The 144,179-nt window shown below is 46.3% G+C and overlaps 1 protein-coding gene across 1 annotated transcript; it reads left to right on the top strand.

The window, feature by feature from the left end:
- Positions 1–41,017: 41,017 nt before the first annotated feature.
- SEL1L3 (SEL1L family member 3) lies at positions 41,018–134,249 on the top strand. The gene is made up of 24 exons (XM_054582011.1): positions 41,018–41,231; positions 53,751–54,321; positions 65,124–65,250; positions 66,901–67,022; positions 67,384–67,499; positions 69,992–70,050; positions 75,910–76,042; positions 77,570–77,702; positions 79,207–79,347; positions 90,852–91,063; positions 92,265–92,444; positions 98,500–98,619; positions 100,415–100,555; positions 104,246–104,308; positions 108,060–108,236; positions 110,341–110,468; positions 111,567–111,650; positions 118,916–119,006; positions 119,140–119,224; positions 120,592–120,701; positions 124,722–124,849; positions 125,456–125,558; positions 125,640–125,712; positions 133,331–134,249. Exons 1-24 carry the CDS (start codon positions 41,067–41,069, stop codon positions 133,468–133,470), a joined length of 3,402 nt encoding a protein of 1,133 aa, XP_054437986.1. The 5' UTR covers positions 41,018–41,066; the 3' UTR covers positions 133,471–134,249.
- Positions 134,250–144,179: the final 9,930 nt, after the last annotated feature.

Here is a 144,179-nt window from a genome sequence, read left to right as displayed (position 1 = left end):
GACAACAGTTGCAGTTGATTTTTTTTTTATCCTCACCCAAGGACATGTTTATTGATTTTAGAGAGACAGGAAAGGGGGGCAGGGAGAGAGAGAATCATCGATGTGAGAGAGAAGTATCAATTGGTTGCCTCTTGCATGTACCCTGACCAGGCATTGAACCTGCAGCCTAGGTATGTGCCCTGGCCAGGGTAGAACCTGCAACCTTTTGGTACACAGGATGACATTCAACCAACTGAGCCACGGGCAGGGCGCAGCGGATTTTTGCATATCTTGCACTTGCCGGAACCCAGGAGCTTGCCCGGAACGCCGGAGCTTCCTGTCGTTTCCCCTTGCCATCCGATTTTCCACCACTCATTGTATTCTGCAGGCCACCCCATGTGCTTCCAGTAACTCCCTTTGACTTCAGTTAGTGTCACTTTTGGTTGGCTGTCACCAGGAGCCCTCATAGGGACAGAAATTTCCACATGGCATAGGCAAGGGTCTTGGGGCTTCATAGCTGTGCAGATGTTTGTGAAAGCCAAAGGAAGCTTGGGCGTGAGGGAAGGTGTTTGTGCAAACGGAGAAAGAGCTCAGGGGTGTACGGGGACAGAATGCAAGTCAAATATGTCAGGAGTCCTAGGGAGCATATTTTCATCTCAATCACTGAGAAAAAAATTGGTTTGGGCTCCTACCCAGCACTTTCTCTTTCTTTCCTTGGATGTGAAGATTGAATGCTTGCAGGGAGCAGACCTCCAGTGGTGTCTTGCACGGGTTTCAGACAGACATCAAAGTTAATCCACTCTCTGATCTAAGCAAAATGGTGATGAGGGTTTCATGGGACAGCAGCTCCACTAATTGTGGCACTGCAGCACAGCTGATGTATTTTTAGAATATTGTGGATTCCCAAGAAGTATCGGTACTTTCTGCAGAAGAACAGTCAGACTAGAAGGTTGGGGCTTGAAATAGAGCAGGGTCTAATGCAGGATCTTCTGGGCCTGTGCCTTTGAGAACAAGTAGGGGAAATCCTTCTCTTTTCATCGGCTCTCTGGGTGCCTACTCATCTGTATAAATGTTTCCGATTTAGATCATGTGTCAAGTTTCTCTTCTCTGATCTGCTCTTTATATCTGAGGGTTCCCCAGATGTCTGCTTTGGCTTATCTCTTGCTATACTGTGCACCCTACAGTTTTAACTAGTATCTTCATGACTTCCAGAGCTAAGTGTCTATACCAGCCTTTCTGCTGAATGCTAGCCTCCTGTGCCTGGTGGACATCAGGTTCAAGACCCGCTTGTTCCCATTCTCTCCTCTTCACCCTCATTGCCGCCAGTGTGGTTTGAGGCCACATCAACTCCCCCTGGCCGCAGCTTCCTAATTCATCTTGCACGTGCCATATTCTTCATAGTAAGCTGTCTCACTCATGGGGTGACCAAAGTTATCTCCTGAAAACATAGGGCTGCTCAATCATTGCTCTTCTTAGGAGCTTCAGTATCTTTCTAAAGTACGAATTACTCAGCATTCATTACTCTGGCTTTGGCCAACCCGTCATTAAGGGCTACTGCTGCATCTATGCGCCTCTGCCGAGTGAAAGAATAGGTCTCTGTGTCTGGGTTGCCATGCCCTGTGCCTATGCCGCAGCTGATGGAATCAGCATGGACATATGACCCAGAACAAAGTCAAAGGTCCAAAATCTCTGCCGAAGCAGGGAAAGGGCTGACCCAATGAGATTCCCTGCCTCTGGAATTTCAGCTGTGAAGTCAGGGTGAGTTGGGAGGTTAGCAGAGGAGGCCAAAGTTGGACAGATGCACAGGGAGAGGCAGTGAGTAAGCAGGGAGCTGTGAGTAAGCCACAGGCATGAGTCAGTGAGCAAGCAGTGAGAGAGTAACTCAGAGAGTGGATAGGGAACAGGTTGGCTGGGAATAGCAGAAAGCAGAGAATGATGGAGGAGAATTAAAATGAAGTTCCAGAAATCCCTGCTGCAGAGGTGGAACAAGGTACCTTAAGCCTCAGGACAGCCTGGAACTCATTCATTCATTGTGTCTATCATTTTTGTGGAACAGCCATCATATACCAGGAACTGTCCTAAGCATTAGCCAAAGTCCTTGCCCTCATGGAACTTGCATTCTAGTCAGGGAGGTAAATAATAAATAGATTTTAAAAATAAACCAAGCTCACAGATACAGTGCAAAAGCGCAGAGCCCATATGTGGGCTCTGCTTGCTCTTTGAAGAACAGCAAGGAGGTGGACTTGTTCTAAGAGGAGTGAGTGAAGGAGACAGAGTAGGAAAATTAGGTCAGCAAGGTGGCTGGGCAAGAGCGCTTCATAAGCCGCAAAGGACTTAGAGCGTTACTGTGTTTGTGATGAGGAGACAGTGGGGGAATCCCATGCTACCTTCTAATTCCAGTGTCTTCTGGGAAGTGCAGCCACTCTATGGTTTTCCTTCTCTCCATTAATTCCTGTCTTTCTTACCCATAGAGCCCCATTGTTTCCCATAAAGCAATTTACTCAGAAGAGCAGAATGAATTCTCCTTCCTAGCAACCAAGCGAGCATGTCCCCAAAGCCACTCTGATTTGACCCTGAACATCCCTCTCAGCTTTGCTTTCTTCCTTTTACCCCATCTCTCCAAGCTCTGCACTCCCCCGGCCCTGATCTGTTTGCCAGGTTCTAAGTGCAGCCTGCTTGGCCTGCTTCTGGGTCTTTGCTTTAACTCATCCTTCTCTCTGGAATGACTTTCTCCCAAGAGCTTCTTGTCACCATCCTTCCCTCCAAGGACATTCTCAAACCCCATTCTACAAAACCCTCCATGATGACTTGATTTGAAATGGCATCTTCTCTTCTAAACTCCTGTTTGGATTATTTTTGGCTGCATAACTAATTACCCAAAACTTCGTGCTTAAAACTTAAAACAACAGTTTACTGTCTGCTGAAATACTGTGCGATTTTTCTGTATCACAAGGTGTGCTGGGTGCTGGTACTGCTGAGGCCACCTGGGGGCCTAACCTCACCGGGCCATCTCAGACAGCTCGCTGCCATGGCTGACAGCTGATGCTCAGCTGGGGCTGTCAATAAGAGCACCCAGAGGTGACATCTCCCAGTGTGGTGGCTCAGTTCCAAGAGGGAACATGCCAAGGAAATCGGGAGGAAAGCCACAGGCTTCTCTGATGGTTTAGGCTTGGAAGGCACCCAGAGCTGTCTCAGCTGCACGCCGCTGGTCAGAGACCAGGTCACGAAGCAGACCGGTTTCGAGGGCAGGAGCGGGAGTGGAGCCGGACCGCGGCTCTCGGCGGAGGCAGTGTCGAGGACTTGGCAGTCACTCCCTGCGCAGCTCTCACGGTGCCTTTCCACATACTGGTTAGAGTGTTTGTCACCTTTGGCCTACATTACAATTATTTAAGTGTGTTATCGCCCATCTCGCATGCTAGACTTGAAGCCCCAATGAGAGACAACATCGCATTTAACCCAATTCTTTCAATGTCATTACCACAATAACAACAGCAAACAGTCACTATGTGCTTGATCTCATCTAGTCTCTATCCTGACAGGATAGGCATTATCCCCATTATACACATCGGGAAACTGAGGCACAGGGAGATCCAGCCTAGCCCAAAGCCACGTAACTGGTCAGCAGGAGGGCCAGGATTGAAAACCACCGAAGAGCCCGCGTTCCCGTTCTCTTTCCTATTGCCTCTCACAATCTTGGCACCAAGGAAACACACTCAAATCCGCCTGTATTGGCGTTACCAAAGTGTCGCTGGGCAGGTGAACGAAAGGGAAAGAAGGAGGAGTGCAGGACAGAAAGCAAGAGCCGGCATGGAGCTGTCATCAGGGCTCCAGGCGGCTCCAGTGGACACATGGTCCAGAGGTTCAGTGCCGAGCACCCCTTGCAGCCTGCCAGATGGAGCGCAGAGTGTTTGGGGTCTCAGCAAGGAGCTAGGGCATTTATTGGGTCTGAATGCCCAATGGGAAACTTTCCTCCAAAATTCCAATTTTCTCTCTGCCAAGGTAAGTGACGGAGGTTTATGGTTCGTGTTCTAGCCTATCCACCCGGACCAGGGATCTACAACTCTGAATTTCTGGTCTGCTTCCTTCCAGCTAGAAGTGAATCTAGATTTACTTCCCGTCAGTAACAAGTGCCATCTCCCGGCTCAGTGAGATCCTAGTTTTAGAAGATTCTGCTTTTATCCTGAGAATATCAATTTATGTGCACAAGGCCTCTCTCTGTGAAGGAGACACTAAAACCTAAAATAAGTGGAAACTTCACATCCAGGGAGATTTAGATATTTTTTACATTAAGCAACCTCTTATACTTCTGTTCTTTTATGGACATAATGACATCAATGGGAGACAAGTCTAAAAAACAGCCCCAGGTGCGTGGCTCAGCTGGGTGGAGTGTCAGCCCATACACCAAAAGGTTGTGGGTTCAGTTCCCAGTCAGGGCACATACTAGGTTTTGAGTTTGATGCCCAGTCAGCGCATATGTGGGAGACAACCAATTGATGTTTCTCTCTCTCTCTCTCTCTCTCTCTCTCCAATAAACATATCCTCAGGTGAGGATTTAAAAACAAATGTCTAAAAAACAGCCTCAGTCTCTGTCTTGGTTCACTCAGGCTGCTATAACAAAATACAACAGACTGGGTGTTTGTAAACATCAAGCATTTCTTTCTCACAGTTCTGGAGGCTGGGAAGACCACAATTGTGGTGCCACCATAGGTGGGTAGGGGCCTCCTCTGGTACACAGCTGGTGCTTTCTCGTTGTGTCCTCACTGGGGGGAAGACTGAGGGATCCCTCTAGAACCTTAATATAAGGCGTTAATCTCATGCATGAAGGCTTCATCCTCATGATTTAAGCACCTCCCAAAGGTCCCGCCTCTTCATCCCATCATTCGGAGGGGTACGATTTCAGCATATGAGTTTTATGGGAACACAAACACTAGCCCCTAGCAGTTTCTCAATGAGAATGTGGAGTTGGTGCAAAAAGTGGAGACAGATTTTTTTTTTAGATTTTCTCCCCTGTAGCCACTACATTCACAGGGCTGATCGTCCCTTGCTCACATACTCACCATTCCTGAATGACATCACCTTGGAATGGTGGCCACATTGTTGGACATTGCAGAGCAGGTATGTCTTCATTACTTCAAAGACACAATTATATGACCTCTATGCACTTTGAGAATGACAAAGCTATTTCACTGGTCATCCCGGTCAACATACATTCTTAATTTCTTACAGTCAGTTCTCCTTGTTCCAGGCCCACTCCTGAGCCCCTAGAAGAATAAAAATACTTTAGACCCTAGAAAGTCGAAATGACAGAACTCTGCCGAGCAATGGAGGAATCCATTCTGAAAATACTAACTACTACACTTGTAAAGTCGATCAAAAATGTCATTGGGCTTATCAGAGGCATTAGTATTTAATATGGGCTGTTAGTCCTACTGAATATTTTTGTCCTTTCTGCTCCCTGCCCCCCACCCCCATAACCGTTCTCCATACGGCAGCCAGAGCTAACTTTCCAAAACTGAATTAGATTGTGTGACTCCTTGCTTAAACACCCCAAAGTCTTTCCAATCACTTAGAATAAGATCCAAACATCTTACCATGTCCTTAGAAGGTTCTAGATCATTTGTCGCTGCCTACTTCTTTTACCTCACCTCTCTTCCTTCTCTCACATTAATGGGTCCCCTTATCACACAAGTTTCCTGTTTGTTCTAGAACACGTCAAGTCTGACCCAACCTCAGGGCCTTTGCACCTGCAGTGCCCTTCTGTCTGAAATGCCCTGGGCCCAGCTCTTGGTCTGGCTTTATTTGTGACCTCAAGTACCTGTTCAAGCGGCAAGGCCTCAGAATGCCGCCCCTGACCACACTGTCTCAGGTAGTCCTCGCCCCCTTCGCTCTCCATCTACCCCCTTGCTTTCTTTCTATAGCACCCTCAACCGGCCTGTGTACACGTTCGTCACTGTCCCTCCCTCTAGACCAGCGATTTTCAACTAGGGTGCTGCAAAAAATTTTAATACATGCAATACTGATTATTTAGTCAGGGGTGCTGACCTCTTTTCCCTTAGGTGGTCAAATGAAAAAACAACAGCCAACACAACAATAGCCTTCCAGGGTGAATAAATCAAAAATTAACACCTACTTTTTTTGTCAGCTTGGCAAAAAAATATATTTTTGGTGTGCCACAGAATTGTAATAATTAGTTTATGTGTGCCATGAGATGTAAAAGGTTGCAAATCACTGTTCTGGACTGTAAGCACCATGAGCGCAGAATCTCCGCTGTGTCTCCAGCACCTTTCAGAAATGCTTGGCACATAGTAGATGCTCAATAAATATATGTCAAATGACTGGAGATAATTCTTTTCTTACATTCTCCAGGCATTTTAGGGACACTGTCACACAGGGAAGATTCTTGGTAATTTAACCTCTCTTGGGAGGGCAAGGAAAGCCTTACTTCTCATCAGTTGTTAATTTCCTTCAAAGCTTAGGATTTCGGGAAGATTAAAAATCTTCCTCATTCAGCCCTGGCTACCGTGTCTCAGTGGACTGAGTGCCAGCCTGGGAACCAAGGGGTCGTTGGTTTGATTGGCAGTCAGGGTCATGCCTGGGTTGCAGACCAGGTCCCCACTAGGGGGCATGCGAGAGACAACCACACGTTCATGTTTCCCTCTCTCCCTCCCTTCCCCTTTCTCTAAAAATAAAATCTTTTTTAAAAAAAAACCTTTCGTATTCCTCTTGTCACAGTTACATGCTCTCAGGCCTAATTATAGCACCTGCGACTCTTACATTATCTCTGGTGCCTGGTCTCCCGAAGGGATTACCATAGCAAGAAAGCACCTGCAGACTGTTACCATTGGCATCTTTGGAGATTTTAATTAATAGAGGTTTTTTTTTTTCTTTTTCATTCATGGTCGGGATTTTGATTAACCTGTAAGAGTGGGAGCTTTGTCATTTAAGGGGGCTAGAGGAGGGTGCTTAGGGCTGGTGAGACGCACCAGGCCTACCCTTAGGTGCTGATGATGGAGCCGCTGTGGACCAGCTGCCTCCCCCCATATCGGCATCCATCCACACCCACTGTTGGCTGCAGCAGGTTGTCGAACCTGCTGGGACCTCTCTGCTTACCAGACATTTCCTTCCGTCTATAGCATCATTATAGACATAGGGGATCCCAAGTTTTCAGCATGTGAGGCCAGCAGGCAGCTGCTCACTCTGGAATTTTGTCATTTGGGCACCTTCTTCTCAGCATTTGGGCTTCCGTCCAGGTTGCCTCAGCACTTCTGCATGCCCAAGGTCTGAAAATAGTTCATCCACAGAGCTAGCTTGGCAGGTGAAGGCTTCTCAGCCCAGCGGTGGGCGATCTGACCCCAATCCACTCAGTGGCCTCAGGCACAGCCCTTGCCTCTCATCTCCCCACCGGATTAGACACTTTCTCAGCCAGGGGAAGCCTGGGAAAGGCTCTGCATTTAGACGCACATCTGCAGTGAGCTAGATCCGGGTTTGAATCTTTGCCAATGTGTTGAACCCTTTAAGCCTCAATTTCCTTATCTGTAGGTGGGCATGGCAACCATAACCCACCTCACAAATTTTAAAGAGGGTTCAATGAGACCCTGCATGCAAGGTGTTTAGAACTGAAAAGTTCAGCTGTTATTATTTGGGTTCAAGTCTATGTGTGACAACTTAACACGCTAATTTCACCTCTCTGGGCCTCAGTTTCCTCATCTATAAAATAGGGATAATGCTTCTTGTAGTTGTGCGATGATAAAATGAGAGTGTAGGAAAAATTGTCAAACACTTTGCAAATGCCAGCTATTCGTCAATAAGTCATTTCACCTTCACCTACCCCGGCTGTAAAGTTAATTGGAATTTCTCACAAAACCCTAAACATAGACATCTGTCTTACTCATTTTTTAAAAAGAGAGAAATATAGAATGAGTAAGCCTGTATGCAAACACTGTTAGAAAATTTTAAAAGAAAAGAGGCAAATAGCATTAAAATGAGTATTGTTTGAGTGACCAGTCTGTCGTCCCTCGGGGGAAAATGTTTCTGAGTTTGCTTAGAGTAGCAAAAAGAGGGGAAAAAAGATTTGATGGTTATTTCAAATCTGTCTTCCCTAGGGAAATTAAACCTGAGTTATGGGGTATTTTTAATAAAGCCAGAGCCTAGTGTAAAACTAACAAGTAAAAAAACCACTGTGAGGCAACCCTGAGCGGACTCGGACAGAGTGGTCCTTAGCTCAGGGACGGGGGACACACCGTCATCTCTGCCGTGGAACATCCTCCGTGTCCTGCCCTCCTCCATTCCCTTGGCCTGGTGGGGCCTGGTTATGGGATAAGGAGTTACCTCACCTGGCCGTGTTCCAGTCTCCTTTGCAGGCAGGGACATCCCAGTGACAACAGCTGATACACTGAGAGGCCTCTCAGTCTGTCACTCCCAGCAGCCCTCCTCATCCCTAGCAGTAATTGATGCTCCTATATCGAAGGAGCAAGTTACTCTGTGTAAGCTGTGGTGTTCGTTTGTTTGTTTTAAATTACACTGAGTACTTTTGCAGAAACTTGTTTGTTTATAGCCTCATCTTTGGTCTTCCTGTCCAATGGGCAGTTTCAAGGGCAAGTGGCCTTTCTTACTTCAGTCTCTCCAGTGCCCCTCCCTGAAAGAGAACCCCTTCCCCAAGCAGCTCCCTCTGCCTTCCCCATTCACATGACCCAGAGCGGGCCAACTCACACATCCTACGCTCTTGGCCATTGTGACTGATTCCGATAGGCACGTGATCCAAATAAAGCCTGTTAGGAGCTTCCTTGAATCTTCTCTGATGCTGCAATTGGAAAAGGCCTTGTCTTTCTCCTGGGGTGGTTAGGCTGGGAAGATTTCAGGTTGAGGCTGCTGGTAGCCGCTGAGGGTCTGCTAGAGAGATAGAAGACCCCCGATAGCACTGTTAGTGCCCTAGATCAAGCCTCACCTGAAGCCACCGCAGCGGGACATTGTATATGCTAAAAATAGCCTCTACCCCGCTTTTTATAACTTGGGTTTGACTGAGGTTTCTGTCACTGCCAAGTGAAAGCGTCATGATCAATACATTTACATTAGCTTATGTGCTAGGTTTTTGAAAGTCTTGAAGAATTGATATGATGGAATGAATGTGATGTAAAAAAATGTGAAATAGAGGGTAGAATGTAGGGTTAAATTTGGATTTGCCTTTAAAAACAGTGCTACCTCGTCCTAGCTGGTGTGGCTCAGTTGATTGGGCGTTGTCCTGGAAACTGAAAGGTCGCAGATTTGATTCCCAGTCAGGGCACATACCTGGGTTGCAGGTTCAGCCCCCAGTCAGGGTGCATGTCAAGAGGCAACTGATCGATGTTTCTCTCTCTCATTGATATTTCTCTTCTTTTTCTTCCTCTGTTCTCTCTCTAGAATCAATAAAAGGAAAACAATGCCACTCTTTTACTAAACACCTACTACCATGTACGGTGTCTTGGCTTCTTACCACTAACCTGCATGTTGTATTATATTCATTTTAGGGAGGAAAAAATAGAAGCTCAGAACTAGGAGACTTGCCAAAGACCACTCAGGTAAGAAGTAATGGAGCCAGAATCTTGCACTCAGGTTTTTGGCCAAGTAACCCTTATCGGATCCAGCTAAAACTATCACTTATGCATTCACTCAGCACTTCCCGGGCATCGGCTTTTTGCCAGGCATGGTGCTAGGCACTGAGAATGTTAAATGAATTAGATAGTGCCCCTCCTTCAACGCCTCACAGTCCAGAGGGGGAGACTGCATTAAGGTCATTATTATGGGTGGGATTGTATCCCTTCACGATATCTTGAAGCCCTAACCCCGAGTATTTGGGGCTGTGACGTTTAGGAATAGGATCTATGCAGATCTATGTAATCAGGGCAAGATGAGATCATTAGGGCAGATCCTCATCCAGTGTGACGGGTGTCCTCATAGGAAGGAAACTCAGACACAGAGTACTCAGGGAGAACGCCACTTAGAGGAGGAGGCAGAGACTGGAGCGATGCATCCACACACCAAGGAACACCAAGGATTGCCCGCTGTCACCAGATGCTGCTGGGAGACAGGTGTGGGACAGAGTCTCCCTACGAGCTCTCAGAAGGAACCAACCCTGCTGACACCTTGATTTAGGACTTCGAGCCTCCGGATCTGTGAGGTGAGAAATTGCTGTTGTTTTGAGCCACTCGGTTTTTAGCTTTCGGTACTTTGTTATGGCAGCCCAAGGAAACTGGCACAGTCAGCTAGGGTACCACTTCCAGGAGGCTACGTTGACCTGAATCTTGCCTCTGCTTGCCTATGGCCCACCCCGCTGCCCCCCACACCCCGCCCCGGGACAAACCTCTGCAGCCAGAGAGCCCCACCCTCCCCACCCATCACACCCTACAGGCAGGTTCCTCTTCGCTGCAGCTCCCTGTCCTCTTTGTCACAGCTGTGTGAAGCCACCAGATTTCCGTGTGCCTGGCACCAGGACTCACTCTATATGGCAACTTTCCCTTTATCTGCCCTCTGCACACATTCTGGCCCTAGGGCTGGTGGGGCCCCGCTGTTTGCTTTGGACAGACAAGTGCCTGAAGGCGGCGGACAGCTAATACCAGGATGTTGGCCTTCCTTTATATTCTAAGGCTGTTCTGTTTCCAGGACATGGGTCTCATGATTTCCCCTTTGTGATTAATGTCGAAGCCATTTCTTGATGTACTGTCTTAATAACCCGGTGCAGGCACACAGCCCTTGGCTGCTGGATGTGACAGCACTTTTATTTGACCAGCCCTCACCCCTGCCCATTCCTGCGAGTCAGGTAGGCTGCACAGATGTGGAAGAAAACTCAAGATGAGAGGAAATAAAGTCTGAATTAATCAGCGATTTGCCTAGGGTAGTGATTAGCAACCATTTGGACCTGCTGCCTAGCATTTTAAGCATTGGCTCAAATGCATTATATTTTCAGTTCTCTCTCAACACCGACAGAACTCTCCTAATAAAATGCATTCACTGGCTGATGTATTTGGAGAGAAAACTGCCAACTCATTAAAAATGGTGAAACCTCCAGTATCGAAAGTGTTTCCTGTGGTTGAACTTAAACTTGCCATATTTCCAAAGAAGGGGGATATGTCAGCCATAATTATCCCCAAATGGGTGTCTTCCTGCCAATTAGACCGTCAGCACCTCGAGATCAAGGCCTCAATATTAATTAACTTTTTTTTTTTTTTGGTAACTTTAAAACAACAGAGTGAGTGCTTCTGGCCTCAGATACCTAGTTGGCTTGATCAAGTACCAAGCTTTAACCTGCGCTTTGGTGTCCCTGGTATGTTTCTCTCGGGTATGGTGGTAGAGAATTCGGATTTTGGGGCTTGGGAATCAGACTTCCCAGATTAGAATGCTAGTTCGCTGTGTGACTTTGGGAAGGTTTGTTAACCTCTCTGGACTTCAGTCTCTCTTCTGTAAAATGATTGTTAGAATGAGTAAATGACATAATGTACCTAAAGAGCCCAGTACTCAACAAAATGAAAGCAAGTACTATTCAATGTGATGGACCTCCCTGGAAGGAGAGGATGTTTTGCCTGCAAACCACCTTTGGACTCAAGCTAAAATCTGTCCCTGAATCATCCAGCCTATCGTGGAAGGCTTTGGACTAATCAAACCTCCACAATCATGTGAGCCAATTCCTGAAAATAAATTTGCCTCTCTCTTTCTCTTCTTCTCTAGATAGATAGATAGAGATATCTTTATATGCGTATATATAGATACATGTATCTATATGTGTGTATAGGTACATATAGACTGATACAGATATTCTATATCTATGTTCTATTTCCATGTGTCTGTATCTGTATTCTATATTGTATCTATCTGTCTATGTACACATATATGGGCATATATGTATCTATATATGCATACACATATAAAGAGATCTATATGTATATAGGTAAATACACATTTATCTATATAAAGAGAGTTGGTTTTGTTTCTCTGTCGGTTCTGTTTCTCTGGAGAGCCCTGGCTACTCTGCCGTCCGAGTGTCCCCCTTCCCAGGGGCCCGCCCCTAGGCCCCAGGGCCTAGGTCGCGGTGCAGCTGCTGGGGAGGGCTGGCAGCGCCTTGCCTAACCAGGGGAGGGTGCCTGGGGCTGCCCTTCAACCCACCTCCCTGCAAACAAACTACCAATCAACCATTGAGCCAGGAGTTCTGAGCCTTCAATTTTCATTATTTCCTTGGCAAAGGAAGGTTGAACAGTTCAGTCTCAGTGCGGATTTCTATAAGAGATGATGGGAAAGAAATGAGAAGAAATTTCTTAGCTTCACAAATTAACCTGGTTCTGGGAGCTGCTGTTCTGCAGAAGGAGTTAAAGAAGAATCACTCTTTTAAAATAATGCACAAAATTTTAAAGCCTATCACATTGTCACTGCCTAGTTGCCCATTGCTGTGTAACAAACTGCTTCAAATTGTAATGGCTTAAAATTGTAACTCTTTTATCTGTTCATGCCCTGAGGGCCAGCAGTTTGTGCTGGGCTCACCGGGGTGGTTCTCCTGCCGAACCCCTTCTGGAGAGGCCTGATAGCACAATTCTGTGTCTTACTCAATTCAGGCTGCTATAACAAAATTACCGTAGACGTTGTAGCTTGAACAACAGAAATGCATTCCTCACGGGTCTAAAGGCTGGTAAATCCAAGATTAAGGTTCCAGCTGATTCCGTGAAGACTCTTTTTTCTGTTTCATGGAGGGACACCTTCCCCCTGTGTCTTCTCATAGCAGAGAGAGAGATCGGCTTTCCTGTGTCTCTTCTTATAAGGGCACTAATCCCATTCAGGAGGGCTCCATACTCATGACCTCATTACCTACCAAGGTTCCACTTCCAAATACCATCACATGGGGGATTAGGGATTCAATGTGTGGATTCCAGGGGAACACAAACACTCAGTCCACAGCATTGGGACTAGATGGCCTAAGATGACCATGACCACACACACACACACACACACACACACACACACTACCCCTGGTCCTAGTTGGTACTAACTGGGATTTTTCTCTCCATTCAAATTCTCCATCTTCAGGAAGGCTAGCCCGGGCTTCCTTACCTGGTGGCCCTGTGTTGTAAGAAGGTAAAAATGAAAGCTGCAAGGTTATTTAAGGCCTCGGCTCAAAAGTTGCCAGAGCATCACTTCCATTGCATTCCTTTGGCCAAAGCAAGTTACAAAGCCTCCCCATGTTCAAGACAGAGAGGAATAGACTCCACTACTTGACAGGAGGCAGAGCAAAGTGACATTGCATAGAGACGTGCCTGCACTGATTTATTACGGCCGACTTTGCAAATTTAACTAGTGAATGCAAAGGGTGAGTTATGTCTGGATATATCAGTGGAGGTGGCAACATGATACCGATCAGAGCCAGAAATCAGAGGGACATCTTGGACGTGTGAGGACATTGTCATTTATTGTGTTGTTTGATTGAGAACCCAGCAGGGGAGGTTTTTGGACTCTGCCTGATTCCAAGTCTAGTCTATAAATTTTTTCCCTGTGAGATGAGATACTTGCCTCATCTCTGTCACAGCACAGCCAGAGGCATCTGGGTGGGCCTGCAAACGTATGTTCTTAGATTTTCCTTGGCAGAAATTTCTTTTCTTAAGAATATTTTTCTCTTTCTCCAAGGCTGAGTCTTTGGGTTAATACTGGGGAGCACAACTCATAAATTTGTTCCTCTTGGTTCCTTGTTTCAAAATGAGACTTTTTAATAGATTCCAAAAACTTAATAAGAGAGCTGCCTCATCACATAATGAAGTTACTGTGCACGTGGCTGACAGGTAGTAATTTATTATTATCCTTGTCCCCGATAAGAGTCGTGCTGTGCACACTGGGTGCCTAACAAATATAAGCTATAATAACATAAGCAATGGAAGAAAGTTGGTCTCTTTGTGTTTCAACCAACCATTCATAATGAGTTCTATTATGACCGTGTCTATTTTCTGTCAATTTTATCAATTATATGTAGAGGGGAAGTATAGCTGTATCTTTATTATTGTTAGCGTAAATATCCTAATTTATCCTGCTGCAGTGTTCCGCTTAGCATAGCAAGTCAAAATATTTTTCTGTCCCTGCAGTGAAAGACTGCAGTAAGTTGATCTTGCTAAGAAGAGATAATTACTAGCTTCCTCAAGAATGTTACTACATATGCTAATGTTACTACATAGTCCATTGCTAAACATTCCAGGAGAATTAATATTCTTATGAATTTTGGACAAGACAAGGCAGCAGCAAACAGAGATAGGGCTGTTCTAATATTTGTTTTGCTCCATTTGCATATCCATCGCTGGTAATTTGTTAACGCCTCGGTGTTTCAGTCCATGTTCACGCCGAGAATTAATGCACCTCTCCTGACTGATACACCCAATTGCAAAGTGAGAACTAGGCAAGTCAGAACACTGGGTGAATCTGGCCGTCACCAGGTTTGCATTCAGGAACAATTTCTTCACAGGGCGATGATTTTCTGAAAAGTTGGCAGGGAAATGGCAGATTTTAGAGCATGGTTCGTCGATGTTCAAGGGTCTCTTCCTCAGATGAGCAGAGCTACCCTGGCACTTGGGATTGATCAGGTTTGTTTGTTTGTTGTTGCGTATTCGTTTGTTTTATTGTTGTTGGAAACAGGCAAGGGGATTTAAAATTCAGCAAGGGATTGCTGAGAGTCAGGGTTCGGTGGGGCTGGAAAGTCTTTGCCAAGCTGAGGGACCAAAAGAAATGCAGAGCCCCTGCAATGCAAGGGCCCGTTCCTACATCGATTATGTAGATGCCCTGACTGGACTGCATATAGGTATACATTAAAGACATGTAATTCTTTTAACACATTTCCAGGGAATTCTTCTATTCAGGAAAACTTTCGACAAGCCACAAGTAGACAAATGTTGACATATTACATTGACCTGCAGTTAGAATTTAGATGTCATTACTAAACATTTATGAAATGTCTAGTTCAATCATTCATTGCTTCATTTCATCAATCACCAGATGATTATTGACAGTCTCATATGGGCCAGGTGCATTCTGGGCTTTGGGATACCAGAGGAGCTTGCGTTCTAGAGGGGCAGGAAGGCCAGCGGGCAGGCAGTCCCAGTATGCTGGCAGTTTTGGCAGGGGTCAGCCCAGAGGCCTCTGGGTGCACACACAGGTACCCGGGCCCCATGGAGGTGCATCCAGGTGACCCTCTGGAAAGAGTGACCTTTCAGGTGAGGGAGAAGGCGTGATGAGAGGTGAGGCAGGACAAGTAAGCAGTGCCACGTCTGTGGGATTCAGATCTATGCTATGGCGTTTGGCCAGTGGGGAGTCTAGAAAGGTCTAAGAAAGAAAGTGATATGATCAGGGTGAAGTGTATTTTTGTTTGTTTATTTTTTTATGGAATGTATTGGGGTGATATTGTTAATAAAATTATATAGGCTTCAGGTGTACGATTCCACTCAGGGTGAGGCTTTAAAGATGATCTGCTTCCTGGGGGAAGGGGAGTATAGAGGTGTCTTAGGTTGGGTTACCAAGAAGCTGAGCCTGAGCCTGGCTTCTTGGGCAAGCAGCCTCTTGAAGGACTGCTCTCAGGTACCACCTTTAAGGGTGTGAGGGCAGCATCTATAGGGAAGATGGGGAAGTGGTCTGCCCTCAGCCTCATCCCCTCGGGAGCTCTGGGGCATTGGGGACCAGCCTTGTGCCTCATTATCAGGAAGCCCTGACTGTGGGCGGCCCCTAGAGGCAAGTCAAAACCTCCCAGGCACTTTCAGGTAAAAATGGCCATTGCTTGTCTCCCAGGACAAGTGACAAAAAGGGAGCAGCTATGAGCTGTTAGCAGCCCCCTGGCTGGAGGGCCTGGGCAGGGTCCCAGCAGCATCTGCTTGCAGAGGGAGGAAGAGCAGCAGAGGGGGCTCACGCTGTCCTCACGCAGGGGAGACTGCGCATGCCACTTCGGAAGGGAAAGGTCAGAGCAGTTCTTCTAATGGAAATGCATTAGGCTTTGTAGAGAGGGCTGCTAAGTAAGGGGTGAGACCAAGAGGACATTTCCGGCGGCGTGGCTGAAGGCAAGACCTAATAGGTGCAGCGCTCAGCCATCAGCCATGAAGAAAAGAGGCCCACAGTTCAGATTAATCACCGGTAAAGGGAGTGGAATTTGAGTAACACTGAGGTATACACCAGGCAAGGCAGGGACAGGGCTATGCCAGCATTCTAAAAATAAGTAATTCTCTCTGGTTTCCATCAGAGGCACTCAAGGTAATTTGCAAACATTTGCAGGCAAGTTTTCACCAGGCTGAACTGCAGGCAAAGCTCCCACTGACTTCACAGGGAGCTCCCAGGGGACAGGCAGCAAGGTGAGGCTTTGGTTCTGGGTAATTAAGACTCACAGCACCCTTGTTAGCGAAGAATTGCCTGCGCACCTCATTGAAATGCGGTGAGCTCGGTGGCCCTGAAGCCCCTCCGCTGCCGGTGGCCATCAGGAGCCCACTTGAGCCATCATTAATTTTGCTGTCCTTCACTTTCCAAAATCAGAGGATGACATCACTTTGATTAAGAGGGGCAGTCACGTGACAGACAATCTGTGGAATCAGCCTGTGTTGATCAGTGTCCTCAGAGCCCCTCCCTGATGGTGGGATCGGTGCCTTCTGCAAGGAATAGAACTTTTTATTTTGGGGATAGACCCAAACTCCACTGCTGCCTTCTGAGCAGGCGGAATTCTCCCCAGACACCCCACCTGCACTGCCTTCTTACTTTACTCTCATTTTCTGCTTCCCTTCCTGTCCCCTTCTATAAGACACAAAGGTGCTCATCGGTGGTCAGGCCAGTGCAGGAGGAAATCTCTTTAGAACATTCTTTGGACCCCTCATCTGAACCTGGGTGGAGGAGGGCTGAGCAAATGAGTTAGTAGATGTGGAGTGAACCTCACCGTGTGCATGGTGTTATGCTGGTAGCTGGGAAGAGCACGAAAAATTCTGTAACGTATTCCTGACCCACCAAGGGCCTAAAATCTTGCAGAAGAGGCACATCTCTACCCAGAGTGAGATGCCTACCAACTGGAGTTGGCAGCACGGTTTTGGAGCCAGACAGTCTGGGTTTGAATCCTGGCTTTGCTACATTGCCTGTGCGACCTTAAGCAAGTTTTACAACCTCTCCCTGTCTCAGTTGTCCCATCTGTAAAGTGAGGATATCATTAGTACCTAACTCATAGGACCATCATGAAGAATAAACATATGAATGAAAGGGCTTCAGCCACATTCATTACTCAATAAATGGGAGCAAAGCAAAATTGTGCTGCACGCACTATATGCTTTATCTCATCCAGTCTGCAAACAACATATGAGGTGGGTGTCGTCATCCTCTTTTTACCAACAAGGAAGTGGAGGCTCAGAGACGTTAGGCATCTTGTATAAAGCCACAAAGCTGGGAAGTGATGAAGCTGGAACTTGTACCCAGAGCCAAGGCACTTAGCCATTATTCTGGAATGTATCTTTTTAAAGAAAATCAAGGCCAAATGCTTTAGGTGCTCAGAGAATGAAGAACTCCCTGGGAACTGGGGTAATCAAGGAAGGTTCCTGCTGCATCTTCCATGGGCACGTAGGAAGTTCATTTATTTATTCAGCCAATATTTACTGAGCACGTAATATGATCAGGCACAGCACTGCGGACTTTGTGAGTAATGCAGTTTCCACTCACAATTTAAAGAGAAAGGAGTTAATGATCAAATGCTACCGCATAAGGATGGGGGCTCTGTAAAGGGTCACAGTGAGCAGGACGTTGAGCGGGTGTGGACAAATCCTCCAGGGATGGGAAGATATGGAAGAAGAGAGACGGGCAGGAAAGGATTCTTAAGGAGGCGAAGGCTTATGGCACAGCATGAGCAAAGGCTCAGAGGGGTGAATCACCTCAGGAAAACTCTAGGTATGTACATGGCTGAAGCCAAGGGTGAGAGTAGGTAAGATGGTAGGAAGTAATTATAATAACCAACGTCCTTTGAATATTCATGGTGTGTTAAGTACTTTGCACACTATCTTGCACACTCAGGAGTGTGCGAACTAAAGCCTGTGGGCCTAATCCAGCCCACACTCTTTTTATTTTTAGCCCATGAGCTAAGAATAGTTTTTACAGATGAACACTTGCAAGAGATTTTGATGATGGGGAACACTAACTTTGAACCTTAATTAAGCAAAATGTTATCCTTCCCCCAAAGAGAATTCCATTGTTCTAAGCCTTTGTCTGCCAGAAAAGAGCTGCTGCCCTGGCTCAGAGGACTAGGTACAGCTGCAGCGCTGTGGAAAGAGCAGGTCCGGCGGGCTGCGGGTGGGACAGAGGGGACCGACAGCCTAGTCCAGTGGAGCTGGAGGTGCCAGGTGGGTAAATGTGTGCAGATGTGGAGGAGGTGGACAGATAACCAGGTCTGGGCTCAGGGGTCAGGAGTAGAGTTGGGCGTCACTAGCGATGGAGAGCTGAAGCCTCGGAGGGTCAGAAGTCCTACATGAAAGGAAGACATTGCTTCATCTGCTAAATGGAGCTGAAAAGTTTACCTTCTCAGAATAGGGGTGGGGACAGAACGCTTCTCCATCTTTGAATCCCTGGGGCAGAGGGGTTTGAGGCCAGGTTCCTGCGTTCAGTGGGTCTGGGGAAAGGAAACCAGGCTATTTTTGAAATGGGTTCTCCACGCCATCATATATCTCTTCACAAACACACACACACACACACAGAGGATCATAAAGGATATATATTTCTAAAACTCCACTCAGTAGTAATTTACACAGAATTATCTGATTAGCTCCAGTGGCTGTTGACTTGAGCGTGAAGATCTCCACATGAAAGCAGAGGGAAAGTGCCCAGTGTAATTGAGAAGGCAAGGAAAATGTTCTTCTCGTGAAGTTTCAAATCAGCAAAGGCAGACACAGCCCCTGATGACATAATTCCCATGTGGGAAAGGAAAAATCTTTGATTATCTATTCATGCCCTGCCACACTCCGGACCCAGAGGAAAGCAGACGAGCCTCAAAGAACCCAGTTCCCACCATCTCTTTTCCAGTCTCAAGGAGCAGGCCTGCCCATCAGGCGGACAGGAGGCCACCTAGGTTTTCACGGGAAGAGTCCCACTGCCTGCGGGGAGGGGAGGGGGCCCCGATAAAGGGAGAGAGGTGACGTCAGGCAGCCTCCTGACTGGGGGCAGGACTGAGTCAGCCGCGCCAGCTGCCAGAATTCACATAGACCTGATGTTTTCCCAAGGATTCCTTGGGTCAAATGAGGAGAAAAATGGAGGCTGTCTGAAGCCTTAGAGGAAGTAAGGGCTTTATCTAAGCTTTGACTGTGCCCTGTCTTTGGAGTTTTTGCCTTGGGTCTCCTTGGGGCCAGTTGTGGCCTATAAGGCACCTGTGTGTAGAGTTACGAAAAGGTGACCCTGCTTCCGCTGGCCCCCGTTCCCCGCAAACCCGAGGCCGGGCCTAGCAGCAGGGCGACAGAGCCTGGGAGGAAGGGCCAAGCTGCAGTCTGCCCCCACCCCCACCCCAGGCTGCGGTGTCCTGCTCACTCATTTGCAGAAGGGGCAGCATGTGAGAAGTGGGTACTATGGAAAAACTTGACGATGTGGCAGAGCTCAACTGCCAGTAGGTGTCTGTCTCAAACACCGATTTGTGCTTTTCCATGGACAATGTAGCAATAGGCCTAGGGACATCTGTCATTTCATGGACCCCATTCTTCCCTGGATTTAGCCCTACAAGGGATCATCCATGAGGCCCTTTGAAAAACTGCAGCCATACTTTGCGCTGCTAGGGTTCCACTGAATGAGTAATCACGTTGGTATTCTAAGTGGGACTGGAGATCAAATCAAAAAGATCTAGGAAATCTATTCTGAGGGGGGAAAAAAAGAAGATGTAACATGGTCCCATATCTAATACAAGAAAGAGATTTTAATGAGATGTCTTTCAAAGAAAGTTCATGTACATAAACACACAACACCTGTATAAACTAAAATGATAATTTTTCCTGGTTTGCAGTGAGCATATAATGTAGGTAGAAGCTAGATTTGTATATTTACCTCTGAACTTGATATCATTTTGTCCTTTATGAACAGTTCCCAAGTGCCTTGTCAGGAAGAGTCACCTACTAAGCCACCGAAAGTATCTTGTAAAAATAGCAGACAATCTATACTGTGAACCATTCCACAGAACCCCAGTGGCCTAGCACAATGAGAATCTGCACCAAGGTAAATAGTTGTGCAAACATGTGCTCAGCATTCTTTCCATGGCAGGCTCAGTGCTAACCTCAGGGCGAAGGAAGATTCATAAGGTATAGCCTGGTCTGAAAGGAGTTCACAACCCAATAGGAAAGGAGTCAGCAGATTTTAAAAATAATATACAAGGTAAGGTTAAACCATTCGAGATCAATTAGAAGGAGTAGCACTGAGGTTGTATCGGTGAAGTATAGGTCTGTGCAGAGTGTGGTAGGAACAGAAAAGAAGGGGAATAAGCTCAAATGAAGGGTTCAGGGGAAACATCAAGACAGAGACATTTGAACAGTGTCTTAGATGATGAGTAACAGTTGGCAAGTGGCAAGGGGAGTCTTCTCGGCCGAGGAAGAACATGGGCAAAAGCTTGGAGACATGACTCTGCACAGCTAATGAGGGAACAGTCAAGAGCTCTTCACGGCTCGACAGCATGGTGTACGTGAAAGTGACAAAGGATGAAGCTGGGAAAGAAAGCAGGGTGGCTAGGCCAGTCCCCCGGGGGTGTGAGCCCCGAAGGTCTTCAGGCTGAGAACGCACGAGCACATCAGCGCTGTAGATGGACCCTTCCGATGGCCTCCATCTGCAGGGCGGAGCCTCTCAACGCAATTCACCTCAAGTGTGATACATGGTGCTGCCATCCTTTTTTTCACTGACTCAGAAAATGAATGTATTTCTGAAAGTTCTTTGTTTAGTCTCAGGGAGTGTTTATACCCTAGAACAGAACCTGCAAACTATGGCCCATATCCAGCCCACCACCTATTAATGTAAATAAAGTTTTATTGGAACACAACCACCTTATTCCATTTGTTTCTGGTGGAAGGGAGGCTCTTTCGTGGGATCGGGAGAAAAGCATCTCAAGACCTACGCACGGGAGCTTGTGGTGCGGCAAGATTTATTTAGATGGAAATAGAAAGCTGCCCCATCTCTATTCATCCCACCATGGAAAGTCCAACCATGTCTTCAGCAAGGCCAGAACAAAGGCTGCTGTCTATAGAGTTTCTGCTTCATTGTTAAAGCTTAGTCCTTTAGAGCCTGCCGGTAGCCGCTAAGCAGTCTCAGTCCCCATCCAGATAGCTTAGCACTGTGTCCTGCCACACTGCTGTACCCAGGCTCCCACCTGGAGCCTCGTTGGGAGTCCGTGTGGCTGCTAGACCTGCAAGGTATCAAGCTACGGAGATAATGTGCAAACAAATGGGATGAGTGTGTGATCCTGAGTGAAGAGAGACAGACACAGAGACACAGAGAGGGTGCTTCTTTATTAAACTGGGTTATATTGCCTTGGGCTTGGGAAGGACCAGGAGCTTTTTCAAAATAACCAACCAACTTCACAAGCTTTCATGGGCTTCTGATGGCTCCACCTTCCAACCAAATGATCCCTTTCCCAGCTTAGACTGACAGGCCTCTGTGGTCACCATCTTGGCCCCTATTGCGCCTGTGCTTCCCTCCCCCTTTATTGTTTTATCCCCTCTCCCAGTGATCTGTGAGCAACAGGCCGGCGGTTCCCTGGGGAGTGTGTGAAGCTGTAACTTCCTGGCAAAGCAAGCAAGCTCATGCTCCCTAGTTGATATGCTTAATAATGGCAGATTCCTTTTGCTTCTTCTCTTTATTAATAACTAGATAACTACCTATGGAAACACACTCACTATTGGATATAGCTGCTTCCCCACTTTGGTTGATTTCAAAGCAAAGTTAAGTAGTTGCAATAGGGATTGTGTGACCCTCAGGGTCTAAAATATTTATGATTTGGTGCTTTACAGAAAAAGTTTCCTGACTCTTGCACTTTGGCTCTCCAAAGTCATCTCCATCTTTCCTATTAAAACTAGAAACTTCAGGGATAACCTTGAAGGTTGGCCTCATTACCTTTTGTACTGCTCACCTCTGCCTTTATTAAGTAGCATAATTTAATCGCACTTTTCAAACTAGCAGTGGGAAACAGTGGAGATTCACGTCCAGAAGCAGCAGCAAGACAGCGAGTGAGCGCCAAGAACCGGGCAAGGCCCAGTGTTTGACCAGACTTGATGCTCCGTTTCCTCTCTTCAGGAACCCCCAAGTATTAGGTCAGCCGCCTATTGTGAACACCACATATATTGATTACAAGAGGTCAAGAACCTTCCGTCATGTGCTTACATGTAGAGCAGAGCTGATTAGGTGGTTGTATGGATGGTGAAACAATAGTCTCCAAAATGTACAGATGTATGGGCTGACATCAATCTTGGGGAGATCTCTAGCTGTTTCTGCAAAACTCTGTATAGTCCTCTGTCCTGTTCAGCATTTTTATTGGCACAAATAGATCATAAGCCGTGTTTATCAGTGTGGAGTCTGCCCAGAGCTGGGGGATGGGGAACAGCTAATAACTGGCATTAGTATGTCAGTGTTCAAAAAAATTCTTGATCCGCTAGAGCAGCGACTAAAATGTGGTCTCAGCCAGAGACGCAGCTTCTCCCAAGTGAGGAATGTAAGGCTGTAGCAGGTCCGCCCCTGACATTCATGGGCCCTGGGGCGGAGGTGAAAACGGAGGCCAGCTCATATGTCCAAACACTTAGAAGTCAATAAATCAAGCTAAAGAAGAGCTAGGCAAAAGGTGTTCTATCCTCCTACTTGACAAATATACCTCTTCACCACCTAGAGGCCCAGATTTGAACTGAGAATTTTCCATGTCCTTGGAATCTTGGAAATGATGGAACACGGCAAAATGGGAATCAGTCTTAGTCACGGTTCTCAGCTGTCGACCTGCCTTTCCGTTTTCTGACCTGTTCTTGGGCTCCACAGCAGCTGCTCTCAAGTTGCTTCCTCTTTACTGCCTCATCAGTTAGTTATATGTCATTTGGTGCCATTTATCTGGCTCTGCCCTCTGGCTTCTGTACTTAAACCCAATTTCTGCTTCTATAGCTGATTAATCTGTTTCCAGTCACTTCAGATAACCCGGGTCTAGTGCTTATGTTTGGCACAGTCCCCAGGCAATGGTGTCCCTGATGATTCCCCTGAGGGCTTGGAAACAGAACCTGGCCAAGTCCCACCCACCTTCTAGCCCCCAGGTCCTATATGACAGCAGTCCCCAAATTTTTGGCACCAGGGACCGATTTTGCAGAAGACAATTTTTCCACAGACGCAGAGGGCAGGGGATAGGGATGGTTTGGGGATGATTCAAGCACATCACGTTCAAGCTCACCTCCTGCCTGGACCAGTCCTGGTCTGTGGCCCCGAGGTTGGGGACCCCTGCAAATGATAAGCCCCTCCTCCACCTCACCCACGCTACCCCCTTCTGAGCTCAATCACAAACAGTGAACACGCACTTTAGCAAATTGGGGGCAGATATGGATGGGAGGTAGTCCCACCCACAAGCAATATATTTTTTTAATTCTCATATTTTTATTTTCAAAGGATCACGTGCTTTAAGAAAAAGTTTGAATCATATGATTCATATATAACATGCATTCTAAAAATGACACAAAACATATCTATAGAAGTTAATGATTTAGAAGGCACATGACCACCAGGTGAACAAATGTCCCACAAGCTCCCTTGCCCTTGCGTCTCCCTACCTTCTCCCATAAGAAAACCAACCACTATTCCGATTGCTTATGCTATGGTCTGGTTTTGCCTGTTTTTGGATTCCGTGCAATTGGAATCAAGAACTACTCATTCCTTTAGGCATGGCTTCTTTCACTCAATACGTTGGTAAGATTCATCTATGATGCATGTGTAGTTCTGGTCCACTCATTTTCATTGACTTGTACCCATTATATGAGTGCACCACCATTTATTCATACATTTTATTCTTGATGGGCATTTATATTGTATCCAGCTGTTTTGCTTATTGTGACTAATACTGTTGCTGAACATTCTCGTAAATATCTATTGGTATACCTGAGCATGAATTTTGGACTGTATGTATCTAGAAGTGAATTGCTGGATCATGGGTTTTGCATGTGTCAACTTAGTTGATACTCTCAAACCATTTTCCCAAGTGGTTGAACCAATCTCTACATCCATTTTCAGTCTACGAGAGTCCTGGAGGCTCCATATTATCATGTGGTTTTTATTGTAAATTCTTCTCCATGACATAGGCATGCTTGTTTCTTCTTTGAAAACTGTTACACTTTTTTTTTTTTTTTTTTGCCAAAAGAGGGAAATGATGCTTCTGGAAGATGTACTGAGTTTATCCTGATTTACCTGTTCCAAGTTGGAGGAGCTCAGCTGTACATCAACTGAGCTACCTCTTGGTGGTTCTTCACTCAGAATTGTGGTCACCTAACCTTTCACCAAAATGTTTCACATTCACAGAACAGAACAGTTACCTCCTCTGCTCTGTACAACACCCACATCATATTGGCTGAACATGAAGGGAATCCACTGCTGACCTTCAACCCATTTTGCCAAGACAATATTTGTCTAAATAATCTTATTTTGATTACAGGTTCATCTCTTTGTCACTTAGATTACTCTCTAAGTTCTTCCCAGGGAATGGACCATATACTTCTTTAATATATAACTCCATCGCCTGCAAGAATTTTTGGGACCCCATGGGGAGCAATAATTATTTGCTAACCAACTGACTAGTTCAGTGTAGCATAAAATCCATCTTTATACTTATATGATAGTTTAAGTGATTTAATGACTGGCTGTCATTGACAAGGCACTTGAGGACTGTGCATAAAATGACATAATAATAATAATATAAAAATAAAGCTTCTCTCAGAGACTAACACACAGAGCTGCCTTCCATGTACACAAGGCTTAGACTAGAGGAAACAATTCTTCCTTTGGTCAAGGAAAGTTGTTTTCATTGATGAAAAATGAGTAAATCTACATTCCTTTTTACTGCCTTATTTGAATGCTTACAAAAACAAGAATCATATATTATTTTCATTTCAGCAATGAATATGCAGAAAGTGCTGTGTCTCTTTATTTAGGGATTTTAAATATTGCAGTCATGTTCATCATGGTGACTGTAGGCTTTTATACCTAAGACAGACTCATTTCTCAAAGTCATATTTAAATATCTCAAATGGTAGTGTTACCCTCCTGGGTATTGCACAACGTACAAGAGAAGAAGGAAGGTTAACTTCGCAAACTAATACTAATAATAATAAAAGTAAAGACATGGAGCAGCTGTAGATATTTCACATTAGGAAGTGGCGGGATCAGGGAAAAGAAGAACAGGGAATTTGGGGGGAGCCCAGTTTGCAGCAGGAATCTGGGTGCGGGCTTCATCTTAGAGCCGAGTGTGGGGGCTGTTCTCTACCTTAATGATGCTCTAAGTGAGGTTTACCACTTTTTTCCTCAGTTGCATGTTTTGTAAGCAAGTTTCTCTTCTCTCTTCAAAGGGCTAAATACCAAATTCTGACAGTCCACATGGTTACCTGGACTTAAGCGTGCACACACCGTTTCATGCCTACGGTTTTGCTTCTTAGTTTTCAATTTTAGGATAGTTTCGTTCATTTATTCATTTACCCACTCATTCATTTCTTTAATTAAATGATCAGGCAACAAATACTCACCCAGCACTTACTACTTGCCATGGGCTGTGCCTGGTGTTCAAAATTCAAGGATGTGTCCTAGCCAGATATTATTCAAATAATCACACAGTCAGCGTGAGTGGTCTGAAGGAAGAACATGTTTCTATGGAAGTGTGTATTAGAAGGATTTGATTTAGAGAGGCCTGGGACTGTCCTTGAGGAAATGAGACCAGGCTTATATCTGTTAAGGGAGCAGGTGCGTTAACTAGGTTAAGAGCGTGTGGGGCGGGGGTGGGGGGGTGGGGGGGACGCGGTGTGAGCGCCAGGAAACGGGAACAGATCATGCAAAGACCCTGCGGTGGACAGAGGACGACTTGCATGGGTATTCAAACGAAGGTCAGCGTGGCAGGAGTGGAGAGAGCCGAGGGTACCGGCAGGGCCTGGTGGGCCCTAAAGGAGCTTTGTCCTCGTCTTAAGAGCAACGTTGACACACCGGGAAGAACAGGTGGGGGACAGGAAGGGAGCCAGTTTCACAGCGTGCGTTGTGGGACTCAGGAGACACACAAGGAAGAGGGCTTTAGAACTTCTCGTTCCTGTAGAAACACAGCCCCTGGTCTGCAGCTTGACTCAATCACGGGTGTCCCCGGACGGCTGCCAGCTGCCAGGCAGGCTGCTCTCCCCGGCCTGAGCGGATAACAGGGAGGATGCTCAGGGGCGGCGGACGGACGCGCTCTAGCAGTCCAGATCTGCTGTCTCCTCTGCGCACAACGAGCCATTTGGGCAGGAAGCCGGTGCTCGCTGCTCACGGATCCGAATGTATTTAGCTGTAATGGTCTGACAGGGAAGCCTGGTTTCAGCTTTAATAGAGCACAAGGCACCTAACCAACTGGCATAATCTCTCCCTCAAAAGGTAATGTGTGGCCTTTGTGTTCTAGGGCTTCGATTTATAACCGAGATTAAATATAGACAAATTCAACATATGAGCGTCCTGGACTCGATGTATAATGCTAATACTAAAATACCTCACAATAGTGACTTCCATTCGCCAGGTATTCAACATTCAGAGATTCAAAAGATCTGAAAAAAAAAAAAAGTATTTTCAGTTCAAGCTGTTGTAATGCATAGCATGCTAAGACCGCAGTAAACCTTGGAGGGGCAGAAATATCGGCCAGGGAGGGTGGGAGGAAGAGAAAAGGCAACTATTTCCTGAATGTTAATTGAGACTGTATAGAGCAAGGTTTCTCATCCGTCGCACTATTGATTGACATTTTGGGCTGGGTCATTCTTTGATCTGGAGGACTGTCCTGTGCACCATATGATGTTTGTTAGCATCACTCCCCTCTACTCATTAGATGCCAATACTACCCCGACTCCCAGATGCGACAACCCCGGATTTCTCCAGATATTGCCAAATGTCCACTGGCAGCAACTCCCCGCTTTGGTACCACTGTAATTGATCCATAATTAATCAACCTGGTATGGTTGTCTCATGAAATAAAAACAAGGACTGACAATAATCTGAAGATTTTTGTACATAAATATTTTTAATTTTCTGTAGACTGCGGCTAGAGGTTTTTCAAATTAAAATCGGCTTTCCTTCTCAAACCATTTGGACACACAGCATGTGTATGGAAATTACTACACTGGAGACTTCTGGGAGACTCCCCACCCTGGGGCGGATCCCTCTCTGTTCACTGAGCAAAGTTGGGCTTTCGATTCTGTAAGTCAAATTTGTAATCTTAAGTTTGAAATGCAAAAGCATCTTTGCCATTTCTTCCTTTGCAGAAGAACAAAAAAGGAATTGGTTGTTGGCATTTTCTATGCTCTGGAGACTTTAACTATTTCTTCCCATATCAGCTATGGTGGGCAATGGGACGGTGTGAAAAGCTATAACACCATCGTTGGGATGCTTAGCCATAGCTTGGAGGAATTGGAAAAGCTCTGTAAAATTTCCCAGGAGAGTGCAGCGCTCTGACAGGACTCCGACGCCCCCTCACCTCCAGGCTGGGACGGGCATCCCCAGCTGGGGCTGCGGAAACCAAGCAGACCTGACAACGGTAGGCTTTCGGCCTCTTTCCCATGCCGGACATGAGTGACCTTGAAAACTGGCAAAACCTCCTTGCATCGTCACTGTCCTTTTTCTGAAAACAAAAATAAAAGCAGTGGCTGCTGAATCCTTGTCTCAAGAGTCGTGAGGTTGACTGAAATCGCACTGAGGGGTCTGGCGCTGTCGTTGGAGGGGTGCTACTTCTCACCTTGATGCACCCAGGGCTTCCTCGGTATTTTGCCTATTTCTTATTGTCAAATTGATGACGTAGGCAGATGCTTCTTTTACATAACTGAAGATGCAGGATTTAGAAATGTCATGGAAAGATCTGCTAACTTACCTAAATTGAAAACTGGTGAGTTGAGGTTGCGTATAGACAAGTTTAAACTTATGTATACGTAAAATATATAAATTATATAAACTTATTATATATGTAAAGTAAATTTAAGCTCATCTCTAATACATGTAGTCATTTGCTTTCTATATGTAATATATAAAATAAATTCAAATTTTATATGTATACTAGAAAAAGCAAGTATTCTCTGATAGATTCATAATGTGAATAATAATAAAATCCTACGGAAAATATTATTATACCATGGCTTATCTGATTTGAAAAATGTTTTGCTCTTTTAGATTTAGAAGATATAAGCCATATCTACTAAAAAAATGTGAATGGAGTCAGAAAACTTAGTTGGTGTGAATATCAGAAAGCCCTGGAAAGAAGTCCTTCTGAGCAGCCTGCATGTTTATTTGAGAGAGAGAATTTATTTACAGACCCTAAAGGAACATAGAGAGAGGACTTGTTTTGTTTTGTCGTCTGTGTTGCTGGAGGCAGGAGGATTTGGACAGGACATTAGCGGTGCGTTTACATTAAGGCTAGAGACTGATCCTTGGCTAATGTTGACATTAGTCAACTAAACTGAGTGAGTCCAGGGGAGAAAGGAAGTGAGAACATGAGACCAACAGCTCCGAAATGGAGCGTGATCGGGGAAACTTCGAGCAGCAGCAGTCAGTAGATGTTTGTCTTAGGAAAGAGGGCGGGAGGAAGAGACCTGTGAATGTTCGATCCCAACACCAAGAAGTGTGTGCCCTGAACAGTAAGGCTTTCTTTCCCGTCCAGAATGACACTAATAACCCCACATTTAGGTAGTTTGCAAAGCACTTTCCCAGCCAGCATTTCATATCATCCTCAGAACAACCCCAAGTGGCTCTCATTATTTTCAATGGATAAAGCAGCTCAGAAGGGTCAAGCCACTTTCCTCAAGGGCTTGAGTGGGAATTAGTGGAGAACCAATTCTATCCCACACACCAAGTTGCTTCTCTTTAAAAATAAATAAATAAGTAAATAAAATAAATAAAAGAAAAACTGAAAGCAGCCAGGATTCCAGGTGGAGTTGGAAATCAATTAGAGTGGTTTTGTTTGCTTTTTAAAAAAGTTTCTTCCCTTCCAACGCATCACCCTTCCCTTTTAAATTTAATTCCCTGCTAGTGGTTTGAGTAAGGTCATTTTTCATTTTAAAAAGGTAAGAAAACCTGTCTTCTTGTTAATCGGCTTCTCTCCCACACGGAAACCCTCGGTAGGTTAGCTGGCCAAATCTCAACATTAGCCACTGGCGATGCATCACTTGGTGATACGTGCGTAAACAAATACGTGCTGTGGTTTTAATCACCGTGATCTCTCCAAGGACCACCTTGGCCTCCTGCGTGTGTGGATTCCAATGCACTACTTTGAAGATGCACTGAGCAGAAGTCTGTTCCTGTACCTGACAGACAGGTCTTAGGCCAGAAGCAGGAACCTTCTGAGGACTGCGTGGTTGCTTCTCTCACTCTGCCGCCACGCTCGCGGCATCTAAACAGCTGCCACTCTCACTTCTTCTTTTTAAAACTTTCTTAAGTGTTTTGTTTGTCTTCGTCCTCCACTGATTTGGACACATTTATCCTTTCCGGAGAGATGTTCAAACCATTTGTGTTACAGGTTTGGTTTGGTTTTGTGTTTTCCTGGTGTCCTATCAACTGTACAGCGAGCATACAATTTTAGCAACTCAAAGCATGTTTAAACACACCTTAGTAAATGTTATTGCTCATTGTTTGGCATTTGACCTTTGCAGTTTCATTTTATGCAATACCATAATCGATGTTCTTGCTTTGAAATACTTCCTAAGTTTGATTGTTGTCTTGAAGGCGGTATGTTTTTAAAAATGTACCCCATTCAACTGCCTTCTAATAACACTCTCCCTGAAAATATAGTGGATTTTTATGGCAATTCATATCTACTTATGTGTCTGCCTATTTGTCTATTTCCCTACCTACCTACCTATCATTATCCATATAGAGTAAAACTGCTTACTCTGGAAGGTGCCAGGACAGATTAGCATCGTATCTGTTAGCCCCTGAAGTAGTCTCTTGTCATATGGCCTCTGGTGAGCATCACATGGGATCACCTCGCCAAAGTGAGACGCCCAGTCATTACTAACAAGCTCGGCCTCTTACGGAGTAATTTTGTTGCCTCTCCACTTCACGCAGACTTGAGAGAGTTAATTATTTAATATGTTTGCAAAGTACATTGAGTTCCCTAGAGAAAGTGTGCCATGTAAATATCTATAAATGAATAATTAATTAAAGTTGAAGCAGATGACTTGGTGAGTTCTTCCTTAACTGCCCCATTTTGTTAATGAGGTGTTTTGACGTTACAATCTAGTTTTGGTTTCTTGCCCCCTCCTCCTTTCCCCTGCCTTATCCTTCTTCCTTTTCTTGATTCCCTTCTGTTTAATTCTTTTTCCCTTCTGTCAATTCTATCAGTGCCTACCAAATTGTGAGCACTCGGTCAATCACAATGATTTAGCACCAGATCTGTAGGTAAAAGCCTTCATTAACTTCAACGGGCGTCATAAGCTCCTCAGAACTCTAGGGCGAGATTAATAATTAGATAATGATTCTCATGCGCAGTGAAAACAAGAAGCAAGGCTCATGGAATGCTGAGCACGGCGCGGTGATCAGTAGTCGAGAAAACCCTTGTTAGCTGACCCCTTTTCCCTGATCTGCTTCAAGTAAAACAAGAGATCCTGATGCTCTAAAAATTAATATAAATGAAATCAGATCCATTCTACAACCTCTGCTTCTCTCATGCACTAGGAAAAAAAAAAAGAAAGAAAGAAAGAAAGAAAAAAAGGAGATTGCAATTGAACAGCATGGTTTGGAGATTCGTTGGACTGTCTTTCAGGAAACAGCACACTAACTGGGATTGTGTTTGAAGGAGCGTCATAATTGTTGATTGAAAGTTGACGTCCAAATCTAATATCCTTTTACCAGAGATTAAGAGGAATTAGGGAACAGTTCACGTCCATCCTGCTAAACCTGACCCAGTTTATTTACACTGTAATCTTACTTCAGAGCGTGACAGATAAAATGAGCTGCTCTTATCAATTAGTAGCTGAAGAACAATGTAGATTTCAAGTTCATTATAAGAACTATTTTTTGTAAAGCACTGCAGGAATGAAGAGACGCTCCCTGCTATGCTGGGGAATGGGGCTGGGAGGGGGCAGGAGGAGGGCTGGAGATCATTTTTTTCTTTCTCTCTTAAGAGTTTGAATTACTGTGCAGTCTTGGGTCTTCTAGTGACCTGTGCTAAAGCCCTGGGGCTAAAGCAGACCTATAATGGATCTATTTCTGACTGTTCGGCAGCACTGGAGTTTAAAACAGCACTCATGGTAGGTGCATATAATGAGGCCAATGCCTCCTTCTGAATCCAGGAGGCCGCTGGTCAGAGCTCCGTGCGGCCTCTCCAAGTGCAGAGGAGAGCGGGTGCTTCCTCAGCTCACTTCCAGAAGACACAGATGTGGCTTTAGGGGTAAGAGATGAGGGTCAGAGAGACTCTCTGCCCTCACAGCCCAAATCTCCCTGCCCTGCGTGCCCACCCACACCCCTGTGCCACTTCCCGCCATCGGAAACTCCCTCCTCTGGATTAAGGTATTGTTCCACATTCAAATACCTCTGGGAGGAATAACACATTCTCTTTACTAGTCGTTAATAATTTAGCGTTCATTCCACAAACATTTGTTGTGTGATGAATTTATTCATAACATGAATTCATTAGAGTCAGGGAGTGAGCAGACGCATTGGAGCCCAACGCTGCCTTTCTGCTGGTAGCGTTGCTCCTCTGAATCTCAGCTGGCACATCTGGAAAAGCAGGGGGACAGAGTGAGGGACCTTCCAAGTTGCTTGCGGTCCCAGCATTGCCTCCTTAGGCAGCTGTGGGAATGGGCACAGGCCCGGCAGTGAAGGCAGGGTTGGGGGGCGGGGGGCGCGTGCCTGGGAGAGCCGGAGACACAACGGGGTGGGCATGGAGATTCATCAGAAGGCTCAGGCTCTTTGATCTGCTTTGTATCAACCTGAAGCCTTGGGTCCAGAACCTGGCACACAGTAAGTGACTTGTAATATTGGGTTGAAAAGTATAGGAAAAAAGATACCACTTATATAAGTTTTCTAGGGCTACTGGAACAAAGTACCCCAAACTGGGCGGCTGGGAACAACAGAGACTTGTTGTCAGATATAGTTCTGGAAGGTGGAAGTCCAAAATCAAGGCATTGGCGAAGCCCTGCTCCCTCAGAAGCCTCTAGACAAGGATCTCTCCTTGCCTCTTCCAGCTTCTGGTAGTCCAGGCGTTTCTTGGCTTGTGACAGCAAAACTCCACTCTCCACCTCCATCTTTACATCGCCCTCTTCTCTGTGTTCACATGCCATCCGTCTGTGAGTGTCTTTGTCCAGATTTCCATCCTTTTATAAGGGCCCCAGTCATACTGGATTAAGGCCCTAACTTAGGATCTCATCCTAACTTGGTTACCTCTGCAAAGACCCTATTTTCAAATAAGCTCCTATTCACAAGTACCGGGACTTAGAATACAATTCAACCCATAACTTACAACAAACTGGAACATGGGTGTGAAAGTCCTTATTGGTTGGAAAGTGTTTATGCAAATGTAGGTCAGGGACCTCAGTCTGGCCCTTTCTCCCAACCTTTAGACTTTCCATAGTTTCAGCGTAAGGACTGTGAAATCCAGTGAAGACAAAGGAAGGGGAAGATTATAGAAAATGAGGTCAAGGGCACAAAAAGACAAAGTTTACTTCCTTCACATGGTTGCCTACACCTCGTTCAGGCCCTGAGTGATGTGACCTCAAACACCTGTGTGCAAACCCAGATATCCCAGAATGGGACCAGCAGGCAGGTGACGCCCATTCCCCAAGGCCACACTGGAAAGAATGGAAATCACCGATTCACACTTGTCTTTCTGTCTCCCATTATCATAGACTCAGAAGGTCACTTAATGAAGAAAAGCTTCAGTGAGCACCAGTAAGCTGTTAATTATTGCATTGTTCAGAAGACAGACAGTCCCTGACCTCCAGGGCTCGGGTTCTAAGGGACCCAAGGACAGCCATGTATATATTGGGTGCCAAAAAGTTTGGTTTTTTCCATTAAGATGGCTCTAGGAGCGCTTAGTTGTCTTTAACTTCACTTAAAAAAATTTTGTTACATTGTGTTGTGACAGCCACTGTAGCAGCGTGCGTTTTTGAAAAAATTTATCAAAATTGGTGAACTTTTGTGCAGCTATTTTAATATTGAAGCTAGAAGAAAATACACAACACTTTCAGCATATTATGTTTTATTATTTCCAGAAAGATAAAAATGCAACTGAAACGCAAAAAAAGGTTTGTGCAGTGTATGAAAAAGGTCCTGTGACTGATCAAATGTGTCAAAAGTGGTTTGCAGTTTCATGCTGGAGATTTCTCGCTGGATGATGCTCCACAGTTGAAGCTGATAGTGATCAAATCGAGACATTAGTTGAGGCAATTAATGTTAAACCATGTGGGAGATAGGTGCCATACTCAAAAATATCCAAACCAATACAGTTATTAGTGAAAACAAAAAAATGTGTCTTTTATTTTATGGAAAAAACCATATGGACTTTTTGGCCAACCCAACATTTTATCTTTCCTTTCTCTTTTGGGGGGTTACCACCAGGGAAGCATTGCTTTCTACTTGATTGGGAGCCACATTGAAGTCTAAATTTCAATTCCGGGCTGAATAGTTATGTTTTCCTGAAGGTTTGAATAAATCACCCAATCTGCTTAAGTTTCAACTATATCCAGCATTTCTATTTTAATCACTAGTTTGGGCTGCTTAGGACTCTAGAACCACCAAACCCTTTTGTGACTTAATTTGGGATAAGAACTAGGAAGGAGGCAGAGGGTGGCCTGAGAACCAAACTGGAGAAAATGGGCTTCAGCCACACCCTAAAAGATTTGGGCAGATGCAAGGGGCGTTTTCTTTTTAGTGAGGACTGCAGTTCTTTGGTTTGCAAAACTGTAATTTTGGTAAAGATAGGAGAGATTTTCATGGGAGGAAGATTGTTTAGTTTCCACTCTGATTAGACTACAAGGAGGTGAGTTAGATAAACTATCCTTTCAGGTAAACTATTGTACTTCAGGATAATAAGTGTATATAATCTATCCTGCTTCCCTTTTTACTTTGAATGCCAGGAAGCTCAAAGCTAACTATACCATTCAGTTAAAATATTGATATCAGTCTAGGGCACTGTTTCAGTTAGCTATTGCTGGGAACATACTACCCCCAAACTTAGTGGCTCAAAACAACAACTTATTTTTGCCTTTCACGGTTCTGTGAGTTGACAGGACTCGGCTGAGCAGTCCTTGCCTGGGGAGTTACATGCTGCTTCGTTTGGATGGCAGCTGGGGTTAGGATCAGCTAAAGGTTCAGCCAAGCTAGATGTTCAAGAGAGTTTGCTCATTCACATGTCTGGCAGCAGGGCCGGCGTGGCCGGAGGCTGGCCAAGTGGCTCTCCCTCCCTCCACGTGGCTAACTTGAGCTTTTTCACAGCTTACATGTGGCAGCTGGCTTCACCCAGGGGAAATACCTCCCTGAGGGTTATAATGGGAGATGTGGCCCATGGGTGGGGTTAATGCTACCACATCAACATCCTTCTATTCTTTATGATCTTATCAGGGATGTATTTTTTTTAATGAGCCTTTTATGGAATTAGGCAGGTGTGAATAATATATAAGTGATGCTTTGCTTTTGTCTAGGGATCGATACTTTACCATGCACCCACCTATGCTACCTTACCTGGCCTTCACGACACCATGGAAATGGGCAGATGACCTACTTCATCCCCTTGTTCATAGACCTGGAGGCTGAGGTTAGAAAAGGCCGCCCGAGGTAACATGGGTAGAAAGTGGTGGGCTGGACCCTGAACAGGCATGTCTGATATGACAATCTGTGTCCTCAAGCACCTGGCAAAGCACTGACGGAGACTGAGGTCTAAAACCCAGGTGTGACCCCCCCACAGGCTGCACAATACCCGCTTGCCTCTCCCCCACCCCGTTTTGCAGCAGCAGTCGGCTCGTGGTGAGGGCTGAGTCCTCGAGCGAAATGCCTCATCCAAACTGGCTCCGCCTCCTCCAGGACGTGGGTCTGAGCGCTCTCCAATGACTCAGTTTCTTCATCTGTAAAACAAGGCTGCTGCTGCTGATGTCATAAGGATTAAATGAATCAAAGTAATACTTGATAAGAACTTTAGAAAGAAATCTCTCAGGAAAAGCTGTAGAGAGAAATAGCTACTAAGAGAACGTTGATCTAGCTTGACCTTTTGCGTGCTTTCCTTGATTTTATATGGACGCTGCTAAGCGTCCATGAAGGTACGAGTGACCTCGACATTTCATTTTACTTGATATTGCATATTACTGATAGACTGAAAGCCCTAACTCAATGTTAATGTTTGCCTGAGCATCCTGATTTCAGGGGCAGGATGCAGTTATAAAACACTGTCAGGGCTTGTAGACACAACTGGCGTTCCCCGAGCTGTCACATGCACTCACTCTCTCTCCTCAATTATTTACAGTGACATTCCCTCCCTGGGTGCCCTGCCGCTCTCTGCTCTCACTCTCTGTCCCTAGTGGATCTGCACATTCACACCCAGCTTCTCTCCACTCCACTCCTTTTCACACGCGGTTCTTCTCCACACAAGTCACCCAAAGATTTCCTTCCACCTTTGGGCACATGCCCTTGACCTTCTGCCTTCGGTGTAACTTTATTCCTCAGACCCTCAGTATAAAGAGAGTTGTGCTCACTGAACCCAAAATGCCCCCCTTCCTGTCCCAGGGCCCCCGGGGATGGCAGGAGAAGTTTCCACAGCCATGCCCCACACGGCAGGATGCAGACCTGTGTTTGAGGGGGGAGGCTATCGACACCTGGCTGCCCCTGCCCAGGAGTGTTCTATTCACAAAACTCTTTGTTAGTGGCCAGAGAGGCAATTGCCCTGCTGCCCACTGGGACACGACACAAATAGCCTGTGTGCAGTCCGGACAGCACCTGATAGCTCCCGCTTGAGGGGCACATGCTGCTGACACGAGACACGGCTTGGCTAAGGGAAGCTGCCTGCCTTTTCCCCGCTCAGACTGGGGAAGAAGCGAGCTGGATATGCACCTATTCAGGAAGGCAAAGAGCCAAAAATAACCAAGAGCAACAGCATTTTATCTGACAGGCCCAGAAATATAGCTCGGAGCACGCCAGGGCTACAGATAGAGTGATTCTCAGACCTTCAGCATTGCCACAGAAATACCCGGAAAAGCTCTTAGGTTCCACAAGAGCGCCCATCCGCTCTTTGCTACAGCTTCTCAAAGCAAGGGCGCTGTGGCCCATAGACAGAGAGTGTACAGAGCCAGACACTTGAGGCTCCAAAGACAGAGTCTGGGGGCCGGGACAGAAGGATGGTATCCAATAGAATATTCTAAGGAAGAAAGAAAGAGGAAGCAATTGGTTGATATGGAGGATGCAAAACGGAGAGGAAGTGGATTTAGGAAAGGTAAAGCCTAGGTGTCCTGAGAAAAACGGAAGTACTGAACATGACGCTTGGCATGCAGGATTTAGCTAGGTCCTGAAGGTCATCCTTGGCAGAAAAAAAAGGCCACGGCTTTCCCACCAAGATGGAAAGTGCATTGTCTGACAGCGATCTTCTCTTCTATTTCTGTTTTATTCTCTTCTATTTTGATGTAAAAGGCAAATGTCACAGTTCATTCATCTTTATTCTGAATATCTGAAACTGCAGAAAGGGAGGAGAGGGCAGGCCAGAGGAGAAGGCGCCAGGATGCCTGAGAACCCTGACCGTGGGGAGAGCGCGGAGGAGATAACCATGAATAAACAAGGAAAAGAAACAAGGAAGGTAAGATGGGAGACAGGAAGGAAGGAAGGATGGGAGAAAAAAATCAAAAAGGAAGGTGATGGATTCAATTTTACTTAGTGAATAATAACGTCTATACACAGCATGCAGGGAACATGTGGAGCTGATTAAGAAACAATCTGTGGCCCCTGCCGGTGTCACCCCGTTGGTTGGGCATCATCCTGCACACCGAAAGGTCACCTGTTTGATTCCCAGTCGGGGCACGTGCCTGGGTTGCAGGTGTGGTCCCGGGTTGGGACCTGTATGGAAGGCAACTGATTGATGTGTCTCTTGCATTGATGTTTCTCCCCCTCTCTTCCCCACTGTTCCCCTCTCTCTAAAATAAAAAAAAAAATTAAGAAAAAAATAAGAAATAACCTCTGCTTTCAAGGAGCTCATGGTCTACTTGCAAGAGGAGACAAGGCCAACAAAATGACTGAGATGTGAAGCAGGACCAGCCAGTTGCCACATGGGGCTACAGGCAATGCTCAGACGGGCAGAGAGAAACGACCAATGAAGTTTGAACCTAAAGTCAAGAGGGAAGGCTCCCTAGAACAGGTGGCTTTGCCCGGGCCCTGGATGTTCATGTAGGAGGGAAGTGGGAAGAATGAGTGTTTCTGCCTCACAAGTAGTGCCCTCCCTTCCCCTCCTGCAACCCCTAGAGGTCATTTGTCTCCATAGGGCCACATCTCTCTACCCTGAGCATCCTTAGTCCCTACAAATGCAGTTTCCAAGTATCAGCATGGACAGCGACCGTCCAAAAGTACATTCCCACTGGTGCAGTGCAAAATGAGACAAAGACCCATTAGGAGTTTTTCACAAGCAAATTACGTTCAGTTTCAAGGATTGTCTTTTATTCTGTTATTAGGTCCTTCCTGATTCTTGGATGGTAGAAATGCCCTGAACTTTTTAAAGAAATAATATGGACAGAAGATATTATAGGTGTATCCGGGGGTTGATTTTGCTTGTTTAAATAGTCGGCCAACTACATTGGTCCCTGACATGTACCGATTGTAAGCCATCTTAGCAGCAGAGAACTACAGGCCTAAGATGTCATTCAGTGCCCGCCAGGGCAGGCAGATGCAGTGAAGGTTCTGCCTTGTCTCTCCAGCCCCTCCCCCTCCAGGCCGGGGATGCTTCTCCCCTGAGCTTCCTTAAGGGAGCTCACCGTCCTCCCTAAGATCCTGCTACCTTTGCCCTCTTCCGTGTTGAGGTGCGGAGTTCGAGGGGATGTGATAAACGGACTTACTTAGGCAGTAAGGAGGGATGCCAGATTAATACAGTCTCCCCAGGGGGCTTCACATTTTAGTGGAGTATTAAAACTTAATTCAAACTGATGTATTATAATGGTGGAATTTTAAGCCCTTCCACACTACAATGGGAAAGCAAAATATTTTTAAAATAAAGGGCCTTCTTCTGATATCAGACCACACCCTTCAAATTACTGACACAAGTGGCTAGAGAGGCAAGGGCAATAACATTCTGTCTTCTGGATCACACTCCGCTGCGCATAGAAATCCCCACCTTCTCTTTCTCTGGCCCTCTCTAATGCAGAATTAATCAGTCATGACGGCCACCCCCTGCCCGGGGCCAGAGCAACCTGCAGGTGGCTTTCGATGGCTTTCAGAGAACCAAACCGTATTTTAAGTCAGTTTTCTGCATTCCTGCCGCTCCTCGATCCCATGGAAAGGGCGGGTCCTGCCACCTCTGCGTTTCGGGGCCCTTGGGTGGTGCCTGAGCACAGTAGGAGTGCAATGGAAAATGAGCAAGTGAGAGGCTAGACATGCCAGGTTAAAAATAGCCCAGGCCCCTATGGGGGGCGGGCCCTCCGCACTGACTGCAGCGAGGTAAATCCAAACCCTTCCGCAAGTCCATGAATCCTGATTACAAACAACTTAAAGGGAACCATTCTGCTCCCTGAAGACCAACCAAGTCCGGGCACAACAACAGAGAGAAACTCAGCAGAAAGGCCCAGGGACACCCCACAGATCCTATGATGCCCCATGCTCCCAAACTGGCTAACAATTTTCCTTCCACATACATTAAAAAGTAGCGTTTCTCTTCTGGCCTGACAGGAAAAATATGGACATGATCTCTGCTGAAGCCACCAAATCCTTGATCCCCTTGCGCAGTCTATAGAACAAACGGCTTCCCGCGTCGCACAGCAGCATTTGAATTCTTTAGGTCTGTGGAAATGGGACGGGGCAGTGGTGACATCTGTCGAATAAAGAAACCCTCCAACGCTCCCATGGGGTGACTGCTAGGTGTGAGAGGGGCAGAAGTGGCCATTTCCTATAAGCCAGTGGTTCTGGAAATGGGGTCTCGAGCAGTAGCACCAGTATTACCTGGCAGTTTGTCAGGAATGCGGCTTCTCAAGCCCGACCTAGGACCTGCCGACGGGGAAATTCTGGCGAGGCCGTCCATCCACAGGCGCGTTCACAAGCTCCCTGGGTGATTCGGGTGCAGGCTTGAGTCTGATGATCACTGAAAGGAGTCATCTTGCAATGAGTGACTCTGGGCCAAGAAGAGCCTGACTCAGGGCCACACCCCGCAGGTGACCTAAAAAACTAAGGGGTGACTCTGCTGAGGAGCTGAGTGTGGCCAGGTCCATACCCAGATGGCTGAGAGCGTATCCAGGCCCAGAGGGTTCCAAAGCCGGTTAAACCCAGCCCTGGGCATCTCATATTCACCACCAGCCTCTTCCTACGCCTTCTGTGACTTGACCTACTGTGGTGGCACTTCCACGGGGAAAGGGCTGTGTCCTCTCAGACTCCTAGTCTATTATTAGTTACAATCCTCACAAATCCACCAGTGCCAAGGGGAAGCTTTTGCTAACTTTCCAAGGCGGGTTAACCATTTCCGAGCAGCAGCCAAGAGTCTAGGCAGTCGTCTGAGCCACTAGGCAACGTCGTGCCCTTCCCCGAGCGCCAGGGCGGGTCTAGAACTGGCAGTCCCGCTTTGGGTTGCCTGGCCGGTCAGCGAGCAGCCAGTCCCAACTTGCGTCCCCAAGGCCAAGATGTGCCTGGATTTTTTTTTTTTTTCAATGCTGTTTGTGCACTTGAACAGCCTCGCCCCTCTCATTTGTGGCTTGAGGACAATTGCATTGGCCTAATTAATTCATTTTCTTTTCCGTCCAAAGTGGAAGCCAGGGCACATGGATACAAATTAAATACAAACCCGCTTTGGGCGCCGATACTCTGGACAATTAAAACAAAGAGCGCGGCGGCTCGGGCGGCGGCAGCACCGCACAAAACCCTCGGGAAACATCCAGAACCTGCCGCGACCCAGCGGGCAGGGTGCGGCGCAACCTCGGCTACTAATGTACCAGCAGGGAGGCTGCCCCACCCCTGCAGGTGGACAGGTGGAGGTTGGCAGGGGTCAAAATCCATCCTTAAGGGCTGGAAGCTGGGTTGTTGCGTGGTGCAACTCCAGGGGGCACACTCGCCCAGCGCCCAGCGGGAATGGCGCCCTCGCCAAAAAAAACAACCGAACAAAACCCATTGCACCGGCGGGAACTGGGCTGCGCGACCCGCAAAAGGAGTGGGTGGGACTGGGAAAATGCCGGAGGGAGAAAGAGACTGAGCTCGGGAAAGAGAAAAGGAGAAAGTGGGAAGAGGATGGGTTTAGGAAGAGAATGAGAGAGAGAAGAAGGGAGAAGGGGAAAAGGGAAACGGAGGGAGGGGAGAGGTTCGCGGAAAGGAAGAGCGGGTAAGGGGGGCGGGGGAGGAGAGGAAAGAAAGGGAAAGGGGAGGCGGGCCCGGGGCAGGGCCACCCGGGCGGGGGGCGGTGGCCGGAGGGCGGGACCGGGGTCCATCCCCACCTGCTCGGGCGCCGGCAGCCGGGAGGAGTGGGAGCCTGGTGGCCGGAGGGAGCGGCCGCGAGGCGGGCTGGGCAGGGAGCAGAGGGGAGGGAGGGGACGGGGACTGGGAGGCGGGGAGGAGCCGGCGCTCGGCTGGGGCTGCGGGGGCGGCGACGGCGGGAGCGGCCGTGGCGGCGGCGGGTCCGGCAGCGGCGGCGGCAGGTGGCCCCGCGCGCGGCGGCCGGCCCGGCCGGGGGCGGGCGGGAAGGTGGCGCCTCGGGCGGGGGCCGGTCCCTGCACCAGGTGACCTGTTCCGGCCCGGATCCGGGCGGCCTCGCCATGAAGCGGCGCGGCGCGTGGCTCGGGCGGCCGCGGCAGCAGCAGCAACAACCCCTGCCGCCTGAGGTTGGCCCCCGGGCCGTAGCCATGGCCCCCCTGAGCGGCGGCGTCCCCCCGGACCTCGGCAGCCGCCCTGCCTGCGCGCTGTTCCTGCTCTGCTACCTGGTGAGCACCGGACCCTGCCCGGGTCCTCCCCGCCGTGCGGGGCCCCGGGGACGCGGGTGGAGGGGCCGGGGACCTCCGCCACGCGGAGTGGGCACGGTGTTGCTAGTTTTCTCTTTTCCTGGCTGCTGTGCCCCGGGCGCTCCCAGCACCTGGGATGGGTACCCGAGGCGAAGAGAGCAGTGCGTGGACCGGACTTGGCGGCGCTTCGCTCTCTCTCGTGTCCCTTCAATCTCCCTCCCAGACTCGCTCCAGACCTGAGTCAGATTCCCCTCGAGACCCGGCCTGTCCCTCTCTCCACCTGGGATCTTTGCTAAACCGAGTTCCTACCCCACCCCACCGGGAACGGCTCTCCAGCCCCCTCCTTACGCGTCTTGGGCTTCCCTTACAATCTCGCAGTTCCTTTCCTTCTCGTGCTGCCTAACTTCTCTTTCTCTCCGCGAATGGCACCCACCTCGACCCTCCTTTTGGTTTCCACCCTGTCCTCGTGACCCCGACCCTTTTCTGCCAATGACCTGGAGATGAATCGGCCGTTTCCAGCGCTCTTCAACTCTTCCATGGTCACTCTAGCCAAGTTGCGGATGCCGGAAAGAAATCTAGTTCTTAACACGCTTACCGCCAGAGTGGTGACTTTAGCTGCGTCTTTAACATTGTCATTTCTGAGAATACGTTTAGGTTATGCATGTCAGTTACAGTTTTCACACTTCTTGGCTTCTGTTTTTAGTCATCAACTAAATGGCAGTAACCTATTTTTCAAGACCAACTCATTTAAAATACCAGAGTAATTTAGGTCCTCAGAAAAGGGGGGGAGAAATACCTCTCCATTCCTTGGATGGCTTTTCTTCCTTGTGTTTTCAGTTCTAAACAGGAGTAATTTACAGAAGGTGACACCTTCCCTGTCCAGCCTACCTGACGTCCCAGGACCCCGTAGAGACCTTGGATTATCTCGCCACATATTACTGTACATAAATGAAGCGGAAAATGCTGAATCATGAAACTGATGTAATAGGAAATTCACAGAATGTGAAAAAAAATTGAGCAGTGTCATTGCCCAGAATTATTTTCATTTATGTGGCATTGTCATTATTCGGGATCTGCCTTCTCAGAAGCTAAAAACTGCTTAGGAGACACTTGCAGGGCTTGGAACTTGATTCCAACGAAATTTGCCGCCCAGCCCAAGTTTCTTTGAACATTCTCTACTTCTTGGATGTTTCATATCTTTGAAGCAAGGGAGTGTAGAAAGGCAGACTGTGTTTCTCCTTTTGCGTCTACCTGTTGAACAATCCGTGATTTTCTTTGTATTTTAAAATCAGTCAGGACCAAATTTTGAGGTTGGATTTCCTTCGTATTTTTCATAAGAAGTTGTCAGTTAACATGAATGATTTTTTTCACCCAGGAGACGTTATTATTTAATATTTATGCCACAGGGTTACAGCACACAGGCTCATACATAAAACTGCCATAACGAGGGACAGGGTTCCAGTTTAAACAGATGATCTCCGTCCACAAGGCCCTGGTTACCCGCAGAGGCAGACATGATGTACGAGAGTACTGGGTAAAACATTAATGCGCCGGTGGTCTGGAAGGTTCCACGTGGAAATCTTAACATCTGGCCAAAAAGAGACCACTTCTTGACAATGCCAGGAAATCAGAATAACAGGAGAAAAGCCTAGAGGCCTTGTGGTCACTGGGGACAGAGACAGATGGGGGGGGCGGGGGGTAGGCATTAAAGTTCAGTATGGACCACAGGGGGGGCCTAGGGAACACAACAGAGAGGGGGAAAGTGACGCTGTTGGGTAGACTGGAGTGAGGTAGTGACGTGGGGAGGTAGGGCTCCAAAAAGGGAGATGACGGCAGATGCCGTCACGTGGGAAGTAACTGGAGCGTGGAGGAATGTCTTGGTACAGGGATGAGATGGATTTTGGAACCAACACAGAGAGGGAAATGTCAGTGCTTCCTGACTATGCATGTTCTCTTCAGATGGGCTTCAGGTAGCTACTGTAAAAGAAAGGCTTTGATAGTCAAGAAAGCTATTTTGCAACTGAATGAGAAGCTTTTGCAAAACGCAAGGAAGCAATAGTGTGACTTGGAAGGTGGGCTTCTCCACCCCTCACCCCCCATTCCCTACCCCCACTAAGGTCTAGCACTTGCTAGGGATTTTGCTCTAGAAGTATGTGCTACCTGAGATACTGCCAAACGGCAAGGAAGGATTCTTGACCTTGGAGAGATTTCACCTGCAAATTGGGGGAATTGTAAACATCTGTGTGAAAAACCTGAAACAACCAAGAAAAAAAAATCATAATTGCTTGTGTTCTGCTCATCAAGGAATACTTCCTAGAGGAAGTGTGCTCAGTCTGGGGGTGGGGGTGGAGGGAAGGGCAAGTGGAGGGGAGGAGTTGAGCAGAATAACTAGGATATCAGGAATATGTAGACCCTAGAGGGAGAAAGCTAACCCATAATCTGGAAGCCTAAATAATAATAGTAATAATAATCATGCTAAGTTGTTTATGTGCATTATCTAATATTAATTTTAGCGATGACCCTCTGAGGGAGGAGCCATTATGATCCCCATTCAGGCGAGGTAACTGAGGCTCACAGAGGATGAGTAAGGGATAAGTAAGTTGCCCTGGGCCACACAGGTAAGTCCACCATTAAAACCCAAATGTATCTACTTCCAGAGCCCCAGTTCTTAGCCATGCTAGCTAATTGCCTCCTGGCTTTTGCTTCTTGTAACCCATTCCCCTCATGCATAGATGTATGGACCATTAGCAAAGCATTTGCAATTAGCAGCTACTGTGCGATTGGCCAGGATGTGAGGTCATGTCTAAAGTAACCTAAAATACGCAAAGCAGGAAACACAGGCCACAAAATAGAAGCAGGATGTTAAAGAGAGGGAAAAAAAAAGAAAAAGTAAAAGATATTTGTCATCCGTAATGGAGAGATAAGAGAGCGGGTCTTTATACAGACCACAGGCAGCTGGTTGGCCAAGTTTAGCACTTGAGTTTGTGTGAACGTGTGCCCAAGTGTAGAGCAGAGTGTGCCTAGGAATCCATTCCAAAGCCGACTTTCTGTGATTTGGGGGCCAGTTCCCAATTTGTGTGGTCCCCACCGAACTCCTTGTTCACAAAGCTGGAGGTTGAGAGTGGCTTTTTGAACAGATGCCTGTAAGCCCCTGCCCTCGTGGGAACCATGTGTCCTGGAGCCAGAGTCCAGGGGCTATGGGTTCCTCCTTCTCCATTGGCTGGGACAGAGTAACCTTCAGTCACAGCCTAAGAATGGAACTGTGACTGTAGCTAGGATACTGCCAAAGCATGAATAATTGTGACGAGGCCTGAAAGATAAGTCACGGAGTGGTGCCAAGCAGATTTCTGAAAAGATGATCCTTGGTTCCAGCAGCAGCCAGAAAATTCTTGAGGTCATCAAAGGTCAAGATGCAGAGAGCCAGCCTCCCCAGAGAGGGTGAGGGCCTCAAAAGCAAAAGGTAATGAGATCGATTCCCCTGAGCTCCCTGGTACTGAGCGGTGTGGTCCACACAGGACTTGCCCTGCCCAGCAGACTGACCGCCCCCCCTTGCCGTCCTCTTACATCATTAACTCTTATCTTCCTCCAGATGTGGCTAGAACAGCCTCAGCCCTCCCCAGCCTCATCTGTGACAGTGGCACTCGTAGAAGGCCATTTTGTCCCTTCCAAACTCTGGTCTCAAAGATATATATTTTTTCTTAAATGAGAAAATGAATCTCACAATGGCTAGTATTACTGATGGTCAGCTCTAGACACTTACACTCGTTAAATAACCAGAGGACAAAAAGTAAGAGGACATCAACAGTGCAAATGGACGTGAGGATCGTTGGCAGATGGTGGAGGCGACAGTCTTGTGTAGAATTCTCTGTGCTGGCCGTTACTTATCCCTCCAGAAGGAACCATGCGTGTCACGCAGGACCTGGAAGAACAAAACAGTAAAGAGGCCTCAGTTGTCCAGCTCGTGCGAGAGTGATCATGAATATATGAAATAACAGAGATCACCCTCAAGCATCACGTCAGCCAGTAACTTCCACATTCATCCTCACCAGAGCTCCTAAAATCTGCAAAGTGATGGTGTCTGCCTCTTGCCTTCTAACCCTTTTATTGTTGGTAAGAGTGTAGGAGCCATGAACGGGCTGACCAGAAGACAGAGAATCCCGATATGTCCCGGAGAAGATGGGTAGACTCCAGTAGACCATAAGGAGCCTCCAGTGGATTCAGTTTCACTGTTCACTGGCTCATCCTATTCCCCTGAGAAAGGAACAGGGAGGGGCAGGAGGGCTGCGCAGCACGTGAGGAATGGCTGAGGGGATTCTTACGTGGCAGCTCTTGTGTCCCATCCTCACCCAAAAAAGAGCTGGGGAGGTGGCTCAGTGCGCTGAGTATGTGTGTGGGTAACATCTACCCTCCCCAGACACAAGGCGTAGTGACCCTGTTGAATTTTAGCCACCCCCACCCCCTTTCAAAATGGGAGCGAGGGAACTACTGAGACTCCCTCACCTGCAGCCAGAAAGTGGTGAAGGTGTAGCGGTCAGTGGGTGAGTTGAGGGTGTCATTTGGAGTGTTTCTGGAAGGCAAGAGGAACACCATGGCTGACTTAGGAGGTGGCAGATGTGGATTTGAAGTTTTGGTTCTGCTGGTTGACCTTGGGCAAGTTACTCACCCTCTCTGAATCCATTTCATTTCCTCAGCTGGAATTCTCTGTCCCTCCCAGGGCTGTTGTGAGGATTAGGTTTGAAGGGAGAAATTCTATGAAGTTCTCTGTGAAAGGACGAGGTTAGACTGGCGTGGAGAAGACCATGCCTGTCCCAATGCCTGGCACAGGAGCTACTCATAGAAACCAAACCAAACCAAACCATGGTTACCCTCATATAATTTGAGTTAGAAAGAAAGAGCATATTAAACTGTATTAAAGAGGGGAGAGGATCCAGCTCAGTGGGAGTGTTGATCATTATTGTGATGGCGTGTCCCTAGCCAGCTCTTAGGTTTGGGAAGGCGTATTTGGCGACTAGGAAATGTTTCCCAAGGCATATCTTGATTTCGGAAGTCCATATTGACAGCATCGTTGCTTAATTGCATGCTTTGTTGACCTAAACAAAATTTTTGCTTATTTCTAGTCAGCAGAAATCAGCAAAGTGGGCCTTTTAAGCCAATACAATTACCCTTTTGACCTATGGAAAGTTTGATCCAGCCAGTTTGGAGAAAAGACCTCATGAGCCAAGGTTTTCTTAGGTGACCAATGGGGCAGAATGGGCAGGAATGAGAAAAATAGTCAATTGTGGTTTGCATATCAGACATATCCACATACATGTGTAGGTGTAAATGAACCTCCCATAGTAAAATGGGAATGGTTTGAGATTTTACAATCTCTGTCCTTTCCATAGATCACAAGTGGATCATGTAGAGAGAAGATCCAAGTTTTCTCAGCTCTTTAGAATAAGGGAGGGTTATTTGAATAGAGTTTCTTCTTATTGATTTTGTTTAAAGGAATCAGATGCAGCCATCCTGAAAGAAGTTTAGGCGAAATTGATAGTTTTTTTTTTTTTCTTCATCCACAAGATACCTAAATTCATCTGTTTCTCAATCCCAGGCTGAAGTGAGTGCCTTGAGATCATCAATTGTGGGTCTTTTATCATGAACACGCATTAACTGACCCATTTCTTTCTTTCACACAAAATATCAATAAGTACACAATTACACAAAGACAAAGAAATCTGTGCTTTGTGGCTGTGTGCGTGACACTATCAAACTTGACTTTGATTAGCTTGCTTCTGGTGGAAACAGCTGTTCGAGGGCTCAGGCGTCTCTCAGAGCTCAGCTCCATTGTGTGCAGAGCAGATCTGGAGCTTCCGAGGTGGTCCATCTATGTGTCTGCTTAAATGGCATAATTGGAGGGGCACAGAAATGTCCCCCTCGCCCTCAGACACCTTGCTTACGGCTGCAGTGCGTTTGGCCTTTACATTTAAGGCATCGTTTCCACCGGGGCTGGCATAGAAATGCATATCTGTGACATTACTGCAGCATTTTGTCATGACCACATTAACGTGGATGAAGTTGCCAGATGAACAGCAGCAGCCCAATGAGGGTGGAGGGAGGAGCCGTTTTAACAATGTCCTTCGTGTTTTCGGTGTGGAGAAGTGAAACATTTCTAGAATATAGGGTGGTTGTCTGAAGGTCTGGCGGGACTGACTGGACAGCTGAGGGAAGCCCACCCGAGGTGGGCATGGCAGGCCCCAGAGCGCCGCCCTCCCTGGCCTCACCTACGGTCCCCCTCCTCAGCTCTGACCCCCAGGGGCCCGGCGAGATGCCAGCGTGAAAGGACTCCCCCGAAGAGGGTTGATGAGGCTGGATGGAAAACAGAGAATTGTCAAGGCCCCCCTGCCCCCCACGGAAGAACTTGTGAATGTCAGGAAAGGGTGTTGGGGGGACTCGCGGCTGGAGCATATCCTTTGGTTTATAGGCAGGACCACGAGGGCACCTGGTAGAAATGCCCATGCCCCGGACTTTATTTCAGCAAGAAACACCAACAGCCGATGTGCCAAGCCGGAGACATAGCAGTGACTGCGACATGGATTCTGACCTCATAATTTCTGAACAAAGGAATGTTTGGGTAATTCTTAGCTTATGTTAATGCAACCGGGCATGTGAAAATACCTATGGAGGTAGGACACGTGTCATGCCTGTAGCTGGAACTCTTCAAGTTAATTGCCTTGTTTTCCTGGCAGGAAACAGCTCATAACCACACACATGACTTGATCCAGGAAATCAGCTTCAGCTTAATCAATATTTAGAGTGTGATGTGTTGATAATCGATGTTGGTTTTGTACATAACAGAGGCAGCCATAGCTCCTGGTGGAGCAGCTGCCCGTTGGCTCGGCTCCAGCCCACGGGACGCCAACTTCCTACACTGCTTAGGTGCCCAAGGGACTGAAGTTCGCAGCACCTTCTCGAGACCGGCTCCTGGGGGCCAGCACAGCCCTATCATATTCAGAAAACATTGCCCAGCCCCTGAAGTTGTTTTTCTCTCACACCCTAGCTGTCACTCGTATTTTTCCCACTTCTCAAATAATCTTTCTCAGTCCAGGCAATTATAACTCTTTGCCCAGGCTAGCTCCAACTTCTCATCCGGCTTAGATCTTTCTTGAAAGAAACAATAGCAAGATGTCAACACCACCACTGGGGAACCTTAGCAAAAAAAGCAAGTCAAGCTCCATCAACTACACATCTATGAAATTATGTCTAATTGTGTTATTCATCTCATGTCTCCTATATAATTCTTTTAAAAGAGTGTCTGCTGTCACTTCGTGTTCTTCAAAACTCTCTGGAACAAAAGTTTCATCATTTAGAACAGGGGCAGGCAAACTGTGGCCCACGGGCCAATCCAGCCAGCCTTCTGTTTCTGTAAGTAAACGAAGTTGTCCTGGATGACAGCCAAGCTTAGTGGCTCACGAGTTGTCTGTGGCTTCTCTTGACACCACAGCAGAGGTGAGTAGTTGGGATGGACACCGAGCAGCCTGCAAACCTATAATATTTACCACGTGGTCCCTTTTTCCAGGAAAACTGCTGACCTCAAATCCAGAATAGTGCCGTCCCATAGAAGTAGGATGTGAGCCACAGACGCAAGCCATACAAATTACATATGTAATTTCAAATTTTCCAGTAGCAACATAAAAAATAACCTGAAAAAGGTGGAATTAATGTTAGTAATATATTTTACTTAACTCACTGTATCCTGATATCATTTCAGCATGCAGCTGGTATAAAAATTATTAACGAGGTACTCTGCATCCTTTTTTATATTGTTTTTGAAGTCCAGTGTATATTTCACACTTGCAGCACACCTCAATTTGGACCAGCCATATTCCGAGTGCTTAATGTGACTCCTGGCTACTGTACTGGATTGCATATATCTAGGACCCATAAACCTTGGATTGACTTACTGCACGTTGAAGCAGGTGAAAATAAAATAATCTTCATAAAAGAATAGGGAGGTCCCCTTGAATACCATTTAAGTGAAGGCCCTGGAGAGGGGTCGCTGACAGGTGTCCTGTGCCTTCTTCATTCTCGTCTGTCACCACCAGCCTCTGCAGTGATAAGTTGAGGTCTGGAAAGTTGGGGGCCATCAAGCAGAACGGAAACCGTGCTCAGCACATTGCGCTTACTAACACGGGAAAGTGGACTGGCGTTTTTAGCAATAAGATGTAAAATATTGAACACGATTATTATAAACTGCACTTTGCAATGAAATCTAGTGAAATCAAATAGCCTTTCCCCCAGCATCCTGGTTTTCACTGGCGTTCCTAGCATCAGCAATAAAAACATGATTAAAAAAAAATCAAAGGAGAGAACTGGGCCTGGGTGAGTTTTTAAGGTATCCTGTACATGGAAAGAATGAGGAAGAGGTTTTAAGTCATTCTTTGAAAAAAGAACACAATGTGATATTTAATGTACCACAGCGCACCCCGGACTCTGCTCCCTATTGTCTCACTAACTAAGCAAATATTTTCTTCCTGTGAAACACGGTAAGGGAAGCGCAGGGCATTTAGAGGGAGGCGTGCCAGCCACCCCTCAGCCACTATTCTGGTCCAGCTTCCATCAGCACTAGCTTCTCTGGCTTCCGCTGAACTCGGCTATGGGCGTCACCAGCTTGATTCCCATTTAGAGAAGGGGAGCCACACCTTGGCACATCTGCCAAGTGAATGAGCCGATGCTTGTGGACAAATGCTGGGTGTAGCTTTATTCATGTGAATGCAGAATTCAGCCTGGAGTTCTCAGGCAGCCGTGAAATGGCAAGTCTTCAGTCCTGCTGCTGTGGGCCGTGGGGTGGAGAACGTGGGAGTGAGAGTCAAGGAGAGGCGCCTTGCTTCTGAGCCTGCTTCTGCTAACGCGCCAGCTGGGGGATGTTGGAGACAGGCACCTTCTAGGTTGCCGTTTCGTTGTCTAAAACATTGCGGGGGAGGGGTGGGCAGGGTCGTCATCCAGGGCTCGTCCTATCTGACGGTCTCTACTTCTAAATAGAAGCTTATTTTTACATTTATTCCCCCCCCCCTTGTAATTTGGAAGAATAAATGAGAACATAAAACAATTCAGCCTCCCCCCGAGGGTGTGGACAGTTTGGACTTTACCTATTTCTTCCCATGGGCTTCCCATCACTAACCACCAGTCTCCCTCTGCAATTTGGAGAAGCTGTATTTTCCATTTTTATTTTTTAGGACCGATGCTTCCCTCCCCGCCCCATTTTTGGGGGAATATTCATGTAGTACAAAATTCAAAGGATAGGAAGAGGTAGACAGTGCAGGTCTCTCATACCGTGTCTCCTGGTCACTTTGTCCTCTATGTGGCCATCCAGTGCTATGTGTACTCAGGAAAATATGTATATATTCTTTTTTCCAAACCCAAATGGCACTTCTGAACTTTGAAGTTCAGAGAGGAAAAAAAACAACCATCATCCCATTACCTGTGCATGCAGGTCTTCCCTGTGTCGGTAGCTGTATTGGATTCCGAGAGCAAATGCACTGTAACTTACCCTCCAGCCCTGTCCAACAGGCATTTAAGTTTTCCATCTTTTACTGTTACAGCCAGTGCTGCAGTGAAAAGCTGTATATACATGAGGTTGCACAAATTGGAGTATATTTGTAGGATAAAGTCTTAGGAGAGGAATTGTTGGGCCAGAAGGTAGGTGCATTTCTGTGTTTGCTAGTATTGCCTGATCTCAGTCCACAGAGATCACTCCCCTAGCAGGACCCAAGATGCCACACTTCCTTCCATCCAGCCAGAACCATGTGTTATTGTGCGTTTTGATGTCTGTGACTCCACTCTGTTCAAAATGGCATCTCAGTATAGTTTCCATGTGCATGTCTCACTGTGAGTGAGAATTTACTTATCAATGAACTCTGTCCTCTCCTCATTTCTCTTGATCCTCAGCTTTGTTTCTAACTGACTGTGTCGGTGCTTTGAAATAGAAACACTGTCCCCTTCCTCAGAAGCTTTCATTGATTCTTTGCCGTCAGCGGAGCAACAGTCGGCACTGTTTGGGTGGGGATTCCATGTCCTCGAGAACGAGGACCTTGCCGTTTTTCGACCTGTGTTCTCACATCCTCTCACGTGTTTTACCCCCTTTCTAATCTCCGGCCAAACCAAGCTACTTGCTTGCCCCCCCCAGTGCAACTGCATTTCCCTGCCTTCTTGCCCTGACGTGAGCTGTCCACACCACTTGCAGCAGCTCTCCTTTGCTTCTCTACTTAAAGGACTTCTCTTCATCCCTCGAAGTGCAAGTGAAATACCATGCCCTCCGTAACACCTGTCCCAGGTGCCCCAGTCAGAGTTGCTTCGCCTGGGGCTGTGCTCCTTTAGGGCTGGTGTATAGTTTAATGTTCTGCTTATCTGTAAACATGATTCCTGGATACCTGTCTTCTGTCTTTGCCACCTTGGCTTCTCCCACAGCCCTAAACCAGAAGTGAGGATAAGGTTCCTTATTTCTCCCTTCTTTGAAGAAGACAACAGTGACCTTTAAAGAAATTTTTTTTTGTAAAAATATTCATAGCATAAAATTTCGCCATTTAACCATTTTATGTGTACAACGTCGAAGACATTAAAATCCATTCACAGTGTTGAGCAACCATCACCACCATCTCCAGACTCTTCCTCTCACAAAACTGAAACTTGGTGCCTGGTAACTATAACTCCTCTTCTCCCTATTCCCCCAGCTCCTGGCAAGCACCGTTCTAGTTTCTGTGTCTATGAATGTGACCCCTCCAGGGACCTCCCATAAGCGGAACCATAGAGAATTTATTATTTTGTGACTAACTTATTACCCTTCGCATAATGCCTTCAAAGTCCATCCAGTTGTAGCATGTGTCAGAATTTCCTTTTTAAGGCTGAGTAGTGTTCCATCATGTGTGTATATACCACATTTGTTTATCCATTTATCCACAGGTAGGCTTTGGGTTGCTTCTGCATGTTAGCTTTTATGAATGATGCTGCTCTGAACGTGGGTGTATGTCTATGAACATATCTCTTCAAGTCCCTGCTGTCAACTCTTTTGGGCATAGTAGAGTCAGAAGCAGAGTTGCTGATCCTATGGTAATTCTTGTTTAATTTTTTGAGGAACCACTCTAGTGTTTTCCACAGCGGTTGCCCCATTTTACGTTCCCACCAGCAAGGCACAGGGTTTGTTTCTCTGCGTCCTTTGTTATTTTGTTTGTCTGTTGTTATAATAGCCGTACTAATGGGTGTGCAGTGGTCCCAAGTAACCTTTTTGCAACTGTGCTTTGGATACCTGAGCCACAACGTCAGATTTAGGAGATCTCTTAGCACTCATACATCACGCTCAGAACATTGCCTTGACTTCATGACCAAGCTTTACAGGTTTCTTCTGGAACCAATGTCCACATGGAGATGGCTTGGTCATTTAGAGAACTAGATAAATAAACAGGCAAATGATATCTTTCTTGGCACATGTTGTACCATCCGTGGTGAAGAAATCAGACAGCGCAGTCTGTGGTCCCAGCCTGCCGGCGCGTGATTTGGAGCAATAGAAACCTCCTGCTGATCCATCCGTCGCGCAGGCTTGTTTTGGCTTAGAATTTACTGGAGGAAATGAGGCCCTGTTGGCATCCGTGTCATGTTCCCTCTTGGGTGCACTTTGAACTCTTCTCTCGCCCTCTGATTTGGCTGCTTCTCTCTAGCATTTGAAGTCAGGACAATAGTTTGGAAATGTCTGAAGCTGGATTGTTCTCTCTTTCACTCGAAGGCAGGTTCATTGTGACTAGATGTGTTATGAACTAGCTCTTCCATTTGGAAACCAACTCTGGAATTACTGCCATGTCGTTTCAACGTCATGTTCTGATCAGCAGATGCTACTGAGTCTGGGGAGAGAGTTAATGTAGCCCAATCTTCATTTGTGTGTGTGTGTTGGTTTTTCTCCAATGGTTCAGTAGTGGTTTCGACATCCTTCCTCTTTTGCATTCACCGCTTTATGGAGATGGATTTTTTTTTTAATACCAGGAAAATCATGATTCATGTATCTGTTAATATGATAATTTTTTAAAAGATTTTATTCATTTTTAGAGAGAGAAAGGGAGGGAGACAGAGAGGGAGAGAAACATTGATGTGAGAGAGACACATCAATGGGTTGCCTATTGCACACCCCCTACTGGGGACCTGACCTGCAACCCAGACATGTGCCCTGACTGGGAATTGAACCAGCTACCTTTTGGTTTGCAGGTCAGCACCCAGTCCACCGAGCCACACCAGCCAGGGTAATATAATTTTTCTTATCCTTTCTTGAGGACATGCTTATTGATTTTGAGAGAGAGGGGAAGGGAGGGAGAGAAAGAGGGAAACGTTGATGTGAGAGAGAAACATCTATCGGTTGCCTCTTGTACACACCCTGACTAGGGACCGAACCTGCAACCCAGGCTCCAACCAACAGAGAGGTTGGACACTGGCCAGGACATTATGATAATTTAAAAACTTTCTATATATGTTTTTTCTTTTCAGAACTTCGTACCATCTTGGGGCCGGCAGACCTCTCTGACGACAGCGGTGATACCCAAAGCAGAACAGAGCGTGGCTTACAAAGACTTCATCTATTTCACTGTCACTGAAGGAAACGTTCGCAACATTTCTGAAGTCTCGGTGGAGTATTTGTGCTCTCAGCCTTGTGTTGTCAACTTGGAAGCCGTCGTCTCGTCTGAGTTCAGAAGTAGCATTCCTGTGTACAAGAAAAGGTGGAAGAACGAGAAACATCTTCACACCAGCAGAACACACCTGGTCCAGGTGAAATTTCCGAGCATCATGGTGTACAGAGATGACTATTTCATCAGACACTCCATATCCGTGTCGGTGGTGATACTCCGCGCCTGGATTACTCACACGTACAGGGGCGGAGACATGCATGTTAAATGGGACGAAAACCTGCTACACGCTGTTGCAAAGAATTATACTCTGCTGAAGACAATCCCGCCTTTTGAACGCCCTTTCAAAGACCATCAAGTGTGCCTTGAGTGGAACATGGATTATATTTGGAACCTTAGGGCAAACAAGATTCCCCAGTGTCCTCTTGAAACTGGTAGGTCATTTGCCTTGTCATGAACCTAATTCTCATTTCTTCAGATAGCGTGCATTGTAAGAGTAGGGCAGGAGAAAATTCTTATATTCGCAGTGGGGGAGACAAGGAAAATGGAGCCTGTGATTTTAGACTTTGGGGTGAGAGGGGAAAAGTTAAAAAGGTGAGAAGAGGAGAAAGAGTCAGAGAGAACGGGACAGAAGGTGAAAGGGAGGGAGGGACAGAGGGGCCATGGAAGGAGGACCTGCCTTGAGAGATCTGATCTGCTTTAAGTTGGAAAGGCACGTCAATGCCACTGAAACACGCATTGGGAAAATCTTCCATCTCCCCTCAAAAACCCCTCCAATGTTCGTTTTAGGGCAGAATTACTTCTCAGGCAGATCTGCCTTTAGCTCCTGGCTCTTCTGCTTTCTCTCGGCCTGTGTAATTTTAGAACTCTCAGAACCCCAGCTTTCTTCTCTGTAAAATGGGAAGAGTAGACAACGGTTCCCTCAGGGCAGCGTTGTGAGAATTAAATGACATGCAATTGCTTAGCCCATAATCAGCACTCTGTGAAAAGTAGCCCTGATAATAGATGATTGAGTCCAAACTCTGCCATTTTATCCTAAATGCCATATGGTCACAGCCACTGAAGGATCCATACGGGAGGCTGCTGGTCCTTCATCAGCCTTTCTGAAGCACGGGGGTTGGAGCTCTCTGGCTGTTCGCGCTTAGAAGAAGGGGCCTGAAGGTCTCTGCATGGGTGCGAGGGGCACCTTGCCCTGTGGGTGCTGAACACCTGCCAGCTCTTCTCCTTGCCCTGCCGTGGGGAGCCCTCCTGGGCAAGTGCCCAGGAACCACCTGGGTCTGGTAGCGTTTCCCAAAATGTGGCCCTGGGACATGCTGCAACACAATCAGCCAGGACTCGCGTTGCAAATGCAAGTTCTCAGGCCCCATCTGTTAACTACCCGTTCGGGATCTGTGGGACCAGGGCCCTGGAATCAGCATTCACACGTTCCCATGACCGATGGACCCTAAAGCTTGAGAACCTCTCTACCAGGGGCAGGGCCGGTGGACCGCTGATCTAGAGCGACTGCGGCCCGGCCACCAGGCAGGCTTGGTGGGTGGAAGACATCATGGGCTTTCGACAGCAGACCCTCCCACGGGAAGAGCCTGTCACCTCCTCATCTTCGAGAGGACTGGCTTGGGGCAAGGTGACTTAAGGATACGGGGAAAACAGTGCCAGTATTTCCTGGGGCCACCCCAAAACAGCCCCACATGTAACGAAAACTTAAAGGCCTGTGCAACTCCAGACTATACCCCATCAGAAGCCACTTACCACAGAATCGACACATTTGGCATTTAAAAGAACTATTTTGAAATAATCATAGATTCACGGGAAGTTGCAAAAATGGTAGCAAGTCCTGTGTATCTTTCCCCCAGTGTCCCCCCACGGTGACATCTTCCTAACTAGAGTACAGTCCCAAAACAGAGGAACCAATGTGGAGCTAATACTGTTAACGCGACCACGGACTTCGTTCAGATTCCACCACTTTTTACAGGCACTTCTGTGCATGTGTGGTGTTCTATACAAGTTCATCCCACATTTTGTTTTAATAGCTGTGTTCTGTGTCTGGCTTATCCCATGTTTGAGTGGTGCTTTAAGTAAGAGATATCCAGAAGCAGAAGGCAAATTCCTTTTCTGTGTGTGCGCGTTGGGTGGGGGAGTGGGTAATTAAATGCCTGAAATCGCCGAGCTGCATGCATTTCGATGATCGGTGTGCAGCCCTCTTGCAGGCAGACGCCTTGAATGCCTTCCACATGGGGGCCTAATTTGTGCAGGAGAAGGAAGCACGGGGTGCGCACAGCCGTAGTGCTGCTTTGCCTCCGATTTTGTCAGGGCTTCATGATTCCATTTCATGTTTGGCCAAATCACATATTTCTCATTAAAGAATGGCTGAACCACAAGCTGGAAGTTTTCAAATGAAGTCATTTACAAACTGGCCGAGTTCTTCAGGACACCCGAACGTACCCTTGAAACGTCTTCTCTCTTTTCTTGCCCGTTCCCATGTTCACAGGGCTCAGGTTTCCCTCCCCGCCTCCCGGCCATTGCTGTTGGGGTGAGAACCCATCTGATACAAGCATAACACAGAGGAAAACCTTTTCTAAGAGTCAAAGTCACTGAAAGTAGGGGGGAGCTTTGTGTCACCTCAAAACCAGCTCTGCTTGCACGGCTGTGATTTGTTCCCTCTCCTTAAAAGACAAATCAAAAGAGCCTCTGCAGCAGCTCTGTGAGGAGTGTCCGTGACCTTTGTTCTTGTCATCGGCTGTGTGGTGGACAGAGGCCAGGCCTCTGGCTTGTTCTTAGCGGGGACTCTTGATGAAGAAGAATCAAGTCAGAACAACAAGATGGCTTTAGGGAGCCGTGGGGGCGCCTTTCATGTCTGGTCCCAGTCTGCAGCCAGCACCGGTGGCGGGGGTGGGGGGGCGTTTTCTCTATCAAGTGCCTGGTGTCCTACGAGGGCTCTGCATCTGAACTGAAGCCCCGCCTGACTTGCTTTCATTTTCTTTTTCCTTTATAAAGAGAGTGAGCCAAAGTCCCCGTGCAGAGAGGTTCCGTGAGCTGGCGGAGCAGCCGTGCACCAAAGGCTGCGGCCGGACTCCCAAGGCGAGGGCCGTGCTCCCAAGGCGAGGGCCGTGCGCCCGCGCGCACACCTCTGCGGCAGACCTCCTTTGCCTGGGCCCGTCCCGGGCCGGGCTGGGGGTCTGGTTTTCGGTAGAAGTGCAGCAGACTTTTGTCCGGCGCTGCTGCTTACACCTGCCCTGGATCAGAAGTGTGCAGCCTGTCAGGACACGTGTATGCCCTGGCTCGGCCACCTGCCCTCTGGCGTACCTGTTTCTGCCACAATCCAGGCACCTGTTTGTGCTGCATTCCAAGTGTGTGGGCCATAGGTGGGCAGGCACACCACGCCTGAGGCTCTGCTTACGCTGTCCATTTCCTTGGGGGAGGGGACCAGGCCTTAGCGGCAGTCCCTCACCTGTCACACATGTACCTGCGTCATGGGTGAACTTGCTGAGAACGAATGCACCTGCCCAGGCCGGTAACTGTAGGCCTGTCAGACTTTTCTTCCTTGCACATCCTGTCGTGGGAGGCCAGCTAGCCTCTGTCTTCAGAGTAGAGCGCACGTTCAGTCGCCTCTCCCCACGTGTGTGGCTGTCATGTGGTCTAAGCCACCGTGGTCTCAGCCTGGGTTCTGTCTGCGGGTGGCCTCCCAGCTTTGCCTCCCCCACACGGCAGCCATTGCAAGCAGGTGACATGACCTCCTGCAGGCAGTTACTCCCATAGCAGTTACAAAAGGTCAGCCCATGTCTTTTACTGTGGCCTGTGGAATCTGTCCCTGTCCCCTTCCCGGCTCCATCTCCTGCCGTGCTCCCCTGGCCCACCTGGTCTAGCCACACGAGCCTGTTTGCTTCCCTTTGAACATACCAGGTCCATGCCCACTTTAGGGGGTTTGCGTTACTGCCCCCTCCTCCTGAGCTGCCCCTCCCCCGGCTCCCCTCTCTTACCTGTTCCTGCCCCTGCGCCAATGCCCCCATCAGACACCCTCGCTGCCTTATCTACGACAGTGGCCCCACCCCATCGTTATCACCTTTATTTTCCTTCATAGCCTTTAGTGCCACTCAACGTTGTCATTGGCTATATTTAATTTTTTTTTTTTCTTTTGCTGGTTGAGCGTCTCCATCCTGATAGCACACGCTCCATAAGGCCGGGGTCCTGGTTTGTGTTGTCCTGGTGCCGAGCACAGCGCCTGCGTGTGTCAGGGGTGCAGTGACGGTGACCTGAGTGAGGAGATTGAGGAATGAATGCCCTTAGCCAAGGGGCAAGGACCCTTTTCCGTCTTACGCTTGTGTGTGACCGTCACACTGTGACAGCATCCTCACATTGCTGTGTTGCCACATCAGGGAGCCTGTGGGGGTAGGCGGTGGCTGTGTGCCTTCCCCGGGGCTCACACGCATGCATGCGCACACTGTGGTTTCCCAGGTAGAGCCCATCTGGGCTGTGCTGGCTAAGGCCACAGCCTCCCGGTCAGCGATCCTCCTTTGCAGCCACACATGAGCTTACCTTCACCCTCTGCGCCTGCCCTTGTAGTCTGAGTATGATTAGTTTGATTCCGCACCCCTGTGCCTTGGCCACAGTAGGTCCTTTTACCCGAGGTAGCTGCCATCCCTGACGCCCACTCCCCACCCCTGCTGCCTGCCTTGTCTTCCTGGAAAATTATACCCATGTTTCAGTGGCCACTTCAGATTTCAACCCTTCCCCAACGCCACCTCGGAACATCTTCCTTCCTTCCTTCCCTTCCTTTCCCCCCCTTTTCCCCCCTTCCCTTCCCTTCTCTCCCTCCCTCCCTCCCTCCCTCCCTTCCTTTCTTCCTTCCGCACAATCAGAAATTAACTCTCTACCCTTTGGCCTCCCCTAGCCTTCTATTGTTACCCACCACCCCATATGGTATGTGGCATGTTTAATTCAATTAAACAAAGTAGATGCTTGAGCACCTACTATGTACCAATTTCTTTACTAAATCTGGATGCTCAAAGATGCAAACATGATCCTCCTCCCCTCTCTTTAGGAGGTGATGCGGGAGGTAAATACAGCTACCAATAGGAACAGCTACTTTCCATTACTGCCAGGCACTGTGCGAAGTGCTTTTGGTGGGTGTCTAATTTAGACTTGCCCAGTGCTCTAGGTCACATTTATGGAGGAGGAAACTGACTCAGGGAGGTAGGGTACCTTGTCCAAGGTCACAAAGCTATTTGTGATGGAGCTGGAGTTTGAACCCAAGTTATTTGGTTCCCAAATGCCACACTTAACTGTTAGTTTGTGCTGCTGGGTGATAGCATGGAACTATTTATCCAATTCATTAGTTCACCAAAAACTAGTTATTGAGTAGTCTTTATATGTCCAGTGCTTCGCTGGGCTTCTTCACACAGGAGGTGGCATTTGAGAGACTTGAAGGATGAGTAGAGTTTTCACAGTCAGAAAAGGAACAGAGGGAAGGGCATCCGGGCAGAAGGGGAAGCACAGACCAGGAAATGCAGCCTGATCGGGCTCCCTTGACGTGAGGGATGGCAAATAGCTTTCGTCTTGCCTGTTGCCCCAGAGTTGATGGGTGTGGCCCCTCAAAGGTGGTGTTGGGAGGGATTCTGAGGCTGAGCCTATGCCCAGTGAGAGAGCTGTGTGGATTGGCCACCAGTGTCTACCAAAGGGTGGAAACAGAGTAGCAGCACTCGAGCTATATATTTATTCAGGTAGACTCGCAAGTGGAGATGGGCAATTCAGGGAATAAGACTAGAAAGGCAGGTTGGAGCCCGGCCAAGCTGTGTTAAACATTCTGCCCTACTGTCTCCCTCTGTGAACATTTTTCTAACCTTTCCTCTTCATTCAGAAACGGGGGAACATGGCAGTTTCCTTCTTTTCCACTCTCTTCTCCTTTCACTAAAAATTTATTCTCATCTGCAGATCTGTTGGATTGGAAGAATGATTTCTTAAAACCAAATTTCATTATAACAAACTAAAGAGAATAAGTCAAATGTTGGAGCCAGAAACCCATCTTTATGTGAAAATATCAGTGTATGCAGCAGGACTATTCAAATCAACGACATGATGATACTTTTTGTTATTGTGAGAACCAATATACTTGGCACTTTTAGGGAAAAAAAGACTTAGTTCCTTTTTTCCCCCGGTTAATCACAGTAGTCTGAATTTTTCTGTAAGAACACTAATTAATGTCTTGTCTCTGTATTGCCCTTTACGATTTTCAAAACACTTTCCCCATGCACATTGTCTCATTTAATCCTCATAATATGCCCACGGGAAAGGGTATTACTTCTCGTCCTCTCTTTACGAGAGGGAAGCAAAGGCTCGCGGTGCTTATTTAACTGAAGTCCAGGCTTCCTGATTCCTTCGACTTGGTTATTCCAGTCTTGTACTGAAATATGCTAATACAGCCCTAACCTGGGTTCTAAGTTAGAAGAAATACCCTTGTTTTTAAGTTGAATTTTTGCCAACGTGAATCATCCTGTTTTACTCACCTGCTGGACTTTGTCTCTTGGAAGCAGGCTGAGCAGCTGCAGAGGCCCAGGGCGGGGAGGCCTCTGCCCGTGGCCAGCTCCTCCTCCCTGCCCACACAGAAATGCTCAGAGAATGTTGTTCTCTCTTTTATCCAGAACAGTAACACGCGTACCTGGTTTAAAAACTTCGGAGAGTGTAAAAGGGTTCGTTCCCCACCCCTCACCGTGCTGTTCTAGTGCCATTACTAGAGGCAAACTCAGTAACACTCGTTTCTTGTGTCTCCTTCCAGAAATGTCCTCTGCACCTGCAAATGTTATGTTGCTGTCCCCTTCTCTTCATACACACAAGGAGAAGGACACTATAAACTCTGTCCCGCAAGTCATTAACAGTACAGCAGAGCTTTCTCTGTATCAGTCCTTGTACACGACCTCACCCCTTTCGGTAGCTGCTTAGCCTTCCATTGCCCGACCGTCCATAACGTAAGTTGTCTCCTGATGACGGTCATGCAGGTCATGTTTAGTCCTTTACCAGTCACAGCGAGGTTTCGCCAAACATCCTTGTACATGTGTCTTGGTGCACACGTATAGGTATGTCTGGAGGGAAAATTACTGGGAGTGGAATTATTTTATTCTTAAAACTCCTAGCATTGAATATTCTACAGAATTTCTTAGTCACTCACTAAGTTCTGTCCTAAATCCTACTTACTCGAGAGTAGAGTGTTTGTTCTCAGTCTGCAGCTTTAAGGAAAATAAAGTCCCCTATCACCACTGTCTTTTTAATGTTCTGTGTTTGGGAAGCATATTGAGTTGCCTGCACTCCAGCGTTCCTTCTCCAGGTTGGAAAATCTGAGCTTATTGTCCTCTAGGTTCTGTTTATAGATTTATAGTCACCATTATTCCTTGCAACCAGAATCTCTTTAACTTCACAAATGGGCTGAGGATCTCGGCTGCATTATTGTGACGCATTTGACACCCCTCGGAGCGGGGCTTTGTTGCATGGAAACGGGAACTCCCCCAGAGCAGGTGTCTGTGTCTGGGCCCTGATCACTCAGCTAAGCTGGACAAGGAGCTGTGTGGCCTTCCCAGCCACCTTACTCAAGGGGGATTAACAACTAGAAAGGCTGTGGGGCGCTCAGTCAGTGTCCCCAGGAGCTAGCCCTAGTGCTGAAACAGGGTGGTGCTGGAGGTCCCCGCTGAGCCTGGTCCTCCCCAGAAAGAGAGGCCAGGGTGGCTGGTGGGCGATGGGGCCCTGGAGGTTTGCGGCCACACCAGTCGTCTAACCAATATGGACATATTTCAGTTTTTAACGAGTGTGGCGCCACAGGGACTTGCCCGCTGAACATCCGTCCTGGTCCTCGGGGAGGCCTGGTGACCTGTGATGAGGTTTCAGAAAAAGCCCGTTGGTCTGTAGTGGGAGCCCAGTTTGAATCATACCTGCGCCTCTTATTAGCTATATTACCTTCAGCAACACCTAACACTTTTCTTGTCTCCAAAGGAAAGCATTCACACACCACATGATATCTAGTGCCTCTTCTTGCTCTAAAAGTGGAGGAAATAAAACAAAACAGTCAAGGGGGTGAGAGCCGAACCTGAACTTTTTCCCTAGCATTTTATGTTTCTGTTGTAATGACGCCTCTTTCCTTTCTGACTTCCCCATTCCAAGAAATGGAGTGGGGGAAGGACCCAAAGGAAGAGAAACTGTTGTTTGGCTTAGATAGCAGGGGGCACATTACAGAATTGTGGGAGGTGGTGGGTCAAAAACAAGTTCAAACCCTGACGTGGCCACAATGATATTCATTTGTTAATCTATTCATTCACTCACTAAGTATTTCTGGAGCCTCTCTCAAGTGTTGGGCACTGTTCTGGGCTTTGGGAATAGAACTTTGAATAAAGTAATGTCCCTGCTTTCTTGAAGCTTACATTCTGGAGGAAATTGGACCTTAGTTTTCCCGCCTGTGAATCCTTTAAAAAAAAAAAAGATTTTATTTATTTATTTTTAGAGAGGGGGGAAGGGAGGGAGAAAGAGAGGGAGAGAAACATCAATGTGAGAGAGAAACATCTAACTGTTGAGTTTCACACTTGCACGCGCCCCGGCCAGGACCCAATTCTCAACCTTCGCATGTGACCTGACTGGGAATCGGATAGGTGGCCTTTTGCTTTGCAGGATGACACCCAACCAACTGAGCCACACCAGTCAGGGTCTGCCTGTGACTTCGTTCTTGGCGATTGACACTGGTTGTTAGTCCCCATTCTGGTGCCTAGGAGGGCCATCGCTAACCAATTACGGCACTCCAGGCAGCCACAGTCAGCTACAAGAAAATAGGCCTGTATGTTTTCCTAGGCTGGATGAATCCAGAAGTCCTTTCCTGCTACAAAATTTCATTCTCATTAATTATTTCTAATTAAATGTAAAAACCCTAACAGTGAGGGAAAATTGCAATCATAGGACTCTTGAAGATTTCACAGGAAAACTCCCATCACTTTGGTTTCGTTGGCTACAGAAGGTATATGTTCTTGTAAAATGATTTTAGATCTTTGGGTCTTAGATTTTCCCTCCATTGTCCTTTGTTGTGAGTTCTCCGCTCAGCCTGCTTGACTTTGATCCCCTCATAAGGAGAGGCTCTTCTGCATTCACGTTTCATTCCTTTCCCTTTGGAAATCTCCTTTGTGAAGCCTCCCTTTGTGGGAGTCAGGTTGGGCAGAGTCCAGTCCTGCTCATTCTGATAACCGCTTCTCATGCGTGCTGGATACCTCAGCAGCACTCACTAGCAGAGGGCCTCCTGGGAAGCGGGGGCTCCTGTGGCCATCTGGTCTGTCCTGTCCTACTCGGCGCCGTGGCAGCCAAACCGGGGTTGGGCTGATTTCAACCTCTTGGTGATTTTTTTTTCCCCTCCCAGATTCCAAAGACGCACTTGCTGTACTTTCATTTGCGATTCCCCCTCCCCGCCCCCATTGCAGGCCAGCAAGTCCAATGTGCTCAGATTGAGCTCAAATTGTAAAGGAAAAAAGTTTGAAGTGTTTCTGTTGGAAAGGAGAACGCCCCCCTTTTGGGTTTCCTGTGCATCTCTACATAACAAAACCGGTAGATTTGTGGGCACTGGGGAAAATTTGGCTTACTTAATTCTATTCGATATACACACAGAAAGCTGAGATTATGAAAACTTTGCTCCTATGATTTCCAAGTGATAACAAACCAGAAGTACCTCTCCCTGTAATAAAACATTTTTTTCTCACAGAGAAACGAGAGCTGGACAGTCAGCATCCCAGGCTGAGCCTCCCAAAAATTGTGCCCTTATTGGCACTTGGTCACCTGCACAGAAACCAACCCTTCTGTCTCCAGGAAGCCCAGGGAAATAGATTGTTTCCACCATTTAATAATGGATGTTTAAACCAAAGAGCATTTTATTTTATTTTTTTAAAGATTTTATTTGTTTATTGTTAGAGGGGAAGGGAGGGAGAAAGAGAGGGACAGGAGCATCAGTGTGTGGTTGCCTCTCGTGTTCCCCCTACTGGGGATCTGGCCTGCAACCCAGGCATTTCCCTTGACTGGGAATCGAACAAGCAACCCTTTGCTTCACAGACTGGCACACAATCCACTGAGCCACACCAGCCAGGGCAACCAAGGAACATTTTAAAGAAAGAGAAAAGTGATCTTTATTACTGGATTGAGTTCAGTAAATTCCTTTCTTTTTGAGGGGAGGGAAGCATAGGAAATAAGAAATTGACGTTAGCCTTGTTTAAAGCAATAAGTATTAAATACAGATAAAATAACTCAGTTCTCCCTTTAAAATTTGTTATGGGCACCCTCTTTTCTAGAGCCATAGAATTCTCCCACATTCACATAATCAAGTGGAAAGCTCTCTCTCTGTAGTTTTAAGGGGTATGGTTAGTAATATTCGCGTAGGGTATTATGTTGAGTATAGTAGGGAAGTCTGCCCAGAAGAAAAGAAAACCCTGCAATTTTAAGACCAGGGATTCTGAAACCAAACTGCTTGAGTTTGAATTCCCAGCTGCACCTCTTATTATGCAAACTTCTCTAAGGCTCAGTTTTTTCATCTATTAAATGGGGATAATAATAGAACCCCTCTCTTAGATTGTCGTGAAATTAAATGAGATTTTTCCTGAAATGTGCTTACAATACTTCCAGGACATAGTCTACGTGTTAAATAAATATTAGTTATTATTTAGGAAGCTACCCCTCCATTCCTTCATCTGTAAACTGGGGATAATAATGAGGATTAAAGGAATTTGTGTATGTTTTTATGCATGTCTGTATTCAGTTATTGTGTTGCAGCATTGTGGACCATAGTGTGTGCTGCTGAAGTGTTCACTTACTCTTATGACAAATTCAAAATGTTTTTCTTAACATTAGAAAGGCAATGTGTAAAATGGTTGAGCGCCTAGAAGGTGAGCTCGAAATGCGACAATTGGGTCTATTGCTTGTTAGCTGCGTCACCTTAATCAAGTTACTTCCCCTCTCTAGGCCTCGGACTTCTCTGTAGAATGGGACTAACAATAGAATCTAATTTATTGGGTCGCTATGAAAACTAACTGGGTTTTCATAGCTCTGTGAAGCACGTAGCACGGGTGCCCGGCATACGTGTACACTGCGTGTTGGGTAGGTGTTTGCTAATATCTGCAGACTGTGTCACTTCAGCGGTTGAGTGGAGCTAGGCAGAGGGTTCTGGGAAGAATGCGGTTTGGGAAGTGGTGCTTTTCCTAAGATCCCTGAAAGGCAGGCGTCTTGTCGTTTGCAGATGTGGTCGCCCTCCTGGGCTTTCTCTATGCCTCCAGTGGAGAGAACACAGGCATTGTGAAGAAGTTGCCGAGGTTTCGGAACCGAGAGCTGGAGGCCACCCGACGGCAGCGGATAGATTACCCTGTGTAAGAACGGGCAGGCAGCGGGGCGGGGTGGGAGGGGCGTGGCTTTTTCTTAATCTGAGGACCAGAGCCGGCTGGTGGCATCCCTTAGCAGGACAAACCTTTTGTCATAGGCTTTGAAAAAACGTTGAGACCTACATGGCTTCAGCAGAATTTGTGGACCCAAACACCTCGAAGCCTTCTTGAGTTATTCTTGCACTTAGCGATCCTCAACTTGCCTTAGACTTTCCATGCCACAGTCCCAGGAAAGACACAAGGCGGGGGGCAAGGCGTTGAAGCCTGAGGCCTCGGCAGGGTTTCAAGTGCAACCAGCCACAGCCAGCACAGACTGCAGCCTCTGTCCGGCCTTTTCTGTCCTGGAAGATTGGGTGAGCTGCTGGAAATCTCCCCACTTCTGATCTTCGTTGATTTCAGCAAAACCCAGATATATATATATTCTTTTTTCCCTTCTGCTGAATTAAAGATGCTAAAAACGGTTCCTGGTTCACCTCAGACTGGATGGATTTAGCAGAGTGATTTAATTCTTCCCATGCTGCTGGCTGTAGAAAGATCTTGAGTCATTTTACTGAGCGTATGTTCTTGCTAAGCTTCCTTGTAATAACTTATCTTCATGAGCTTGCTCAGCTGGGTGGGTCAGGAGGGAGCCGTGTGGCACCATCTGTCTGCGTATCTTACCACTGGTTTGGAGGCCACATGATAAAGCCCAGAATATTCTGAAGGACTTATTTGGTTATATCCCCAAAGAACCTGAGGCCACTGCCCCTTGAACCCCAAACTGTGAAGTGGTTACTGGGGTGACAGAAAGAGCTCTGTGCACTTGTTTTGACCTTGATCCCTCTTTCTTGTGCAAAATGCAGTTACTCCCAGTGTCTCCCTCCAAGCTGCTGGTTACTCACACAGTGTGTGACACCAAGCACGTGTTCAGCAAATATTTGCTGAGTGATTGGTGGATCATATATCTTGGCTAAATCTGTCCTAGTTAGGTTGATGATTGTTACTTTATTCTCACTCCACAAATCAGAGATACGCAACATCTTTTTTTCAACTAAAATAGCCCCAGTGCAGAAATGGAACAATTAGATTAGTTGTTCCATGTCAGTCAGCCAGAACTGTGATGTTCAACCTAATACATGCCTTAAAATAGTATATATGTGTCCCAGTTAGTATTATAGTGATGCCATGGCAGATTATGACATTTTTTCTACCTTGCGCTTTTATCTTTGAAAGCAACAAAATTGCTCAAAAAGCCCTAATTATGCTTTTTCCTTTAATCACCGAAATTAGAATAACTTCTTATCAAATCACCTCTTAATAAACTCCAGCTTTTCATTCTGTGTCTGGCTTTATAAACCTTCATGAAGAATTCGAACTATGGGCACATGAGATTCTCATAGGGCACAGAAACAGAGTTCTGGGTGCAAGGAAAAATGTCTGCTGGCTCTGTGCAATGGTGCTTAACTCCTGTCTGTTACAGTTACTATAACTACCTTTGTCTCAAAAATCAAGCTCTGCAAGCTGATCTCCCATGATGAACACGAAGGCATACTCATCCTTTCGTTGGGAAGAAAGCAATTTACTTGGTCATTGTTAACTATAATTACCTGTTCTGGGATGATATCAATCTGCAGAATTTTTTTCCCCTCACTCTTCTAGGTTTACTGTTTCATTGTGGCTTTATTTACTCCATTATTGCAAGGCCAATCTCTGTGGGATTCTGTACTTCGTGGATTCTAATGAGATGTACGGCACACCTTCTGTTTTTCTTACCGAAGAGGGTAAGTGTAAAACGGAACCTTAAAATGATATATTGTCATTTTCGTAAGCTCTGTCTATGAGCAAGTATGTCTGTGTAGAATAAGGAAGATACTGTCAACACAGCAGTTTAGTGAGAGGGATGGTTTTCAAATGTGGGCTTCAGGTTAAACTTTTATTTTTCCCCTGGAAGCTTAAAATAACTGTCTTCTTTACAAAGGAATGCATTTATGTGATTTTTTTTTTGCTTTGTTTTTGTTTAAAGGAAGAGGGAACACAATCTAGTTTGGTAGTTCCTTAGGACAATTGTTGAAAAGGGGTAGCCACTTCATTCACTCCTGGGCATTTTTTGTCATTTTCATAGAGGTTTAATTTTCCTTTTAGGTCTCTTGCATATTCAGATGCATCTTGTCAAAGGAGAAGACCTTGCTGTAAAAACTAAATTCACGCTACCTTTGAAGGAGTGGTTTCGCCTGGATATCTCGTTTAACGGAGGCCAGGTATCTATGTGTTCCTCCGTCAACCACGCCAGCATCATCGCTTAAAGTTGGGCATTGCTGAAAAGTCAGGAAGCAAGCAAATCTCTAAAAACAAATTTGTGGTAAATGATGAACTCTTTACAGCCATACACTTTTTCAATCAAACTTTTACAGATGGAAGTTTAAATCATAAGAATCTCATTCCATTTAATTGGCTTTTATAGTGCTTCTTTTGACCATATTGTGAATGAGTAAATAAAATAGCCAGCTATATAGCCACAGTTATCTGAAGAATTCAGTGCTTTTCCCCTGGTGAGATAGGCTTTGTGGAGATAAATGGTAAAACAGCATCAGCCAGGTTTATATAGTGTTATTGAGCCACAGCTTTTTTTTTTTTTTCCAGGAAATTTATTAGTTGAGTCGAGAAATGGTTTGACTGTGTTTGGCAGTTGAAACAATTGCTTCTGTTTGGCATAAACAGGCAAATAATAATTAACAAACCTAAGTGATAGTTCTGGTGGGACGAAGGGTCTTTATCTACTTTGTACTATAAAACACTACGCATAACTGTCTCAAACTGTCATAATGCAGATTTTATGGATTACGGCAAATCTGTTGTTATAATTGAAGGCAGTTTCACTTTTCAATCTACACAATGTCAGTATGCTACTTTTTTTTCTGGTCACTTCATTTTCTCATCAGCTTTTCTTATTGATTTGTGATTTTCCAGCTACAAAACTGGAAGAGATGTCTTGTTTGTCTTGTGTATTATTAGATAACACGCAGGCTTCCCTTGGTGGCTACGTTTATCACATTTCCTCTTTTGAAGAGAAACGAAATCAGGTCAGCCCTTGTTGCTTTCCTGAGAAGAGTCTGTGAAATGGTAGCCAGGATTGTTTGTATGTTAGTTTGTTTCTTTAACGACGTTAGGTGACATAGCTGCAGTCTGTGTTTTAGCTTCTTATTTACGTGATGATGACGATGGCATTCTAGCTTGGTCACTGCTTTTCTCCTAAGGTCAGCTTATCTGTATCACTTAGACAGGTATCAAATCATTCGACCAAAATCGCAAATCGTTATTTTGCACCTGCTGTCTGCAAGACACTGTGCTCAAAGAGCTTATAGGCTATTTAGGGAATTAACGTTACGCAGGTGAAGGGATGTCATAAGGTGAGCTTCATTGCCAAACGATTCATATGGATTCAGGGAAGAGGACCAGCGCTTCACACTGGGATGCTCGGGGAAGGGTTCACAGCGAAGGACCCTACGGATGGGCAGAACTGAGGAGGAGGAGCCGGGAGCATCTTAGCGCATCACTGAGGGGAGGGGATAGACCCGTTTGACCACAGTAGAAATTTGCAGCCTGTAGAACACTAATCAAAACAACAACAACAAAAGAAAAAACACCAAAATACTGTCTTTAGTGCTAGAATGTGGAAAATCTTGAATATCGTGGAATTTAGATTTCTACTTGCAAAGCAGCAGGGCCTCATGGAAGCTTTTGGAGCAGAAGAATTGTAAATCAAAGTAGTTCTTTAATTAAAGAGAGGAATTCAATGGCAGAGCACATGATCTGATAAAGCAGGAGAGAAGAATTACGCAGACCAGATGGGGTGGAAAGAAAAAAGATTTTGTTTTTTCCATTCCATCTGGTCTGCCTAAAAAATATAGGTCCCGAAACAATACTTAATTGTTTTTCTACAGAAAATCCACCTCTGTGGTGGGACTGCCATATTCATTGCTTTGACTAAATGGACAAATTGACTTAAAGTGAATGGTTGGTTTAGAGAAACAACTGGTTTGAGCCACTTTCTTCCCATTGTATATGGCTGAATTGGGTTGTTTCGTCTTCCTTAGACACAGTGTTGCAGGCATGTCTTTGAGACTCTGGTTGGGCCAGCACATGCCTAGTAAACACTGGCTCTGGGCTAGACTGCGAGAATGAAAGGGGCCCCTTCACGCCAGGGGTTTATGTTGTAATCCAAGACACCGAGAAGAATATGGGACAACTAATAATAGCTAATAATATCCGGGACAAAAGCTTTGTCTCCATTGAAATGACAGTGACGATTCTCAGTGCTTAGGGAAAGAGAGTGGGAAACAGCAGTGCATGAAGAAAGTTCAGCACCAATCTTGTTTTTCCCCTTAAGGCTTTCATGGAATTCGAGTAAAATTTCAGGAACTCCTTGTATCTTACACATTTCCTTGTCTTCCTGTGCAACAAGCTTTGAAGCACAAATCCACCAAATGAACCTTTGGCTTGTAGTGTAGAACTACCTGAAACCCACTGGGAAAAGCTGCTTCGTAGGTCTTTTTACCAAAGTCATTTGGAGAAATTAAAATTATTAAGTCTTAAAATATACCCAGGGCTAGTAAAGTGCTAAACTTATTTTTGCCAAAACTGATCAAGCACGAGACTGGGCAGCACATTTTGAGTAATTTATACCTGGGGCTGTATTTCTGATGTAGGGCACTGAGGCATAACTGATTCCTGTACCTCTTTCCCACCGTAGATAGTAGTAAGCACCAGCATCGGGCAGGATTTGGAAAGCCACCACAATCAGACCATTAGGTAAGCGCCACCCTTCTTTTTATTCAAAATGTTGCTGGATGAATGTTAAAGAATCTTCATGCCTTAGCCCTCAACCCTAATGTTATTCCCACACCTCCTCATTGAGCTTTCCAAGCATGGACTAGTCTGCCCTATGGCTAGTCTTTGTACTTTTTTCCTTCCTTTTTACTGTCCACAAACTCCCCCGTTTCCCTCACAACCTTTTTTCTAAGCAAGAGAAACTACTTCTCTCTCCAGACCTCATTGTAAATTCTTTCTTTCATGGCACTTTGTATAATTCATTTTCTTTGAAAATTATCTTCTACAAAGGATTCTGAAAAATAAATCAAAATATTAATGTTGCTTATTGAGAATGGTTGGTAATGTTGGCCTAGTATAAAACATAAAAGCAGACAGCCTTCATATTTATGTTCATAATCTAAATTTGAAATGTATGCAACTATTGATATTGGTGTAACTTTTCATCTTTATAGAACTGTTCTCTACAAGAGGTACAGAAACTGAGAATTGGGTCCCTTGCCTTGTATTTCACAATTTTTGAATTTGCTTCTTTCTCCCTGTATAATAGTGGGTTTTATAGTGGAGAACCAGAGGGCAAGCTTCTTTAGGAACTCAAGATATCTCATCATGGCTTGATATTTTTTATATATGTGTGTGTATGTGTGTGTGTGTGAATATATATATATTCAAATGCTTAAGGAAAGTCTAAAGAACAGAAACAGAAATTACCAGTTTTGTATGTATAATTTTTTTAAAAAGGCATCAGGACTGCTGGGCACTTGGGCCAGGCCAGAGGGTCATTCTTCCATCCGGCAGCCGTTTGAGCCCACCACGCACAAAGCTGCCTTTCCAAACAGGCTCCATTCGCTCAGAGTCCCCTCGCAACCCACATTTCCTTAAAAGCCAATCATTACAGAAAGGAAAGCAAACAGGGGAGGAGGCAGGGGAATAAAAGGGCATACACTCTACTTCCCCCCCCCACCCCCGCCATTTCTGTGTACATTGAAGCCAAGCTGAGTCTTTTGAGGCTCTGGACACATAGAACAATTGTTATTCTCATGGCTGGATTAAAGGATTAGAGTTATACAGAAAGGCTAAAGAAGTGGCCTTCCCCAGCCTGCAAAGAAAAGGTCAGTGGTAACCTGATAGCTATATTGTAGCAGAGCCCGAAGACCAGAACAGAAATCTCCACGTGCGCCAAGTGGACTTAGACCAGGCCGAAAGAAGCGCACAGGTGGGAGCGCTGTCGCGGTTCGGGCGGCTGCGGGCTTCTCTGAGGACTTTGCTTTGGGGAAACAGATGATTGTGGCTCTTTGGAAATCCCCTGAGTGCCCTGGTTCGCAAAGGAGGCCCTGAAATTAGGGGTTCGTGTTTCAGGAGATGAAGCCTAAAATAATACCGTCCCCCTTTCTCCCTTGACACACGCCTCCAACCCCAGGACATTTATGACAACTGATTGAATTTCATAGGCTCTTTTTTGGTTTTTTATGTAAGAGCTTCCTTTTCTCCTCAATCCCAGAAATCCAGAGGCTGACATGGGTGAATCGTAGATGGAGAGATCCACAGTGTGATCCAGGGCTGGGATCGGGGTGAGGCAAGAGAGGCAAAAAGTTTACAAACCCTGTAGTATTATATTAGTTTGCCGGAGCTGCTGGAATAAAGTACCACAGACTGAGTGGCTTCAGCAACAGAAATCTATGGTCTCGCAGTTCTGGACACTAGAAGTCCAAGATCAAGGCATCAGCAGAGCCGTGTTCCTGTGAAGGCGCCAGAGAAGGGCCTGATCCCGGCCCCTTACCAGCTCCTGGTAGTTCTGTGACTTGTGGCAGCATAACCCCAGTCTTCACATGGCCTTCTCCCCATGTGCATGTCTGTCTTTGTCCAAATGTCCTTTTACTGTAAGGACACCAGTCATATGGGATTAAAGACCCCCAGTATGGCCTTTTCTTAACTGACTATATATCTGCAATGGCCCTATTTCCAACTAAGGTCAGATGAAGGGGTCCTGGGAGTCCAGACTTTATCCTGTGAATTTTGGGGGTACGCAATTCAACTCAGCAGTAATCCTGGTAAATAACATTTACCACAATTATTTTTTACAATCAAAATTAATGTAACGAATCCATGACGAACAAAATATCACAATGTTAAGAAAAGACAAAGCCACTATGGTCACAGAAGATTACAGAGATGCGGATGGACTGCCAGGGACACAGCAGTTCAGCACCCCAGTTAAAGTGTTGAAGGGACTCCTCACCTGGTGACCCCGGCAGTGCCCAGGCCGGACCGAGGGCGCGCGCGCCGCCACCGCAGTGGCCCGGCCGCGATCCCTGGAACCGCCCTCAGCAACAGAACAACTAAAGAGGTAACACCAGGCCCACTGGGTCCCTGCGTTCGATGTTTGGAATCCCACGTGCAGAGTGGGCCAAGCCGGTGAACTAAATATTCCAAATGTTTGTAGGAGATCCAAGGAAAGGCTTTAAAACCCCTTTCTAGTTGTTCTCGAAATGCAAGCATAATGGTCACAGCTCTCCCACCACGTTGCTATAGGAAGATCAGTCACTAAATGCTCGAAAGTGCAGTGCTGCTCACGAACAAGAGGCTGCCGGGAACGCTGGGTGACAGGCAGCAACTGCAGATCTGTGTAGCGTTCAATTTATCCGTCCACCCATCCAGTGCATGCTCACTCACCCCACCCGTCTGCCACATGCCAGGCACAGTGCTAGACTCTTGGATTAAATACAGCCAGTCCCTGCTAAAAAGCCTGGTGAGGGAAATAGATCTTAAACAAATTCACAAGTGAATGTAAAATTACAAGTTGCGGAGAGTACTGGGAAGGAAGGGAGTGAGGCAGCCTGAGAAGATGACGAGGGGGCCAGCGTTTAGAGCAAGTCTTGAGGAAATGATATTAAAGATGAGAACTACTCTTAAATGAAGCTCTTTCCTAATTCCGTGTGAGGTGTGTTGGACAACGCCGCCCATCGCCCATTTTTCCGGGCTGCTGCTACTCCGCAGTAATAAACTAGGGCGTGCTCTCATGTCCAGATAAAGAGTCGAGACAGTATGCCAGCGTGTCAGACATTTTTGAAAGGGACTGTTCTGGGCTTTGGAAGAGTCTAGCTCAGCTTATATGTCAGCGAAATGGATGACCATTGAGCAGTGCACAGTACAGTGAATCACTGTAATCCTTGTGCCGCCGCCGAGGATGTTAGAGGAGAGGAATGCTGGAGACCGTGATGGGGAGATCTCTTTGGTTATATCACAATAATGGTAAGGAAGACCTGAAAGTACAGTCCAGGGCCATAGGGACCAAGTAATTAATCGGTCAGTTAAAACCTCAGTTAAAGCAAGGATCATTTAAAAATGATGCCTTAAATATTTTATTTTAATTAAAAGGGAGAAACATACATTCATTTGCCAGTCTTTCTACATAGAGCCCACCCTTTGAGTGTGAATCTCTCGACTGGCGTTCTCTCTGATGATCTTGCACAAACAGCATGCCATCTCTGTACCTTCCAATGAAAAGAAAATGAGGACACTTGTGAAACTCTCAGAGCCCCAGATCCATCTAGGTGTCTTCGATTTCTTTTCCCAAACAGTTGTCTTAATTCCACACCACGTTTTTTAGTCACCATCTCTTTTTTTACTGAGTCTACCCAAAGCATTCAACTCAGTTTTTACAGAATGAACTTCTGCCCCAGCCACCGTATTTTATTGGGTGACCTGATATTTAATTAAATTGTATGATTAAATGATCATACAGTTGTCATTAAGAGGTTTGGGAACAAACACATCTTCCTCTTACTAAGCATGTAACTCAAGAGAGGGTAACAAAAGCTCAACATTGGACTAGGTTAGTAATCATAACCATAAAGGTATGGAGCCTGTTCTGTGCCAGGAGCTGTTCTAAATGCTTTGTTTAAATACTAGTTCATTTAATCCTCACAACAACCTGTAGACCATTACTGGGGTGATCTCCATTGATAAAATGAGAAGACTAAGGCTCCAGTAAAGAAGCACCCGGCACGTTGTGGGGGGGGGGGGGGGGGCGTTGGCGCGGGGGGAGGGGGATGGTTACGAGGAGTTCCGTAAAGAGAACTTTCACGGCAGAAGCATTGTTTCACATCCGCTGAGGGCCAGGTATTGTCTCAGGAGGATGGTTCAGCCCTTGCCAAGGCCTGGAAAAACAGAATCAGTTCACAGCTCTGAGGTATAATAAGTTTGAGGTCCCACATGAAAAAAAAAGGGGGTGGGAGACTCTCCTCTCTTCTCCTGGCCTTTCAGTTCTGCAAAGAGAAATATCAGGAGGTGAAGCCTTTTTTTCCATGTGAATTGCCTTTGTATAGAGCGTGTTTCTAAGTGTTCACTGTGGCTGCCTTCAGTTGATACTATCTGCAAATGCCCATTTTGTCACTCTTTTGTCTTCCTTTCCAGCCAGGTGTACCTGCTAAGGGTCAGGTTGCTTGCTCACAGCCAGTCCATCACCTCTCCTGGGATGACCCCAGGTTGCTTGGCTTTTCCTGATCCAACCGCTGGTAGCCTGCTCTGTCCCCACAAGCCTCGCCCGGCCTCTCGCCCCCGTGGCTCGCCAGGCTCCTGGCCGCCTGCCTGACATGTTGTGCTCTTTCTTTCCACTTCCATCTGCCCTCTGCACTCCCTGGCTCTTTGCTCTTCTCCTGGCTTCTCACTTGATGCCTGTCTTGGCCCCTCCCCCTTGCTGTTCACATATGCTCTGATTGCACCTTCTTGTTTGAATTTTTAAATGGTTTTAAAAAATCAAAATTGTATGAAAAGGTACACAGTGAGGCCCTGTCCCTGGCCGTTCCGTCCCCTAACCCCCTCCCCCTCCCTGTGCCGTGGGAAAATACTGATTTTTTTCCTGTATGTAGTTTTACAGTTTTTATGCAAATACCAAATACACACACACACACACACACACACAGACACACACACACACACACACCCCCATTCTCCTCTCTCCTAGATAAAAAGCATACCCTTTATTCTGCACTTTTATTTTTATTTTGACCTAACAGTGTGTTTGTGAGATCCCTCCAGGTCAGCACTCAGAGCCCCACGTGCTTTCTAAGCTGTACAGTAATGGAGCGCAGGGCCAGGCCCGTCGGAGGCTGCGGCTCAGCCTGCACTGAGAAAACACCTGGAGTTTTCCAGGCTTTGGTGAATATAATCAATGCTGCGAGGAGCAACGTCGGGCATTTTATTTGTGCTGACCCCGTTTTCCTTCCTGACCCTTTGAGTCTTTCAGGACACAGTGGACTTGCAGGGGATCACCTGTGCTGGCCTCTTCTTTTTGGCCAAGGCCTTTGACCTTAATGTGGCCCTCTCCTCCTAACTCTGAATTTATATAAGTTTTTATCTAATAGGATATGTTTTTGGTTTTCCTTCACAGATACCTTCTATCCATTGAAAAACTTTCTTTTTCCTTTTAGAGCAAAATAGCTCCAGTTATGACCAACAATTTCAAATAATTTTAATGATTCCAAACAGTTTCATCAGTTTCAACAGCCGGTCCTTTGTGACAGTGAGCCAGACACTTGGCTAGACATTTTATGTCTTATATTTCACTTAATTTTTTTAACAACCTTGTAAGTGAGGAGCTTAATTTACTAATGAGACAACAGTCTCAGAGGGGTTAAGCAACTGGTCCAGGGTCACACGGCTGGTAAACAGCGGAACTGGAATCTGAGCCCCACTCCGCCTGACCCCACGCCATCTCATCTGCTGGAGCCCAGAGTGAAGGGCTTACGCAAATTTGGGGTCTAAGTCAGTGAGGGTCGGTGAAAGAGTCTCTTTTTAAATATCTAGTTCAAACCCCTCAAAAGCTTTGTTTTTCTGTAGCTTCCGGGAGGATTTCCACTATAATGACACTGCTGGGTACTTCATTATTGGAGGGAGCAGATATGTGTCCGGCATCGCAGGGTTTTTTGGACCCCTGAAATACTACCGCCTCCGCACTCTGCACCCTGCACAGGTGAGCCCAGGGGATCGAGGTGCAGTTTGTGGGTGCTCATGCGTGCGCAGCTCAGGGGCCCGGAACCCCATGTAAACAAAAGATTTATTTAAGCTGGATCTCTCATCGCCTCTGTCCTTAAACATTATTAATATTGAGTTCTTTACCCTCGCTAACGCGATAATAGATTTCTGTTAACGTTTGGTTCATTTAGTACTCATAAAATGGAAACCATTTACTTCCTCTGTTTTAATAACCACTGGCTTAATTATAGAGTAGGTTTTTATCAGGCTGTTGCCTATCCAGTGATTAAGCTAATGAAAGGAGAGAGTCTTAGTTATTTGGTAAAGCTTCTTCTATATGCTGTTATTTAAAGTAGCAGAAAAGGAGCCAGTGCAGCAGATGAGACCCTGGGTTCCATTCACGGCTCCCTCCAGAAACGGCCCCGGCCCCCCGCTCACTGGCTGGCCCAGAGGGCTTTGTACCCAGAACTGCATCTGCTGTTGGGTGGTCTCATATCCAAAGCCCGCCTGCAGGTGGCGCTGGCCTGGGGACCTGGCCAGCGCCAGCAAGCTGCTGCCCCATAAGGGGGTTCTTCACGGCAGCTGCTTTTTCTGCCTGGGTGAGGAGATCACTGAATTCCTGAACAAGGAGCAGTCTTCCGTTCCCGTGACCCTGTGGGGATTGTTCTGGGAAAGGCAGGAGCCGTTAGACAAAGCCATGGAGCAAAAATGGGAATCCCTGCCACCCATGGGTGCACCTTAGTACCCCTGTTGAGAGACCTGCTACTTATTGAGCACTTACAGACCCTCATTATGTTCAATGTACTCTTTTTGTGTTCTACTTTACAAAAAAAAAAAATCACTTCTTGTTACAACCCACTAAGATGATTTCATGATCCTCTAAATGGATCACAATCTGCATTTTGAAAACCACTGAGTTGAAATAAGGCCTCTGTTCTAAGGGAGCTTCCTTATCTCTCAAGTCGTGAAAGACTGTGATACGTGCATTAATTCAGATGGGAGCACAGTGTTCAAGAGCATTGAGGCAGGAACATGGGCAAACAGGTGAGGGTGGGCCAGAGTGTTAGGGAAGCCGCCCTGAAGCAATGACCTTGAATCTGGCCCTTGGAAATGGAGTAGGAGCCTGCCAAGCAGAAGAAAATGGGAGAAGGGCTCCCAGTCAGCTCACTCAGCATAAGTAGACTGAGTGTCCCTTGAGAACTAGGGGGGAGAGGGACATGATTTTCTGGGGACAGCACGCAGCAGGGAGGAAGAAGAAGGTAGAGGCCTTGTCTCTGAGAGACCCCAACATTGAAGAAGCTCTATGGAGGAGATGGCCCAAAAGGAAGCGAGAAGGAAGTGGCCAGAGCCAGCATGTCCTTGGATCACACTCTCCCTTAGCAAATCTAGATCAGATGATCTGAGTACAGACAAGCCAGCTGGTGATATCAGTGGGAGAAGGAAGTCAACCTGAACACAGCCTCACAGGTATCAAAGAGTGTTCGATGACAGCTGTTGTTCATTCGAATTTTCTGCCTTCTTGTAGATTTTAAATCCCCTCCTTGAGAAGCAACTTGCTGAACAAATCAAGTTATACTATGAAAGGTGTGCAGAGGTTCAAGAAATAGTGTCTGTGTACACATCCACAGTACAGCAAGGGGCCGGGAGCCAAGAAGCATGTAAGTATTGAGTTTCAGGAGAGCAGCCTGTAGCTCTGTGCATTTGTTTGTGTCAACCTGTTTGGCTTCTCTCTAACGGGGTTGAAATGGAACATCTGTGACTTGACCAATGGAGAGAAGTATGACCTCCACAGGTGGATGCAAGTGAAAGTGTGCCTTCCACCTGGATTCCAACAAGACCCGCAGCCGCCAGCAGCCCCACCTGCCTCGTAGCTTCCAGCATACGTGATTTAGTTTAAGAATACAAATGAGAGTGTTTTGAGCCTTGCATTTCATTATTCCCATTCATAATGGGATCTTAGGCCAACCTAAGAAAATAAAAATGATTTGGAAAATAAATTAATCATTAGAAATGTTTCCCCATCGGTGCACTTTTGTCTTGGACCATTAATATCTGAATATTAGCTTTCAGAAATGTTGAACAATGACTTTGTTGTTCAGGGCTCGGTTTTATTTTTTAAATCCTTGGAATCGACTCAATCTGGAAGACATTGGTAATTTGCAACAGAAGGAATGAATTTCAAATAGACTGCTTTCATGCCTGCTTATATTTGCACGGACATCTTTTCACTCATATGGGGTGTTTATCTGTTATAAAACTTGGTCTGGTCTTGTCTTCCAATGTTCGAGCTTGAATCTGGCACTTATCAATTTCTCTGTGCCGTGGATCTTCTTGCTTGATAGGGTGGCAGTAGAGTTAGTCCCATATGTTTCTTCTGGAAGAGAAGTTCCTGTGGGGCCTTTGCCATCAGCAAAAGCAAATTGAGTATTTCAGTCCTGCCCACATATCTCACTGTCTCCAGAGCTGAACTTCCTGTTTCAGGCCACAGAGGAATGAATGGATGTGTCTTGAACATACCCCAGTCCAATAGGGTTTGCGTAAAAACAGTCCCAGGGAGTGATTAGAGATGGTGATAGGTAAACGTGGAAAGGCAGCGCTTCTGCAATTCAATTTAAGAATAGGCTATACTGGTCCCCAGCTGCTGCTCTCACCGCTGAGTCATCCAGAAAATACGATGCTGTCAGAGAGGGGGAAGATATATAGGAATAGTAATATCCTGAACAGGAAAGAAACTGATTTCGATAACTGATGAAATTTTAGGAGAGATAGCCTGAGTTGGAAGCCCAGCCTTGCACGCTGATCTGTTTGGGGGCCTTGGGGAGACTTTTCTAACATCTACTGCCTTGCCTCCCTGGGGGTCTTTGGGCTTTGCTCCTCAGCTCACGCTGCCAACAAAATGGCCTAGATATTGGCCTCCTGGGGACCAGTCCGAGGCCAGCTGCTCATTCTGCAGAATTATTCAACAGCCATCAGCAACTTTGGCACATTTCCCTTGGACGTGGCTTTGAATGTGTGACCTCAAGGCAAAAGCACCGTACCAATTTCAAATCCCTAATGCACCGCAGTCCATACCCAGTAAGGTTACATCTGACCTCTTATTTCTAGTTCTGCTTAGGGTAAAGGGGTGGAGAGAGGTGAGACTTACGCTTCCCTTTCCTGCAGGTGACCTGCAGAACTCCTACCTGGACCTGAGGCGCAGGTACGGGAGACCCTCAACGTGCAGAGCCTTCCCCTGGGAAAAGGAGCTGAGAGCCCAGCACGCCAGCTTGTTCCAGGCCTTGCTGGAGATGGGTCTGTTGACGGGTAATTGTGTCTTTGCCTTGCCTTTGGATGCTGGTTAGGAAGGCTCCCTGTTTTCCCACTCTTTCGCTCACCCTCTTTGGTGATTTATGCCTCCAAGTTATTTTTAACCCTAGTCTTCTAGCTTAACTTTAAATTTAAATTCTGCCTTGTCCACAGCCCTCAATATATTTATGCACATTTCCAACACTAAATACAAAAACTTCTATTTAGGAATCGCTTGAGCAATTCCTTTTTTTTTTTTAAGTTAATTTTTTTTTTTATCCTCACCCGAGGACATTTTTTCATTGCTATTAGAGAGAGCAGAAAGGAGAGGGAAATGTTGATGTGAGAGAGAAGCATCGACTGGTACTAGGGATTGCACGCACCTTGACCAGGGGCTGTTAGTGCCAAGGCTGGGGATCAGACTTAGAACCTTTTGGTTACTGGATAATGTTCCAACCAACGGAGCCCCACGGACCAGGGCTCAAGCAATTCTTTATTTAAAGCCAAGGCCACAAGTAGACAGCCTACAGCCAGAGCTGACCCCCAAATGTCATTGGTTTGACACACATATTGTTGCCAATTAAAAAAAAAATTGCCAGATTCAAAAACCTTGTGTAACAATGCAAATTTTTAGCTTTTCTCAAAAAAAAAAATTCAAAGGCCTGGCCGCCTGCCCTACGTGGCAGCCATTCCGGAGGCGTGTGGTCGGCCCCCGCCTGCAGGGGCCGCTCGCGGCCTCTTCTCTCTGGGCTCCAGCACCACCTGCCTTCATGAATCCTACTTGCCTGGCCCATAGGCACGCGAATGGGAGACCCCTGATTTAAAGTGCACTTTATGTAGCATCTTGAGAATATTCCCACGTGTGGCCAGCTCCTCCCTTCTCAATGTGGCTTTGCTGACACCCTGTAAGGCCACAAGGTTGCTTGAAGCCACATCTGTTAGAAAGGAGAAAAGCTGGAGATGTTCAGGGACCGGGATACAAAGATGGAATGATGGTAACTGTTGTCGTGGTCAGAGGCAGCCCGCGGTGCACCTGATATACAGCTAGACCCTTGAGTCAGGGCATTGCAGAAACTGACTTTTTCATGTAAGAACTTGCATTCAAGGGGATGGATTTCCACTGCAGACAGTGACCCCCTCCACTGTCTGCAAAGAATTCCATCCATACGCGAAATTTCATCTTTTGTTCATTTGATGCTTATGGAGTGGCCGCCTAGGTACGTGACTAGACCTCAGAGGTAGGTAAGACAGTACAGGGTCCCTGCCCTTGAGGGACAGACTTGAGAGCAAAGGAAAAAAGTAATGCATTTGAATAAAGGCCGTAGAAAGAAATGGCAAAAGGAGGGAATGATCAGTTCTGCCTGGAAGGCTGGGATGTTCAGAGAAGGCTTGCTAGTGGAGTGACTCTGGGACTGATCCTTGAAGGGTCAGTAGGTGTTTAGCAGGTAAGTAAGGTGGGGGCGGGCCCTGCAGGCAGAGTAGCTGCAGGGAGGCCGGGTCAGCACAGCAATTGTAATGATGTGCAGGGCGTTTGCGGGGCAGGAGGAGGCCTGGAGAGGGAGGGTTCCCACCTGCGCGCAGATACCATCCTGAAGAGTTCGGGTTTTTCCTTGCAGGTGAGGACAAGGACCTGGTTTCACTCCGGGGGTAGAGGTGGGATCAGACTTGGGTTTTTGAGGTCGCCCTGGCAGCAGTAAGAGGTTGGGGGAAGCAGGGGTATGGAGCTGGAAGCAGGCGTCCTTTGTCGTGGTCCAAGGGGGGAAGATGCAGGCCTGAATCGAGTTAATAAAGGCTGTAAAGAGGCTGGCCCTGAAGGACTCCTTCAGAGTCAGGCAGGGGAGGCTGCGTGGAGTCGTGTGGCAGCATAGCCTCTGGGCCCAGGCGGCCTGGCTCTTGATTTTAACTTAGCTCTTAATGGCTGTGTGCTCTTGGGCAATTACCTTACTCCTCTGAGCCTCAGTTTCCTCCCCCGCATGATGGGGGGTGACAATGGTTCCTCTCTCAGAACAGTATAACGACACACAGTGAGCTCTTTGTGAGTAGTACTTCTTACCCTTGGCACTATGGACATTTTGTTGTGTGGGATCTGTCCTGGGCATTGTGGGATGTTTAGCTGAGCTTCTGGCCTCCACCCACTAGATATCAGTAATACTCCCTCCCTCCCTTCCTCCCTCCCTTTCTCGAGTTGTGACAACCAAAAATGTCCTCAGGCATTACCAGATGGCCCCTGGCTGAGAACCACTGCCATGTAAGTGTTAGGGATGTTACGTTGGGGCAGAGACAATACCCAGGCTGTTTTTGGTCCTCTGGGAGGTGGTGGACCACACCCCACAGCACAGGCAAACAGGAGAGGAGGGGGCTGCGCTGGATTGTGCGTGCAAAATGGGTTTTATGAGATTTCTGATCATATTTAAATGTCATTTTGCTGATGGCGAACGCGAGCAAATCATTTTCACGATTCTTTTCAAAGTAAATACTCTCAATGGAATGTTTTCATGTTCTTTTTCCAGCTCAGAAGTTTTGTCTGTAAAAATTTAGAATCATTTTCCTTCTCTGTAGAAGTCTGGAAATGGAATTTAATTAAAAACCCAAATCATGAGCTCCCAAACCCCAAGACTCTGTGGGCTGCGGTGCTGGGTCTCCGTCCCAGCGCAGCCCGGCTGAGGACACTGCTGGCCCCAACCCCCGCCCTGCCTTCTGCCCTGTTTTTCTCCGTTTCGCAGCCCTGTCCAGAGGCCTGGGCGGCCTCTGCAGAGGGAGGGCACGGAGTCCTCATTAAAATTCATCTCTGCCTGGCGCAGGGCCCTTGCTGGGGGCTGCTGTCACGGCGCCCTCCCGCCAACCCCGGGGAGATCGCTGTCAGACATTGTGCCCATTCCCCAACGAGGCGGGGAGGAATGCAGAAACTTGGATTTCGTAAATCGAGGGTAAAAAATAAGTGCATATTTTTTAACACATCTTTCCTCTGATCTATAAAAAGAATAGTAGTAAGACTGTGTGACGATGTATCCATTCCTGGTTTCTCACATACCCTCCTTGCCAAGTTCATCCTGCCGTAAGAGCCTCGCTGGCTGTGGGGTGCTTTCAGCAGCTCCAGTCAGTAGCAGCTCTGTTTGCCTGGTTTTCTGCGGCCGCCCTGAGCTGTCCAGTCTGTTGGCTAGTGGACTTTTAATAAAGTCCATCTTCATCGTACTACATTTTTCATCTCTGAGACAAGCTATGAGAATGGAGGCGAGGATCAGCTGACTGAGGCTTGGAATTCTTGCTGTGGGAACGAGTAGGTGCCGTCCTGGAGATAAGGAGCTGAGCCGTGTGAGGAATTTCTTAAGTCCCTCACATCACAACGCCGTCCATTCATTCACTAAACAAGTATTGACCGCGTGCCATCTGTGCGCCAGGACAGGACAGCGATGGGGCCGTGCTTATTTACCTTGAGGTAAATATAAAGAAAATAGCGAGTCCCCTAATGTGTAGAAAGGGAATGAATTGCTATGTGGAATTCTCTTTTGCTGGCATTTCGAAGAAAGGAAAAAAAAATAAGGCAGTGTGAGACAGTGGCCTGTGATTCCCAGTTCTTTGCGACGGCATCATCTCTTTTCTTGGCAGCCTCTCCTCAGCGAGACGGCCGACGCCATTTCCAGGCCGCCGCGCGCGCACACACGCTTCAGGCTCCAGAGTGTTTTCCCCCCACACGGTGCGATCTGAGGCGGATCATCTGCTCTGTCTCTGAGCCAACAGCACACACTTCAAAGGGGCCGTGGGAACATTTCAGGGGGTGGAGAGTCAGAAGCTTGGGCTTTGTCAGCAACCGGCAGAGAGGGTGTGATGGAGCGTCCTCTGCATTCCGGCCAAGCGAGGTCAGGAGTGTCCCTGCCTTCCCGTGTTCCCGAAGATGGAGCTGTGTGTCCTCCTCCAGGAGAGAATCCCCAGGTGTTTTTACACCCTCAGTCTCAAGGGGCTATAATTAAAATCATATACATAGTTTGTGTGGGAAAATACAAGTCACATAAAATTACCTGTTGTATCCCTTTTAAAGTGTTCTGTTTCGTAGTGTTAAGGACATTCACATTGTCCTCAACAGATCTCTAGAACTTTCTCATCTTGTAAAACTGAAACTCTGTACCCACTAAACAACCACTCCCCATCCCCCCTCAGGCCCTGGTACCCACTATTCTACTTTCCGTCTCTACGAACTTGACTGTTCTAGATCCCTGATATAAGTGGAGTCACTTAGCAGTGTTTGTCGCTTAGCATGAAGTCCTCAAGGTTCATCCATGTTGTGCATGTGTCAGAATTGTCTTCCCTTTTAAGGCTGAATAATGTTGCGTGGTATGTGAACCACATTTTGCTTATCCATTTATCTGTTGACGGACGTTTGGGTTGCTTCCACCTCTTGGCTGTTGGGAACAGTGCTGTTACGAGCGTGGGTGTCTTTTCAGGACCTGGAGCTCGGTTTTTTTTCAATATACACTCAGAGGTGGGATTTCTGGATTGTGTGATAATTCTACCTTGAATTTTTTGAGGAACCACCATACTGGTTTTCATAGTGGCTGCATCATTTTAGGTTCCCACCAACCGTGCACAAGGGTTACAATTTTTCCACATCCTTGCTAACACTTGTTATTTTTCTGTTGAGTTTTTTTTTTTAATAGTAGCCAGCCCCATGGGTATGAGGCATAACTTATGTTTATAATTTATATACTGGGGAAAGTCTTGTTTAATAGCAATTAAGAATCATGCTGTCATAAAGCGACATAATGTCTGTGAAAGAGCTTCAGGGATAGAAAGATACCATGTGGATATGAGGGACAGGGATGCGCGAAAAGAGCTCATCTCACTCTGCCCTGGATTACAGCCATTTGAGCCTATGTGTGCCTCTGTCACTCGCGCAGTTGCAGGCTTGTTGAGGGTCGTGCACACAGTGTAAAGTATCCCACTTAAACTTCTAATTCTGCACAATGCCTTCACAGTGCTGGGCACACGTGAGCTGTTTAGTTATCCGTTCTTCTTCCACAGGATCCTACACAGCATGTTTCTGTATCATTTCCTCAAAGAACATACCTCACCGCCACCTTCCACGCCCCCCTTCTCAGCTCACCTGCCCTGCAAACAGCCTTCAAGTCCCAACTCCGAGACTGCCTCCGCACGGCATCTTTCCTGTCGCCCAGGCAGACGGCTCCATCTCCCCTGCTGTCCTTGCCATTTTGGAAGGTCCCCTTTACGCGGACCTGTCCTGCTGCCTTTTGTTGATGTGCCCGCCTGATTCCACAGTGGGGCTTAGACAGCAGGAACAGGAGCTAGGGTTTCTTTGCAGACCCTTAGTAAATATTTGTTAAGTAACTGGATGCCCTCGGAATGAATAAGTGGTCCCATTGTAAGTACTAAAAAAAAGTCTGTGTTGGGTCAGTGAGTCACTAAAGGAACACGGAGTTTGACTTCTGGGAGACGCAAGTTCAAGGTCAGCACTAGCCAAGCCATGACATTCCTCCAGACTGAGAGTTCTGTAGGCTTACTTGCTTTCTCTCTCTCTTTCTCATTTTTAAACACACTCCTAAGCCTGTTACCTCTCAGGAGCTGCTGTCCTGGCTCTGAAAACACCTCTACAAACATAGTTCTGTTTCCCAGGACACTGTTCACCAACTCTCCCTGGCAACGAAAGGAGACCAGGCTCTTTCTCAGTCTGTGCACACCCATTACAAAAGAGCTCTCCAAACGCAGCCCTCGGAGTTCTTGCTTTCCTATGTCTGCAGTCTAGTTGCTGAGGTATGCAGGTGCCCAGAGGTAAAAACAGCCCCTTGCTGCATAGCACCCATGTGCTGGGTACCTCCTGGCACTATACTGGGCCCTGGGGTGACCATGATGAAAAGCATAGACCAGCCCACACACAACCCTCTGCCAAGTGCTAGGCAGTGCGGGGGAGGGAGGCCTCCCCCGCATGTTGACAGCTGATGTGCCAACCTGGTATAAAAGGCAGCTGTCCCCTCCAGTGGTTCCCACTCTGAAGTACCACGGGACTTGCTCCTTGCCTCCCAGAGTTGGCATGCCTTTGAATTAGAGGTGGCAGCACTCCCCAGGGCAGCTAGCTCTGTGCAGCGCATCTAGATGTGGCAGAATACCCTTCCTAGCTTCCAGGGCTGCGGCCCTGCATCCCAATTTCCTTGCTTGGCATGGGGATGCTCCGGTGCTGCTCTGTCCCCAGGTTTACCGCTGGCCAGGTGCTGGTTGGCTTCCTGCACTAGACCCCACGTTCAGGTCTTCAGGGGGACCGTTCTGATCTGTCAACCTCTTCATTGTCTCCTGGGGAGCCTCCAGTGCTCCAGGAAAGCGGCTCCTGGCAGAGCATAGAAATCGCCCTATTAGCATTTGGCTTTTTCTAACACTAGGATGGTAGTATTTCAGTATGCATGATTTTTTACTTTTTAAGAGGTGTGCTGGCTATTTCTTTTTCTCTCCTGTCACTTTTTTTTTTTTGTCAAAATGGAATGCTTTGAACTCAAAAACCCTTTGAATGGGGCTTTGGCATCTAGGGAGAAGAGGTGGTAGGAACTGAGCTGGTAAAAGGCTGGAGCGACAATGGAGGGGGCGGCCGGGCTGGAGGCCAGAGAGCTGGTTGCGGAAGGAGTGAGGAAGGGCACGGAGACTCAGGAGGTGGCAGGTGGGACTTGAAGATAGAAGAGGACAGGGGAGCGGGCCAGCCTCTCCGGACATCTTCCCGAAGGCCAGAACTGCTTGCTCCCTTCCCCCGTTTGATCCTGCCCTGGGCCCCTCTGAGCCCACGGGAGTTGGCGACTGTGGCCCCAGGAAATCCGAGGTCTGCCAGCAAACGGTTTGCAGAAGAAGGCCTCCCGGGGATGGGCTGGCCCCCCAGGGCTGACGCCACCTGTGTGTCCCGTGTTCCCCTGCAAGGCCGGGCCTGCCGCCTGCCCCAGGCTTTGCTGGGCCCAGTGCAGGGAACAAGTGTGCCGGAGGGTTGCTGGCCGCATTGGCTTTGCTCTGTTTGTTTTTAACTCTTCTCATTTTCGCCGACAATTGCCATGTGTATTTGGAGGCTGCAAAGTGCGGAGCGTGGAAATGATGTTACTTAATAATGCTGGGATGCTGTGTTCTTTAAGAGCTATTTGCATTGTTGTTCATTGCAGAACCATCATTTTTTTTTATTTAAAAAATCATACATTGTAGCTTTTTTTTTTTTAATTCACAGAAGCACAAAGAAAGGGCCGTACTCTTCCTGCTGAGATAATTCCTGATGACAGTACCAAGCGGGGGAGGGAGGGTGGGGGGAGGGGGGAAGGAGGATTCCTTGTATAAAACCAGAAAATTTGCACAGTACGGAAAAGTACAAATAGTTTACTTTTGAGATTGAAATAAGCCACCTCCTTAGGTCTCCAAAACCTAGTGGGGCCTGCCTGATCAGAATGCAAATAAGGAATCCCCTGTAGGTGTTTTTTTTTTAAACTAGTAAACTTGGTGAAGATCTTCTTTTTCTGGCTAAATGACATTTCCTCCTTTCACTATTTTTTCCACTTTCAAACTTCTGCTTTGGATGCATTCCACCTTTTGGAAGCTTGAGACTAAAAATGACTTTCCTATTGATGTCCCCATCCCTCTCACAAGAAATGAGCCTGTCTTTCACCTTCGGAATTCTCAATCAGATGCCGACGCCGACGCCTTCCACTGGTGGCTACTTTCTCATTTTCTGCTTTTTGCCTCTTTTAACGATGGGCATGCACATGGCAGCCTTATGGTATTGCTGTAAAAAAGAACAAAGAGGAAAATAAACAATGCTGTGCTACCTGGAAAATAGGAAGGATTAATTCGCAGTGCCCGTGCCTGTTGTTTCCTTAGCTTCTGGTGCAGGAAGAAGAAAAGGGGAATATGTCTCCTTTTTCTATTTTGTTTGTTTTTCATTACACTATTAATCTCCATAAATAAGGCATGTTTTTCTTTTAGTTACAGATCGACTAGGAAAAAATGCATATGCTAAACCAGATGGGTTTGCAATTAATAGTTTAATTAAACTGGTTTTAAAATGACCAGTTTCACAAGATCACCAGTGTCATTGTAGCTTTGATTTTGTGCTACAGGTAGAATTTGAACTTTAAAGGATGTGCAAAACAGACCAGTTGTGCCCTGGTCAAGTAGCTCAGTGGGTCTCTCTCTCTCTCTCTCTCTCCGTCAAATCAATACATTTTAAAAAATTAGAAAAGGAGCAGTTTTACTTTAGATATATTTTTAAAATTATATTCACTAATACAGAAACTTGTTTAGATTGTTTTGCAGAGAAAACATTGATTGGTAGTATGTGGGGTGGGGAGTTCATTTTAATATATAAAAAAACTAATGAAGCCTTTTCAACCCTCCTGCATTTCGGTCTGTGAAGTGTTTTTGTGCTAAAGCTTGGAGCTTTGTAAAGGATTTCCCTTTAGCCCCTTACTCTCCAGCAATCCCGGCTACCTGGACACATTCCCGCTAATGATTTCTGGGGTTCTGTGCCAGGGGTCAGCGGGGCAAGTGTTTCATTTGGAGCTTCATTTGGTTTGGAGTCTCTTCTCTCCTCTGAGCCCACAAAGTCCATGTTCGTGGTTACTCAGGCAAAGCTCATCTTAGTTAGGGGTTTGGCAGAGCAAGTGAGGCAGGGATGAGTTGTTAACAAAAGCTAATGTTGCCTTGCTCTGAACGTGCACAGAGAGGCATCTGAGATAGTATATATTTAAAAGTAAACATGTGAATAAGCACAAGTAGAATTTATTTTGCAACTCCATCGGGGTGCTGCCGGCACACTGCATCCAGTGAAGATCTATATCCTGTCAAACAGTTGAGTAAGATGGAATTCCTCTCACAGCTACGCAAAGGGAAATCCAAAAGGAGACCTCCAGACTTGTGGAGGAAGGGGTGTTGTTATTCAGATATATCCCAACAGCTGAGCAGAGAGGAACGTTCAAGGATGTTCACTGCCCTGTTGTTGGTTGTAGCAAAACCACTGGACACAACCCAGGAGTCTAAAAATAGAGGACTGGTTAGAACAGCAACACTGCTATAGAATGCAATACTATTAAAGCTTTAGAAAGAGTGAGCTTCTGACAGCCATGGACAGATACTCATGAGATGTAAGTTAATTTCTAAAAGTTAAGGGTCAGAATCTATGGAGACTTTTTGGGAAGAAAATATGTATATATATATGCAGAGAGAGATGAATTATTTTCTGTGCAAAGGAAAAGTCTGGAAGTATGCACAATGCACACCAAGCTTTCTTTTTTTTTAAAGATTTTATTTTGATTCATTTTTAGAGAGAGGGAAAGGGCAGGAGAAAGAGAGAGAGAAACACCAGTGTGTGGTTGCCTCTCGCGTGCCCCCAACCTGCCCCACAACCCAGGCAGCGTGGCCTGGCTGGGAATCGAACTGGCAACATTTCAGTTCACAGGCTGGCTCTCAGTCCGTCGAGCCACACCAGCCAGGGCACCAAGTTTTTAACAGTGTTTCTCTTCTCTGGTAAAGGATGATTGGGAGAATAATTTTTTAAATGATGAGAATTATTTTGGTACTCCTGACATGAAAACATGTTGAATTACTTGATTATTTATTTATTTAAAAATTCTTGTTTTATAATGATTCTTCTTATTAAAATACCCAGAAGCAGCAACATTTTCTCAAAATCTTCATTAGCATAATATATTCTGCCTGTTTACAGCTCATTTTAAATTAGTAAAGAAAATTTTAATGGAGTTTATTGTACTTTTGAAGCAAAATCTGTATAAAAAGGACTACTTCTGATGATCAAAAGGGTGCTATTTCTAAATCTCCTGGGAATAAATGGGTTTTAATTTGAGAGGGGGAGAAGGGTTGGGAGAGAGGGAACTTCTGTTTTTATTTTATACAAATCTGCATTCTTTGATTTTTTTTCTTTCTTTACAAAAAGCTGCTATTTCTTTAGGGATTAAAAAAATACAGAAAGAGGAGTAAATTCCATTCGTTCAGGAGGGTGATTTTCTCTTCTCAGCGTCTACCACTTGGGATGGGGAGAGTGCGGGCAGACCAGCCTCTGTCTGGGGAACCCAAGAGGGTTGGGCGGGGCGATCCAGGAGCCTGGAGATTTACTTTTCAGCTCTGGGTGTAGGGGGTGGGTGGGCTGCCCCGAAGCTCAGCCCAAAATGGCACATGCCGCCTTTCAGGGACAGCCAGCCTGTGTGCCTGGCCCGGAGCGACTGGCACCTGCTCCTCGCAGTTTCATCCATGGGCCCACTGCCCTTAAAGAAATCCTGTCTTAGATCTTCCCATTCAAGTTTCCCCACATTGGAAACTCCCCTCTCTTCATCCTCTTACTGGGTGCTCATAGAATAAACCTCTTACTGCCTTCTGAAAGTTGTTAGTAATATTTTAATTTGGGACAGAATGAAGAACATTAAAGAAAAATGTTGTACATAATTTTTAGGCAGTTAAAGTTTTAGTCTGGAATAAATTAACCATATCTCTTTAAATGTAAATAGTGTCTGTGCGATCCTATGTGGTCTTTTGTAACAGAGCACAGACTGGAAAGTAAACATTCATTGTCAGAATTAATAAATAAGAGACAAGAATAATGTAGACAGACTTTAGAAGACTGTAATACTTACATGCTAGGGCCATATAACTTGCTATCTTGGGCTTAAAAGGTTTATCAGATTTAGAGAGGATTAGGTAAAAGGAAGTATCACATAGCTTAAAGCAGTTGTGTAAAGAGTTCTCTACCTTGGTGACCAGGTACTTATTGAGACATCTGGCTGCCTGTTAATCAGGAGGCAGGTGTAGCAGAGTGAGTAGGAACTCCAGCTTTTGTGACCAGCAAAGCTGGATTCAGAGCCAGGCTCAGCCACTGGCCAGCTTTTGTAACTTGAGAGGGTGAGTCGACCTCTCCAGGCTTCCGTCTGCTCTTCTGAAAAACGGAGGATGCCAGTCACAGCACCCCCCTCACAAAGTTGTTGGGATCACCTGGCAGAATTTGCGTAAGATACCTAACACAGTATTTGGCATTTGGTAAGCCTTCAGTAAAAGCTGATTCATTCTTGTTATTGTATTTAGACACTGAAGGCAAAAGAAAGAGAAGCATCTCAAAATAAGTTTCTTTTGCTCAACTTTTTAGAACAACACCTAGGAATGATTTCTGAAATAAAACACTTTCTTCTTCAGAGAGTCTTAGAGGGAAAAATGTCTCTGGAAGTTTAGGTAGTCCTGACTTGGTGCTGAGTTACACCGAGTGAATTACTCTCTTGAGGCGCTGTCTCAGCTAAATAAGGCACATCCTTTTACCCAGGATGCTAGGCTGTCATTTGGTGCCAAAGGAAAAAGCTATTTACAGAATGACAACGTGGCATCCCCAGAGGGTTTGATTTACCTTCACCTCCCCGGAAGGGGGTGTATTTCAAGGCACCGCAGAACCATCCGCATTAATAACTTAGGTGGTTTAATTGGCTTTTCCCTCTACTTTCTAAAGCCGCGTTGATCCCATGGTAATTAATTGTGTGGGCTGTGAATTGCGTTACTTACAGCGCCAAGGCACCAAAATGAATCTGTTTTGGAAATCGGCGGGATGATATTTGAAAAGGCTGTAAAGAGACTCTCCAGTGCGGATGGTCTTCACCAAATTAGTTCTGTCGTCCCCTTCCTGATGGATTCCAGCTGCTGTGGATATCATAAAGCATCCTACTACCTCGCAGTCTTTTATGAAACTGGATTGAATGTACCTCGGGATCAGCTGCAGGTAGAGTATTTCATGGGATCAAGGGATATCGGTTACCCATGTTCTATTTGCAGAGTAACGCTGTCATGGCCCAGATTGAACTGGATGAGTTCATGATCCCAGGAACTGAATGTCGACACGCAAGCACAGCATCCTAGGGCTGTGTTAAGTACAGGCTCCTGCTTTCAGTCTCCACTCCTAGGTTCGGGGACGTGATTGGCTTACGCTAAGGAACAGTTTGGGCAGGGCTCACCAGAATCCCAGCCCTTCGGGAACAGGTGCCTCTTGCCTAACTCTTGTAACGACCCTGGCTGTGAGACCATCGTTTCATGACTTGTTAGCTAAGTTATGTCATTTTGACTTCTAAGCCAAGTATTGCCATATCCAGCCTTCCAAATAAAAGCTATACCAGGCAGTTTCCTTTTTGGTTCTGGAACCAGATTTATTATGCAACTTGTGGAACATTTGGAATCCCATTTGTGTAAGTACTGCCAAATGGTCCCTGATCACCTTGTGTTGAGATTTGTTCATCCTGAGCTTGGAGAGTCATGCTGTTTAGACATGCCCTGGTGGCTCTGTGTTTCTCAGTGACTTCTTCGTGCGCATCTCTGGCTAAGAGAAGCCATGACTGATGGGATGCTTTCCCGAGTCCCCGAGGCAGTTCCCACAAAGGTGAAATAGTCTAGAAGATTCCAGCCCTGTCTCTGCCACAAAGTGGCTAGCTGGTCATAGAGCAATGACACTACTTCTCTGGGCCTCTATTTCCTCAACTGTGAAATGAGTTTGTTGGACTAGTTGATCTCAAAAGACCATTCCCAGCACTAACATTCAGTGAGCATGAAGTTGGGACATGGCCTGCTCTTCAGGCCATCTAGCCAGCGGTGATGTGGCTGGCACAGACCAGGAACCCTTAGAACAGTTGGCGGGCACACGTGATGCTGTGAGAGAAGTCAGGGGAAGGCCCCCCCCATCGACATTGAAGAACAGCAAAAGTCAAGGAATTTTAAGCTATCAGACATTTACAAGGGCACATAGTTGGGAATCTGTTAACCTTTAGAAAGCTGCAGTACGTTCTTTTCTAAAGATATTTTCAAGTCATGTTAATGTGTTTTGGAATGACCAGGATCATTGTTTGTAAGGACGGGGCCAGATGACCTTTCGGTGGTTGGGTTTTGGACCCTTCCCTCTAACCTTGTGAACCCTCTCCATTTCTTCCTAACAGGGCATGCTGTATAGTTTGGTTGGAGGCCAGGGCAGTGAGAGGCTGTCTTCAATGAACCTTGGCTACAAACACTTCCAGGGTATTGCTAACTACCCCCTGGACTGGGAGCTGTCCTATGCCTATTACAGCAACATTGCCACAAAGACACCACTCGACCAGCACACGCTGCAAGGAGATCAGGTACGAGAGATAGGCGGGAGGAAGTGCCTATGGCCCTGTTTACTAGGACTTCCTGAATTTTTTTTTAAAGTGTCTACACCTGTGGCTGTCTACATCCACTGGCCTCCAGAGGATGAGCATCACTGATTGGAGAGAAAAACTTTCTTTTCCTCTCCAGTTCGTATTTCCTGTCTGTGCTCTCAGGCCAAATGTAGGAACAGTCCTCCATCTGTGCACGTAAAAGTTTTCACGAATGGAAGGACTCATAGACAAAAGACAGGTTATGATTTTGCAAGAGACTGTGTGCCAGAAACATACGCATCTTGTCTTTGGTCCAGGACCTTGTCACGTGGTGGGTCTAGAGATGTTTGAGGGGATTGAGTCAAATGGAGGTGGGCATTAAACCAAGGGCTTCTATCAATATGTAACGAGCAAGCAGGGTCAATGATATGAGGAAGCAAACCCCGTCAGAGCTATGTTCCCACTGCTGGACGCCTTGAGAAGCACCTGTCCCCATCATGTGAGCCTTGCTAGCCCAGTGCTCCTGGGTGATTGACAGCATGTGATGTTTGCACTAACTCTAGCCCCTAACTTTGTAGGCTCCTAAATCTTTTTGACTCTTTGGGCAAAGGTATCAGTGGCTTACATCTACTCACAAAACATAATGTGTTACATTAGGCCAACCGATGGTTTGTTTCCAGACTTGTATGGATGGCTGTGAATGAAAGGGCACAAGTAAAGGAGACGGTATAAGACTAAAAGGGAAGCTGCCTGCAGATGCTGGAGATTTGGATCCGGGGAATAGACCATGACGTGGTTAGCCTCTTGGGATGTGTTTTATATATCCTCTTCCTCCAGACAGGATTTAAGATGTTTTGATGGTCTTAGCACTTGAGGTGTTTGAGTTGAGAGGAAGTGCAGGTGGTTTATACTAGGAGTCAGCAATTTTTTTTTTTTTTTCTGTAAAGGGCCAGAGAGTAAATACAGGCTTAGCCTGTACAGTCTTTGTTGCAATGACTCAACTCTGCCAGAGACAGAGTATAAATGAAATGCAAACTGCTTTGCTAGATTTGGCCTTGATCTAGGCCATAACCTCTTGTTTTTCCCTGCTTGTGCTCAGAGAGCCTAGGGGTAGGCCTGGCTGGGTCAGGACTATGGAATCTTAGGCCAAGCAGCTAATGGGGGCCAGGCCTCTCACTGTTCCCTCGCGTGGCTCCCGGATTGCCCACAGGACAGAAGCCACGTGCTTTGATGAGTGGGAATGAGTGGTTTCTGGAAGAGAGATCTACAGTGACCGCTATACATTATGAAGTGACTCAAAGGCACATGCTGCCAGTGAACATTAAACATGGGTCAAGCTATAAAACATCAAAAGGCTGTTGGTAAAGACATCCTAATTCCTTTAGAAAGTGATTTCTTTTGAACAAACATACACATTTTTCTCATCATTGTGTATAACCCCTCAGTGTATATAAGCTATGCATAAAATTTGACCGTTCGACAGGCATTAATTTAATTCATAAAGTTTTTTTTTAATTATTCTGAAAAACATTCATACAAAATCAAGCCACCAAATAATATTGCCACTGCTCTACTAAGCCTGGATGTGTTAATGATGTCCTATATGTATATATTATACTTTTAAGAATTCTAATTTAGCATAAATTAGCAACAGGAAATGGTATATTGCTAACAAGCTCCTTTTCTTTTGAAGATTTGACACATGAAACGTTATGATTATGAAAGAAAATGTTTAATTGGTCAGAACCAGAGAAGTTGAATAGCAAAGATCCATCTTGCAGCTGAAAAATCGTATGATTAAGAATGCCAGATACAAATTACACAGTTAGAAGAGTTGTATCATAGCTCATTTTCTTAAGAATGTGTAATTAATGGCTTCTTGAGAATCCAAGCAGGTGTCATATGTTGACGTAAATGTCCTTTTGCTGAGAAATCTATTAATTCAGCAGCAGCACGTAACAGATGAGGAGATACGGAAGGCCAGACCTCTAATTAACAAACTGAGGATCTGTCAGAAGTTCTTTGCTTGATTCTTGTTTCATTTTCTCTTTTATGTAATGCATAGTTGGCACCACTTCATCTTCTTTTTTAGTAATCTCACTTCACGTCACTTCTTTATGATTTTGTGGGGATTTGCTTCAGGTTAAAGAGAGGGAAGGTGCTCTCGGGTTTTGTATGTTTTTGTGGCTTAATCACAAACAAGTTCCTCTCATTCCCTCCACCTTTGAACTTGCTTTTTCCATGGGATTTGGCCCGCAGCCTCCTCTCTACACCTGCTGGAGGGCTGGGGTCTCGTCTCATCCACACCCCTGGTTTCAGCTGTCCCCCGCATCCGATGGCACTCAGCCCTTCTTTTCCCGCTGGGCTATTGCTCATAACCCACATCTGCTCTCCGGACATACTGCAAAGGACACCCAGCCTTTCCTCCCCCCACTCCCCTCAAACACCTAAACTGATGGCACCGTTTTCCATGCTGGTGACCGGGCTGTCATCTTGGATGCCCCCCATCATCCTATCAGTGACCGCCCCCAACAGCTTTCCACGCCACTCGGCCTCTGCCCATTTCCATCCCAGCATCCGTCCTTCATCGTCTCTCCCTGAGCCGCTGTGACAGCCTCCGACTGGGGGCTGAATTACATGCACCTCCCCCTACCCCTCAATTTATATGTTGCAGCCCTTACCCCTAGTACTTCAGAATGTGACTGTATTTGGAAATAAGGCCTTTAAAAAGGTAATCAAGTTAAAAATGGAGTCAGTAGGACTGTTGTCCTTACATGAAGAGGAGATTAGGACGCAGACAAAACAGACCGAAGGGTGTCCGCGTGAGGACACAGCAAGAAGGTGACCATCTGCATGCGACAGACAGAGGCCTCAGAAGAAACTAAACCTGCCAACACCTTGATCTTGGACTTACGCCTCCAGAGCTGTGAGAAAATAAATATCCGTGGTTTAAATCACCCAGCCTGGGGTATTTCGTCATGGCAGCCCGAGCAAACACATATACCTCCTAACTGGTCTTTCTGTCACCGGTCTTGTCCCTTCCCATTCTCTTCTCATGGAGGCCACAGGGGGCTGTCGACTGGGGAGGTTCTCAACCTGACTATGTGTCTGAATTGCCTGGTGGCTTAGAGAACACATCTGCACGGGCCCCACCCCACAGCCTTACAGAAGTGAGGATGTGGCCCAGGCATAGAATATGCACGTGTGTGTGTATGTGGATGTGTCTGTTTTAAAACCCCTCAGACGATCATAATGTGCAGCCAGGGCTGAGAAGGGCTGACCCAGAAGCACTAAGTCCAGTGCATCACTGGGCAGAGGAGATGCTCCTTGACCCGGTTTCTCTCTGCGTCCCCCACCTCCGCTCTCGGCCATCGCTGCCTGGCATGCCCACCCTGGAAACAGTAAGCCTCTAGCCACACCTCCCAGCCCTGCTGGCTCTCCTCTGCCTGGTGTTCCTTCTCCCCACCTACCAGCCTTTTCCTGCCTGCTGGCCCCTCCTCCTACTTGTACACAAGGCTCACACTTCACCTCCTCCTGATCTCCCCTTTGCTAGGAGGTCTCGGCACTGGGCACTCTGCCATTGCTCTCATGATGGGTGTTGGGTACAGGGTCAAAGACCCGGCTCCCCCAGTAGGCTGTGAGCTCTGAGATAAGCATCTCGTCTTTTCACATCAGTGAGCCCAGTGCCCAGCACTGGCTTGACATAGAGTTGGCGCTCAGTGTTTACCAATGGGGTGATGGGCAGGCTGGGAGTGCAGAGCATGCAGTCCAGGGATAAACACAAAGGGATTGCAATTTCTTGTTGACTCTGATGCTTTGTGATGCAACCAGTGTCCATTGTTGATGGCTAGGACCCAGAGCATTGGTTGAAACTCTACCAGTGTTGCATTCAACACCTCCTTAGTATGCCACACACCCCTACCTTGGGGAATCTTGGGTACTTACTTTCCTGTCTGTCTATGTTACTGCTGATATTCCCCCATTCTTACTTTAAAATCCCTAGTTAAACTTCAACAAAGAACACACACCCTCCCCCGCTCCCCTAGGCAGGTTCCTAATGGCAGTTTCCACAGGCCCCGGGGGGAGTTAGTGGAGGTAGGTAGGTGGTTTCAGTGTAAGCTCTGAACCGGTCCTGCTCCTCAGTTCCCAGGCTGGCTGCTCCATCTGTCTCATAGCTCCAGCGACCACAGAGGCGCTGGAAGAGGGAAGGGGGCGCTGTTGGGGCCCGTGCTCCCCAGCTGCAAAGTTGGAGGGTTTTTTCCTTCCTGCCCTGTCTTCTGTCCTCTTTCTCTGTTCCTGTCTCTCTTTCTCCCTCCCTTTCCTCTCTCCTCTCCACCACTCTATTTCCATCCCTCTCTCTTTTCCTCCCTTCGTTTTTCCTTCTCTTCCTCTCTCCCTTCTTTACAGCCCTGCCTTGCATTCTCTTTCTCTTTGCTTTCTCTGTCTGTCTCCCTTTGAAAAAATTAAGGAGAAGAAGAAAAACAGCTCAAAATCCAAACTCTCCAGGCAAACAAAAAACTTCTAGCTGAGAATTCCATCCTGGGAGCAGGTGAAGCCCGTTTCAGGCTCACCACTGGCAATTGCGCCCCCTGCAGGTTGAGCTGAAGCACCACTCGTTGGTCATGCACTTGGCAAAGAGTTAACAAGTGACATGTGCCCAGGCAGGATTCCAGGACCTTCTCACTAGAGGACACCGTTGGCGGAGCTGGTCAGAGCCCTGTCTTTGGACTCAAGCCAACCTAGCTTCCAGGGCCAGCTCTGCAACGTGACCTTGACTGAGTTCATGGTTTCACCTCTGCACCTCAGTTTTTTTTCTGGGCGTCTAAATTGAGGACAGTGATGTTTGGATCACAGCCCTGTTGTGAGGACTAAATGGGGGGAAAGAAACAGTTGTTAAACACCCAGTACATAGTTGGTTTGAATAAAAAGGTCATGGGCATCATTATTCTCATTGTTGCTCTTGGCTCAGTGGTCTCCCGAGGTTAGACATCCAGCAGGAATTAATACCCACTGGGTCCTAAGTCCTCACACTGTCCCCAAGCCTCAGTGCCCTAGTGGCCCTGAAAGGGACCTCTGACTCCACACAACCACAGTGGAGAAGGCAACTGAAAGACCTTCTCAGGAATGGGGTTGTGGGCTAGAGTTTGTGACTCTAAGTACTTTTCTTATCTAACAACAGAGAGGTCTGAAGGGAAATCAGCTCCTTGTTCTCTGAGGCTTTTTTCCCAAACTCGCTCAGATCCAATTTTTTCACCATCTGCTTGCAGCTGCGCTGGCATGCGAAGCCCTTTTTGGGACCCCTCGCGGCACTCTTGGGCAGAATTCATTGTGCGTAAGGGGAGACCATGAGACAATAGGACTGGTTTTTTGATAAACAGCCAAAATATATACTTCAAAATGAGGCTTATTTTCTTCAGAGGAGTCCGAGACCTGGGAGGCTGTTCACAAATTCAAACACTTTGTGACTTTCCCTTCAGGTTCATCTGCAGTGCTGCTGAGCACACGCTCCCTCGCACCCTCAGAGTTAACATGCCCTCTTCTTTGCAAGGTGGATTTAATTTTTGGAAATAGCCAGAAGATATTTGAAGCAGAGCCTGCTAAATAGAAAGGGTTAGTCATGCAGGATAATAACACTTTGGGATAAAAAAATAAGGTTATACTTAGGAAATATTGATTTACCTTTTTCGATGCTATGTGTAATCTGGCTCTGAAATCAGAGGCACAGAAGTTGACTTCTGAACAAGCTTAAGTGATAGAAGTGGAAGTGGAATACATTTTGCCCTCCCAAGATATATGCTTTTATAGGAACAGAAATGCTCATTTAGATACATTGGATGTGATGCATTTGTTTAAAAATTTTTTTGATCTGATGATACGGTGGATACCCCTCATATTTCAATTATTCATATAGTTTTCCCCTGAGCAACTTATGGTTTAAGAACAATGTTTTGTCTTTTGCATGCCTAAATCATTTAGATGTTTTCCATCTCCTTTCTTCCTTCCCTTCTTCTCTCTCTCCCTCACTCCCTCCCTTCTTTCCTTGCTTCCTTTTTAGGCATATGTTGAAACAATTAGACTAAAAGATGATGAAGTACTCAAGGTACAAACCAAAGAAGATGGAGATGTCTTTATGTGGTTGAAGCATGAAGCCACCCGAGGCAATGCAGCAGCTCAGGTAAAAACGTGGTCCGCTGTCTTAGAATTTCTATCATGATAGGCCAGGTTATGCTGTGGTAGCGAACTCCCCGAAACCTCAGTGGCTTAAAGTGATGCTGGTTTATTTCCCACTCCCACGACCTGTCCAATGGGAGTTGGCATGGACTGTGCTGTCATAGTCCGCTAGGAACGCAAGCTAACGGAGTCTTCATCAAAATGCATGTTTCTAAAGCCACTACAGCAGGATGATGGCCACAGGACACCCCCGCTGGCTCTTAACACTTCTGCTCAGAAATGGCACAAGTCACTCCTCACTTCTCATTGGCCAGAACATCACTTGGCCACCCTTGACTTCAGGTGGCCTGCCGTGTAGTCCTACCCCGAACCCAGAAAAGACAAAGAGCCACAATATTTCTGACCAATCTGATAGGCTACCAGTGGACATTAGTGCATGAGATAGAAACAAAGAGAAGTATCTTGGGGTGTGGGAGAGATTGGATGGGCATTGAGAAGGCCATGAATTTGGCCGGAATAACAGAAAACCATCTGCCAAAAAGATCGACCCTATCTCTTGAACATGTCTTTTGGGTGGACTTTGAAAGGGTACTAGAAAGGCCAGAAGGCTGGAGAACATGCCCTGTCTGCCCTTTTGCCTTGATTCGCTGTGAAGAAGGTCCCCTGGTGGGAACCGGCTAAGGCTGATTGCACCAGGGCAGGGCGGGGGGGGGGGGGGGGGGTGGAGGCCTCCTTCCCAAAGGATTTAACTTTGTCTTCACGCTCCTGGTGAGCACACAGTGTTGGGAAGGGCCCCTGGGGCCGCTAGGCAGGCCGGAGAACCAGAAACGGAAAGTGAAGACAACAGAAGAATAAACGCATCGACAAGCACCCATTTCAGGGACTCTAGTAACAGGCCTCCTACCCTCTGTAGACATCTTCCTAGCAATTCAGGGGATACTTTGCTGGAAGGTGAAAGTATTTGGTAGAGTTGGAGGGGGGTAGAGAGGGAAAAGAAGGAGATGAGAGAAGCAGCAGAAAGAAGACAATCAGGAACCCACATGGGACCAGAATGTTAACAGATGTTGCCTCTGTCGTTAGCCTGCACACTTTCTAGAGCGGGAAGGACTTCCAAGGAATAGTTCTGGAAAGGCCACTGCCAGAGCCCCATTCTGGGTGCTCCAGAGCCTGCTTGCACTTTCCTAGCCATGGATACTCCTTCCTTCCTTCATTCAACAATTCTTTGTTGAGGGGCTTCTATGAACTCTGCTGGGTGGAGGCCGAGGGGATGAAGGCAAACCAATCACATCTTGCAGTTTCTACCCCCAGGAGTTTCCCTGCCTCAAGTGTAACTGTGGAGCCAGCCATGTGGACAAATGTTGGGCTAAGAGGAGATAAATGCCGTAGAAAGACGCCCTAACAGATGTGGATGTGCACAGACCTCTACACGGCTCACTGGGCCAAGGGTACTGGGAGGCAGTACCTCCCAAAGGAGGGGACTTAGGAGGGGAAGGGACAGTTGTGATTGCCTTCAGCCAGCTCTGGCCCTGTGTGCAGTTCATTCATTTGCATGCGTGGACATACGCCAACAAGCACGCACACATGCACAGGCGCTCCATTTCCAAGTTGCGTTAAGGACTAATACTTACACAAGACCACCTTCAGAGCTCTGGCTCAAGTTGGAAGATAACATGGGTCTACCCCATTCTCGGTTCTCACTATGTAGACATTGCAAGCCAGGTTTGCCCTCTCACCTTTTAAAACCTTCTGTTAAGCCTTACACAGGAAAGTCATTATTCTAAACTGCTCTTGTCTTGAAGCAACGATTGGCCCAGATGTTGTTCTGGGGGCAGCAAGGTGTGGCCAAGAACCCCGAAGCTGCAATCGAGTGGTACGCCAAGGGCGCCCTGGAGACCGAGGACCCCGCACTGATATACGACTATGCCATTGTGTTATTCAAGGTAAGAATTTCTCTCTTCGTGCTGAAGCTGTGCATTTCTCATCAGACTTCCTGGGCAGTCTCCAGGAGGCATGCAGTCAAACAGGGAGTCCGGAACCGAAGAAACTCAGTATACCCTTCTGTCGCTCTTAACGAGAAGGGATATTTGCTGAAAAGGCAGAGTCAGAGGTGGGCCCCTGGTCTCGTTTTTAATCCCTAGTCTTATGTTTGGCACCTGGAGTCTCTTTGCTTTTGCCAGAGCTGTGGCTGTCTGCAGGAGACACCCATAGTCTATGGATTGATAGGTGACTGCCAGCCCCCAAAGGTGCTACTACAATATTGCCACCAAGCAATGCTGTCATTAAATTACAGCTTAAAGTGTGTGTTTAGGCTGGATCCCAACAGTCTCTGTTGATCAAACAAAGATCTTGGTTTTAAGCCAATGGAAGAATCGGGGACAGGTGGGAAGAGCATTAGCAGAATGGAGTTCGAGCCCTGCCTCTGCTGTGTCCTTGGAGTTATCTGATCCCATGGGACAACAGTGATGGCCACACAGTGAATGAAATAACATGATGAATGGGCTTTGAGACCTATAAAACAGTGTTTTACACAAAATAATGATAGTTCACAGTGATTAACTGAGCATTTATGATCTGATTTACATGTAGGAACCATTTAATCCTCCCAACAACCTTGCGAGGTAGGCACTGTGTGTAGTATTATTGTGGTTTATGTACATGGCAGCAGGGCCCAGAGAGGTTTTGTAACTTGCCCAAGGTCACACAGCTAGTACATTGCAAACCTGAAACTGAGAGCCAGGCAGTCCGGCTTCAGAGTCTGTGCTTTCCACTCCCCAACACAGAGACATCAGTTCACCAGCCTTGGAAAAGTAGAACACCGTTGGCTCTGGTAAGGGAACCCTGAAACCTGTGTCCGTGCCCAGAGAAAGCAGCTGCCCCCACATAGCAAGTGTCTTCCAACAAAAGCATGGATTCGTGTGGCCAGACCCAGCTCCAGAACCACAGCTGCAGCCACTCGCTGATTAACAACCATGACTTCTGCTGCATTTCTCACCTCCCAAAGCCTTAGAACCTATTGGTTGTTATGGTTTCCAAATTTATAGCCTGGGCTTTCTCTTTCCAGTTGTCAAATCAACATAGAAATGGTTTGACTCTTAGCCATATGCCAATGCATTCATGTATTTGTTCAATAAACAGCCATTGAGAGCTGCCACAGTGCCAGACTTAGTGCTAGATGGAGGGACATATGGATGCTTGGGCCGTGTTCCTGACCTCGGGGGGCTCGTGCATGGATGGGGAAGACAGGACAGAGACCGGCACAGAGGAGAGGTACCTGTCCACCGGAGTTGGGTCTGGCCACTGCCCGAAGTGCACGATTCAGACATTACTTCTGCCCGCCAGGAACTCGCAATCTAGAGGGAGAAGTAAATCCATAAATCAACTGCTCTGCAGGTGACATACTGTTTCCTTGGGCCTGATTTCCCCAACCCTAAAGCGTCTTCGATTTTCCAGCATTTTAACCAAGTTATTCTTAAGTGGGATGAGAAAAACCCTTTATCGGCATTTAAAGGAAGATTTTTACACCTCTGTCCAGAAGGTCTCTGAGTGTATTCCACGTGGCAGAACCCTGTGCAGAGAATGGGCTTTCCAGATGTGAAGAACAGTAACGTGCACGTGGCTTATTGTACTATGTGGGCATCCAGCTTATTGTACTCAACAGTGGCACCATGATGGTGGCAGTGGCTTGTCCAGGACAGTCAAGTCCATCCCATTTTGCAGCCACTTGAGGATGGAGCTTTGACTTTCACTGCTTGGCTGTCCTCAATGAACACATGCAGTGGACATTTCTGAGAACTTATTATGTTGTACCAGCACCTCACATCCCTTAAAGGCTTCCAGTGCTACTTAGATATGAGTATAATGTGTAGTCTTTGTGCAAGACCTTCTCCCTCTTCTGGTTAAATAACAAATACTTTGACCAATCCCTGCCTAGAAATCAGTCTCTGAGTTCTAGTTGCAGCTCTAACTGTGAGGTTTTGGATAAGTCAGGCTCTCTGAACCTCAGTTGTATTTCTTCAAAATAAAGAAGTTGGAAAAAGATAAACACTGGGTTCAACATTCTGTGGCCCTGGTGCATTTCCAGAAATCAAAAAAGGTGTCCCATTGACTCCAGTTATTCCAATAGCCTCATGTCCTCTCCTCTCTCCTCTCCCCCTCTAATTAAATGAAGTAATGATGCACTTCTGAGAAATATTTTCATCTCCTACTTTGCTTTGGCTCATCGGTTTTATTAAGTAGGTAAGTTAAAGTCTAATAGAAACTTGGTGTATGCAATTTAACCTTTAGCTGGCTTCACAGTTTTATTTTCTGTCCTGCAAAATATAGAGACAAACATATTGTGCATGTTTTCTGTATCCGGCAAGGAGGTTTGTTTTTTTGTTTTTTGTTTTGTTTTTTTTTTGAATTGTTACACTATTTCAGTGCAGAACTGAAATGTGCAGGGGAAAATATAGCGTGGGGGTTGTAAGCATGGACTGTGGAGCCCATCAGCCTGGGTTCAGATCCTGCCTCCACTTCTCACTGTGTGACTCTGGGCAAATTTCCCAGATGGGAATGATAGTGGCACCTTGTTGGGGCTGTTGTGAGGATTAAAAGTGGCAGGATAGTGCTTGACCCACATTAATTAACACAGGAATGTCTGCTAGTGCTGTCTCATTTACTATAGAGTTACATATTTACATAATTAGAGTTAAAAGCTGGATTCACTGCAAAGTCCACTCACCTTAGAGAACATGTGACCCTGTCAACCACTGAGTCTGAGACCAGGACTTCAAAAGGCACGTGGTGGAGGGGGTGCTCGTAGCGGATTCTGAGGGAGTTTGGAGGAAGCAGCGATTTTCACTCGGCTTCCCCCGCCTGCCATCCTCATTGTCAGACCCATGTCATGAGAGACCCAAAGGTCCCCTCCCGCTCCCCCGCCCCCTGAAACTCACCGTTTCCCCACATGGTCCTGCAGACACCTCGGCGTGGTCCCACGGAGTTCCTCTCGTAACAAGAACCCCAAAGCTTGTTCTTCCTGTGGCGTACAAAACACCTCCGCCGAGAAAACTTGATTTTGCCGGAGGAACCTTGTCTGTTTCTGCCTGACACGACCCATTCCAAAGGGTTGTAACTCCTTCAGAGATGGTTCTGAAGCTGGCTCTGAAGCCACAGCGGGGAGCACCCAGGGAGGCCGCAGACAGCAGCCTGATAACTCTTGCCTGTGGACACAGATAAAGTGCTTTATCTGGCCGCAAATTAGATAATCCCCAGAGAAGCACTTCCGGGATGGCCAAACTCATTTAACCTTTTTCACCGCTTCTCCCAGCAGCACCTGTGGGTTGACAGGCATGCGAGCCACTCGATGACAAATGGGGACTTGTGTGTGGATGCTAAGCTGGGAGCCTGAGGTTGGTTGCCTCGGCTCCACAGATAGAAGCAAAACAATGATGATGATGATGATGATGATGATGATGATGATGATGATGTAAGAGCTCTGCTTGTAGAAATTTTTAAGATTCAGTTTACAATTAAGAAGGCTTGGGTTTGATTTCTAAGTTATTTTGTAGAAAACGTGGACCTATCCGTATGATATTTTTGAATGCACGCTGGGTTCATGTTGTTTGTAATCCTTGCTGTTTATCATTGTTTAGGGTCAAGGAGTAAAAAAGAACAGACGGCTTGCCTTGGAGCTGATGAAGAAAGCAGCTTCCAAGGTAACACTTTCGCATATTGTCAGAGGAAAACATTTGCACTACATACACCCACTCCAGAGAGAACAGGCCAGCCAAAGCCCCAAGGTAGAAGCGGAGTGGGGAGGGAGGGGTCGCCAGAATGGCAACAGTAGTCTTTTTTAGAGCTACACACACACAGAAACCTGCTTCAATGGGAACAGCAAAATTCAAAAGCCGTATTCACCTTCAGTCAATAGAACTCGGGCCAATTTTGTTTGAAGGCTAAAATTATAATCAAGGCTGCTCTGATAACAGGCAGCGGGGGCTCCTTGAAAGTAAATGGATATAAATGCCATTGAATTAGGAAAACCAAAAGCCTAATTCCGATGAAGGTTAACCCTGCCGTGCCCGTGCCTACTGGCTTCTCCGCACTTGAATAATGGGGCTGTTTATCAGGTTTATTACTGGGTTTAAAAATTGTTTTGCTTCTGTCACCATTTACTCTTCAGCATTGTCATCAAGAGCTATTTTCAACATAGCACTACAGAATAGAGGTTATAATGTCGCTTATGAGGGGGCACACATGCACACATACATCCATATACATATTCGTCTGTGCAGGCACATGCCCAATGCATGCGTATGCACACATGCACACTCCCGTGCATGCACACAGGCTTGCAAATAAATACATTTGTAGGAACCATTATAATGTTACAACCTGAACAGGCCCTTTAGAGCCCTTCTGCCTCTCAAATGTTGCTCCACCCCAAGGACACCCTGTCACAGACTTCGGACGTAACCAGGTGGGTCTTCCTCATTCGCTTTCTTCAGGGAACTCAGGACATTTCTGTGTTGTAGTTGGAGCTGGAGCGTGGAGGCAGAGAGCCACGAGGCTTTCCTCCGCCTGCGCTGTGTCAGGAGGGCGTATGTCCCAGGAGAAGGGGACCCACGGAAGTGCACCCTGGCGCCCGGCCCCGACACAAATTCCAGGGCAGATCTAGAACAGCAGCTGAATTTTGGTTGCGGAAGGCATTGCTTTCAGAGCACCCTGAAAACGGGACAGTGGCGGGGTTTCCTGGCAGGTGTGAAATTTGCATCTCTTTAGCCATTCTGGTGGTGAATTGGTGTCTGATGTGCTGTATTTTTGCATGTATTTTTAGCAGGGCTTAGATGAAGATTGAGGCAAATGCAGTTTTATGGCCTGGAGTAGTCACATCCTTGAAAGTGTTAAATGGTTCTCAGTCATCCACTGAGTGGGGAGTTACAAAGTGCCTGCTCTTTGTCAGGCACTGTGGTGAAGTTTACACGTAGTCTCATTTCTGGAATTAGCCAAAAATCACTTGGAGGCTAATCTGTCGACTGAGCAGTAAAGTCCAGAACAACAGAGGAGTACTTAAGAGATAAAACAAGATTTCCTGCAGGGCTCCTGAGCTAGGTCCAAATGCAGTTCCTGAAGGAGGTCTTTAGACGTTTTGAGTGATGACAGGTCCATTCGAATGAGCCGGTGGTCCCTGGAGGTAAGCACTGTGAAACCATTTGGATGTGTCCACTCTATGAGTTTGTTCCAGAGCCAGCTCTGGTCTCCTTGTAGGATGGCCTGGTCTGTTACGCCATTGAAACCTACTCATTCTGCAAGACCGATCGAGAGCCGGCCTTGCACCCGCTACGGCGCAGGGCTCAAGGAGAACGCTTCTGTGACTGGATCCATGGTGCTGCCCGTTCCCAGGTGTCAGCTCTTGGAAGCCTGCACATCCAAACCCTCCCGTCGATCCTTAGGGTGTTCGATTTGGGTTCCATTTTGTTGAGCATCGGCATTCAAAGGATAGCTTTCATTCATTCATCAAATACTTACTGAGCACTTACTCCATGCCAAGCACTAATGTTGGTGCTCAGGATACCAAACAAAGGTCCCTGCCCTCATGGAGCTTCTATTTGAATGGCCTTTGCTAGTTTTGTTCCCGGCGAGATGAAGAGACCTTGGTTTCAGTCAAGAGAGAAAGTGCAGCAAAGCACGCAGGAATTTGGCTGCAGCAAAAGCACACTCAGGACAGTGAAGCAAGGAAGGGCTTAGCGGAGAAGAAGCAACAGGAGGGCCCAGGCAGGGCAGCTGTCAGCTCACTGGAAAGTCAGAGAAATGGGGGCCTTGGAGTTCAGGGGATCCACCTGGGAGGAGCTGCCTAATGCTGCCCAGCGCTCCCTGGTTGCAAGTCTCCTGGGGACCCTTAGGGTTTAGCAGACACGTGCCTGTGGGAGAAGAGGAGGAGGAAGGGAATGGTGTGGGCATGCCCCCAGAGGGAGGGCGCGCACTGGGTCCTTTGTCTTGAGGGTTTTTATCTCTCCCTTGCATGTGGGAATCCTAGCGGGGGGGTTCCAGGGGAGGCCTCAGTAGACTATTCATCAACTTTCTAGGTGTTGTGGTCTCCACTGATTGGTCGGTGCCAGAGCAGGGGGTTATTAGTCACCACAGCTGGTCCTGAGGCAGCTGTGGCGTCACTTGTCTGGTTTTGCTACTTTTCTGGGCCTGGAGCTGAAATGCAATTGAGGCCTAGGTGTCATCTTTAGGAAGGAAAGGTCAGGGTTCTAAACCGCATGACAAGCAATATGCTAAGGAGGGGGATGGCTATCCTGCGGGCAAGATCCTTATTTGCCCAGTTTTGCCCATTAGGCACCCGGGGCTTTCCTGCACCTGACCCATGATCCTTGCTCTGCTCACACCTGCCTAACTGCCTACTACAGTCTCTTCCTCCTGGACTTCCCAGCACTTGGGTTCTAACACAAAGGCTAGGAGGTGTAGCCTTTAGGAGCTGCGAAGCCTGTAAAGGCTGCAGGCTGGGATCTTGGCATCTGTTGTTAAGGGACATGTGGTCTTCTCCTGTGAAAAGAGAGGTGAAGAGATTTGGTCCCACACCTAGGCGCTAACTCAACAGACCTCACAGATGCGAGGGCACTGTTTGCCCCTCGAGTCCTTCGCCCTGCTGGCTCTTGTGGGTCTGGCCAGAAGCGAGGAGTGAGCGCCAAATGCCCAGGTCGGCACACGCACGCCGGCAGGGCACCTGAGTCCTCAAGAGCAGACTGGAGGCGGTCAGTGGGAGCAGGTAGGGGCACCTGGGGAGAGCAGAGGAGGCCACCTTAGAGTGTGTATCAGCGAGGACAAGGAGGCGTGAGGCTGGACTCACATAAACCAGCGCTGCCCTGGTGCCAGCCCCAGGCTCAGACTCAGTCCTGCCACCCTCCTCCCTTCTCTCCCCTCCTCCCCTTCTGCCTCAGCTCCAACCTGGGATGCTAAGCAGTCACAGATCACCTGTACTTTGCAAGAAGGATGTCGCAGCTGCTTCCTTTGGAAGATTTGTTGGTGTTCAGGACAGAGTCGTCAACAGATGGTCAGACAGGTCACCTAGAAACCGTCCCCGCCAGGGCAGGTTTCAGGTCCCCGTTGCACCCGAGCGCTCATGGATGTCAGGGCGCTGTTGATACTGCAGGGCAATGAAAGGCTTTTGTAGACAAGGGCATCATGTCAGAGCCCAGAGGAGCTGAGCGGTGATTCGGGGGCCAGCATCACTGCCGCGCTGGAGGGCAGGCATCCCAGCAGCCACCACGGGAAATCCACCTGGGAGCGCTCCCAGGCGGTCTCCTGTGTTCCAGCTCTTAGCTTCTCTTTCATGCCACCTGCCCCCAAAAAAGGGACAGGAAAGGTTTCGTTCACACTCATGTAAATGCCTTCACAATAATTGATTCTCATTAGGTTTTGTGTTTTTTAAAAAAATTTCTTTCTTCTCGTTCTAAAATCCAGGGATTGCATCAGGCAGTCAATGGTCTGGGATGGTATTACCACAAATTCAAAAAAAATTATGCCAAAGCAGCAAAGTACTGGTTAAAAGCAGAAGAAATGGGGAACCCAGATGCTTCCTATAATCTCGGAGTCCTGTATTTGGATGGTGTTTTCCCAGGAGTTCCTGGAAGGAATCAAGTGAGTACAACTTGAAACACAATGGACAGCCAGTCGGTCACTTGTCCATGAAGTCCTTGTGAAGGTGTGCTGCGTGCCCTGCCCGGACAAAGCCTCGGGCCGGCACAGGCACCACCCGAAGACACGGACCATGTTCTCAAAAACCTGAGGGGTCCAGTCAGGAAGATAAGATAGTGAATGTAGCCAAGTGCCACGGGTATGCCAACTGATATGACCCAAACAGTTCTGGAAAGGGGAAAGGTTGAAGGCCAAAGCAGTCGGGAAGGCTTTTTGGAGGAGGGAGGCTTGCGCTAAGGAGGAGGGGGAGCTGATACAAGGTGAGAATAAGCAAGACACCAAGAGGAGGTGTAGAGATCAATCTTACTGGAAGAGAGCTGGGTTCAGATAGGATGGCCTGACATGAGAACAGATTTAAAAACAATGAAAACAACAGTGATCATCTTTAGTGCTTGTTGAGCACTTCCTCTGTGCCAGACACTCACAAAGGGTTTATATGCGCAGTCCCCTACCTCTGGATTTTTATTCTAAGCGGACTGTATTTTGGATTAAGAGCGGGAGCCTAGCCCAACACAGACAACTGGGAGACACTGGAATGCAGACCGGAACCTTCCTGGCTGAGCTGCGGGCCTCTGTTTTCAAAGAGACGCTGCCCCTGGCTGGTATCCTCTGTGACGGACCGGATTTGGCAAAGGGAGGCAGGACTGTATGATTATAGGCGCTTTTTTCGCTTGTTTGTTTCTAAAGGGAATGGGATTTAATGGCAGAAATCCACCATTGTTTTAAATCTGTCTGACTTCTAAATAAATAGTTCCTTTCCTTTTCACATACATACATACATACATACATATATACATCAATGGACTGTTACTAAGTCCATTTTGCAGAATAAGCAACCGGGGCTCTGAAAGGTATGAAACTTAGCATCATACACTTATTGGAGTCAGGATCTGGATCCCAATGTAACATGGAAGCTCCTCATTATTAATAATATTGATGATGATGATAATAATCTGAGCACGATTACTTTAACAAAATTCATTGAATGCCCACCCTATGCCAGGCCTTCTTCCAGGCCCTGGGATACAGCAGCAGACAAAATAGTCTCTGTTCTTAGGAAGCGTATATTCTTATGGGGAAGAAAGACAGTAAATTGTTAAATACATAATATGAGGATGTCATGGGGAAATGGAGGACAGGAAAGGTCGATATTGGGGGGTGCTGTTTTATAAGAGAGATCAGAGAAGGTCTCTGTAACAATGTGACATTGTATGGGCTCCTGAAGGAGTCTTGTGGATATCTGGGAGAACATTCCAGAAAGGGAACAGCCAGGGCAAAAGCTCTGAGAAAAAGCTCGCGGAACAGCAGGGCGGCCAGAGTGGCAGGAGCAGAAGCAGAGGAGATGGGGAGGCGGGCGATGAAGTCAGGGAGGCAGGTGCCCGGAAATAAATGGAACAACAAATTGATGTATTTTTTCCTCTCTCTCAAAAAAAAAATCAATAAATAAAAATTAAAATAAAGAAAAATCAGTTAGCTGCCTCAGAAAAATAATAGTAATCAGCGGAACATATGCGTGTCCCAGCATTTCATTTTTTTCCCTCTGCTTCTCTCTGACTACATGCGGCGCTGTGTTTTCCCTGTGCATTGCAAACATCCTCCCACACATCTGGGAGTGTGGTTTTTTATTGTCACTTTCTAATTCTCACCTTCCTTTTGGAAATGCGGGTTTTGTGCATGAGTTTAAAGGAAGGTCTTAAGCAAGGTTAGGAGAGCAAACGCCTGCGTTTTCACCTGGCGTGACTTCTGATGCAGTCTTCTGTCTTGCTGGCAGGGGTTACATGAGGATGAAATGGGATGACAGTGATATTCGTGGTTACATGTTGTCTCACTTGTTGGGCAGGCCTCATCAACAGGATAGTTGGGCTCGGGGGTATCCCATCCAGAGGCTGATGTCTGTGATTGGCTGTCTTCCTTGACTCGCCTTGGTTTCCTTAAAGATATCAGAAGGTATAAGCCTCTTATACCATGCTGGCTCTGCTGAAACCAGCCCAGCCAGGAGGACTCCTCACAAGGGAGAGTGACGTTGGTTCATCTCTTCTCTTTACAGACTTTAGCTGGTGAATATTTCCATAAGGCTGCACAAGGCGGACACATCGAAGGGACCTTGTGGTGTTCTCTCTACTATATAACAGGCAACCTGGAGACGTTCCCTAGAGACCCTGAGAAGGCTGTTGTGTAAGCATCTATCAGATGTTGTGTATGAAGGAAAAGCCATCTACAGCGGTCCCCCCTTCTCCTTGGGGGATATGTCTCAAGACCCCCAGTGGATGACTGAAACTATACGTAATACCGAACCGTGTACAAACTGTGTCTTTTCCTATACATACAGACCTTTTCATTTAAAGGAAGCACTTTATGGCTTCTTTTTGGCATATCTGAATTGCCAGCACCGCTACTCTTGTGCTTTGAGGTCATTACTAATCAAATATTTTTTTTAATTATTCTATCTCCCATTTCATTAGCTTGTTATATATTCTTATAATATTGTTGTAGTGGTTGTAAATCTAACGATTACAATAGGCTAGTTCATTATTATTAATTACTATTTTTAATAATTATTCTTAAGGATTTAGAATAATTATTAAAAATTACCCTCCAGGATAAATTAGAGAGCTAAGAGGGAAACCTTATTAAAAATAAGTAAAAATGTTTTAATGAAGTACTAGAATTCTTCATAAAGATTATCTTTTCCAAGGAGAAAGAATTTAGATATACAAATTGATAGTCACAGGATATAAAGCACAGCAAGGGAATATAGTCAGTAATGTTGGATTAACTATGTGCGGTGCCGGATGGGTGCTTGAAATATAGGGGGAACACTTCGTGAAGTATATGATTGTCCAGCCACCATGCTGTACACCTGAAACTGATACAAAATAATATTGAATGTGAACTGTAATTAAAAATAAAATTTAAAAAAGTACCCAATGTTATAAAATCCCCATTCCAAAACAAAGGTAGGACAAGAAAATTAATATCAATTAATTACCATAAAGATATCAAAAAAAGGTTATCTTTTCCTGTATTGGTGGAATTGTTCATTAGGAACCTTTCATTATTTTGGTTCCATAAACGGACAACTCCTCAGCATTGCCAAGCTCACAAAATGCCTCCTTCTTTACCTTCTTAATATTCAGTTCTGGTTTGTTGCTCTATAAAAATTCTAACAAGCAAAATATTCCCCAGGTGGGATTTATTGAAATCATATGAAGAAAAAAGCAATTATTTAATTTGCCACAGTTTGGATATTTTTCTCTTCCCTTTCCTTTTCAGATGGGCAAAGCACATTGCAGAGAAAAATGGCTACTTGGGCCACGTCATTCGCAAAGGCCTCAACGCCTACCTGGAGGGCTCGTGGTAAGCTCGGGCCCCGCGTTTCTGTGAACTTTCTCAGCCCTCACCTTTCAATCTGTCACTGCAGTCTTATGAGATGGAGCTTAAAATGCAACCAAAAAAGCAATTTGCAGGGAAATCACGGCCTCTCAGTAATACTATTCAGAGTATCACTGACTGATTGGCTGTTGATTGGAAAACATAGCAATTCCATGTTTAATTATACACAAAAATTAGTTCTCTAGGGGAAGCATTCACGTTCATCAAGTTGAGAGACACATGAATGTGTTGACTTCTCTTTCCTTCAAGCTTGTTTCTCTTGGTTTCAGAGTCTAAACACACCACAGGGGATCTTAGTCAACCCTCTGCTTCTGGCTGGCAGGTCATAAAGGTCCAGGATTTTCACCGTGTTTGTGGGAAGAAGAGAATTAGGGCTCAGTCTACATCCTTCCGTAGATATTCCATCGCATTTTCCGTGGCCAGGAGCCTAGGACTGCAGGAAGTCTCTCACACGACCTCTGATATCACAGCCAAACAGACTCCCCATCCTAACCTTCTTCTGATGGAGTCAGCAAATCTCATCCTGCACTCTGGGGTGAAGAACACCCCATGGCAGTGTACATGGGGACTTCAAATTCTCCCCATGTGCTGCTCCTTGATTTTCTGAAACAGGGCACACCTCTCCCAACTCTCCCGGACTTCATCTTTTTATCTTCTTCTGTCAGTTCTAGCACTTCGTCTTACTTTTCCCTTGGGCTACATTTTCTTGGCTGGTTTATTGCCTAAATGATCTGGATATTTCAGTAATAACTACAAAGGCTATGCAAATCAGCACATATTTCTTCGGAACACTGCCTCAAAGACATTAGACCAGGCTTAACATCGATCATACTCTGATCGGAACCTTAATTAAAAAATTTCAATATAAGCCCAAAAGAATGCCGTTTTCTCCTTTGGACCATGGGTGCCCACATAATCAACAGAGAGAGTCTCAGTGATGGAGAATCCGAAATTAGATAATGCAGGGGAAATAAGCCCAGTGAAAAAAGCACCAAATAAAAATGTTTATAATTAACATCCTGTGAAAGTCTATTGTCTGTGGCCTCATTTTGCACAATAGGAAAGAAATTTTTAATGAAATTATTATTTACTAATTGATATACCTTACAATTTCGGTGCTGTTTTATCTTGCTGAACTCCCAAATTTGACGTGAACTAATCTCTATTCTTACCTTCCAAACTTGCCGCCCTTTGCTCCTCACAAGCTTCTCATTGGGAACTAAACATTCAAATACCAAAGGGCGTACATGCGGGGCTTTCCCAAAGGGAGAGCACATCTGTAAACAGCCCCTGACACACAGACACTCACACGCCACAATGTCTGACACTTTTTCCCATAAAGAGGTGACCTGTCGGTAGCTTAGCTTTTCTGCCTGCTTTTGAATTTAACATTACCTTAACATTTAAAAATATGCTGTGAAAGTGAAAATGAATTAAGATTTTTGTGGCCTGGTGTCTTTCTTAGAATATTGAGTCACAAGATCTTGATTTGCCGGGTGGGGGGGGGGCGGGTAGGGGAGGGGATTGGGGGGATGAATTGTGTCCTACACTGTTGTGAGTTAGGAGTTGGGATTCAGTTCAGCGGGTTTGACTGAGTCCATCCAGGCAGACACCTTGCCATAAGCTGCAGGGGGTATCAACAAGGAGGGCAGGGGGTAGTTTGCCGCCTCCTCTCTTCTTCATGCTGAGCTACCTGCGGTTTCTCACGCTGCCTGTGTTCTGTCTGACCCCCGGGCCTTTGCCCTTGCCCGAAGTCTTGCCTGACTCCTCACTCCCTTTGGTCCTTCCGTGGGTCACGAGTGCTCTTTACTTGTTGATTGCCCTGTGAATTGTATCCCAGTGCCCAGCACCTGGGAAGTGCTCAAAAACTATTGAGTGGATGAACTTAGGCAAGTAGAACAAACATAACTTAAGTACCATGAACAGTATATAAAAGCACATTGTGGATTCTGAGGAGGAAAAGACGCTATCTGGTTTGGGGCACTTAGGATGGCCTTTGTGATGGAGGCCTTGAGGGATGGGTGGAATGTCCTCTTATCCACGCAGGGATCAGAGTTTCTTGTGAAGGGAATGATGGAACAAAAGCATAGAGAGAGGAAAATTCTGGGACTGTCTAGGCCACCCAGTTTGCCTTGAGGGTACGATTTGTAAAAGGGAGTCATATATAACAAGACCAAAGAGGTACTACTTTATGGAGTTTTGAGTGGAAGGTTATGTCTTTTTACTGAATCCGTGGTGCAGCAAGGAGCCACTCATAGTTTTGGGAGAGGGTAGTGGCCTGACAGAGCTCGGCTCCGAGATGCTTAACCAAACCTCTGAATAATGATGAAGAGAAGGGGACCCTGAAAGAATCCAGGTAAAAGGAGCTGAGCGTTTGGGTTGGAGAGGTGGCATGAGCCAGTTGAGTTTTTTCTCTTCTTTTGTCCTATGGTACATACAAAATAATGTGATACATATGTACGTTCCCAAGCGTAACAATAAAACGAACACTGGTAAACCTGCCTCCCTACTTATGAAAAGGAACCCCTGGAGCCCCCTGCGTTGTAGGTCCCTCCCAGATTAAATCTGCCCCCACCCGCAGCACCTGGAAGTAACCGGCATCCCAAATCCTGCTCTTTATGGTTTTTGCTATTCATGGGTATATTCCTAAACAATACATTTAGTTTGGCTTGTTTCTGAGGTTTCTATTATTAGAATATTATCATACAGGAATCTTCAGCTGCTCTTGTCACTTAACATTATGTTTCTGCGATTCATATATTTTGATGTGTGTCCCTGTAGGTCGTTCATTTTCATTGCTATCATATACCACAGTTTACTTACCAGTTCTCATATGAGCACATATTTAGGTTGTTACGGAATTTTTTTAAATCCTCGCCCGAGGATATGTCTATTGATTTGAGAGAGAGAGAAAGGGAGAGGGGGAGAGAGAGAAACATCAATGTGAGAAAGAAACATCCACCAGTTGCCTCCTGTTGCTGCCTCCACCAGGAATCAAACCAGCAACCTTTTTAGTGTATGGGATGATGCTCCAACAATTGAGCGCTTGGACCAAGGCCCCACTTTTTGGTTTTTAAGAAGAATGTGGACATGAACATTTTAACGGATATCCTTACCCTCAGAGGAAGAGTTTCTCAGAAATATAAACTTAGGAGTAGGGTCACATGTTGGACTTTACAAGACAATACCAATTGCACCCTGGCTGGTGTGGTCAGTGGACTGAGCGGTGGCCTGCAAACCAAAAGGTTGCCAGTCTGATTTCTGGTTGAAGCACATGCCTGGGTTGCAGGCCCGGTCCCCGGTTGGGGGCAAACGAGAGGCAACCAGTCTATGTGTCTCTCGCACATCTGAGTCTGAGTGTTTCTTTCCCTCTCTTTCTCCCTCCCCCTCTCACTAAAAATAAATAAGTAAAATCTTTTAAAAAAATAAATTAAAAAAAATTTTTAAATGATAATGCCAGTTGTTCTCGAAAATAATCTCACCAGTTTACTCTCCTGCCAATCCTCTATACATTTCTGTTTCTTCATATCCTTGCCAGTCTTGATGCTGGTGCTAAAATATTGTTAAAGATAAGTCTCAGTCTGAAGTTGAGGCCTTTCCATATCAATTCAAAGGAACATCTAGTACCCACTACAATGGGAAATTTTTGTCAAAATATATTCGAGGCCTAGGGCTTTCATCTCTCCGAGCCCCCAAACCTGCCCCAGGGGTTAACTAGGAAATATAAGAGCGTGGCCTCCCACAATATCTCTTTTTTGGGTACCATCTATTTTGCTGCAACAGAACTAAATCATCCATCAATGTCCGAAGTCCATCCCCTTTCTACATTTTTTTTTGTGAGTGAATTTATTCTGGACGCTATTTTCAAATTACACATGCCAGTTTGATGAGCTGGTGCTTTTCTGTGTCACTCCAAGATTTGTATGGTATTGTTTAAAATAGGAGTGTGTTTGAGAAGAGAGCTTTTGCTGTATAGGCATAATGCGGAAGAAAACGTTGTCGTGCCTGAGGCTGTCCTCGGACACTGGGAGAAATCAGCCAAGGAGAGGCCGGCTGTCACGTTCCATTTCTCTCTGCCTTAGCCCTGCCTGTGTTTTATCTATGAACATGTGTTTTCACATGTTCATATGTGAATGTACCCCAAATACCTAACCCTGGATGTTTGCCCGACTATGGTGGGCTTGAAGCAGGACAAGTAGGCATGCTGAGTTCCGGTTGAAAGAGATTCACCTTTTGGCAATAGAACAGGGGTGCCAAACTTCACCAAGACCCCTGAATCACTTTTCATCCTTCCAGTTTGAGCCACTTCAGCCATTGTTAGAAAGGAGCACAGAGAAAATAATGTAATTGAGAACCTGCTCAGAGGCAGTAAGATTCACAAATCACGGCCAGCCACCCAAGGATTGGTTAAAACATCATTAGGAGAGTTCTGTAAATGCACATGCTGACTTTGAAGTGGGAGGGTAGCAAGTGTGTCCCTCACCTCGTTCTTTACTCTAAATTTCCTCCTCCCCACCTCCGCCTCACCCCCCCCCACCCCCCGCCAGTAGAATAACTGTCTTCGGGGGCAGTTGCACTTGAGTGCATTGGAAATAAAACTAGAAGCTCAGATTGGCTTCCTAAACCTTGAGGAAATTTCTGGAAGGGCAGTACAGTTTTGTGTCATGTTTTGAGGCTTCCTGCACAGAGCAAACTCTGAGAAAATGATTGTCCCATGAATAGGAGTACTGAAATATCTGTAATTAATACTTTCAGGCAGCTTCTGTTGAAACACAAGTAAGACCCAAACGCTGGGAGGGAGGCTGACTGTGGACAGGGTTTCTGCAGAGATGGCGTGTCTCAGAAGTCCTAATGAGCTGAGGAAGTTGGGTCTGCAGTGTTTGAAGCCTCGCCCGTAGTTCACTCTTTGTTATATGAAAATCGATGGCGGTGGAATCAGAGTGCGCGGGCCTCTGGTGATTGCCTCTGCAAGATGGAAGACAGAGGTGGATGTCTGTTCAGTACTTCTATTAACATCGATGTTTGCAGACATCTCTTTTTGATGGATTACCGTGCTTCTTCAAAGGAAATGCAGAAGGATTCTATGAAATTTCCTCCCGACCTATAAAGTAATTGGACAGTGAAAGCCTTTCTATAAAACTTGTTTACCCCATCCCTCCACCAGCACCAAAGTAGCTTCAGAAATGAGGTGCTGTCTTCATAAAGTTTATCATAGTGACTCGGATTTGCAGGAGGGTCAACCTCGTGCCCCCAACCCCTGCCACAAATTCTAATAGTCTACTAGTACCTGACTGCTGTCTGAGGGAAACTCATTTTGTTACATTTTAATAGCAGGAGTCACAGTCCATGCCATCACATGTGGCAGCAGAAGGAGCCAGCTCGATACTTGACCGTGGGCTGGCGAGTGCACACCATCTCGTTCCCTCATTCAGCCCCTGGGGAGACGGAGGCACCGGTGCAAGCCTGAGTGTCTCAGAAGACACCTGAGATTGCAAGTCCTTGGGAGCAGGACCTTATTATTGCAGAATGGTGGGGACTTTGTGCTGGGCCTTTCGCACGTTTTCAGTCTGATCTGAGGACTCGTCACCAGACATGTTGTTTGCAGTCCATGGAGGAAAATGCTTGTGTGTCTTCCATGGCGGTGTTTCGGCTACAGCGTGGCCTTGTTAGCTGACTTGCCAATGCAGGGGACACTGCTTCCCAGCCTCGTGTCTCTTAAGAATGAGTCATGGCTAATTGGTTGGCTGCCTTGGGCGTCTTGGAGACCAAGAATCAGCTCACTCAGCAGCCGCATGGCCCATGGCCTGCAGTGTGTCTGACTGAAGGTCTGCTGTTCTAATTTGACTCCCCGGTCACCTCTCTCTGTCCCCAAGGGATGGTCTGCCAGAAGCTGCTTTAGCAGTGCAGAAAAGGTGATTTCAGAATCTGCTTCCCTTACCCCCCTTAACCCACCCGTCCCCACACTTCCTTAAAGCACTTCCTATGTGGGGCAAAAATTACGGGAGAGTTCTTAATGTCAACTACTTTCAAAACAACTTTTTATGGTTAAAATAAATTTCTACTCATAAATTGGGTGACACAAAGAAAATGGAGAAAATCAGATCAGTCAAAAGTAAAGCATAAAAATGATTTGCATTCTCACCACCTAGAAATAAGTACTGTTAGCATTTTGGAAGATAATTTTCGTGCATGTATTTATCTGCGTATGTATTTGTTTTTCTTTTTTTGTTTCTGTTATACAAAAATGGAATTGCCCTGTTTTTTATTCTGCCTATTTTTTTCACTGAGTAGATAATTTTGCATAGGCATCTTTCTACAATTTTTAATACTCTTCTGTGTCATTTTTCATGGCCTCATCTGAAAGTGGCTACACCGTGAGTTAATTTAAATAGCCACTGATTTTCAGATATTTAAGTTCTTACCAGTTTCGTTTTTTTTTTTTTTTCCATTCATATAAGAAGCTCTGCCATAAACTCTTGCCACGGAATCTTTGCGTGTCCCTGATTGTTTCTTTAGAATAAACCCTCACAGGGAGAACTGTTGGGCAAGCAGTCTGTGCATTCGTAAGACTCCCCACGTTGGGCCATTGCATTAACCAGCCCTCCGACTAGCAGTGGTTGTGGGAATCCACGTCTCTCCATTCCCTGAGCTCTTGCCATGACTGGTATTATGAGTCGTGTGCCAACCTTTCAACAGATGACAAGTGGTCTCATTGTTTGCAGTCTTCGGTTACTAGTGGTGTTGAGCTATTATTTATTCAGATGTGTTCCTGGCCCTTGTAAACTGCCTCTCCTTTGCCAAACTTCTAATGTAGCACAAAAGCTCAGCTTTAATTAAGCTTGTTCAGAATCCTAAACCCCATAAAGCCTTTCACAAAACAGAGGACTTGAAGGCACAGGGCCCTTTTTTTTTTTTTTTTTTTTAAATACTGCTATCTCTTCTAAGGAGGATGGAAGGATGCGAGAACCCAGCTGACATACCATTCAGCCAGTAGAGGTAGCTGTTGTATTAACTAGCTCCCAACCTTATCTGTCAGTTCAGCCTTTAAGGGAGAAAATAAATCAGCGCATGCAGTATTTTTAACAACAGTATTTTTTTTAAAACAAACTCATGGTTTTGTGGTTTTTGGAAAACTGCTTATTGTGTGTCCTTATGTTTGACTATCAGGTTCTCTGTGAATATTAGTAAAAGCCCCTATATGAAATTTATTATTAATCATCTATTTTTAGGCACGAAGCTTTGCTGTATTATGTGTTAGCAGCAGAAACTGGAATTGAAGTGTCACAGACAAATTTAGCACACATCTGTGAGGAGAGGCCCGTAAGTAAATGTATTCTTCTCGGAATAGACGCTCTAAGGTTAAGGATGATGGATTGGGGTTTTAGGGAAGCAAAATTAGTCACTCGGCCGAAATATTAATGAATTAACTTTTTCTCCCCTTTCACCCCCTTAGGACCTGGCCGAGAGATACTTGGGTGTTAATTGTGTTTGGAGATACTATAATTTCTCTGTTTTTCAAATCGATGCTCCTTCATTTGGTATGTATAGAAAAACGGGTGCTAAAATGAAGCATTGGAGGCTTTTAATCTTTAGTAACAGGAAGCATCTAACGGCTTTGAATGCAGTGTGGTATTTCAAAACAATTAGGAGAGAGTGAAAAATCTCTGCTATTAACATCATGACTAAACTCTGCTCTTTGCCTCACGCTGTGGCTGCCTCCTCACCCATTGGCCATTGTTGCCTTGACCCACCATTTCTTGGGTTTGTGAGCATCCAAGAGAGAAAGCTATTATGGAGAGATCCTCTGAGCCAGTGCCCTTTTGCTCTCAGATGGGTTCTCTGTCTTCCCCTCTGCTCTGCTCTGTATGGTAGGCGGCTACCAGCAGGAACTACAGTTCCCAGACTTCTTGGCTCTGGGGCTTCTGATTAGTTTCAGTCAATGGGAGGCTCTGGCAGGAGACTGCAGGATGGGGCAGTGGAGGAGCCCAGGTATTTCTGTCCTCTCTCGGCTTTGGGCTGTGTCTCTGGCAGTGGCTGCAGTTCCGTGGTCCCAGCTCCCTCCTGGCAGTCCGCACTCTGTGGTCGCCGCCGAGCCTTGGCCCAGGGATGGCAGTAGCTTCCTGGGCTGCTCATGCCTGGGTTGCCATTTGCCTTTTCAGCTCTTCCAACACCCCGGTCACCCCTTCCCAGTGCGGAAATCCCTCTTTTAACTACCTGACATGGACTATTGTTCTGAATGGATAGTGAGTGATACATACATCATTTTTTTAAAAAAGATTTTATTTATTTTATTGTTTTAGAGAGAGGGGAAGGAAGGGAGAAGAAGAGGGAGAGAAACATTGATATGTGAGAGAAACATCAATCAGTTGTCTCTCGCACACCCCCACCCAGGAACCTGGCCCACAATTCAGCATGTGCCCCAACAGGGAATCGAACTGGAAATCTTTTGGTTTGTAGGATGGTGCCCAATCCACTGAGCCACACTAGTCAGAGTAATATGTACATTCTTAAACAAAACTTTTTCCTCAAAACAAAAATAAAATACATGGCTTAAATAGAGTAAAGAAGTACTCTTTAGTCATCAAACATAGGCAGCAAAATTTCAGATGTGAAATGAAGTGCCCCCAGCCCCTTGGTTGATTGGGCTGCCATGCTCACAGATAGATCTATTCCGGAGAGCTACCAAGCAAAGCCAGAAAATGCGTCTGGGAATGTGGGTACTCAGCAGAAAAGCCTTTTTCTTTTTTCTTCCCTAGTGACACATGAAAAAATAAAAACCCTAAAGATGTTCTGTATTAGGATTCTGGTAGGAAAACCTCTCAGTCATGGGAATGAGCCAATCATTTAAAATGTCATTCTGAAATAAAACCACTTGACAAATGCATCTGTGCCTTTTGTCCTGCAGCATATTTGAAAATGGGAGACCTTTACTACTATGGCCACCAAAACGAGTCACAAGACCTTGAATTGTCTGTACAGATGTATGCCCAAGCAGCAGTGGATGGAGACTCACAGGTAAACAACAAGAGCAAGAACATCAGAAGTGAGTTCTTGGTGGTGCCCCATTTGTGAGGTCGCAAGGCCCAGAGTTCTCACCAGCTCTCTGCCTATGTGTGCTTCCCAGAATACAAAGTCATTTCTCACCCATTTTCCCAAGTCCCTCATGAAGACCCTGTGAGGCCACTAATCGTAATGGCAAACCTTTATTGAGCTCCTACTATATGTCCCCCGCCATTCTCACAGCAATCTCATGGGGGTGGGGACTATAATATCCAGTTTATAACAGAGGATACGAAGACTCTGACAAGGTGATACATTGCTCAAGGCCAAACAATCAGGTAGTGGGTGAAGGAGCCAGAGCTTCTGGCTCCAAGCCCAGGTGTCTTTCTACTGGATTCCATCAAACAAACTCACTAGGTGGAAACTCAAAAAATTGGAAGTGTGGTCAACATGGAAGTGGTCTTCTTGTACAGATGAGCCAACACTTCAATGATAGGCTTTCACTCTCAGTGACTTTTTCTGAAAACTTATTTTGGAATATTTTAAGATCTATAGAAAAGTAGCCAAAAGAATCCAAGAGAGTTGCTGTATACACTTCATTTGGCTTCCCCTAATGTGAGTATCTTGCATGGCCACAATTCCGTTATCAAACTATGAGGTCCACCTTGGTTCAGAGCCATAAGGTACACTTCCAACTTTGTTTGGATTTCACTGGTTTTTCCACTAAAGTCCTTTCTCCATTCCAGGATCCCACATTGCATTTAGTTGTCATATTTCTTCAGTCTTCTTCAATCTGTAACAGTTCCTCAGTCTTTCCTTGTTTTTCATGACCTTGATGCTTTTGGAGAATATTAACCAGCCAAGTGGACTGTAGCATGTCCCTCGATTTGGGTCTGGCATCTGTTTTCTTGAGCAGATTGAGATTATGCACTTGGGGCAAGCAGAGCACGAAAGCACTCTGTCCTCATTGTACCCTAGGAGGTGCACAGATGTCTGGTTGTTGGTGAGCTTGATCTCAATCACTCGGTGAAGGTGGTTTCTGCTGGGTTTCTCCCCTGTAAAGCTAATACATTTCCCTTTCTATTTAGAGATATCTTGGGGAGAGAGTTTGCAACTACGCAAATATCTTACTTCTCAAACTGCTACTACTAATTTTAGTATCCTTTGATAGATCTTGCAACAATTAGTGTATTAACGATGAATCTCTATTTCTCTCATTTCCTGTACATTTGCTAATCAGAATTCTCTTGTGCCGATCTCAGAATCATTTTCACAATGGAAGCTGGAATAGTTGTTACCCGCTTAGGTTCCTGGTGTTGGAAACTCGTCCCTGTATTAGTCTTGTCTTTTCTTTTTTTTTTCAGGAGGTGCTACATCAGAGTCTTTCTTTACCTGGGCTAAAGTCCCTTATCTCTCTCACTTCATAGCTATTTGTATATGGCAAGTCACTAAATCACTGGGTCTTCGTTTCCTCATTTGTGAACTGGGAACAATAATAACATCAGCCTCTGAGTTTATGAGATGTTTGATGGAAAAGCACTGAGCCCAGCAGTGGCCATGATCTATTCTATTATCATTTCTTCTGGAATGAAACACGAATTGGTGCCAAAAGGATTTGCTATAGAGCCAAACTCCATTAGATGGTATCTGTTGATACTAAAAATTAAGTCCAGACCATTTTTTTTCAATCTGATTTTTATCACTCGGAAAGATAATGTTATAAAAACATTAGAAGATCATTTTAAAAGAAAAACATCATTCCATGGCAGAGGCATTACACCTTCTTGTCTGCATGTTCTTTTCAGTCCTTGCCACAGGCAGATGTACCTCTGGAATGCTGACTGCTGCGCATGCACCATTCTTTTCACATGCTGTAGGAATATGTGCATTTTACTGCACAGTTGATGTAATTGTTACTCTTAACCACTTCCCATATTCTGTTGAGCTAATAGACTGTAATGTATTAAGCTTTATCTTATTTGGTAGACATTTATTATTTGTCTGCTAATTTAATCATTAATTTGGCATATTTATTCAGCCCTGCATGTCTAAGACACTGCCTAGTGGTGGGAACATAAAATTAAAAAATAGACAGTAGTCTTGCCTTCATGGGATTATAGCCTATAAAGGAAGATGAGGAGGTCCTTCCCTATTGGGTCGTAATCATAGCTGGTGCTACAATGAACATTTTCATATTTCCATCTTTTATCTCCATTTGAATAATTTCTTTATAATCTGAGGGATAGTATTACTAAGTCAAGCAATCTAAATGGTTTTATGGCTACCTAATAATAATAATTTATTGCTGATTTGCTTTCTGAAAGGATTTTCCAATTAATACATCACCAAGCAATGGTTAAGTGTAAGAGAGTAACTGAATTCATGTCTGCACTGGATGTTCTCATGACTTAATTTTGCTAATTGAGTAATTTGAAGTTGATATTTCTTTGTTGCTTTGAATTGCATTTACTTGATTTCCAGTGGGAAGGGACATATACTTGTCTATGATAATTTACTCTTCTTATTTTTATGTGAATTCTCTGTGCTTATTCTTTGCCTATTGATCTATTGGAGCTCTGATACTTTTAAAAATTTAAATCACAATTAGTTTTTTTTATACATTTGCCTAGTAGATAATGAACCTTAAGCTATTACATTGCATATAAATATTCCCTTAGTCTAGCTTCTCATTTATTTTAATCTTATTTTTCCATCCTTCAGAGACTTTAAATTTTTTTATGGTACCTTTTTGCTTTTCTTGTAATATGAGAAGGTTTAAGAGTACCTTCTTTTCAAAGCGTGGAGAAATATTCTATTTTTTGCATGTGTGTGCACATCTTAAAGATACTTAATGCTTCCATCTATTTGGAGGTTATTTGGCAGCATGGTAGAGGTTAAGACTGGAGACCCTGGGCCTTGTCTGCTTTCATTTGCATCCCAGCTCTGCTCCTTTCCAGCTGTGTGACCCTGGGCAAATTCCTTAACCTCTCTGCTCCTCAGTTTCCTTATCTATAACATGAGGAAGGTAATAGTACCTATCTCAATTTGTTGTTACGAATATTCAGTGAATATGTAAAAACCAAAGCAATGTCTCACATAGAGTAAGCACCCAGAAAATACTAGCTGCTGTTATTTTTAATCATGAATATTGCATGGGATGCTTGTGAGAATCCTGGCGTGCACAGCCGGGCAGAGATGATTTTCATTGAGATTGCTGTCAGTGGCAACCGAAAGGAAAGACCAGAAGGAGAACATGTCATTAGAATGTGACCATGAGCTCCTTGAAGAGCAATAGTCCAGTGAAATCTGTAAAGCCCTAATGCTAAGTAAGGTCATCTTTGGTTTATTTCTTGGTCTGGCCACATGCTCAGCTCATAATAGGCAATGCACCTCCTCTAGGTAGTACAATAGCTCCCATCCTTGACAAAACACCTCTACTTTCCGCTCCTAACTGCGTTATTTTACTGGACCCTCACAGCCCAATGAGGCAGCTCCTACCTCTGAGGGTTAAGAACAAGGTGTATAAGGAATACGTGAGGAATTGTACCAGGGTGGAGGTCTGTGCCAGGAAGAATCGCGAGGCTCCCTACGTTAGAATGTCAGTCATCTGTAGCACCTCCAGCCACAAAAACACATTTTGGTAGGTTTCTGAGATGCTGATGGTGACCCAAAACATAGTCATAAGTGATGGACATGGCCTTCGACACAGCGTTCTGGTTCTGTTGGTAACACAGGGCATGTTTTCCAGCAAGTTCTGTTTTGGAGAGTGAGCAGGAAAGGACAGATCCACCGGTTGACTGGCTTCTGAGCAGATGGGACCCAGCATCCTCTGAAAGCCTCCTGGTTCTCCTGCAAATAAATTTCTCAGATGCATATATTTAGGCAAACAATTTATCAATGAAGATGACAAAACCATCTGGCTCTAGGGACTGAAGAAAGTATCTAGAGGTTGTAAAAGTTTACATTGTGATGAAGGGTGTGTGTCTGGGTTTTATTATAAGGAGTTGATGAAGTTGTTCTGTGGCTTGTTTCCAGGGATTTTTTAACCTGGCCCTGCTAATTGAGGAAGGTGCTATAATCCCACATCACATTTTGGATTTCTTGGAAATTGACCCAACTCTCCATTCGAATAACATCTCCATCCTCCAGGAACTGTACGAAAGGTGAGTTCAGAGCCTCTTTCACACTGTGGAACCTGGATGCTGTTGACATCTTGCTTAAGGTTAGCCTTACTTTTATTTTGTAACGTCACTTGTTATTAAGAGGGCTCAGGGCTTGTTTTCATTAAAGAACACTCAGCTGGACCCAAACTTACTTCATTTTCTAGCTTCTAAGGCTTAAGGTATAGAATAAACTTGATCCGAAGTTAAGGTGCTGACCAAGGTTTTCCTCAGGAATGGGAAAAGTAATGCATCTGATTAGACCACGCTTTTCTGCAAGACAGGGAGACATTCTGATGTCTGGACTTTGGACAGACACTTAGACAGAGGTATTGCTCTGCCAGCCCCCATGCCTCAGGGACCTCCTTGGCCTTTTGGCTTTTTATTAAGGACAGTAGGGACATTTTCCTGAGATTTCTGGCGGGGTCCTACGATGTCAGGGCAGGCCTGAAACCCTGAGAACTGGCTTTCTTCCTTTGACTTTCATCTCAGGTGTGCCCCCTTGTCCTCAAGCAGAAGGAGGGTTGTTGAGATCCGATAGTGCTCGTTATGAGTGATGCCACCAAAGTTCGCTGACATGTCAAGATGCCCTGTGCCTTGTGTCTGCAGGTGCTGGAGCCACAGTAGCGAGGAGTCCCTCAGCCCCTGTGCCCTGGCCTGGCTCTACCTTCACTTCCGGCTCATCTGGGGTGCTGTCCTGCACTCTGCTCTGGTAGGTGTCCTCTCCTGCCAGCCCTGCCTCTGTGGTCCCAGGTCCTGTCCGTCACCTGACACGTGCTTCTGGTGTTTGCAGACCTACTTCCTGGGAACCTTCCTGCTGTCTGTGCTGATCGCCTGGACGCTGCAGTATTTCCAGTCTATCTCAGGTAGAGAGTCCTACGAGGCCAGGGCAACATAAAGACGGAGCAGTCCTTTTCCCTTACCAGAAAAATCACCCTCTCCCTCCTCACGCCCTTGGCCATGCTCTTGCCTCTTGTTAGGATGGTCGTTCATGGGGCGGGAGTCCTCCTAGGGGCGTATCATAATATCTGGCTGATGGAAGCCCCTAATGACGTATACTTTTCAAAGGAAGCAGACTTTTTTAATAAGAAGCTTAAGAAATTGAACTGAAATGTCTTCTCCCATTGAAAATCTCTGCTAGCACAATTCCACCTACAGGTACCTGAAAACCCAGCTCCAAGGCCCCCTCCAGCGTGAGGTCTTACCCTATTTATTCCAGTCAAAGGATACCAAATCCAATAGGATGATAAACAAGCATGGTGATGAATACACCCAGCCACATGGATTCAGAGGGAGGGCCCCAGGAGGAGTGTAAAGTGAACGTTTATTTTAGTGTGGTTTCCACTAGTTACTGTTATTTTTCTGCACTACTGTAGGGCAGTAGCTAAGGACTTGGGCACCTCTGTCACTTCTATCTGGGCTGAGAGTCCAGGCCTGGCTACTTATGAGCTGTGTGACTTATGGCAAGTTAGTTCACCTTCCTGATTTTCCAATTTCTTACCAATTAAATGAGCTTATAATAGTAGCTACTTTCCAGGGATGTTAAAAGGGTTCAGTGGGAAAAAAAATACACACGACATCAAATCGCTATTTAAATCTTAGCTATCATATGTATTTGTCATGTAAAATCCTCTTGATAAATATTAGCTATTACATTTACCTCTCCTATTAGATTGTAATTGAGTCAGCGGAAGGCCTGTCATTTGTGATTTCACACTTAGTAGGTGCTCAAATTTGCAAACGTCTCTCTTGGAGGATTATAATTTCCCACCATCTGGGACGGCTGCAAAAGGACATAATCACTCATGAAGACCAACAGGGACCTTTGCAAATGGATCCATTAGGACGAGACGTGGCATTTGAGTATTCGCGCAGCCATTATTTGTGTTGCACAGAACAAAAAGCGAAAGGAGCACATTTCTCCTCAGATTTGGTGGCGAGACGGAGTCCCTGTTACAAGAGGCTAATGCGGCATCACTCCCCTCTGACTCACCTCGGGGGGTTGACAGGGAGCCATCAGACGCCCTTCCAGGCTTGATGCCCTGTGGTAGACACCAGCTTATAAATTTCCCTCATGCAAATTCTGCCCCATCCCAAAATTTGTTGCCAGGTATAGCCCATTTATTTTGCATCTTGTCAGTGGTTTCCATTTCAAATTATCTTTGTCATTTTTACTCTGTAGAAATATTGTTATGATTATTACAAATGCAATTCCGTTAGAGGAGCTGAAAATTGTCTTTATGATTTTATGCCAGCTGGTAGCCATGAAAATTCATGGGCTGGTGGAATTGCTTTTATCAGAAGTCGTCTCTTTTTCCCTTCCTGAGTCTTCATTATCAGTCCCTCCACATTCTTGTCTCGCTGTTCCTCCTGCCCTTTCATGTATTTCCCCTTCCCTGGGTAGCCTTTGCTCCTTCGCACATTTTCCTCATGGTTTTCAAACTCTTTCACTTGCTTCTTCCTAAACATCTCTCCCTCTCTGTTGACCAGCCTCAGAGAAGATCTGTATGGGATCTTAAAAATTATTTAATTCTCTGAAGAATTGAGACCAAAAGGATGAGGCGGCCTGCTCCTTAATCACAAAATAAAGCCCAAGAAAGGATGTAGGGTAGCAGAATTTAAAACTTTGCAGACTCACCATACTTGAAGACACTCCTTATCGTCTGTCTTCAACCTCTTCTGTTACCCCCTTACATAAGAAATACTTTGCAGCACATTTTTGGCACCCCAACATGCATGATAATTAACCTGCTTACATACATATTTTTTAAAGACTGCCCTAACAGCAATATAAAGGAGAAGTAAAAAGAAACTAATATCATAAAGTAATGTCTTTTTCTATATGTAAATTCGAGCCCTGCACTTCTTAATTTTAACGTGCTTGTGAATCACCCCGGGGAGCTTGTTAAGTGCAGGTTCTGATTCAGCAGGTCCAGGGCGGGCTCGGAGATTGACCAGCTCTGACAAGCTTTCAGGTAACACCCCTGCTGCTCCATGAGCCACACTTTGAGTCCTAAGGGCCAAGAAGGAAAAAAATAAATAAAGTCTCCACGTATTTACGTATTTCCAAAATGTGCCCCACAGTGGTGCCTGCCGGCCCTGTTAGAACTAGTGTCTAGTTCAAAAAGATAGTCAATTATTTTCGTATTTTTCAGGTTGTCAACTTAAGTGCAGATTGGGCTGTAACTTTGACAGAAGAGGGTACCATTCCATCAGCGAAGGGCCGATGGCGTGGGGGTGATAGAGGCAAAGAGAAGCCATGGCAAGGAGCCCCTCAGAGGGCAGAGTGTTTGCCCCTGGTGCCAGTCTGCTGAGCCGGTGCAAGGTCCCATGACCTGCCCCATGGGAAGGAGGAGGTGTAGTGGTTGCTGGGGGCAGTAGCTATGGCATCATGGAGCAAGCACAACAATGAAGCAGGGCCGCCTTAAGTAGCTTTGTGTGCGGATTGTGCTGTCATTTAGGGATCGTTGTCATTTCGTAATTTGCATTTTTAATCAGTTTCTAAAAATCAGTGATTTCTGGTCAGACCTCTCCATTGAGGGGTCCGTCCAGTTTGCGTTCAGCTCCAGCTGCCTTCATTTCCCCCCGAGCTGATGTGCTCTGTGCTGCGTAGTCAACACGTTTTAAGTTGCATTTGCCGCATTAAGCTGTCCGCGTTCAGGAGGCCGGCAGCGCAGGACGGTGGCCAACAGCACAGGCCTGGAGTCAGGCTGCCGTGATGCTGGCCCTGCCACTAGCTGTGTGACCTTGGGCCGGGAGCCTATCCGTGCCTCGGTTCCCCCTCCGGTAAACAGCGGGAAAAGTACAGCTACCTCCTATTGTAGTTGTGAGAATCAAAGAAAACAACAGAGGTAAAGTGCTTAGAATTCCACAAATGTTAGCTCGCCAGCAGTAGCATCCTAGGGACACATTACCTGCGAGGAAAGCATGCTGACACCAGTAGCACCTGCACTGAAATACTCGCTTGGTTTACCTCCGTAACAGACACGATTACCAGGGCCTAGCATGTTTTTCTATATTGGTAGACTCTGTCAAAAACATAAAATGCTTTTTAAGGCATCTAAATGAAGATTTTGACTAGCCTATCAAAAGCGCCAAAAAAAAAAAAATACACAAAAAATATTGCATACCTTTTTATGTCCTTTAAGGGAGCTTATTTTTGACTCTTAGCTTCCCTCCCACCAGGCAGTTCAGTCTTTCTCAAGGCCGAATGCCTCCCAGAGGTGCGCAAAGGTCCCTGGGTCTCAGGTAGCACTCGGAACACTCGTGTCATGAGTCTGATAGTGGAACACACACAGTGCCCCAGAGCCTTCATTGTCCCTTGAGGTCCATTGGCTTTGCAGCTTCTGGGTCACCTAGGAGTCCCATTGTCTTTGCCAGAGCGGAGCGCTCGGCCTTTTTTCTCCCAAATCTTCCTTGCTCAGGTGGCTGAGGTGCGAGGTGAGCACTTTGCTGATGGTACAACCCACGGCCAGGCTCAGCCACTTCTCCAGACCCCCCAAAAGCTCCCTTTCCTGTGTGGTGCATTTCTAAAGCACTCTGCCTCTCCCCTGCCTGCCAGGGATGCCAAGCATAATTGCCTTAATGGATTCAGGCTTTCGGAAAAACAAAAACGATCTCGAAGCAAAGTATGTCTAAAACCATCTCCATTTATCTCCCCTGAGACAAAAAAGAAAAAGAAAAAAGGCATGGAGCCTGCCTGACTACCTGAAGGAAGGTAAAGCGAAGAGGAAGGGAGAACATGTAAATGACCATTTCAAAGAAAATGTCCTGCCTGACCAGTATCAGTGTAAACTTTATGTCTAAATAAAATACACAGTATAGAGCGAGATTTGCAGACCTACCAGCTCCTCAGTATGACAAGTAACCTTTTAAACCAATGCCAACGCACTCCACACATTCATAATTTAAGCCAACTCATCCTTTCTGCCTAAGTGGTTAGCCTAGTGTAAGAGGAAGATGATATAAATAAGATTAATTAAACCTTTTCCTGTCCTCTCCATTTCTAATTAATGAGGTTTCTACTAAAATTACAGTAAAGTGTCACCAAATGTAGTGCGCACAGAAGAAGCAGTAGCCTTCAAGTCAGAGCCATTTAATGGTGAGGTTTCACTTTTCTCCTGTCTCATTCCCCTTGGTGCCCACCCAGTAGCTCCACTCAGGTTTAAATGACACGGGACGCGTATTTGCACTGGGCCCTGCTCGATTGAGAGGCCCAAAGAAAGTAGGCGAGGTCTCCCTCACAGCAGGCGACTTCCGGGGCTTCCCCCCACTGTACCCCCTTAGGCCCCACCTTTGCAAACATTCTACCGTCTCAGGATATACCCAGCATATTCCCTTGTATTCTCCTTCCCTGTGTGCTCTTGTCTGGTCTGGTTGACTGGCAAGCAGCTGTTTCTCCTACCATGGGCCACACAGGGGTTGGCAGGTGTTTTCTGTGAAGGGCCAGATAAAAAACAGTTAGGGCTTGGAGGGCCATCTCTTCCCAGTGACTCAGCTCTGCCTATAGTGCAAAAGCAGCTATTGATGGTACGTGACAACAAATGGAACAGCCGGCTGCTTTGGTAAAACTTTTCTGTGACGTGAAAATTTGAATCTTCTTTTGATTTTTTGTTCAGTCTCTTAAAAATGTAAAAACCATTCTTAGATGGTGAGCCACACAAAAGCGGGCCGGGAGCCGCATTTGGCCGGGGGGCTACAGTCTGTCTACAGGACTCAGAGCTGGCTCTCAGTTACTCTCGCTAATGGACAGAAAATGGCCCCCCGAGGGGCAAGTACTCCACAAATCGCTATATTTGGCTCTGGAATATACTCTGTAATTTTTTAAAACAACATGCCCATTTTCCTGGTTACCTTGATTCGAGTCCAGTAATCAAATTAGCACGCACTCCAGGTGAGCACAGAAAAGAGGCCACTTGAAAATCATGACAGGCGGGGGAGGGGCAGACCCGCAGTGGAGGGGAGAGCTCCGTCTCACGTGGGTCATGGCGCGCTTACGGTGGAAACGCCAAGCATTTTCATGATGCCCTGACAGGAAGATTTAAACTTGGCAATGCTGATTATGCATTCCTTCTACGTTTACACATTCACACTTTTTTGTTTTAATCAGAAAACTGATTGCTGATTTATCTTGTTACCATGGTGATTTAAACATTTCCCTGAGCTTGAAAAGGAAAAAAATGAATGCCATAGTACTTCATTAACTTACTTCCTCAGGGCTCATCAGAAAGATCAATTTGAGGGCCTGGGGGTCCAAGACCCTCTCATCTAAGCCTCCCTGTCTGCAGATGAAGAAACCAAGGCCTATGAGATGCAAGCATTTTGGAAATGAAATGTCTGCTCTTCAGTGTCTACCCCAAAGTAGTCTATTGGTGGTAGATGAATGAGACTTGACCAGGCCAGGCCTCTGGACTCCAGCAAACGGCGTTTGCTCCGCATTGCGAGTGCTCCCTGCCATGCTGAGATCCCCTGCTAGAGTGATGGCTTTAACCTAGAAATGTCACATCATTATGTAGGTAACTCCCTCAGCCCCCCACCCCTCCACTGTCCTGTTTTTTAGAACAGTCTCTGGATTCACAAGATCTTCCGTAGGTATTGAAAGGGATTCCTAGGAGAATTCCTTATGTACCCTGAGAAGCCAAAGGCTTTGGAGCGCATTATTGAGTTTCTTAGAGTGGCCCCTTGGAGATGCCCATAGGTACTTGGAGTTGCCACTCTCGACCGGTTTTTCTGAAAGTCAGATCGCTGGCATGCAGTGGCATCTTCTTAAAGTTGATCCATTTCAGGATGAACATTTGAGAACCTTTAAAAATGGTCCCACCGACTGAAGACTGTAAAGGACTCCAGGATTCCTGAACTTAATAAAGATCACTGATTAAAAGCAAAACTAGCAATTGTTTGCCCAAATGGTGGCCAGCGATTGTGCTAGGTATATGTCACCCATCCCTGCAAACCGCTACCCTCATTTTACAGATGAAGAAACTATAGTAGCTCAGAGTGGTTCAGTAACTTGCTCAGGATCACTCTACTGGTAAACATCGGAGTCATTTGACTCCTGGTCTTTCTGACTCCAATGTTTCTGCTGTTTTCCTCGGCTGCTGAGGCCTGGAAGAGAACTGTACACATCCCAGAAACAAGTGCACCAACTCTGTCCTAGGGCCCGCAAGCTGTGCACCCGAAATTAATAAACCCTAACACACTTCTACAGTAAACCGGATCGCTAATAGTAACAGCTAACATTTGTTAAGTGCCTGTGCCTGCCAGGCACCGTTCTAAGCACTTCATGTACCTTAGTTTATTTAAGCCTAACAGCTCAACAGGGTATAGACACTTTCATTTTCCCTATATTTTAGAAGGAGAGTGGGAAACTTAGCCAAGGCCACATAACTGGTAAAGGGCAGAGCAGCCAGGTTCCGGGGCCCACGGTCTTCTAACCAAGACTCCTCTTGGCCTCAGGGCTGTTGGCGTTTGCAGTTGGTGTTTGGAGTTGGATCATTCTCTGTTGTAGGGAGCTGGCCCACGCATTGCAGAATGCTTAGCAGCATCCCTGGCCTCTACCTCCTATACACCAAAGCACCCACCCTCCAGCATAACAGCCAAAAAGGTCTCCTGACATTGCGAACTGTCCTCTGGGAGGCAAAATTGCTCCTATTTGAAAACTACTGACCCAAACTGTAAAACTTTATAAACCTCCCAAACATTTATGGTGGTCCAACTGCCTGCCTAAAGGTAGAATTATAAATAAAATTAAGTCTAGTAATTATATTTTCTAAAACTTATATGCATTTATTTAAATAAAATAATTAAACTAAGTTTGGTACACTGTCCAAATGGGAATAAGACTGTAAATAAAACCAACACTCCTTTCTAATTTATTGGTATAATTCATAGCTTGCATTGCATCAATGCCATGGGGGAAAAAAGAGATAAGACCACAAGAACCATTGACCAGAGAGTGTCATGTTTTTTTTAATAAAATATTTACCTGGAAGTCACAGCATAAATGTAGAACTTAGCATCCCAAAATGTCGGAACCATCAGAGATCTTTATATATCTATTCCGATCTAACATTTTAGAAAGGGGACACCAGGCCCTGACTGGTGTGGCTCAGTAGATTGAGCACCGGCCTGTAAACCAAAGGATCACGGGTTCGATTCCCAGTCAGGGCACAGGCCTGGGTTGCAGGCCAGGTCCTCAGGAGGGTGCACTCAAGAGACAACCACACATTGATGTTTCTCTCCCTCTCTTCTTCCCTTCCACTCTGTCTAAAAAATAAATAATATCTTTTTAAAAAAGAAAAGAAAAGAAAGGGGACACCAAAGTCTAAAGAACTTAGATAATGGATCCAAAGTTACTTATCTAGTTAGTTTCAGGGCCACTAAATCAGCAGCATGTCGCCTGGCTCGCCGAGGCCTGGGTATGGTTGTGGGCCCTGCACACACTGTTGTGAATCCTCACCGCCTATTGTGTGTGTCTCTCCGCAGCCAACGGTTTCAATCTGACACCAACTGGGGCCTCCCAAGACGCCACCGCTCCCGCTGCAAGTCCAGCTGTGGCTCCAGCTGCAGATGCCTCTGCTCAGGACCAGCCCACAGTCACCAATAACCCTGAGCCACGTGGGTGAACTGTGCACTCCAGGTCTCTCCCATGAGAGAGAACCCTTTCAACAGGTGGTATTGGAAAGCTGGGGCCACGGCGCTGGACTGATAAACACCTTGAATGTCTTTGTCAAGTGGATGTGAATTTTGCACTTGGTGTCTTTTTTTTTTTTTTAAATCAAATTACGAAGAAGTACTCATAGCAGACAGTGGTACTGAAGGCATTCAAACAAACACAAGGAGCATCCTGATGACGGGTGTGTAGGAGAGGTCAGCAACGTCTGCAACGACCGTTCCTGGTGACTCTGTGTATTGGGAGTCACAGATTGCCCTGCGACATATCCGAATCCTTATATACGGGACATGTTTTAAGAATCTTAGCCCCTTGTTCATTCCCTTTTATTCAGTAACAGAAAATTGTGACTTTTCTACAGGTTAAACAATATTCCGGTACGTGCATCTGCCACAACCCTGCTTAGGTTACGGCTGGACGTGCCAGGAAGGTGATGGCTTTGTAAATTGGTTTACATTTTTCTCCTTGGATTTTTCTAGGGTCGTAGTGCTTCCGAATCATTCAATGACATTGTTGGACATTGGTTACTTTTCAATTGCAATCCATAAAATAACATTTAGAAAATTCTTAGTACTTCAATGTAGCCTTCTCCATGAATTACCCATTAGAATAGACTGGCAGCAGTGGGCTATGCAGGAAAAAAGCCTTTAGTTCATAGTCATCCCCACCCTGTATGCCTGCCTGAGTCCCTGTAGGGGTGTGTGTGTGTGTGTGTGTGTGTGTGTGTGTGTGTGTGAGAGAGAGAGAGAGAGAGAGAGACAAAAGGAGAGGAAAGGCAGATTGTGCACTGTATGCTGCTAAGGTAGTAAATAAATTGGTGATGCAATATTGTGGGTCCAAACTACTCTTTGCACTACTTTATTTACAGTAGTAAATAAAAATTATTTTTATACCATTGACTCCCAAGAAGTGGCTTTTTTTTTCTTTTTCATAGTTGCTGTTGTCATTGCATAAAGTCCTCAGGTTTATTCATTCCCCTCAGGAAGCAAGGAAAAAGTCCTCCTTAAGAAAACTCAGGATCTGATCCTGTGATGTTTGCACAGGATCAGACATTGCTTCAGGGTTTCTGGCTGCTCTGAGACTGGATTCATATAAATTCTGGGTTAAGTTTGCAACCTACCCTCTTTCTCCGTGTGCTCTTGTTTTAGAGCAAAGTGTAGCCTTCCTACTTGCGTGCGAGCCAGGCTTTGGAGCCCTGGATTCAGATTCTGGTTCTGTAACTTCCTAGCTCAGTAACCCTGGGTGGGTGATTAACCCTCTCTGCATCTCAGATTATTGTTTTATAAAACAGAGGCAATAACATTCACCTCCTGGGCTTTTCATGAGGCTTACATGAGATTATGCATGTAAAATGTCCAGGTCAGTGCCCTGAATATGGTTGGTGGTTCTCACAAGAAAGAGAAGCCTTAGGGGCCAGGCAAGGGCTCTCTGCTCTGCCCAGATCCCCTCCTCGCAGCAAGATCAGTCATTCCTCAGTTGCTGGGATCACAGGCTGCTGGCAGCCACACCTACGGCCCTCTGTGGGAATGCCCACCGCTGTGGGGACCTGCCCAAGGTTGCATCCTTGCCAGAGCAGCTCATGGTCAATGGCTTGCTGATGTAGGGCAGGCTTTCTCAATCTCGGCACTGTTGAAATTTGATGGCGCCTTGTGGGGACTGTCCCGTGCATTGCAGGGTATTTCTCAGCAGCAGCCCGGCCCCTATCCACTAGGTGTCAGTAGTGCGCACTGCCCATTTCTCAACCCCAGTCCCCCAGTGTGGCAGCAAGACAGTATCTCCAAACCGGGCCCAAAAATCCCCTAGGGGTAACACCACACTGCCCTTCACCTTGAGAAAGACCCATGTGCAACAACAAAGGCCCCTTTTGTGACTTTGGAACAGCTCTGGAGGGCCCTCTCAACCCCAGAGTTCCACCTGGCAGCAAGCTCATTGTGGTCCTGTTTCTCCCTCTGCCCAGTTCTGCCTCTCGTTTTCCTGTAGGACTTCCTGACACTGCGCGCACAACTGTTAGTCTGCTGGGACTGCCATACAAAGTACCACACCCTGCGGGGCTTCCCCAACAGGAACGTATTTCCTCCCAGCTTTGGAGTCTGGAAGATTACGGTCAAGGTGTCGGCAGAGTTGGCTTCTCCTGAGGTCTCCCTCCTTGACTTGCTGAATGGCTGTCTCCCTTCCGCATCTCGGCCTCCCTCCTGGGTGTATCTGTGTCCTGATCTCCTCCTCGTGGGAGGATGCCAGTCATATTGGATCAAGGCCCACTCGAGTGACCTCATTTTACCTTAATTATCTCTTTAAAGGCCCTGTCTCTAAATACAATCCATTTTGAGATACTGGGAGTTAGGGCTTCAAAATATAAATTTGGGGAGGACACAGTTCAGTTCATAACACCAACCTAAGACACCATGGGAAGCCGGTTTGGGTCAAGAAAACACTCATTGAACCATCCTGAGCTGAGACAGTTGTCTGCTCATGCTCATCTCCAAGATCAGATGGCATAGGCTCCACAGGATGTGTAGGGCAGGTGGGGGAGGGTGTTCATCACAGTTTTGTTGGAAAGAACAAGGAGAGGGATCAGACTGGGTGTCCCTCAGTAGGAAAAGGGATGTGGTAGGTGAATGTAATGGAAAACAATGCACTCATCAAAGAGGAAGGAACTAGACTTAGGAGCAGCAACATTAAAAAAAAATGTTAAAAAATATACTGATAAACAAAAAAGCAAGAACCTGCATCAGACCTATATCTCAACACTACGTAAATTAAAAATCAAACCTCCAAACAGTATTATATACATCCAATAGCTCTCGACCCTGGCAATATTTACACTTGGAGCACCATAGTTCTTCCTTGCAGGGGGCTGTCCCAGGTGCCGTGGGGTGCTGAGCAGCACCCTGGCCTCCCTACTAGATGCCAGTAAAATGTCCTCAGTTGTGACAACCCAAAATTTCTCCAAACACTCCCAAATGTCCCCCGGTGGGGTGAGGGTGGGGGGAACCGCCCTGGTTGAGAACCACTGGTTCAAATTTTACATCAGCTATACTAGAGCAGCCAGTTCAGTTTTCAGAGGCAAGGATGAGAGGGACTGTGTGAGGAAAGGAAAAATACTACGATAAAAAACGATCAGGACCTCCCCCACAATGGGGATGCTGGGCCATGCCCTGAGGAGCATGATGGCCCCCGACCCCCTGTCTAATGCTGTTTTTAATCAGTTGGCACGTCCAGGCACCCTTACCCCCACTCAGGCTCCTGCAGTGCGGGTCAGGCTCAGGGGACCGCTGAGATACACGGCTCAGTGCAAGGTCGGAAAGCGTGGAATCATGGGTTTAGCTGGCTGCATCACGAAGTTCAAGTCCTCTGCTGTTCGCTGGTGAGTTTCCCCTGCAGTCCCACAAATGACCGGCCTGAGCCCATCGAATAGAGGTGGAGCCCGAGCTCCAAGAGGCACCCTGGCAGAGTTGTGAAAAGCAGGGGCTGGCGGAGGTAGGGGGCGCAACCCGACACCGAGAAGCATCAGGACTATTTGCAGACACTCTTCCAGAGGGGGTTTCCTCATGAGCAGAGGAACCATGGCAAATCGGGTATAGATATGATTATGACCTCAATTGCATTCTCAGGGTGTTGAAATCTGAGACATTAGATTTCTATTTCACTTAGTTTTCACAATACCACTGCAAGTAAGATATACATTTTTTCCATTTTACAGATGAATAAACTATTGTTGCAAGCATACCAAGTAACAAGCAATCATAAAATCTCGGTGGCACACAGCCATAAGCATTTATTTCTTGCTCAGGCACCTGTGGGTTGGCTGTGGTTCAGCTGATCTAGTCTGGCCTCCGCGGGGCTTGGTTCCCGGCTGTGGGGTGGGTCCAGGCAAGCTCTTTATCCTTCCGGGGTCAGTGGGCAACTGGGGAGTGTTCCTATGGAATGGGATCAGGATAGGCAACCCTGTAATGTGCCACTTTGGCATGAGGGTTATTGAGAACAGCAGACACAGGAAGAATTCTCTGCATCCATCTATTCTGCCTAAAGGCAGGGCATAAATTTCCCTTTGCGAACCTGTCCCCTCCTCTCCTGTAGCAGGAAGAGGAGGGCAATTCTTATCACGAGAGATGGAGATAGGCATCCGGGTAGTTTACGTAAACCAACCTTACTAAGTTAACCCTTCTCTTCCATTAGTGCTCCCATATGTTTCCTAGTTCCTTTCCTACAATTCAGCATTCCTCCTTACCTTTGTAAAAATGGTATATAAGCTCCTGGGTCTAATTACTTCTTTGAGTTTCTCTTTTTCTATGAACTCTTGTACATGTAAGATATTAATAAAAATAATGCCTTTTCCCCTGTTAACCTGTCTTCTGTTAGTTTAATTCACAAGCCCTCACTTAGTGAACATAGAGGATAGAGGAGACTTTTGCCTTCCCCAACAATCTCACGGCACAAGGCTCAAAAATGCAACTGCAACAAGCAGTGTTGAAACCTTCACTCAAATCACCTCTGCTTGTGTCCCATTGGCTAAAGCAAGTCACATGTGTAAGCCACGTGGGCAGGAAAGCTATTTCTCCTGTTGAGGAGGGTTGCGGGACTGCCTTCGACTTCCATTTGTCTGACACCAAAGTGGCAGCTCCTGCTTGCAGCCTTAGCTGGTGGCCCCTCCTATGAATTCCCAGTCTCACTGTCTTTACCACTCAGTGAAATAACTAATTACATACCTTTGTCCTGTTCAGGTTGTTATTCTCTGATACTGTCTGTGTGTCCCCAATGTCATTGTTGCATTCTTAAAGTGGGGGGCACTTGCAGTCACTCAGGGCCCCTGCACAATGCTGGTACAGGGAAAGGAGCACACTAAGTAATTGTGCAAGGACCGGGGAAGAATATCTGTCCTCCCAAGAAGCCCGCACCAAGGGCCACTACGGATATGCTGGCAGATTACACGGAGCAAGCCCCAAACAGCAGAGCCAATGACTGCGGCCCACAGCGCTGGAAGAATCTGACAGTTCTTCATTATTTCGGAGGCTCCTTCACCAGCAGGTACAGCTGGATTAATCAGCACTTCATCCTCCTTGCAGACTTAATTAGCAGCTCCTGTCAAAACTCAGCTTCTTGTTAAAACCAGACGTAAAACACACGCACACAAAACCTGTTCCAAGCTTATATCCTTATTTTCAGTTATGCTTCATCCAGGCGTGAGACCAAAATCTCACTTTCTTTTTTTTTTTTTTATTGAGCTTTCATTGGCATACAACATTGTGAAGTTTAGGGTATGCAATGCGTGATTTGATGAAACACTTACGCTGCATATCGCTATATGATTACTACTGTAGCGTTAGCTAACACTTCCATCACATCACCTAATTACCATTTCCTTTCTGTGGTGAGAACATTTAGGATCTAGTCTCTTGCTCTGTCCAGGTAGCTCCATTGGTTAGAGTGTCATCTCCACATGCCAAGGTTGCGGGTTCGATCCCCGGTCAGGGCATGTACAAGACTCAACCACTGAAAGCTACACATGGCTGGCTCTGTTCATTCCCTCAGGCGGGGCCGGTGTGACCACTTAGCTTCAGCTGTTTGGATTTTCAACAAAATCTGCAGTGACTCTGGCCTCAGGGTAGGGGGTGAAGCTCCATTGCGGAGCTCAGCGCCTGGCTCCCCGCTGCCCGCCTGCTTGCCGCCACCTGAGGGCCCTTGGTGACCAGACACTCCTCCACCTGTTGCTCTCACCCTGAAGGGTTAAAAGCAGAAGTAGACACAAGGGGAAGGGTAGATCTTTCTGGAGTCCTCTGAGCCCTAAATGTTCAGAACCTAGAACTTGCTAGAATGTAGACCTTCCAGAAACTGGAGCAAAAACTGACAGCTCCAGGTTAGAACCACCTCTGAGAATCTCCCGGGAATGTGTTCAGGGGACGGAGAAAGATGAAGCTGATTCTTGAAATCATCGGTTTTAAATAAGGAAGTCAAGTGATTCTCCAACCGGCACTGGCATTCTGTACAATAAGAGCACCTAGTTTATTGAAGGCCCATGTGAATACCTCGGCCATTTTTGGCTTATTTTCATTTTTTATTACAAGTGAACTGAATTTTGTTTCCACTCTTGAAAACAGAGTGTGTGGACTTTGAAACCATACGATCTGGGCTAAAATCCTGGGTTTCGCACTTTGTGGGTATCTCTGTGAGCTTTTTTGCACCTCAGCCACCACATCTGTAAAGGGGAGGTCAGAGTAACTGGCCGCTGCAAGAACGTAGGAGAAAACAAAGGCTGTGCACCTGTCTGCGTGGCCCACACATAGCACACGCTTGGGAAGCAGCAACCCCCTTTTCCTCTCCTGTTAGTTCAGCAGCAGTTCTGGTATGATGTTTGTTTCATAAACATTCAGTCCTTCCCAAGTGCTTTATTTACAATCTCAAGTTCATTGACTATCTCGTATTAGAGTGAAGTCTTATTTGAGGGGAGCATTGGCTGCAATAGAATGTGAACAGGTTTTGAAAATTGTAAAATATTATACTGCACTCACCAGCATGGATAAAGTTCTTCCCAGTCGGGACTATTAGGAAAGCAAACAAAGCGAATTGCTCAAATGATGGAAATCCCATCTCCTTGTTGGTGCAAAGGCTAGTCCTGCCTGTCTGTCTGTGTGTCGTGGGCACAGAGCTCTGATTTGGGATTTGAATGTTAGCACAATGGTTTGCATCATTCATTCTTCTCATCGCATGTTATAAATCAAATAAATTTGAAAGGATCACTCAGTTGGTGTTTGATAAATCACATAGAGGGAGCAGCACCCCCACTAACAAGCAGACTTGTGGCTCTAGAAATTTTCTTCCCCGTCCTTCCTTTGACATGCTGAGCAATCTGTCCTGATCGCTCCCCTTGTTCCCGGACAAGGGCCGGGGTGCCTGGCAGTTCTTTCACTGTCTCCATGCCTATTCCGCATAGATCGAAACCACGGAGGAAAGACCGTCCAGTGGAGAAAGAACAGTCTCTTCAACAGTTGGAGCTGGAACAACTGAACTTGCGCATGCCACAGAATTAAGTTAGACTCCTACTTCACATCATAGACAAAAATTAACTCAAAAATGGGTCAACAGCCTGAATATAACAGCCAAAGCCATAAAACTCTCAGCAAAGAACTGGGGGTAAATTTTCATGACTTTGGATTTGGCAGTGAATTCTTAGACATGTCATCAAAACACAAGCAACAAAAGGAAAAATATTTTAACTGGACTTTTTCAAAATTAAAAACTTATGTGCACCCAAGGACATTATCAAGAAAGTAAAAAGACAACCTATGAATTGAAGAAAATATTTGCAAATCGCATACATGATAGGAATCTAGTGTTCAGAATATATAAAGATCTTATATAATTCAATAAAAAGGCAAACAGCCCAATTAAAAAATGCACAAAGAATTTGAAAAGACATTTTTCCAAAGAAGATATACAAATAGCTAGCAAACACATGAAAAGATGTCAACATCCTTAGTCATTAGGGAAAAGAGTTGCCACTTCACAGCCAGTAGGATGATCATAATTTTTTTAAAAAAAGGAAAATAACATGTTGCTGAGAATGTAGGGGACTTGGAACCCTCATACCTTGTTTGTGGAATATAAAATGGTTCAGCCACTGTGGAAGACAGTCTGATAGTTCCTCAAAAAGTTAAACGTGGAATTACAATGTGACCCCACAATTCTATCCCTTGGTATGTCCCCAAATAAGCAAACACAAGAACTCAGACAAGGAAACGTACGGTATGTTCACAGCATCAGGACTCACAATAACCAAGAAGCAGAAACAGCCCAAATGTTCATCAACAGAAGAATGGATAAGCAGATTGTGATATAAACACACAATGGAGTGTTATTCGGCCATAAAAAGGCACAGATACATGAAATAATGTGGATGAACCCTCAAAACATTATGCTAAGTGGAAAAAATTCAGAAACAAAAGAACACATTATCTCATTTTATTTGTATAAAACACCCAGAACAGATAACTCCATAAGGAGAGGACACAAATAAGGGGCTGTACAGTGGGGAGAAACTGCTTATGGGTAAGGGGTTTGTTTGATTATGGAGAATGGAAATGTTTTGAAACTAGGTAGAAGTGATGGTAGCACAACACTGCGAATGTGCTAAATGACACTGAGTCGTTCGCTTTCAAATACTTAATGTTACATTGTAAGAATTTTGCCTCAATACATTATTATTTTTTAAACCACGAGAGGGCCCAAGTCATTCTGTAACAAACAAACAGACAATCTGGCAGGAATAAAGAGGTGAGCATGCTCTCCGGGGGAAGTGGCCACCTCTCCTCATCCAAAAGTCAAGGATGACAGTAGTTCTGCCCCACAGAGCTCCTGGGAAAACAGATGAGTTAGTCCATGGAATGTACTTAGAACAGGGCTTTGCACAAGGTAAATGCTCCCTGCATGTTATCTGTCATCATTGCTAATTCTTGCCCAAGGAACCCACTAGAAAGCCTCCTCAAAAAATTCTAATGCAAACCATTCCCTCTTTTATTTCTATTAAGATTGTAAAAAATCAACCTCCAGTGATTTGAAAAATAAATGTGGGACAGAAGGAACCCAAGTGTACCTGGTATCAATGGAACCTTCTCTCTAGTACTTTCCAAATACGGCCACATTTCGTTTTTCCGACTTCTGGGTAGGTGTACAGTTCCCATTTTGTAGCTGGGGAAACTGAGGTTCAAGAGGTTAAAGACATTGACCAGTACTTCACAGAGGGTTAATGGTAGATCCAGAAATCAAACCCAGCCTGGCATTTACCAAATTTCATAAGCTTCCTGGTTCACTGCATTGTTTCCCCTGCCTAAAGCTGGCCTCCGGGCCAAGTGCCTGGGAAACCACCGGAGAAGGGGAAGCTCCGCCTGGTGTGCGAGCCCAGCTGCTGGGGGGCCCGGCACCGCCGACTTTCTAATTAAGCCTCGACCACATCCTGGATTCCTCCTTCCATGGCTCTATCAAGGATTCCTTGGTTCCTTTCACGATACATTAACCCCAAGCAGCAGACTGGGACCTGCCTGAGGCAGCCCCACCTTGCTGCGTCAACCTGCTCATTTGAAAGTTCTAAGATATGGGCCTGGACAGATGCCTGGGACATCTGAGGCCTCCCTCTGTCCCTGCATCACCCAGTGCTGGTAGAGAAGCTGCTACTCATGCTGGTGTGAGGGGTTCAAGACAGAGGCGTCGGCCTAGATCGCTCCCTGCGAGGGCGGCGCCTTGCCCCTGCCCTCTACCACCCCATAGTCCCCATTCCTCACCCACTAGATCTATAGTTGCCTGTGTCATCAGCAATCAAAGGTGCAGAGGCTCTGGGCAGGTAGCTCAGTTGTTTAAAGCACTGTCAGAATTTGCCAAGGTTGCAGGTTCAATCCCCAGTCAGGGCACAGACAAGAATCAACCGATGAATGCATGATTAAGTGGAGGAACAAATTGATGTTTCTCTCTCTCTCTAAGATCAGTAAATAAAAATTTTAAATTCAAACAAACAAACACACACGGTGGTCCAAGCATGAAGCATGGGAAATTGACCACAAGCCTATGCTTTAGTAGCTCAGGGCCGGGGTGACTGTGAATTGAGGGGGTGTTTTCTGCCTGGCTGGAAGGTGAAGCTAGAATGGGAGAAAGCAGAGACACTTTAATACTCAAGCATAGGACTTCAGTACTGAAACTTACAGCCTACTAGCCAACCTGTGTCTATTCAGCATTGATGGCAGATCTCTGTCCCTGGACAGTCCAGGAGCCAAGCCGCTGATACTCATCTGTTCCCCAGTACTCCCTTCACAGGATGCCCCTGTACCCTAACCCTCCCATTGCCTCCGACCTCTTCCTCCTATCCCCTGGGGTCCTGGGAAGCCGGGCAGGCTGCATGGGAGCTTGCTTGCTTTTTCCTACAAGCTAGAGAATATAGTTTCTCAGGTAAAGGGCAGTACAACTAGAGGAAAACAGAGCAGACAGCAGCCCCACCTTTGGGCCTTTGGGCCCAGACCTGAAGGAGGCACTCGCACGACTGGAGAGTGAGAGCGTCCTTCAAGTCCGCCCCGGGGTGGCTCTTTCGATTCGCCGGGGTCTCGCCCTGTTGATCTTCAGCCCCACTGCTTGGCGTCTGCACACAGAGGGCTCCTCGGAACCTCTGGACAGGCTGCCATGAACCCAGCCCGGGAGGCTGGTGACTAATGCCACAAGGCCAATTTATTCACTTAAAAAGTCGGCATGTTTCAGGCAGCTGCAGATCGCAGACTGAGGGGGGGGAGGGGGAGAGGGCAATAACAATACCACCAAATCCTTATTGAACGTCTTTGTGTCGTGCAGAACAGTAAGTGCTTCACCCTCAGTATCTCACGTTATCCCCGTAACAACCCTCGGAGACAGATTTATGAACCTATCATCCCCATTTGACCGAGGAGGGGATGAGGTTTAGTGAGATTAAAGGATTTGCTGAGGATCTTGCCGCTACCTACGTCCAGGCATCCCCATGTAACCAGCAGGGAGACTAGCTGGGAGGCCAGGCAAGGCACTGAGGCGGGAGACGGAAAGGGTGTGGCCTGCGGGCCAGTGGGAAGTGGGGGAGGGCGGGGTTTGATTTGGATAGAAAAGGAAATTGACAGGCTGCAGGCCCCGGTTGAGGACGGCGGGGCTCGGGCAGGAACT

Source organism: Pteronotus mesoamericanus, unplaced genomic scaffold, assembly GCF_021234165.1.
Source record: "Pteronotus mesoamericanus isolate MK-2021 breed Mesoamerican mustached bat unplaced genomic scaffold, CSHL_Meso_final contig_68, whole genome shotgun sequence".
In the NCBI taxonomy this organism is placed as follows: Eukaryota; Metazoa; Chordata; class Mammalia; order Chiroptera; family Mormoopidae; genus Pteronotus; species Pteronotus mesoamericanus.
This window is presented reverse-complemented; position numbering and strand designations above follow the sequence as displayed.

Excerpts from the sequence above, each read along its gene's own strand:
- SEL1L3 (XM_054582011.1), top strand. The coding sequence starts at position 41,067 with ATGAAGCGGCGCGGCGCGTGGCTCGGGCGGCCGCGGCAGCAGCAGCAA. Across the intron at positions 67,500-69,991 it reads TCTCGTTTAACGGAGGCCAG|ATAGTAGTAAGCACCAGCAT; the intron begins GTATCTATGTGT and ends TTCCCACCGTAG. Across the intron at positions 125,559-125,639 it reads CTGTCCTGCACTCTGCTCTG|ACCTACTTCCTGGGAACCTT; the intron begins GTAGGTGTCCTC and ends TGGTGTTTGCAG.